The following is a 144,179-nucleotide window of genomic DNA, read 5'->3' as shown; positions in this document are numbered from 1 at the left end:
CAAACTGGTAAGGCTACTTCTTGGCCTCACACCTACAACTCATCTAACCCCTGCTCACTTTGCTAGCGTCGGATGGCTCAGGTTTGAGGACAGAATACAACAACTTGCAATGGGCCTGGTCTACAACGAAAAGACACCCATGTACCTGTCAAAGTACTTCAAAAACGTCAATTAAGTCCACAGTCACAACTAGTGGAAGCTCCACTGATCGCGTCCAACCCAGATTTGGCACAAACAAGGGGTTGAATTCGATCTCCTGCTATGCCACAAACATGTGGAATGCCCTACCAAAAGCCGTGAAGGAGTATAAACCCCTACTTTCCTTCAAAACCGCCCTAAAAGAGTGCCTATAGGTGGCTGCAATTCGAAACTGGCCCCTGTAAAAGTCAAAGCCTCGATCTTCTATTTTCATTTTTTTTTAAATAGGGCTTAAGTGTCGAAATGTCCCTGAGCAAGACACTTAACCCATATCTGCTCACCCGCAGGATGAAAAAAGGTCAAAAACAAAAAAGTATGGAATGCCATTCCGCAGGTCTCGAGAGCTGCAGCCTCAGTGGATTTTTTTTAAGAACCACTTAAAAACACTGCTGTTTAAACAAACTTTAGAAACTGGGTGTCTGTCTCCTGGACCAAACCTTGAAGATGGTTCCACAGGAGAGGAGCCTGATAGTTGAAAGTTCTCTTTTGGAAATTCTAGGAGCCACAAAGTAAGCCTTCATAGCCTACTGGGAATGCAGTATTTCAGCCTCCAAGGATTATGAGAAAAATGTAGGCAAGAAAAAAACAACAAATATTTAGTAAAAAGATAAATATAGATGTAATATGAGCATCATTGGCTCTGTTTTTTTTTCTATTTTTGCCCTGAAATTTGTATGATTTCCTTGAGTCCAAATTGTATGGCATATGTGTTCATTTGTATGTTGTATACTTCCAAAGATATTGGTTATTTTTTCCATTTTTGAGTTTGGGTACGATCTGTGTAACATAGGGTTAAAAATGAACCCCATGGGACATTATTTCAGTGGAGAATCTTAAAATACACACTTCAAGGAAAGAAAGTATATAGTAAAAGCTGTTTTTGTACTGTCATAGAGTCAAGATGTGCTTGAATCTTAATAATAACCACGTTAATGAATTTATTGGGTCCAAATTGTAAGGGAATTTGTTTTTGCCTTTGTAGGTTGTTTCCTTCAAAAGTTATCAATTGTTTTCCATTTTCAGGTTTGGGTTCAGGATATGTATAATAAAGGGGTTAAAATAATAACCCGTATTATTTCAGCCTGTTACCTGTCAAAATCTTAAAATACACACTTCAAGGATTAAGAAAAGCCAGGTGGCGGGAAAAAAATCCACCCTATGCGTGTCGACCCCACTTTCCATCTAGACAGAAATTGCACACTGTGTTCATGATTTGAGGCATTTTGTTTGTCCTATTAGATTATGGTTTTGAAACATCAACTGATGGTGAAAAAGGACATCTACACTTCAGTGACACTTACGGAACTCAGCTCCGCCACGTTCATGACCCCATTACCGTCGTGGCCAATATTCATGGTAAAACAAACCCTCAAGTGTGATTTATACACACAGGTTAGATCCTACAGCCACTATATACTGTACAATACACAAAATATTGTATGTATGCAGTATGCAATAGTCACAGGCAGAAAGTTATTGTTTCACTGTTTATCATGTTTCATGAATTCAGCTGTATTAGCATGAGAAAAGGGTAGGCAAGGCCTGATCCATCCATCCCACCTCCTCATTGGCCACGGTGAAGTTCTTGTATTCGGCATAACGCTGGTTTCCTTCAAAGTCTTCCAGGTTGATCCTGAGAGCATAGTCCCCTGAGGGAGAGATTTACACATTTAGACATTTAGAGTATAGTCTCCTGTAGAGGGAGAAAGACATTTAGATATTTAGTCATATCGGAGATTAAAAAAATATATTTTACATGAAATTGTCCGTCATACACTGAACCTGACTTGGTAATGCACAAGGATCTGATCGCCCCAAAATAGCCGATCTACAAACTCACCATGTTGTGAGCTTGTAGATCTGCTATTTTTTGCTTCATCCCCCCCCCCCCCCAGAATATGAATTCTAGGGTGTAAGTGGTTAACAAAAGTGGCATTTTAAGAGTTTTTAAGCATATTTTTTGCTATCGCGAAAATATTGTTAATTACAATTATTTTGGGCACAATAATAGCGACATGAAATTTGACCTTGTGCGGTGAGGTGATGCAGGTTGTCGTTTCCCAGCCAGAACTCTGAACGGCTGTCTCCAAAACCAGACTTATAGTCAGCCCACGACCTGGACAGACAGACAGACAGGCATATAATAATCTATCCTGATTTAGGGGCATGTCATTATGTTCCAACACTTTCTCATCAACGTAGCATACTTGTTCACCTTAATGAAAACAGAAGCTAAAAGAAACAAAGAGTTTAGCAGGTATAACTTGATTTCCTGAAATTCTAGGGAATTGGAAAAAGTTAAACTCTCTCTTCAAGAAGGGGAGACATTATTAACAAACGTCTAAAGAGGAAACCTTGAATTCTGTTGAGCCTTATGGATTAAATGACGAATTGTCACTACCAGTGGTGGAAAGTAACTAAGTACATGTACCCAAGTACTGTACTTAAGTACAATTTTGAGGTACTTTGACTTTACTGGAGTATTTTCAATTGTCTATACTTTTACTTCTACTCCACTACATCTCAGAGGCAAATATTGTACTTTTACTCCACTACAATTATTTGAAAACTTTAGTTACTTTGCAGATATAAATTATTATGTTATAAAACACACATTAACCACTCTAGCACTATTTTATACCTATGCTATTTGAAAATAGCCGATCTACAAGCTCACAACGCGTCGCATCGCGACGCGTTGTGAGCTTGTAGATCTGCTATTTTCAAATATTTAGTACTTTTACTTTTGATACTTTAAGTACATTTTGATGCCAATACTTTTGTACTTTTACTCAAGTAAATTTTTAATTCTGGACTTTTACTTGTAATGGAGTATTTTTATATTGCAGTATTGGTACTTTTACTTAAGTAAAGAATTTGAGTACTTTTTCCACCACTGGTCACTACCATGTTATCTGCAACCTAAAATTAGATGTCATTAGGAAAATAATGGCTCTGAGCTGAGTGTAATGTAACTTGATCATACTACAGCGTCAGTGCGTCACATAAAAGCATCAAAAGTAACAGATCTACAAGCTCGAAACGTGGTGCGAAGCGACACGTTTTTAGCTTGTAGATCACTCGCTCCTTCTGGATCTGCTGCTTTTGCTACTTTTGAATTTGAATCCTGAAAAGTGACAGTTTTTGGCCATTATGAGGTTTCCACCCAACAGAGACGATATATGTTTCCACCAGTCCTCATACTTATATTTACATGTCTGTATCTGTGTCACAAATGTTTGGACTGGCATGATGAAGACCTCAAAACATATGTTGTTCTGCAGCTTTGTATATTGATTAGTTAAAAACTAAAAGACGATCGCTGGGATCCAATGTCACAGTGAAGTGTTTATATATATATATATATATATATATATATATATATATATATAGTAAAACAAATATATATATAGTAAAAAAGAATGGACCTTCAAGGACCTTCAAGGAAGGGACTGCACACTCCAGGGAACAGGAGAAAATTCACACTCTCACACACACACACACACACACACACACACACACACACACACACACACACACACACACACACACACACACACACACACACACACACACACACACACACACACACACACACACACACACACACACACACACACACACACACACACACACACTTTAAAGACTTCATGAACCCAGTGGCTGTTCATTTTGCAGAAGCCAAACATTGTATTTACTCAAGTATTGTACTTAAGTACAATTTTGAAGTATTTGTTTTTACTTTACTGGAGTATATCTAATTTTCAGTACTTTTACTTCTACTCCACTACATCTCAGAGACTAAAACTATATTATATTGTACTTTTACTCCACTACAATTATTTAAAAACGTTAGTTATTAGTTTGATTATTATTACAAAACATACATTAACAACTTCCGTCCTATATACATTTCGGCCATTTGAAAATAGCCCATCTACAAGCTCTCAAGTTTGTAGATCTGCTATTTTCAAAAGATTTTTATACATTTAAAAAAGTTGTGAAACGGGACATTCTGCATTATGAGTGCTTTCTACTTTTGGTGCTTTAAGTGCATTTTGATACCAATACTTTTACTCAAGTACATTTTGCATTCCGGACTTTTACTTGTAACAGAGTATTTCTACATTGCAGTATTGATACTTTTACTTACTGTAAGTAAAACATTTGAGTAATTTTTCCACCACCGTCACTTTTTTTGTGGGGGGGGGGGGGATTTTTACCCATTATCCATAAACTTCTTTGCCATTTTGTACTATTTGTAAAAACATTTTCAAATAGTTCAAATACCCAATCTACAAGCTCACAACTGGTCGATGTAGATCGGCTAGTTGAACTACAGTATTTGAAAATGTTTTTAAAAATAGTAATAAAAAAAATAAGTCTATAGGGATAAAGGGTAAGGCACCGGCGAAAATAGGGCCCGGGGAGTGACATGCAGCAAAGGTCGTCGGGCTCGGGACTCGAACCAGGCACCTACTCTACATTGAGCCTAGGTGCCTGGACTGCTACGCCAGCCGTCCAGGCCCACCACTGTGGACCACTGTTAGACCTACATCTCCTTCTGGACTCCTGGGATCGTCATTCATCCTGGATTTCTCCTTCATTTGGTATCAAACTCCCAAAATTCACCAGAACACAGGAAATTACATCTACTATGTTAAAAACGTTTCTGGGGGTGGACCCCCAGACCCCCCGCGAGGGGGGGTGTGGTCAGTGCATGCATTCATACAGAGATATTCACTTTTAAGTAATGAATGGTTATTGGCTTTTAGTTGTTTTTTTCTTTGATTTTTAAATCTCTGTGTTGTTATCCATGTCCTCACTGTATTACCTGATTCACTGCCTTTTGCTATTATTATAATGTTGTTTTATGCTTTTGCTTTTCTTTTTTTGCTTTTTGCTAAATTAGTTGTAATTGAAATTGTATTCTTGCTCTGTAAAGCACTTTGAGCTGCATTTCATGTCATGAAAGGTGTTATACAAATAAAGTTTATTATTATTAATGATGGGTCTCTTGCTTCACATTGCTTCCGTCATCAAATACATTTCTGTATGCCTACTTTCAGCTTTTTAATGGAGGAAATTGTACCCATCATTATTCAATGCTAGTAAAGCAAGCCTGATAAAAGTATCAAACTCACAAAATGCATCAAAACACAGGAAATAACATGTACTCCTGGATTCTCACAGTCGAATGCTGGCAGCCCTGGACCTCACTGCATCACATCCCGTGTGGGCAGGGGTCATCAACATGTCTGTACACGGACAAACATGTCCGTGGGACTTTTATTTTTTGTTTTTTTTAATCTAGATATAGCCTATATATTTTCTTCATTATAATGTAGAAACATACTGAGCCACTTAATATTGGTCGTTAAGTGGCTCAGTAGTTAATGCAGACATACTATTGTTTTAAAATGTGCAGCACATTGGAATAGACCCTACGACACATTAGGACTCCATTTAGTATACATTTAGGGCTAGGCCACTGTGTTTTTGGTAAAATGATTATTTTGCATGTCCGTGGCAAAAATGAAATATTAATGAAAATGTCCATCACAAGCTGCCATGGTGATGACCCCTGCATGCGATACCTCCACGGACCACCAGTGGTCCACGTCCACGGACCAATATATATAAAGATCTCTCAGTATGTTTTGCTCGTGCATGTATTTCTCCCCGCCTGCAGTTCCAGCTTTGGCCACTGGGGTGGCGGCTTCAATGTTTCTCAGCAACTCTGGGGGCTTGGCACGCACGCACACGCGCGCGCACACACACACACACACACACACACACACACCTGTTGAAGCTCTCTGTGCCATCGGTGCGTCTCTGCAGGAGGGTCCAGCCACCTCCATCGCTCATGTCACAGTAGACAGAGACTGGAGCAGCGCTGCCCCCTTGTGGCGTGATGGTGTACACCCCACTGGACCTGGAGCCAGACTGGAACACCTGGGAGCAATCTGACACACACACACACACACACACACACACACACTCACACACACACACACACACACACACACACACACACACACACACACACACACACACACACACACACACACACACACACACACACACACACACACACACACACACACACACACACACACACACACACACACTTAGTTTTACCAGTGGTGTCATGGGGGCCACACGGAGTAGGGCAGTAACGACACGGTACAGTACAGTGCACGCTAGAAGGTGCTCCCCCTCCCCCCAGCCAGTAGTATCCTATCTCTGCACACAGCAATGCCTCAGCCACCGTCGAAGAAGAGAAAGATACTCGTTCAAAGCAAACTTTTAGTTTCAGCTCTATAATTCATTCCATTCCTTGAATTTGTATTAGTTTAAAAAGACTAAAACTAAGCTAAAAAACATTTCCTATACAAACATGTTTCCTAATTTAAGGTAAAATTAAATGCGCGCGGTGTGCGCGTGCCGTGTGCGCGCGTGCGTGTGTGTGACGTCATTAAAATACCGTCCTGCCAGTAAAAGAAATCACCATTACACCCCTGAGTATTACTATACTAGACGATGATTTTATCGATGGCAATTATAAAAAGAAATGTTGCGCTTTTAATCCAGCACACAACTATAAGGATGAATTAGGCATAACCGTAACCCCGGCTCCTAAACATAACCTCAAAATGTCTAACCCTGACCTTAAAGGGGAATTTTGGACTAAAGTTTTCTTACCTTTTCTATGACGTTATGATATCTTAGGATGAATGGTACAGTAGAAAAATTTCATAACTCCACCCCTGAGCCGCCACAGCTTAAAAGGTGCGCGGATAGGCCTTAGGTTAGATCACATATTTTAATAGTTTTTTTTTTAGGTTTTTTTGGTGAGATCTGACGTTCATAGTGACAGAACACTATGCAACCAAAAAAAAAAAAAAAAAAAAAAAACAGAAGTCTCGCTAGACGAGATTGAAATCTCGAGATTTCAATCTCGTCTAGCGAGACTTCTGTTTTTTTTTTTTTTTTTTTTTTTTTTGGGGACAGTGTTCTGTCACTATGAACGTCAGATCTAAAAAATAAAATAAAATAAAAAACCTATTAAAATATGTGATCTAACCTAAGGCCTATCCGCGCACCTTTTAAGCTGTGGCGGCTCAGGGGTGGAGTTATGAAATTTTTCTACTGTACCATTCATCCTAAGATATCATAACGTCATAGAAAAGGTAAGAAAACTTTAGTCCAAAATTCCCCTTTAACCCCAACTTAAATATTTTTCCTATTTGTAAGCCTAAAGCACAGCATTATAACTATAACTATAAATATGTTGTTTTAAAAATCGTTCTATAACCGAAGTGGAAAGCAGAGTCCTCACTGACCCCAACGACAACGTAAAACCTCTAAATGCCTAATCCTAACCCTCACCTGAATCTTCTTCCCTAGTGTACGCCTAGAACACGAGCTTGTAGATCGGCTATGTTTAGCATCTTTATGCCGGTCATCAAATTATTGGCTTATGAATGTGACAAAAATAAAAAATGGAAGGCTTCATGAGGTGTGTAATTGATAGATAATACGTAATTTTTTTGTGTGAACTACTCCTTTAAAAATGAAAGTGGATGTGGTCTAACCTCTGTGCTGGGTGTGGTCTAACCTCTGTGCTGGGTGTGGTCTAACCTCTATGCTGGGTGTGGTCGGCAGGCTGCGGTGCGTTTCCATCAGTCTGCGGTGCTTGGTGGTGATTGGCTGCAGACTTGTGAAGGTTGGGCTGGTTGAGGAGCTGCAGCCTGTGGAGGAGGAGCTCCTGCTTCAGCACCCTGCTCCTCAGGAGCTTCTCCTGCTCTCTGAGACGAGACACCTCCTCTGCACACCTGTCTGACGCCTGCACACACACACACACACACACACACACACACACACACACACACACACACACACACACACACACACACACGACACATGACACACACACACACACGCACGCAAAGCACGCACACACACACGCACGCAAGCACGCACACACACACACGCACGCAAGCACGCACACACACACACGCGACACATGACACAATCACGCAGGCACACACACACGACGCACGCACACACGCACACACATGACACACGCACATAGACACTCGCACGCACGCACATGCACACACACACGCACGCACACACACGCAGTCAAGTATACTTGAAAACTTTAGTTACTAGTTACTTTGTAGATTTTGATTATTATTGCAAAACATATATGAACAGCTTCAGCCCTATATATATATTTCGGCCATTTGAAAATCTACAAGCTCACAATGAAGATCTACAAGCTCACAATGAAGATCTACAAGCTCACAATGAAGATCTACAAGATCTTGTAGATCGGCCATTTTCAAAAGATTAGTCTACCTTTTATACATTTGCAAACTTGTGAAATGGGACATTCTTCATGATGAGTATAGGCCTGCTTTTTACTTTTGGTACTTAAGTACATTTTGAAACCAATACTTTTGTACTTTTACCCAAGTGAATTTAGAATTTCAGACTTTAACTTGTAACAGAGTAATTATACATTGCAGTATTGATACTTTTACTTAAGTAACAAATGTCAGTACTTTTCCCACCACTGCCGGTGAAAGCTTGTAGATTTAGGCAATTTTTGGAGAAACCATTTGTTTATTTTTGGAACACAGTTCTTACATGACATGATCTCCTATAGGGATATCAACACAATAAATAACGCCGCGACCCAGGGGGGGATAGCGCCCTCTAGCGGCAGTGACGTCAGACTTTGGTGCTCTATACACCGGACCGGATTACATTTTATTCATATAAAACAAAAAGTTGCATAGTGCCACTTTAAATGATCTTAGTAAACGAATAGACTGGATTGGCTACTTTTACGTTTGGTGCTTTATAGTACATTTTGATGCCAACTTTTTTTTGGCATCAAAGTACCATTTTGTACCATTTTGAACACATGCCCTTTTTTTTTACTATTATTATACTTGTAACAGACAGTGATGGAAAAAGTACTCAAATTCTTTACTTAAGTAAAAGTACCAATACTGCAATTTAAAAATACTCTGTTACAAGTAAAAGTCCAGAATAAAAAATTTACTTGAGTAAAAGTACAACAGTATTGGCATCAAAATGTACTTAAAGTACCAAAAGTACTAAATATTTGAAAATAGCAGATCTACAAGCTCACAACGCGTCGCGATGCAACGCGTTGTGAGCTTGTAGATCGGCTATTTTCAAATAGCCTTTGTATAAAATAGGTTTAAAGTGGTTAACGTATGTTTCATTATATCATAATTTATATCTGAAAAGTAACTAGTAACTAAAGTTTTCAAATAATTGTAGTGGAGTAAAAGTACAATATTTGCCTCTGAGATGTAGTGGAGTAGAAGTAAAAGTATTGGAAATTGGAAATACTCAAGTAAAGTACAAATACCTCAAAATTGTACTTAAGTACATTACTTAAGTAAATGTACTTAGTTACTTTCCACCACTGCTTGTAACAGAGTATCTTTATATTGTGGTATTGCTACTTTTACTTAAATAAAATATCTGAGTACTTTTTCCACCACTGCTGATACTTACAGCCAGGGTGAGAGAGCCAGCTGTGATGACAACCAGCTCAACGAGAAGCAGAACACATCCTGCCATGATCCTCTCAGCAGAAAAAAATAGTAAAAATCCTTAAACTCCTATATACTTCAAAAAAAGAAAAAAGAAAAGTTTTCAGAAATCAAAAGATACGCATTATGTTTAAGCTCCGTCTGAATTCGAAACCCTGAATCTCTGGGATTATGCGCTAAGCATTACATGCACACATACAGTATGATATCCTCCCCTCTTGGAAAGTGCAGGCGTGTGAGAGGAGAGGAGGAGAACAAAAAAAGAAAGAAGAAAATACTGATGGAATACCAGATTTGCTGCAGTCATAAAATCCCAAATATGCAGGGTGCTGATTCAGAACAGACACAGACACGCACGCACAAAAACACACACACACACGCACGCACACCAAAGCCCACAGGATTTGGTGGAAAAAAATGTTGACTGTGTTTTGCAATAGAACAGACCTTCATTAACATAAGATAAACACTCTTTAAAATTATAGACTTCTACAAATGATCCATGTATATATATATATATCAGCCAGGAGTCCAAGCACATGCAGGGTCAGCCAAAGACAAAGTGCAGCATAGCTGGAGTGTTCAGGAGTGGTGGAGAAATATACTCACATCGTTTACTTAGAATGCGCTGCCGGCTGGAAAAAACTGTGGCCGGGCACAACCTGAGTTTAACAGCGGCCAACCATGTTTTGGTGGGACCGCGCCCTTATGGGGATCACTGGCACACAACGTTTTCAGATGGGGGGGGTGGGGGGCTCCACGGCCAAATACATATCATTTTGGGGGTCATTGGCACAAATAAGTTTGATACTCGTTCAAAGCAAACTTTTAGTTTCAGCTCTATAATTCATTCCATTCCTTGAATTTGTATTAGTTTAAAAAGACTAAAACTAAGCAAAAAAACATTTCCTATACAAACATGTTTCCTAATTTAAGGTAAAATTAAATGCGCGCGGTGTGCGCGTGCCGTGTGCGCGTGTGCGTGTGTGTGACGTCATTAAAATACCGTCCTGCCAGTAAAAAAAATCACCATTACACCCCTGAGTATTACTATACTAGACGATGATTTTATCGATGGCAATTATAAAAAGAAATGTTGCGCTTTTAATCCAGCACACAACTATAAGGATGAATTAGGCATAACCGTAACCCCGGGTCCTAAACATAACCTCAAAATGTCTAACCCTGACCTTAACCCCAACTTAAATATTTTTCCTATTTGTAAGCCTAAAGCACAGCATTATAACTATAACTATAAATATGTTGTTTTAAATAACCGAAGTGGAAAGCAGAGTCCTCACTGACCCCAACGACAACGTAAAACCTCTAAATGCCTAATCCTAACCCTCACCTGAATCTTCTTCCCTAGTGTACGCCTAGAACACGAACTTGTAGATCGGCTATGTTTAGCATCTTTATGCCGGTCATCAAATTATTGGCTTATGAATGTGACAAAAATAAAAAATGGAAGGCTTCATGAGGTGTGTAATTGATAGATAATACGTATTTTTTTTGTGTGTGAACTACTCCTTTAAAAATGAAAGTGGATGTGGTCTAACCTCTGTGCTGGGTGTGGTCTAACCTCTGTGCTGGGTGTGGTCTAACCTCTGTGCTGGGTGTGGTCTAACCTCTATGCTGGGTGTGGTCTAACCTCTGTGCTGGGTGTGGTCTAACCTCTATGCTGGGTGTGGTCTAACCTCTATGCTGGGTGTGGTCTAACCTCTGTGCTGGGTGTGGTCTAACCTCTGTGCTGGGTGTGGTCTAACCTCTATGCTGGGTGTGGTCTAACCTCTATGCTGGGTGTGGTCGGCAGGCTGCGGTGCGTTTCCATCAGTCTGCGGTGCTTGGTGGTGATTGGCTGCAGACTTGTGAAGGTTGGGCTGGTTGAGGAGCTGCAGCCTGTGGAGGAGGAGCTCCTGCTTCAGCACCCTGCTCCTCAGGAGCTTCTCCTGCTCTCTGAGACGAGACACCTCCTCTGCACACCTGTCTGACGCCTGCACACACACACACACACACACACACACACACACACACACGACACATGACACACACACACACACGCACGCAAAGCACGCACACACACACGCACGCAAGTACGCACACACACACGACACAATCACGCAGGCACACACACACGACGCACGCACACACGCACACACATGACACACGCACATAGACACGCGCACGCACGCACATGCACACACACACGCACGCACACACACACGCAGTCAAGTATACTTGAAAACTTTAGTTACTAGTTACTTTGTAGATTTTGATTATTATTGCAAAACATATATGAACAGCTTCAGCCCTATATATATATTTCGGCCATTTGAAAATCTACAAGCTCACAATGAAGATCTACAAGCTCACAATGAAGATCTACAAGCTCAAAATGAAGATCTACAAGCTCACAATGAAGATCTACAAGATCTTGTAGATCGGCCATTTTCAAAAGATTAGTCTACCTTTTATACATTTGCAAACTTGTGAAATGGGACATTCTGCATGATGAGTATAGGCCTGCTTTTTACTTTTGGTACTTAAGTACATTTTGAAACCAATACTTTTGTACTTTTACCCAAGTGAATTTAGAATTTCAGACTTTAACTTGTAACAGAGTAATTATACATTGCAGTATTGATACTTTTACTTAAGTAACAAATGTCAGTACTTTTCCCACCACTGCCGGTGAAAGCTTGTAGATTTAGGCAATTTTTGGAGAAACCATTTGTTTATTTTTGGAACACAGTTCTTACATGACATGATCTCCTATAGGGATTTCAACACAATAAATAACGCCGCGACCCAGGGGGGGATAGCGCCCTCTAGCGGCAGTGACGTCAGACTTTGGTGCTCTATACACCGGACCGGATTACATTTTATTCATATAAAACAAAAAGTTGCATAGTGCCACTTTAACCCTCTAAGACCCAGCGATGCTTTAGAGCAACAATTATATTTTATAAAGAAAGGAGTTTAAATAATTTGTTTTTCTGTTATTTTTTCACCTCTAAATCCTCATTGGGTCCTATTGTTTAGTCTTACAATGCCATTGGCCACGATATTTGCATATAAATACCCCCCACAGAGCGGGGTATTTTAATGACGTCACACACACGCACGCGCGCACACGGCACGCGCACACCGCGCGCATTTAATTTTACCTTAAATTAGGAAACATGTTTGTATAGGAAATGTTTTTTAGCTTAGTTTTAGTCTTTTTAAACTAATACAAATTCAAGGAATGGAATGAATTATAGAGCTGAAACTAAAAGTTTGCTTTGAACGAGTATCTTTCTCTTCTTCGACGGTGGCTGAGGCATTGCTGTGTGCAGAGATAGGATACTACTGGCTGGGGGGAGGGGGAGCACCTTCTAGCGTGCACTGTACTGTACCGTGTCGTTACTGCCCTACTCCGTGTGGCCCCCATGACACCACTGGTAAAACTAAGTGTGTGTGTGTGTGTGTGTGTGTGTGTGTGTGTGTGTGTGTGTGTGTGTGTGTGTGTGTGTGTGTGTGTGTGTGTGTGTGTGTGTGTGTGTGTGTGTGTGTGTGTGTGTGTGTGTGTGTGTGTGTGAGTGTGTGTGTGTGTGTGTGTGTGTGTGTGTGTGTGTCAGATTGCTCCCAGGTGTTCCAGTCTGGCTCCAGGTCCAGTGGGGTGTACACCATCACGCCACAAGGGGGCAGCGCTGCTCCAGTCTCTGTCTACTGTGACATGAGCGATGGAGGTGGCTGGACCCTCCTGCAGAGACGCACCGATGGCACAGAGAGCTTCAACAGGTGTGTGTGTGTGTGTGTGTGTGTGTGTGTGCGCGCGCGTGTGCGTGCGTGCCAAGCCCCCAGAGTTGCTGAGAAACATTGAAGCCGCCACCCCAGTGGCCAAAGCTGGAACTGCAGGCGGGGAGAAATACATGCACGAGCAAAACATACTGAGAGATCTTTATATATATTGGTCCGTGGACGTGGACCACTGGTGGTCCGTGGAGGTATCGCATGCAGGGGTCATCACCATGGCAGCTTGTGATGGACATTTTCATTAATATTTCATTTTTGCCACGGACATGCAAAATAATCATTTTACCAAAAACACAGTGGCCTAGCCCTAAATGTATACTAAATGGAGTCCTAATGTGTCGTAGGGTCTATTCCAATGTGCTGCACATTTTAAAACAATAGTATGTCTGCATTAACTACTGAGCCACTTAACGACCAATATTAAGTGGCTCAGTATGTTTCTACATTATAATGAAGAAAATATATAGGCTATATCTAGATTAAAAAAAACAAAAAATAAAAGTCCCACGGACATGTTTGTCCGTGTACAGACATGTTGATGACCCCTGCCCACACGGGATGTGATGCAGTGAGGTCCAGGGCTGCCAGCATTCGACTGTGAGAATCCAGGAGTACATGTTATTTTTTTTACTTTGTAGATTTTGATTATTATTGCAAAACATATATGAACAGCTTCAGCCCTATATATATATTTCGGCCATTTGAAAATCTACAAGCTCACAATGAAGATCTACAAGCTCACAATGAAGATCTACAAGCTCACAATGAAGATCTACAAGATCTTGTAGATCGGCCATTTTCAAAAGATTAGTCTACCTTTTATACATTTGCAAACTTGTGAAATGGGACATTCTTCATGATGAGTATAGGCCTGCTTTTTACTTTTGGTACTTAAGTACATTTTGAAACCAATACTTTTGTACTTTTACCCAAGTGAATTTAGAATTTCAGACTTTAACTTGTAACAGAGTAATTATACATTGCAGTATTGATACTTTTACTTAAGTAACAAATGTCAGTACTTTTCCCACCACTGCCGGTGAAAGCTTGTAGATTTAGGCAATTTTTGGAGAAACCATTTGTTTATTTTTGGAACACAGTTCTTACATGACATGATCTCCTATAGGGATATCAACACAATAAATAACGCCGCGACCCAGGGGGGGATAGCGCCCTCTAGCGGCAGTGACGTCAGACTTTGGTGCTCTATACACCGGACCGGATTACATTTTATTCATATAAAACAAAAAGTTGCATAGTGCCACTTTAAATGATCTTAGTAAACGAATAGACTGGATTGGCTACTTTTACGTTTGGTGCTTTATAGTACATTTTGATGCCAACTTTTTTTTGGCATCAAAGTACCATTTTGTACCATTTTGAACACATGCCCTTTTTTTTTACTATTATTATACTTGTAACAGACAGTGATGGAAAAAGTACTCAAATTCTTTACTTAAGTAAAAGTACCAATACTGCAATTTAAAAATACTCTGTTACAAGTAAAAGTCCAGAATAAAAAATTTACTTGAGTAAAAGTACAACAGTATTGGCATCAAAATGTACTTAAAGTACCAAAAGTACTAAATATTTGAAAATAGCAGATCTACAAGCTCACAACGCGTCGCGATGCAACGCGTTGTGAGCTTGTAGATCGGCTATTTTCAAATAGCCTTTGTATAAAATAGGTTTAAAGTGGTTAACGTATGTTTCATTATATCATAATTTATATCTGAAAAGTAACTAGTAACTAAAGTTTTCAAATAATTGTAGTGGAGTAAAAGTACAATATTTGCCTCTGAGATGTAGTGGAGTAGAAGTAAAAGTATTGGAAATTGGAAATACTCAAGTAAAGTACAAATACCTCAAAATTGTACTTAAGTACATTACTTAAGTAAATGTACTTAGTTACTTTCCACCACTGCTTGTAACAGAGTATCTTTATATTGTGGTATTGCTACTTTTACTTAAATAAAATATCTGAGTACTTTTTCCACCACTGCTGATACTTACAGCCAGGGTGAGAGAGCCAGCTGTGATGACAACCAGCTCAACGAGAAGCAGAACACATCCTGCCATGATCCTCTCAGCAGAAAAAAATAGTAAAAATCCTTAAACTCCTATATACTTCAAAAAAAGAAAAAAGAAAAGTTTTCAGAAATCAAAAGATACGCATTATGTTTAAGCTCCGTCTGAATTCGAAACCCTGAATCTCTGGGATTATGCGCTAAGCATTACATGCACACATACAGTATGATATCCTCCCCTCTTGGAAAGTGCAGGCGTGTGAGAGGAGAGGAGGAGAACAAAAAAAGAAAGAAGAAAATACTGATGGAATACCAGATTTGCTGCAGTCATAAAATCCCAAATATGCAGGGTGCTGATTCAGAACAGACACAGACACGCACGCACAAAAACACACACACACACGCACGCACACCAAAGCCCACAGGATTTGGTGGAAAAAAATGTTGACTGTGTTTTGCAATAGAACAGACCTTCATTAACATAAGATAAACACTCTTTAAAATTATAGACTTCTACAAATGATCCATGTATATATATATATATCAGCCAGGAGTCCAAGCACATGCAGGGTCAGCCAAAGACAAAGTGCAGCATAGCTGGAGTGTTCAGGAGTGGTGGAGAAATATACTCACATCGTTTACTTAGAATGCGCTGCCGGCTGGAAAAAACTGTGGCCGGGCACAACCTGAGTTTAACAGCGGCCAACCATGTTTTGGTGGGACCGCGCCCTTATGGGGATCACTGGCACACAACGTTTTCAGATGGGGGGGGTGGGGGGCTCCACGGCCAAATACATATCATTTTGGGGGTCATTGGCACAAATAAGTTTGATACTCGTTCAAAGCAAACTTTTAGTTTCAGCTCTATAATTCATTCCATTCCTTGAATTTGTATTAGTTTAAAAAGACTAAAACTAAGCAAAAAAACATTTCCTATACAAACATGTTTCCTAATTTAAGGTAAAATTAAATGCGCGCGGTGTGCGCGTGCCGTGTGCGCGCGTGCGTGTGTGTGACGTCATTAAAATACCGTCCTGCCAGTAAAAAAAATCACCATTACACCCCTGAGTATTACTATACTAGACGATGATTTTATCGATGGCAATTATAAAAAGAAATGTTGCGCTTTTAATCCAGCACACAACTATAAGGATGAATTAGGCATAACCGTAACCCCGGGTCCTAAACATAACCTCAAAATGTCTAACCCTGACCTTAACCCCAACTTAAATATTTTTCCTATTTGTAAGCCTAAAGCACAGCATTATAACTATAACTATAAATATGTTGTTTTAAATAACCGAAGTGGAAAGCAGAGTCCTCACTGACCCCAACGACAACGTAAAACCTCTAAATGCCTAATCCTAACCCTCACCTGAATCTTCTTCCCTAGTGTACGCCTAGAACACGAACTTGTAGATCGGCTATGTTTAGCATCTTTATGCCGGTCATCAAATTATTGGCTTATGAATGTGACAAAAATAAAAAATGGAAGGCTTCATGAGGTGTGTAATTGATAGATAATACGTATTTTTTTTGTGTGTGAACTACTCCTTTAAAAATGAAAGTGGATGTGGTCTAACCTCTGTGCTGGGTGTGGTCTAACCTCTGTGCTGGGTGTGGTCTAACCTCTGTGCTGGGTGTGGTCTAACCTCTATGCTGGGTGTGGTCTAACCTCTGTGCTGGGTGTGGTCTAACCTCTATGCTGGGTGTGGTCTAACCTCTATGCTGGGTGTGGTCTAACCTCTGTGCTGGGTGTGGTCTAACCTCTGTGCTGGGTGTGGTCTAACCTCTATGCTGGGTGTGGTCTAACCTCTATGCTGGGTGTGGTCGGCAGGCTGCGGTGCGTTTCCATCAGTCTGCGGTGCTTGGTGGTGATTGGCTGCAGACTTGTGAAGGTTGGGCTGGTTGAGGAGCTGCAGCCTGTGGAGGAGGAGCTCCTGCTTCAGCACCCTGCTCCTCAGGAGCTTCTCCTGCTCTCTGAGACGAGACACCTCCTCTGCACACCTGTCTGACGCCTGCACACACACACACACACACACACACACACACACACACACGACACATGACACACACACACACACGCACGCAAAGCACGCACACACACACGCACGCAAGTACGCACACACACACGACACAATCACGCAGGCACACACACACGACGCACGCACACACGCACACACATGACACACGCACATAGACACGCGCACGCACGCACATGCACACACACACGCACGCACACACACACGCAGTCAAGTATACTTGAAAACTTTAGTTACTAGTTACTTTGTAGATTTTGATTATTATTGCAAAACATATATGAACAGCTTCAGCCCTATATATATATTTCGGCCATTTGAAAATCTACAAGCTCACAATGAAGATCTACAAGCTCACAATGAAGATCTACAAGCTCAAAATGAAGATCTACAAGCTCACAATGAAGATCTACAAGATCTTGTAGATCGGCCATTTTCAAAAGATTAGTCTACCTTTTATACATTTGCAAACTTGTGAAATGGGACATTCTGCATGATGAGTATAGGCCTGCTTTTTACTTTTGGTACTTAAGTACATTTTGAAACCAATACTTTTGTACTTTTACCCAAGTGAATTTAGAATTTCAGACTTTAACTTGTAACAGAGTAATTATACATTGCAGTATTGATACTTTTACTTAAGTAACAAATGTCAGTACTTTTCCCACCACTGCCGGTGAAAGCTTGTAGATTTAGGCAATTTTTGGAGAAACCATTTGTTTATTTTTGGAACACAGTTCTTACATGACATGATCTCCTATAGGGATTTCAACACAATAAATAACGCCGCGACCCAGGGGGGGATAGCGCCCTCTAGCGGCAGTGACGTCAGAATTTGGTGCTCTATACACCGGACCGGATTACATTTTATTCATATAAAACAAAAAGTTGCATAGTGCCACTTTAAATGATCTTAGTAAACGAATAGACTGGATTGGCTACTTTTACGTTTGGTACTTTATAGTACATTTTGATGCCAACTTTTTTTTGGCATCAAAATACTCAAGTAACATTTTTTTTTTTACTATTATTATACTTGTAACAGACAGTGATGGAAAAAGTACTCAAATTCTTTACTTAAGTAAAAGTACCAATACTGCAATTTAAAAATACTCTGTTACAAGTAAAAGTCCAGAATAAAAAATTAACTTGAGTAAAAGTACAACAGTATTGGCATCAAAATGTACTTAAAGTACCAAAAGTACTAAATATTTGAAAATAGCAGATCTACAAGCTCACAACGCGTTGCGATGCGACGCGTTGTGAGCTTGTAGATCGGCTATTTTCAAATAGCCTTTGTATAAAATAGGTTTAAAGTGGTTAATGTATGTTTCATAATATCATAATTTATATCTGAAAAGTAACTAGTAACTAAAGTTTTCAAATAATTCTAGTGGAGTAAAAGTACAATATTTGCCTCTGAGATGTAGTGGAGTAGAAGTGAAAGTATTGGAAATTGGAAATACTCAAGTAAAGTACAATTACCTCAAAATTGTACTTAAGTACAGTACTTAAGTAAATGTACTTAGTTACTTTCCACCACTGCTTGTAACAGAGTATCTTTATATTGTGGTATTGCTACTTTTACTTAAATAAAATATCTGAGTACTTTTTCCACCACTGCTGATACTTACAGCCAGGGTGAGAGAGCCAGCTGTGATGACAACCAGCTCAACGAGAAGCAGAACACATCCTGCCATGATCCTCTCAGCAGAAAAAAATAGTAAAAAAATCCTTAAACTCCTATACTTCAAAAAAAAGAAGAAAGGTTTTCAGAAATCAAAAGATACGCATTATGTTTAAGCTCCGTTTGAATTCGAAACCCTGAATCTCTGGGATTATGCGCTAAGCATTACATGCACACATACAGTATGATATCCTCCCCTCTTGGAAAGTGCAGGCGTGTGAGAGGAGAGGAGGAGAACAAAAAAAGAAAGAAGAAAATACTGATGGAATACCAGATTTGCTGCAGTCATAAAATCCCAAATATGCAGGGTGCTGATTCAGAACAGACACAGACACGCACTCACAAAAACACACACACACACCGACACGCACGCACCCTGGCAGGCAGTCAGGCACACACACACACACACACACACACACACACACACACACACACACACACACACACACACACACACACACACACACACACACACACACACACACACACACACACACACACACACACACACACACACACACACACACACACACACACACACACACACACACACACACACTGCAATAGAACAGACCTTCATTAACATAAGCTAAACACTCTTTAAAATTATAGAATTTATAGACTTCTACAAATGTTCCATGTATATATACATCGGCCAGGAGTCCAAGCCCATGCAGGGTCAGCCAAAGTGCAGCATAGCTGGAGTGTTCAGGAGTGGTGGAGGGAAAAAAAGTATACTCACATCGTTTACTAAGTAAACGATGTGATGTAGAAAAAAAACTGTGGCCGGGCACAACCTGAGTTTAACAGCGGCCAACCATGTTTGGAGTGGGACCGCGCCCTTATGGGGATCACTGGCACACAACGTTTTCAGATGGGGGGTGGGGGGGGGGGGGTCCACGGCCAAATATTTTGGGGGTCATTGGCACAAATAAGTTTGAGAACTACTGATTTAAAAGGCATTTGTAGAATCGGTGGGTGAAGGCAGTGTTTTTTGATTGATTGATTGATGTAGTTTATTTAGTAAGACATGAGAATATACATGACAGTACATAACAGTACATGGAAGTACAAATTCACAATACAAGGTCTACTAAACTGGAACTCTCATTAAGCACGCAGCTTGTTTAAGATGAGAACCCCATGCACACAAATCATGATGACATAAGAGACAGATAGAGATACACACTACTATACAGAATGTCATACAATCAGCTTACAGGTTACTGGTATGAAGAGGGAAAAAAAATATATATATATATATATATACAAAAGAGGAAAATGAAGGAGACTCCTGAAGGTTTATCTTTAGGGCAGTTTTGAAAGTGAGTAGGGTTTTACACTCCTTTACTCCTTTTGGTAGGGCATTCCACATTTTTGATGAATAGCATGAGAACGAGTTCATTCCCTTAGTTGAGACAAATCTGGGTTGAACATGATTTGTGGAGCTGCCTCTGGTGTTACGATCATGGACTGCATTAACATTTTGGAAGTATTTTGACAAATACAGGGGGATCCCAATGTTGTGGTGTATCTTGAAGACCAGGCCCATAGCAAGTTGCTGTACTCTGTCCTCAACCCTAAGCCATCCAATCCTAGCAAAATGAGCAGGTGCCGACAGATTCAGTGAATTGTGACACCAAAAGAACCAAAAACACATGAATATTTATTTTACATTTAAATCATATTACATACATATCACAAACAAACATATCATAACATTTGGGTTTGCAGTTGAAAATTGGACGATACTTCAAGTACTTATATTGAACGGATACAGTGGTGGAAAAAGTACTAAATAATTTTACTTAAGAATTAAAATGTACTTCAGTAAAAGTACATAAGTATTGGCATCAAAATATACTTAAAGTACCAAAAGTAAAAATAGTCATTATGCAGAAGGTCCCGTCTCACAGGTTTTCAAATGCATAAAATCTTTTGAAAATAGCCAATCTACAAGCTCACAACGCGTCGCATCGTGACGCGTTGTGAGCTTGTAGATCGGCTATTTTCAAATGGCCGACATGCATACAGAGCTGAAATGCCCTCACGCATTAGGAGGGCAGGGTGAGTCACCAGAACCAAGGACGGGTGTTTTTGATGAATATAACATGGTTAAAATGGAGTTTGAAGTTACAAGGGGTTTGTATAGGAAGGGGGCGTGTCTGATAAAATGAATATCAAATATCTAAATAATGAATCAAGCAACTTATAAACTGTCTGGGGGGCTCACAAAGGCCTGAGTAGACGATAATATGAAAGTGAAATATCCCTTTAATGTGTGTTTTGTAATAATAATCTAAATCTACAAAGTAACTAGTAACTAAAGTTGTCAAATCATTGTGATGGGGTAAAAGTATGACATTTGCCTCTGAGAGTGCAGTATAAGTAAAAGACAATTGGAAATACTCTTTTACTTAAAGGTAGGGTAAGTGATTTACTTTGGTTCAAATGAGTGTTAAATAGCTCTATATTCTGATAGTACTCATTGCTATAGAGTGTTTGTTCAGTAAAAGGAGTCTCCCATGTCTCTCCAGCTCTTTATCAAACAAAAAATGCATTTTCAGTGCTTTCTCCTGATTGGCTTAAATGTTGTCACCTACCTGAAAATGTACTATATTGTGTTTACTAAAGAGCTGGAGAGACCCCTGTGACCGAACAAACGCTCTGTAGCAATGATTACTATCAGAATATAGTACTTTTTTTTTTTTTTTTTTTTTTATCCCGCGATTTTTGTAACCCATTTTTTTCACCTGGTGCCAATTTCCTAAGTGATCCTGGGCGCTACACCCGCCCTACACCAGCACTACACCAGTCCCCCACAGTAGGGAGGCCAGGGCCGAGCTCATGCTTCCTTCAGGCATGAGAGCCAACTGACCTTCTTGTCACCTGACAGGGGGGAGTTTCCCTGGTAGGACGTAGCGCGTGGAAGGAACACGTTATTCCAACCAGTTCCCTTCCCCTCCATCAGGCGCCCCGGCTGTCATGGGGGAGGCGGTATAGCGACCAGGATTACTACATGTTTTTGTGAGGGTATTAACTACCCTAGGAGACACGGGGAGAACATGCAAACTCCACACAGAGTGTATAGTACTTTAACCTTTTTAACAAAACAAAAAAAATATATATATATATATCACTTACCCTACATTTAAGTACAGTACTTGAATGAATGTATTTAGTAACTTTGCACCAGTGAACTGTAGACTGTATATTATGGCAGGTTCAGGTTGTTGTAATACTGAGGAGTGTTTAGAGCAGAGCAGCCACGGTTGCCTCTTCTTTCTTTCCCGTTTCCTGATCACTGAACCTGTGAACAAGTACATGCACACGCACACGCACACGCACACACACACACACACACACACACACACACACACACACGTAAATGTGTGTCTTTTACAGTATAGGCCTGGCTTAATGCATGGGCTTTCGGGGCTGCAGCCCTGGGCACCAAACTCTGGGGGGCGCCAAACGCCTGACCAACAATGGAAATCAGAGTTACATAGGCCTACCTGTAAGGGTCCATTTGGTTCCATGTGTACACTCTCTGAGTTACATACCTGTAAGGGTCCATTTGGAACCCTCTCAAGGAACCATGACAGTCCCTGGACTCACTTTGAGATCCACTGGCCTAGAGATACGAGGCATCAGGCGCAGATGATAGTTTGACTGGCTCATGAAATAGTTTTAAAATGGAGCCTGGACCACCAGTAGTGAGATGAGGCAGATATTATGACTTCAATATATACAGCCGATCTACAAGCCGATGCGACGCATTGTGAGCTTGTAGATCGGCTATTTTCAAATGGCCGAAACATATATAGGGCTGAAGTGCTTAATGTATGTTTTGTATTAATAATCAAAATCTACAAAGTAACTATAGTAACTAAAGCTGTCAAATAATTGTATTGGAGTAAAAGTACAATATTTGTAAGTAAAAGTAAAAGAGCCAGAGCCAAATTCATTGTAAAAAAAAAAAGTGCTTAGGAGCCGAGATACAGCCTTTTTCAGTAAGAAGTTAAACAAGCAGTGAATGGAGCAGAACATTTTCAAATCATGATATCTTGGGTTCTGAAAATGTTTTTCCCAAATTATTTTCTTATTTTTTTTGACGTCTTAGACGTCCAGTGACACAGGGCTTATAATACAACGGACGTCTTAGACGTCCAGTGACACAGGGCTTATGATACAACGGACGTCTTAGACGTCCAGTGACTGCAGGGCTTATGATACAACGGACGTCTTAGACGTCCAGTGGCACAGGGCTTATGATACAACGGACGTCTTTGACGTCCAGTGGCACTGAATGAGTTGTTAAGTACAGTACTTGAGTAAATGTACTTAGTTACTTTACACCACTGGTTCATTCCAGGAAGAAGAGTGTACTTCCGTGGCTTCATGCGCTGGCTGAGCAGCTTCATTAAAATTAATAGGTGGGGGCCATAGAGTTAAAAAAAATAATAGAGAGGGCACCGGAAACCCCCGCCCATCCACTTGCATTGAGTTGCTCACCCAGCGCATACTCCTAAATCACTGCTTCTTCCGGGTTAGGAAATGTGACGGGCGGGGCCTATTTGGAGCCTCTGTGACGCGTTTTGCGTCACCTCGGTGCACCCCAGGGGCGTCAATTGGGTATGGCAAGGTACCTTGGGGCTCCAGAAAAACAAATTAATAATAATCATGAATAGTAGCCTAATGCAGGTGTAAGACCATTGTGTTTGTATTGTGTAATTGTGTTATATAGGTATAATGCATAGTTTTCTATGCATTTCGAGGGTTTTGCGGGGTTTGACCCCCAACATTTTTAGGTGTCCCTTATTTTAATCTCTGGGAGTTGGCACCCCTAGGCCTTGCCATACCTTAGCTTTTGCTGAACTGACGCCACTGGTGCAGCAGCCCCGTGCGCAAGCTCGTGAGTCGAGCCCATTGGTCGAGCCCATTGGTCGAGCCCATTGGTCGAGCCCATTGGTCGAAACCGTTTTTGCTCGTTCGTGTTAGTGGCCCCAGCCGTTTTAAGCTGCAGTACCTATGAATGGCCAGCATGTCCTGGGGGCTTGGTGGGGGCGGGCCCGTCCGTTCTCTAGATATACTATAACTCTAATATATTCACCTTCAGGTCCAAGTCAGACTTCTTCTGGTTGCCTTGGATGTCTCTTCTCCTGGTCCCGGCTGTGTTAGCACTCCCTACATGTATGGAATAGAATAGAATAGAATAGAATAAGAATAACCGGGACCCGATTCTACACTGTAAAATCCTTGGTGTTACTTTAACTCTGAAAGTGTACAAATTGAACTAAACGGACGCGTAATAATGATTACCATTGGTTCGCTGTGCGAGTGTGTGAGGGGAGGAGTCAGGGTCGTCTGGTTGAACTTCATCACACTTCTTATAGTAATACTGCTGATCAGGAGGACCAAACCTCTGCGCGCACACGCGCACACACACACACACACACACACACACACACACACACACACACACACTGTTGATTTCGTTGACTAAAACTATGACGAAAATTCGACATAAAGTGGAGAAGAGATCCGGTAGAACTAAAAGACGAGTCATTTGCGCTCGGGTGTTGCACACAAAATAGCAGATCTACAAGCTCAAAACGTGCCGCACTGCGACACGTTGTGACATTGTAGATCTGCTATTTTCAGCATGCAACCAAGTGTACAATCAGCCATTACGATGCCATCAAGGCACCGCCAACATACATTTTAGTCGACTAAATCTACTGTAGATTTAGTCGAAGCTCTCTATAGATCAACTATTAGAAAGTGCTTAATAGATTAATGGTTGCATACAATAAAACGTGTCACATGTAGATGGAAGGGCATCGACTAAAACTGAACATTTTCACAAAATAAAAACTAGCAAACCTGCTTTAAAAACTGAAATTGATAACATGAAGTCAAAACGAAATAAAAATAAATTAAATTTTGAAACTAATAATTATCCCTTCACACACACACTGACACGCCCGCACTCTGGCGTGAACGCCCGCACGTGCACACACGCACGTGCACACACACACACACACACACACACACACTACCATGTCAGGCCACATGAAGCTGATGAAGAGGATGATGGGTAGACCCACAGTGAAGACGAAGACACTCCACAGCCATGGGCGCTGCTGGGCAGCCAATAGGAGGCTCTCTATGACGCTAGCCTACCACACACAAGCACACACACACACAAAACACACGCACGTGCACATGCACACACGCTCGCTCTCGCTCTCGCGCACACACACACACACACACACAGGTCTGTATTACTATACTTGTTAGGTCATCAACATTTTAAGACAGTGAGTTTACGAATGCCATGAAAACAAGTAGTTCTAAAGCGTGGCTTACTTACCTGTGCTGCAACTGAAGGTGGTGTACCTGCTAGCAACACACACAGCAACACGTTGCCGAAAGCCATCTGTGTGAGACACACACACACACACACACACACACACACACGTATATTTAACCCATTTAGACCTGAGGCCGATTCTAAAAACGTCTTCTAAATCCTAACCTAAGTTTTCTGAAAAACTTAAAAATATGAATTAAAAAATTACCAAAAAAAAAATTACGTTTCTATACACTGTACATAGCAACAACAACCCCAAAAGGGGTTCCCGTCCTGAAAGGTATAGTTACAAAAAGGGGTTCCCGCCCCAAAATGGGTTAAACACACAACACAAGTGGATAAAGAACAGATTTTGATGCTATATTTACTTATTTAGCTGGGGGAACAAACCCCAAAACCGTGAGAGTCCTATAGGCTATAGGGTTCCCACGGAGGCACAAATCCAATGCAAAAAGCAATTGAGGAGGGAGACCAATCGTCACCTTGCTAAACTAATGCAAGTCATTTTGCAAGTCAAGTTTTTCAGAAAAAAATAAAAACTGATCCAAAACTATATGATATTTCTTAATCATTTCACCGAAAACGTTTAGAAGAAATTATGACTATTAAAATTAAAATAACACCGTCTGCCAGTTATGTAACATAAGAGATTTAAATAGGTTTAAATAGGATTAAATCTGACTTAAACCAAATGATTTTCTGATTTAGGTCATTTAGGTCATGTTTTGGCTTAAGTCACAGAACCATGTGACTTAGGCCAAAAAAAAAAGTATATTTTGGCCAAAGTCACACTAGGGAGATATTAATCTGAGTTTCCAGAAGTTTTCGCCAGCTCGGCGAGGAACTTCTGGGCCAGAGCTCTGGTATTTGTGGGCGGGATGTAACTTACGCTCAGAATCTGAGCGGACACGCCTCTTACCGGTCTGAGAGCTGTGCAACTCGTCTAAAAAGTCCGACGAGAGGCAAACAGCAGTACACAACAATGGCGGCCGCAATTTCTCAAGGGGAAATTGCTTCCCGTCGATCCTATTTAGATGCAACACCCAGTGCATGTGGATCCCGCCCCCTTTTCTTCATTGGCTGTTGATTTGAATCACAACGCAGTGGCCGCGCCCCTGCTGTCCAAGCTCCGACGCAATGCCTCCCAGACTAGGGAGATATAGGCCATTATACTAAGGGGAGGGACACAGCATGATCCTTTTTCAATTAGGAGATAGGTGATTTTACCAGAGGTGGCCAGTGTCATGAGGAGCCGACTTAGGCAAAAATATAATTTTCCTCAAAAAATGACTTAGGCCATTAGTTTAGCAAGGTGACCCAATGCAAAATATCAGTTTGAATGCCTTCAAACAGCTATGTTTACAACTTTTGTTTATTCACACAAGCAAACAATTGGCTTGAAATCTTACAGACTACTTGGCAACGCGTTTCGAGTACAAGGCCTCTTCCTCAGACAGCAATGACCCCCCTGGAACCCCCTCAAGGGCCCCTGGGGGTCCCTGGACCGAGAACCAGTGGTGTACAGCATTGGTTCTCAAAGTGGGGTCCGGGGACCCCCAGGGGTCCTTGATGGGGTTCCAGGGGGTCCCCAGCAAAGTGTGTGAATATAGCATCACAATAATTTTAACCTTTTATACTTTGGCTATTCAAAAATAGCAGATAATTATACAAGCTCATAGCACGGTACCGAGTGCCACGCTATGAGCTTGTAGATCTGCTAGTTTTCAAAAATCTTGGAAGATTTGTGCAAATCTTTGAATATGTGTCTTTTAAAGCGAACGTTTTAACAAATCTTTGCTTCTGGGGGTCCCTGGCACAACCTACTTTCAGATGGGGGGTCCGCGGCCAAATATATATCAATTTGGGGGTCCCTGGCATGAAAATGTTTGAGAAGCACTGGTGTACAGAATATATCTGAATGCATACTGTCACGATGTTTCTCTTTTTTATGATGAGTACTTTATTACTTGTCCAGGGTATAAGAACACACGAAAACAAGACATACAAAGAACTGTGTGTGAAACAAGGATCAACATGCCTGACCATCATTTATTAACCACTTAAACCACTCTTAATACCTTGTTGTCCGGAGTTCCCTGCAGGGCTCTCTACTAGGCCCCCTCCTGTTTACTCTCTACACTAAGGGCCCTGTCTTGCATCGATCTACATCGACATGTTATGAGCTTGTAGATCGGCTAATTAAACTATTTTTAAAAAAAAAATCACAATAGTCAAAAACATTATGAGAAAGTTTTAAGGCAAAATGGGTCTGTAAATATCTTCCCCCTAAAGTAGTTGATCTACAAGCTCACAACAAAAAACTGAGAAAGAGGGGAGAGGAGGACAGGCAACTTATACAGCCAGAGAGATACAACTGCAGAAAGGGGAGAGAAAGGGAGAAAAGGGTAAGAAAAGTAGAAGAATAGAGCGAGCGAGCCAAACCAGACTTATAGTCAGCCCACGACCTGGACAGACAGACAGACACACAGACACACACTCACACACACACACACACACACACACACACACTCACACACTCACACTCACACACAGAGGCAGAAACAGACAGACAGACAGACAGACAGACAGACAGACACTCACACACACAGAAACAGACAGACAGACAGACAGACAGGTGTACCTGTGTAATACAGCGATATATCTTCAGTGCCCTTCTTCTTCTTCACTTTCTTTTATCACTTCCTGAACGACCGACAAGTCGACTCATGTTGTTGGACTTTGGTCCAACAACCAAGTTACTGGTTGCCTTGACAACAACACCGAGGCATGCAGCGCACCACGCACGCACGCACGCACACACACACACACACACACACACACACACACACACACACACACACACACACACACACACACACACACACACACACACACACACACACACACACACACACACACACACACACACACACACACACACACACACACACACACACACACACACACACACACACAGTACTGTAGTGGTCCCCAACGACCCTTACAGCATTGGTTCGAAAGTGGGGTCCTTGGGGGGGGGGGGTACCAGGAGGTCTCCAGCAAAATGAGTTAATATAGCGTCACAATAAATGTAACCATTTTATCCCTTTATATGTTGGCTATTCAAAAATAGCAGATCTACAAGCTCACAGCACGTCACTTCGTGCCGCACTGCGAGCTTGTAGATCTGCTATCTTTGCATTTTTGTGGAAAAATATTGAAAATGTTTGGGAAACTTTGAATAATTCAGACATTTTTTTAAAGACCTTTTAGATGGGGGTCCGTGGCCAAATACATATCAATTTGGGGGATCCTTCACATGAAAGAGTTTGAGAACCACTGCCTTGCAGGACAGGTTTGTAACTGTCGGTGGTGAAAGAAGTGCTTTCCTTACTTAAGTAAAAGTATCAACAACACAATGCAGAAATGCTCTGTTACAAGTAAAAGTCTGGTGTTCAAAATGTACTTGAGTAAGAGCACAAAAGTATTGGCATCAAAATACACTTACAGTACCAAAAGTAGAAAGTACTCATTATGCAGTATGTCCCATTTCACAACGCGTGCGACGCGTTGTGAGCTTGCAGATCGGCTATACTCACATAGCCAAAGTATAGGGTTGAAGTGGTTAATGCATGTTGTGTAATAATATTCAAAATCTTCCAGGTAACTAGTAACTTAAAGGGATACTTCACTCTCGGGCCGGGGACACATTTAAAAAAAATAATAAAAATAAATGAAAAAAGTTATGGAAAATTCATGGCCCCCTCACACATTAGTAGGACACTGCGTGTCGTGAGGGGGCCATGAATTTTCCATAACTTTTTTCATTTATTTTTAATATTTTTTTTAAATGTGTCCCCGGCCCGAGAGTGAAGTATCCCTTTAAGTTTTCAAATAATTGTAGCGACTAAAAAAGGAAGGAGGAAGATGAAGATGTACGCTTCATCTCCCAATGTATGAATGAATGAACCATTGTAAAGCGTTTCGAGTACGTTTGAGTACTTAGAAAAGCGCCATAATAATTAATTATGTTAAATAATAATAATAAATCCAGAGTTAGCTGTGGAACAGTAAAATAATAACTAAAATAATAATAACAATAATAAATCCAGAGTTAGCTGTGGAACAATAAAAAATTAAAATACAATTAATAATAATAATAATAACAATAGATCCAGAGTTCGCTGTGTAGCAGCATACCTGGAGCTGGGGGGTGCAGCAGTATATGTGTCTAAGACGCATATCATTCCAAAAGGAGAGTAAATCCAGGCATGAATGACAGCGGAGGGGCACAAACATGAGCGAATCTAACGGCACTGAAGTGCTCAAGTCCTGTCCTGGTTCCAGACCATAGACCCCGCCCACTCTCTGAGTGGGCTGCCTCTCTTCTATCCGTGGATCTCTTGTGATTGGTTTAGGGAAATTTGAATCCCCTCCCCCCTTGTAATCGCAGACACTGGAGCCAATTTCAGACTGAAGCTCCACGCAGCTTCAGGCTGATAATCGGGGCTACTCAAGTCCCTGATGCTGAACAGCAGGGTATGGAGGACAGCGATTCAGGAGTCCCGAGTTGGTGTCGGGTCCGGTATAGTCTCTCTCGCACTCTCACATCGCATTGTCTGGGAGCCACCAAAAAAAGCCTTTTCCACAACTGAACGGTGGTGGAAAGAGTACTGACCTGAGGCGATTCTTTAAAAAAATCTAAATCCTAACAGTCTTTGGAAAAAAAATCTAAAGATCTTTTTTCAATATTTTTCAAAAATAGCAGATCTACAAGCTCATAGCGCGGCACTCGGTGCCGCACTATGAGCTTGTAGATCTGCTATTTTTGAATAGCCAAAGAAATCTAAAGTGACACAGATGCGTTCCAGGTCTTAATGGGTTAAGTAAAAGTATCAATACGTATGCAATTCAGAAATACTCAGGTAAAAGTCTGGAATTAAAAAGGTACTTTAGTAAAAGTACAAAAGTATTGGTATCAAAATGTACTAAAAGTACCAAAAGTAAAAAGTGCTCTTTACGCAGAATATTCCATTTCACAAGTTTATATAAAATGCATAAAATCTTTCGAAAATAGCAGATCTGTAAGCTCACAATGCATTGCGACGCATTGTGAGCTAGATCGGCTATTTTCAAATGGCCGAAATGTATATAGGGCTGAAGTGGTTAACTTATATGTTTTGTAATAATAATCCAAATCTACAAAGTAGCTAGTTACTAAAGTCTTCAAATAATTGTAGTGGAGTAGAAGTAAAAGTACAGAAAATTGGAAACACTCCAGTAAAGTAAAGATACCTCAAAACTGTACTTAAGTACAGTACTTGAGTAAATGTACTTAGTTACTTTACACCACTGCAACTGAAGTCACTGTTGAGTGCTAACTGGCTTGCTTGATGCCATTGCCCATTGCCTGAGCTCACTGTAGTCCCAAACAGTCCCTATACTAATCTTTATTACATATCGTTGTCTGCTTGGCTTGACGTTTTAAAGGTAGCTCTCCACCGCACCGACGGACGGCAAGCGTTGGAAAGCATCTGTTGCCGAAAATCTGCTGTTGAATGGGCGGTGGGTACACTGTCGCGTCGGGTCACAAGCTGTAGGGAGGCGCTGAAAGCCGACCAAGCTTTAGACCGCCGGATAGCAGCGTTTGTCGTTGAAAAAGACATCAAGAAACTCGTTTCACACCTTCCAACCGACTGATCTCAATCCTTCATTCGACTGTAGTAGTCTGTTTGGTGGAGAGCTACCTTTAGGGGACTGTCCAACTGGACCATAAAACTGGACTATACAACCATGTGCCAAGCACAGGTCATGTTGTCACCACTATTTCACTAGTTATACTGTATGTGAGGCAGAATGATCGCTCAGATGGCCGCGATATCAACATTGTTTCCTGGAATGAGGTTGTCGTCTTTTCCATCAGTCAGTGGGATATTAACATTGGTTCCTTTAATGAGGTTGGCATCTTTTCCATCAGTCAGGGGGATATTAACGTTGGTTGCTTTAAATACGTTGTCATCTTTCCCTCCAGTACGTGGGATATCAGCGTCGGTTCGTGGAATGAGGCTGACATCTTTTCCATCAATCAGTGGGATATCAGCGTCGGTTCTTGGTATAAGGTTGTTCACCGAGGCTTCGTCTTTAACATCCATCAGTCCGATATCAGCATTGGTTCCTGGAATGAGGTTGTCCTCTTTCCCATCAATTGGTGGGATAGTAATATTGGTTCCTAGAATGAGCTTGTCCTCTTTCCCATGAGTCGGTGCGATATTAACATTAGTTCCCGGAATGAGGTTATCATCCTTTCCATCAATCAGTGCGTCCCACTGGTTGAAATCCTTCTCCATTCCAAGATGCCTTTGTAGAAAGGCCAACGACGCTCTGTTGCAGAGGTCCATGGCGAGCTCCGGGTCAGTCGCTCCCTTCAGTTTCATCAGCTTGCCGATCCAGTCTCCTGTGAGGAAGGTGAAGTCGGGGAAGCTCTGGTGAACCGTGCCTCTGATGGTGATCATTTTCCTCTGGACGGACTCCTCCGACTCCAGCTTCTTCATGCGAGCGATGTTCTCCGCCCACTGGAAGTTCTCCGAGTTGATGAAGAAGATGGGCTGCTTCACCAGGGGAAATATCTTCTCCTCCAGAGGTGCCATCCAGGCATCCAGGGCGATGCCACACTTAAAGTTTGCTTCTTTGCAGAGCGCTTCGATCACCGTCGCTCCCCCAAAGGAATGGCCCATGGCCACCGCCCTGCACAGGTCCATGGAGTTCTCCAGCATGGTCCAGTCAAACTGCGTTTGCAGGGCGTTTTGCACCACGGCCCCCGAGTTTATTTCAAAGAGCTTATTCAAAGCACGAATGCATTCATCTGCCCTCTGTTTCACTTGTTCATTTAAGAGTGAGGACACATGCTCTCCAGTCAGAAGTGTTCTGTAGTACATCCACTCCTCCACCAGGTTGCGCGAAGCGGAAGAAGCCGTTTCTCCCTCTGTCTCGGACTCCGTTTTCTCTCGGTAATGATACGTGGCAGAGGCAGACCCGTCTCTGTGTTCCACCGACGCCACGACGAATCCACGAGAAGCCAGCTCTGTGCATATCGCCGAATACAAAGTCCTGAACGCTCCCAGGCCATGGGAGAAGACAACTACGGGGTATTTCCCGTCCTTCTTGAACGGACCGTCCAGGTACGCCGGGATCTTAAACGAGCCAAAGAAATAGTTGAAAATGCTTTCACTGAGTGTTCTGTTGATCTTCATGTAGTCCGCCAGACCGTTGAAGTATTCCTTGCATGGGATCCAGTCAGGCTTTAAGGCGTTCTCGACCTCCTGGCAAGGGTAGTAGAGGCGAAAGAAGGTTCCCTCTACGGTGTGGTCCATCATGAGGTCGGTGCATCCTACCACGTAGGGTCCTTTTCCTTGTGGGATCTCTAGTTGGTTACTGAAGGAGTTCCCCATTGCTAAGGATCCATAGACATGTGGTTTAAATGTGTCTTGAGTCACCAAGGAGTAGTAACTAAACACGGACTGCCTCACTGGACATATACAGATAGATGCATGCTACACGTCTGACTCGTCACGACTTAATGATGACGTAATTGTATGCCTTACCATATATGGTGCTTTTGGATTAGCTCTGAGATTGGTCAAAATGTAGGATTAAGGATTTGTTTAGTCGACTCTAATTGGCGACTAATTGCCAATAGTCGACTGACAGTCGACTAATAAAAAATAATTAATTTTTTTTTTTTTTTTTTTTTTTGGGCCAAAATACATTTTATTTCAAAGGGCCAAGTCTACACAGTTTGTTTTGTCTCCAGCAGAGTTTCTAGTGTCTCTATCTCTCTCTGGAAGAGGTTGCACATGAACTCTGCAGCCGCACTGAGGCGCTCCAACACAAACAATACCAATACAAAGACGAGGAATAAGAAGAATAAAGTGGAAGTTGCGTGTGGTTGCAGGTGTAGACTTGGCCAAAAAACAATTTAAAACATTTTTGGCCCTTAAAAAAAATGTCTTTCTTTTTTTCGACTAGAGTCGACTAAGAGACACTTAGTCGACTCGGACCCCCCGCGACTAACCAGTCGACTAGTCGACTTAGTCGAGGTCAGGCCTATTGTCCACAAACGCAGAGCACAAACATCTCGCAGAAAACATCTCGCAGAAAACAGAAAATACATTTTAAGGTTGGAATATGAATTATAGATTATATGAGAAATGACCCCACACATATTTTATCAGCATCAATTCCAGTTTGGGGTATCGGTGGCCACTTTGGACACAAATAACATGGCAGCCAACGTCTTTGACTTCATTACCCAAGAGTCTCTGCAAGCATGTACTGTACGGCGAGGACACGCTGTGATTGGCCAGTCTTCGTTTTGACTGGCAGTTCTGCCTTGGTGCCTTGGCAAATGCCAGGATGAAACTCATTGTCTCCCGGGCTATATATAGTAATACAGTCAAGCCCCTAGAGCACCCCCCCCCCCCCCCCCCCCCGATTCTATACATTAATGGAAGGATGATTGTTATAGCTTAAAAATGTAACTTTATATTTTTTGGGGATATAATATGCTATATACGTAGTTGACATAGTGCCGCTTTTATCACTTCCAGTTTCACTTGCGTATCCTGTATGAGTCCTCACCCTTGATTGGATAAAACTGAAATCCCGACCTGAAAATGTGATTCTCTGTTTACTAAAGAACTAGAGAGAATTAAGGGAAGACCCATGTTACTGAACAAACACAACATCAGAATGTAGAGCTATTTAATAACACTTATTTTAACACATAGCACTTACTGTACACAGCCTCTAATGGTTTTGAAACCTTTTTCGATCACAGAAGCAACGCATCGATCGCTGTTGGGCCGAAACCTCCTATGTCCATTTTTTACTTCAACACCCTAGATCTGCTATTTTTTTTATTGGAATCCGGATTTTTTATTTTATTTTTTTATATATCCTGAAAAGTATTTTTTTAATTTAATTTCAAATGCATTTAGTTATACTAATGTTAACTTTATGACCTTAAATAAATATACATTGGTCATAAAAAAGACTTTTAGTACTAGTCATTAAGCTACTAACATAGACTGAAGTAATTAAAGCGGGTCATGTTTGGAATTGTAACAGCCACAAGTCTGCTTTACGCGCTAATACAGTACAAACATGACCTGACACACCGGCAATCCATGAATTCGCCGGCGGTTAGGATCGGCCAGTCAGAGAAGCCGTTGAATACAATCACCCGAATACATGGAGACGTTCTACTCTCTGGTATGAAAATCTTGGGAATATTGTGTGACTTGTGACCATTGGGTCCAATATTTAGTTCAGTGACCATGGGGCGAGAGAACGGTTCAGAAGCTGTGTTCACGTTCACTCTTCCGGTCTCCTGAAAAGACGGCTGCCTACTTCACGCAGATACGGGAAGTAAACCGGAGATGGTATGTCTTTCTTTCTTTTTGCCTTGGGTCACAGTCTGATGTTGACCTCGCTGTGGGCGGAGTCACAGTCTGATGTTTACCTCGCTGTGGGCGGAGTCACAGTCTGATGTTGACCTCACTGTGGGCGGTGTCACAGATGCTCTCGTCGCCGTCCACGTCCGACAGGAAGCCACTGCCCGTGGTCGTCGCCATGGTGACGCTGCGTTCCAGGGTTGTGATTCGTTGTTTCAGTCGTAGCTGGGAGGAGTTGAACTCACTTTGCAGACGGGCCACACAAGTCTGATGGGAAATAAATTATCATTATTATTAATCACTGTTCATTATTCATTCATCATGATTATCAATGTAAAACGCCAAGAGAACAAAACAGTCCAAAACAGACTTTTCAGGATTCAAATTCAAAAAGAAGCAAAAGTTGCAGATCAACAAGCTAAATGTTGTGTGACGCTGTAGTGTGATCAAGTAGGGCGTTCATTTACGGAAAAAAACTCAAAAAGTTAAAACATGGAGATAAGAGGTTTCTGCCCGACAGCAACGATATTCTCACACTCAACCCGTCATAGTGACGGCATGGGACCGGACGAGACAAGCGTCAAACGTTTGACGGCGGTCAAACCGGTGGTTCCCTTCAGACCGTCTTTCTATTGGTCGGGGGTTCCCTTCAGACTGTCTTTCTATTGGTCGGGGGTTCCCTTCAGACTGTCTTTCTATTGGTCGTGCGCGACTTCCGTGTCGTTCCACTCGGCCCCCGACCGCCCTATGAGCAAATAGGGACGCTCACACTAAACTAGAGGATAATCACTAGGAGAAACCGGTCGATGAAGTATATTGGGTTTAAGAGGTTAAGGGTTCTTTATAGAGCCAGTCAAATAAAATCAATTGATTTTGTGGATTTATCGATATTCTTTCGACAGCTGATACGCGGAGGACATTCACTCATTCACATGCAGAGATTTTGTGAATTTATAGGATTATTATCATTATTATTATTATTATTATTATTATTATTATTATTATTATTATTATTATTAACAGTAACCTGCAGACGATCCAGGCAGGATTCCAACCTCTCCACCTTCTCTTCGAGCTCCTCCCCTGCCGACACGCCCACTTCCTCCAGAAGCCCCTCCTTCCGCAGGATGTCCCGCCCCCTCTGCTCCAGCTGTGCTCTGGCATGTGGAAACTCCTGCCGGTAGGGGGACCATAATAAAAAGAAAACTTAATGAAAACGTAATGACTCAAATCAGATTACGAAGATCGCTGCTTGTAGATCTGCTATTTTCATTTGAAATAGGGCTTAAGTATTTAATTCATAATGCACGTTTTTGAAATGTTGTAGAGTGAAAGTCATACGTAACCAATAAAATACCAACACTCAAGTAAACGTACAGGTATTAAAACATTTTACTTAAAGTGGCACTATGTAACTTTTTTTAATGAATTGAATGTAATGTTGTCCAATCTGTACGGTGGAATACAGCGAAGCGATAGTTCATGTAGACACAGAAGGCAGGAGGTTATGCTACGTTCACAATCCCCGGACCCCCCCCCCCCCCCCCCCTTTTATTCGCTAACAAGCTAATTCATTCGTACTCCCACAAGCCAGTACGTTCATCCTCGCGCAATTCTCATTCGCTACAAGCAAACTCACTCACACCCTCATTCCCTCAGCGGTTCATTTAAGCAGCCCCTGTTCTCTGTCCATTCTATGTGCTTCGCTGTCTCAGCTGGTGTACAGCTGTTTGTTTTCTAATTACCTCCACCTCCCCGGCCTCCTCCCTGTGGCATTTAGTTAGTGTGGTTGCCCTAACAGGGCAACCAGACTATAGTACTCTTCCCACTTTATTCCACTATCTTCAAGATAAACTTTATTTCACTATCTTCAAGATAAACTTTATTTCAAACCGCTACTCCTCCCACAGTTATCCCCCAATGTCGTGCCATATTTCAAAATGACCGGCTTGACCGGGAATCGTGCGCTTGTATTTTGCTAAGAGATTGGTTGCATAGTTTAATTGATATTAATTTATTAGTGCATTAAATTTCCCCATCCACTTTAATGGGAAAATGAAAAAATTCGATTTCAAGTATTTTTTTCCTCAGAAACTGTAAGGGCTAGAGTTACAAGACTTGGAGGGGAGGTTCATAATTTAGTGCAAAATTATTTAAAAAATAATTACACCAGTCGGCCTCATGGTGGCGCTATAAAAGCCCCCTTTACGTTTTGGCCTATAACTCTTGAACCGTAGGTCGTAAAATAAAAATATTAATAATAATAAAATAATAATAATAATAATATAGTCAAAGCTAAGTGGTTAAAATGATTGTGACGCTATGTTAACTAACTTCACTGCATGGGGACCCCCTGGGGACCCCCTGGTACCCCCCCCCCAAGGACCACTGGTTGAGAACCACTGTGTTAGTCCTTGTCCCTTTATGCCCATATATGGAGATCCCTAATGTCATCAGTATACGCATGCCCCCTTTTTTGCCCATGTATGGAGCTGACTGATTTGTTTGCGCCTGATGCTATGACAACTCATTGAGGTTAGACTGCATTGAGAACTCCTTATAGTCCATGAGCCAGAGCCCCAAAATTGAGCAATTATTATCGAAAGAGTGGGCAAAACCAAACCTATATTAAATTGTTCAGAGGGTCAATACGAGTAAATAAATGTATGATAACCTCACCACAGGAGCAGCTTTTTCATGGTTATCACACATTTTGTTATTTTCCCCATACGTACATGACAGGTGAAAAAATGACAAAATTTAAAAAAGAGTTATCATAATGAAACTTCCTGAGTTGATTACTTACATGAAGACAATGATTTATCGTATTACAAGTTTTCTGAAATTGTATATTTAAATATGCAAATTAGGCATTTAGTCCATGAGCCAGAGCCCCAAAATTGAGCAGATATTGAATATTCCCTCGTTAAAAACCTTTGAATCCAACATCTTAACAAAATGAAATAAGTATGTTGACTCTGGCTTTGTCCAATGTTGATTCTGGAAAGTTATGCAAATTTGGGCATATTTTCCTATGCCTAATTTGCATATTTAAATATACAATTTCAGAAAACTTGTAATACGATAAATCATTGTCTTCATGTAAGTAATCAACTCAGGAAGTTTCATTATGATAACTCTTTTTTAAATTTTGTCATTTTTTCACCTGTCATGTACGTATGGGGAAAATAACAAAATGTGTGATAACCATGAAAAAGCTGCTCCTGTGGAAAGGTTATCATATATTTATTTACTCGTATTGACCCTATGAACAATTTAATATAGGTTTGGTTTTGCCCACTCTTTCGATAATAATTGCTCAATTTTGGGGCTCTGGCTCATGGACTATTATGTGGTTATAGCTGAGTCACGGTGACATGAGCTTGACGTCAGAGGTCCGCCCGCCGGCCCCTCCCTTATGTCTGCCAGGGTTAAAGCATCGTCTATAGCTGCCCCTGCCAGCGATTCCGAGCGTTTTCACTAACGTATGAGAAATCAATCACAGAATATTGTTTTTACAACGAGCTACCCGCCGATCGCTTTAAAAGAAGTAGTAGAGTCTCGTAGAATCTGAGAAAAGAAAAAGTGCCGTCGCGATAATCCGTTCCATAGTTATTGGCAGTTGCATGCAAGGGCCCAACTTCCTGCTTTTAAATTGACTCGAATAAGGAAGAGAGTTCAAGTGACAGTTCATATGAATGGCCTGTAGTTTCGCTGTTTTACCCCTGCTGGTGTCAGAAAGAATTTCTCTCAATGGAAGCGAATGGGTTTTTGACAAACTTTAGACTTGATTTTCTTACCTTAATAAACATTGTCATAAATACTATATGCTTCCAGTCGCTAGTTTAAAGGTAGGGTAAGTGATTTGCTTTGGTTAAAATAAGTGTTAAATAGCTCTATATTCTGATAGTACTCATTGCTATAGAGTGTTTGTTCAGTATTAGGAGTCTCCTTGTCTCTCCACCTCTTTATTAAACAGAAAATGCATTTTCGTTTCAGTTTCAGTTTCATTTCCAATTTTATCCAACCAGGACAGAGAACTCAATCAGGATACAGATTAAACAAGTGGAATTGGAAGAGATGACACTAAGAAATGAGCAGACAAAGTTGGAACTGGAACACTATACAAATTAAGCTTAAAAATGGGTACTTTCTCCTGATTGGCTGAGATTTTGACACCTACCGAAAAATGTATTTTCTGTTAAAGAGCTGGAGAGACGGGGAGACATCTGTTACTGAAAAAACACTCTATAGCAATGATTACTATCAGAATATAGTATTTTAACCTTTTAACAAAATACTTTTTGTTTTAACCAAAAAATATCACTTACCCTACCTTTAAAGTTTCCTTTCAATCATCATTTTATGCGTTTTGGCAAATTATGGTCCCATTTATTTTTAAATTGACGATAAAGTAGGCTATGCTCTAGGAGGGGCGGGATGATTTGATTGACAAGCTACACAACCAATAGCATTCATTCCCCGCCCCCGCTTTTGATTGACAAGCTACCCAACCAATAATGGTCTGGTGGCATTCTGCAGGATAGGATGCGATATTGAAAGATGGCGGATTTGAACTTTCGGAACTATCGGCTTCATTTACGGTCTGTGGAAACCAATGGCATAGCTTCGTCCATTCTTTCTATACAGTCGGTGGTGGAAAAAGTACTCAAATGTTTTACTTAAGTAAAAGTATCAATACTGCGCTGTAGAAGTACTCTGTTACAAGTAAAAGTCCGGAATTCTAAATTGACTTGAGGAAAAGTACAGAAGTACTGGAATCAAAATGTACTTAAAGTACCAAAAGTAAAAGTACAAAAATGTTTGAAAATAGCCGATCTACAAGTAGTAGATCTACAAGTAGTAGATCTGCTATTTTCAAATAGCCTATGTATAAAATAGGGCTAAAGTGGTTAATGTATGTTTCGTAATATCATAATTTATATCTGAAAAGTAACTAGTAACTAAAGTTTTCAAGTAATTGTAGTGGAGTAAAAGTACAATATTTGCCTCTGAGATGTAGTGGAGTAGAAGTAAAAGTATTGGAAATTGGAAATACTCAAGTAAAGTACAAATACCTCAAAATTGTACTTAAGTACAGTACTTGAGTAAATGTACTTACTGTAGTTACTTTCCACCACTGCTCGTCAATGGCAGTCAATGAGTTAATTTGAATATAGGATTGGTCAAAGTAGCAATAGAAAACATGTTCAGAAGCATCTTCCATAAAACCTAATGGTCCTGGATATTATTATATACATTGCACAGATCTCTGTGTGAGTGTGCGTATATGTCCTTTACATATCTCCAGAACCGTCCGTCCGAATATCGCTGAGGACCCGAGGGAGTATGGTGCCCACTGTCCACTTCCGAGTTCCGACAATATATATATCAGACCATACAGTATATAGGTATGAAGAATAACGAGCAATGAAAGGGTACATTGCACATAATATGTATATACAGTATATAATATTCCTAATCCTTCATAATGTTGATATGCTCAGCTGGTCCGCATTAAATCAAAATATACTTAAGTTCATGGCATCTTGTACAGTCAGTCCCCTTATAGCAATTGGAGTGCTAACGATTTATGACTGGGACTCCATAATTGAGCATTGCTGACAACATAGTGACATCATAGTTATGACGTGAGTGTCAAGACAGCCTGATTAAATGTGGACCGCACAGACGGCAAATGGCAGTGTTGAGACAGATAGCCTACGAGCGCATGAAGCCTCCACAAGCCATCAAAGGGAACTTTTCGAGCAGAGATCGATAAACCTTATTTTCCGCTGGTAATCACACCATAGCCTTTCCTGGATGGTAAGGTTCTGACCTTACCATTTGTTAAATGCTTGGCCCATCACAGCCCATGTGTAGCGGAAGTTCTGTCAATGATCTGCCGCTCCAGTCAATGAGCCAGAAACGAGGACACACAGAAGAACCAAGATCTCTGAGGAATCAACAGTTGGCCAAGACTGTAGCTCAAACACCAATGAAGAATCATCATCTGACATACACGGGAAAGAAAACCCACATCTGTAAGCCGTGTGGAAAGAGCTTCGATGACTCGAGTAATCTTACAAGACACCAGCGTCTCCACACTGGGGAAAAGCCTTTCCTCTGTGAACAATGCGGAAAGGGTTTCAATGACTCGGGTAACCTGAAGAAACACCAGCGTCTCCACACTGGGGAAAAACCTTTCCTCAGTGAGATACGTGACAAGACCTTCAGTGTGTTGAGTAATCTTAAGAGACACCAGAGTTTCCACACTGGGGAAAAACCTTTCATCTGTAAACGGTGTGGCAAGAGTTTCCGTCTCTTAGGTAACCTGACGACACACCTGCGTCTCCACACTGGGGAAGAACCTTTCCTCTGTAAACAGTGTTACAAGACCTTCAATGAGTTGAGTAGTCTTAAGAGACACCAGCGTATCCACACTGGGGAAGAACCTTTCCGCTGTAAACAGTGTTACAAGACCTTCAGTGACTTAAGTAATCTGAAGAGACACCAGCGTCTCCACACTGGGGAAAAACCTTTCCTCTGTGAGATATGTGACAAGACCTTCAATGTGTTAGATAGTCTTAAGAGACACCAGAGTCTCCACACTGGGGAAAAACCTTTCATCTGTAAACGGTGTGGCAAGAGTTTCCGTCTCTTAAGTAGCCTGAAGACACACCTGCGTCTCCACACTGGGGAAGAACCTTTCCTCTGTAAACAGTGTTACAAGACCTTCAATGAGTTGAGTAGTCTTAAGAGACACCAGCGTATCCACACTGGGGAAAAACCTTTCCGCTGTAAACAGTGTTACAAGACCTTCAGTGACTTAAGTAATCTGAAGAGACACCAGCGTCTCCACACTGGGGAAAAACCTTTCCTCTGTGAGATATGTGACAAGACCTTCAATGTGTTAGATAGTCTTAAGAGACACCAGAGTCTCCACACTGGGGAAAAACCTTTCATCTGTAAACGGTGTGGCAAGAGTTTCCGTCTCTTAAGTAGCCTGAAGACACACCTGCGTCTCCACACTGGGGAAGAACCTTTCCTCTGTAAACAGTGTTACAAGACCTTCAATGAGTTGAGTAATCTGAAGAGACACCAGCGTCTCCACACTGGGGGAAAACCTTTCCTCTGTTAAAAATGTGACAAGACCTTCAGTGTGTTGAGTAATCTTAAGAGACACCAGAGGCTCTAGCCTGGTAAACCCTCCCTCTGGAAATCTCATTTGTCACTTATTTCAGGAGTGAGTCTGGCATGATCGCCCATTCTGCAATTTTGGCTGTGGGCTGGAGTTGGGCGGGAGTAATACCGTTGACCGACAACCCCTTCAGCCAATCAGCAGTGTTCCCCTTCAGCCAATCAGCAGTGCATTTTTACCACCTCCAGACTAATGTGACGCAACAGGACTTTTGAGACGGCCATGCCCACAATAGGTTGCCTTATTCGGATACATGCGTGTCACTGCCCGCCCCTGCCGGTTCTCTGAATTTTTATTTTTAAATAGGCTCTGTCATGATTAATTGACCACATATATGAAGATAAACAACTAAATTCTATCCAAACAATATCTTAAAAGTAAATTCCGTGCCTCAAAAAAGAAGTTTGAGAGCGTTTTAAAACCGAAAGTAAGAAGTAAAGACAACGCACAAACAACAATGGCTGCCGTTCGTGTTTTGTCGGCTGCACTCAGGCTGCACTCGGCTTCATTCGGGCTCACTCGAACTCGCCACCTGATTGGCCAACTTTCGCTGTCAATCACAGAACGATGAGCGACGACGCTGATAGGCTCGTCCATTTGGAGAACGGGCTAAAAACACCCAGACAAGCCTTCAGGCCAGACTCCCTCGTGAAATCAAATGGAAATTAGATTTTCCGGAGGGAGGGGCTTTACCAGGCTACAGAGTCTCCACACTAGAGAAACACATTTCCTCTGTAAACATGTGTTTAGGTCACCTGACAGCACATCAAGCACTGGGGGGGAACAATGTCTGTATCCGTCAGCCCGCGCGGCTGAGGAGAACACAGAAATCCTCATTGTGTTCTGGAGATTGTTCCCTGATTGGCCAACCCAAACTGTCGGCTTCACAGGTTGGCAGAGCGTTTTTTGCATCGCTGAGGACCCAAGGAAGTGTGGTTTCCTGTGTGAAGTCGGCCGGATTGGTGGTTACCACGAAATATCTATTTGAAGATAATCAGCATGACCAATGTCATAGATTGGCCTTTTTACTATCACGAACGAAACGTCCAGTCAATCCCAAATTTGAATCACATGTGGTTTACTACAAATCCTCCACTTTGATCCATAGGGGGTGCCACAAATGCGCAAAATGTAACCGTTTGATGCAAAAACATTATTTCGGGGTGGATCAATCCTCTCTAAATGAAACGCAAGTGATCTCAGGAGTGACGTGACAATGTAATTGGCGCAGCCTCCGACGGTATTCCTCCCAGCGTATTCCTAGAGTCCCGGCGGCCGCGACTCGCATCGGCGCAACCACACTTTGCAATTGCCCTGAATTGCGGCACGTCTAGTTACGGGGCCAGCTTGCCAGCATGGCAGCAGGCCCTGTTTTAATATTGCCTTTATTTCGTTTCTTCTCCTTCTGCCACTTTTCGCAGTTCTGGCTGAACCGTTCATACGCTTTTTACGAAACTCGGCCGTATGATAGATGGTCATGGAAAACTATCAAGAAATAAATCTCACAATCTTTCGTCAAAAGGAGGCGCTATAGCACTCAATTGAAAATGCCAACTTTGAACAGGTACAACTCATACCCTGTTTGACCTACAGCCATAAAACTTTGATACACACATACGTCTACTCATGATGAACAACTTTCACACTCTGACTTTTGACCTCTGACCTTTAGATCTCCCACCATTTTGAATTATATGAAAAACAGGGATTTTTGAGTAATCTGCACGAAACTTTTTACACATGAACTTTGGACCTATGCCGACTCAACGATGCAGCGGATTTTCCATAAGTGAAAAAACGAGAAAAGGTGCTCCTCGGAGCACAGGTCTCCGCCAGGTCAGGTAGGTTATTGTGGCCTCCTGGTGGCGCTATAATAGGCCAATGTGAAAAGGGTGCCATTTCTTCTTAGGCCTTTCACGGCAATCAGACACTGCATTCATGATTTGAGGCATTTTGTTCCAAAAATGTGTTTTGCTAAATTAGACCTGCTAGTGGCGCTATAACATGCCAATGTGAAATGGGTGGCATTTCTTCCTCGTCTAGTGGGAATGTGCGTGTGAAATTTCACGGAAATCCTGGACTTTGGAAGCCAACCATAGGCAATCAGGATGGAATATGGGAAATCTGACAGATCTGGGTTGATCAAATGACTATAGAGATACTGTGTACCGATTTGCATGACGTTTGGATACAATCTGTAGGAGTAATGTCAAAAAATTGGTTTTGCACAAATCGGCCTCCTGGTGGCACTATAACAGGCCCATGTGAAAAATTTGGGCCAGAGGTTCTGAATTGGCATCCAGGTAGTGTGTGTGCACAGTTTCGCAGCGAGCGGGCCAATGGTGCCGGAGATTAGCTGCTAACACACAGACAGGACACACACACGGACGGACGGACGGACGGACGGACAGGGGGTAAAACATACTCTCTCGCCATGCCTTTCGGCCTGGCGGAGACAATGAAGCTTTAATGAGCCAATACATATTGCAGTTTTATGACAATTATTCATCTGCCCCTAACACATACATGCAGACTCACATTTATTTGAAACTTTGCGGTAATGTAGAGGGTCATTCCAAATATCACTGAAACCAATCTTACTCCAATTGGTCAAAGGGGGGCGCTATAGTGATTTTTTTTAAATGCAAACTTTAAACAGGCAAAAGTCATGCCTCGTTTGGCCGACAGCCATTAAACCTGCTTACACATGTGCCTTGACTCATGAGGAACACATCTATCACGTTGACCAGTAAGCTCCGCCCTTAGATTGTCCGCAATTTTGAGCAGTTTGAAAAACACTTAAACGCAGGAATAGCCGATCTACAATCAAACAACATCTTGTAGATCGGCTACTTTCACTAGTTCGTTCTGAGGAGACAAAAAAAAACTTTATTGCTAAATGGTTTGTGAACAACCAGTTATCTAGAGTAGTAGGGTCACAGAGGCTTGGTTCATAATGGACGAAAAATAATTATAGATGTCAACAGAGACTGTCAGGGAGGCCATAAATCTAGCTCAATGAGAAGAGAGGCAGCCTGTGAGTCCGTGGGTCGCTGGTACGATCCCTGTCTGTATTGAGGTGATCATGATTTGGCATTCTTGGGTTTACACATAGTGTTTCTTGAGGATAGGCTTAAGCCTTAGGTGTTGTTTTACTGAGGTTAGGGTTAGTGAGGGTTTAAAATGCTCATTTGTTAATTGCATGGTCTTCTTTCTCTCAAGTTCAGTCTTCTATGTTTCTATGGCTTATTGTGCATATTACTTATCATTGCTTCTTTCTTTTTTCTTTCTGCATTCACTGGCCCCGTATTATCGCAGCTTGCAGCTATATTTCATATTGTTATAGGTTGATTCTGTGTTTGTACTGTGGTCCTGTACTATGATATGTGGTAGTTTAATTATGCATTGAAGGTTCAATGTTATGTTTATGTAAAACTATATTTTATGCTCTGCTCTGGGGGGTTTGTGATTTCAGATCTGTTGTCCTGCTTGCGCAGGTAATCTGTAATATCACATGAGCAGAGTCACACCGCCAAATCTGATTGCAAAATCATTGCAGTAAATGGTTAATATTGCTTGGTTATGGTTGGAATGGTTATATATGCAATATGGTAAATTGTTAATAAATGGTATTGGTTATTCCTGAGCTGAAGTGTCTAAATGAAGTATGTTAAAGAGGTGGTGCCATGGTTTTGCACCTTTTCTGTTTTTCATGTGTCTATGAGGTTGATAGAACTTCATTAAGCCCCCTGGTGGTGTTTTTATGGTGTTTTATGTCTTGAAACTCGAGTCACTCCCTGACTTGCCTACGTCATGGAAATACCAGTCAAAACGCCACACTGAGTAGCGAAGTGAGAAAAAGACGAACGCAGCGAATCAGGCTGGATTCCAGGCTAAGGGAAACTGGGTTCAAATCCATGTTAAAAATAGGAAATGAAATAGCAGTTTTAAGTACAGTACTCGAGTACATGTACTTTGTCACTGTCCCAACACTGCACTGTACCTGCAGCAGTGTTGATTTTGTCGACTAAAACTATGACGAAAAATGTTCGTCGACTTACCTTTTTTCACGGACAAAAACGAAATAAAAACTAAGCTACGATGACTAATACCAGGACTAAATATATTGACAATTTCGTCAACAAATAAATGTTAGGGAGGGACTAGTGGAGAAGAGATCCAGTAGAGCTAAGAGACAAGTCATTTCATGCTTTGGTTGCGCTCGGGTGTTGCACTCTGAAAATAGCAGATCTACAAGCTCACAACGTGTTGCGCTGCCACGCGTTGTGTAAAATCAGCCATTACGACGAGGCACCGCCAAAATACATTTTAGTCGACTAAATCAACTGTAGATTTAGTCGACTAAAATCTTATGATATTTTAGTCGACTAAAACTAGACAAAAACTAAAACATTTCAGATGACTAAGATATGACTAAAACTAAACTCTCAAAATCAACATTGTACCTGCAGTGCGTCCATCAGGTCTTGTTTGGAGAGACAGAAGAGGTCAGAGTAGCCGACGCTACGGATGTTGGCCGTGCGGCGGTTGCCCATCTTGCTGCCGCTGATGTTCAGGATGCTGATCTCGCCGAAGCAGCTGCCGCCGGTCAGCACGGCCAGCTGGCCGACGCCGTCCTCGCCCACCACCGCCAGGCGGCCATCTTTGATGATGTACATCTCCTTGCCCACGTCCCCCTGGTGGCGAGACGATGGGAGGACAACGTTGTTATAGTTTTATCACACTGTGTCACGTCTTATAAATACCTGGGCATTTGGCTCGATGACAACTTCTCATTTAAGGTTCATGTGGAGAACCTAATCAAAACATTAAGAGGAAAAATTGGCTTCCTTTACAGAAACAGGTCCTGTTTTTCTTTTACCAGCAGAAAGACTATTGTTCAATCTGTAATAATGTCTGTATTTGACTATGGGGATATACTGTATATGGATGCTTCACTCTCCACACTGAAGCCTCTGGAAGCAGTCTACCACAGTGCTTTGCGTTTTATTACTGGCGATGATTATCTCACCCATCACTGTATTTTATATGATAAAGTGGGTTGGCTCTCGCAGTTCGTAGAGAGCAACATTGTATTTTATTTATTCATAAGGCCATGTGTGGTAAACTTCCTTTATACCTATCCTCGCTTTTGGAACCAAAAGTTACTGGACATTCAACACGTTCACAAACACACATTAGATATACCAGTCCACGTAAGAGCAGTGAACAAGGAAAAACTGCTTTCATGTATTATGCTCCACACAAATGGAACAAACTTCAGGACTCTCTGAAACTGGTGCGATTGGTCTCAATAGAGACATTCAGGGTGCTTCTTGAGGACACACTACATAGTGACTGCACCCGTTTCATGTAACACTATGTTTATTTGCATCTGTGACATTGTAATGTGACTCAAATGTTTCTTATTGTTTCTCATTATATGTATTTTATATGTTGTAATCAGGGCGTCCTTGAAAAAGAGAGCTTGCTCTCAATGGGCTTCCCTGAATAAATAAAGGAAAAGAAAGAAAGAAAGAAAGAATAAGGGTGGAAGTAGCATGTAACCGGGAGAGCGATAGTCTGGATACCGAACGTGCAATCACGTTTCAGCTTTTTTCTAAATCCCCCATTAGATGGGAAAGCTACACTCTCATTTGACTGCTGTTTTCAAATCACGCCTCCTCATTGCCATTTAATGGAAATGCTAGAATGGAAATTCTAATTAGCTGGGGAAAAGATGGAGGTGGAGATAAAGAATTTTGACACACCTGAATAGTTTTCTGCAACCAACCAGCAAGCGTTCCATCCAGCTTCTCTCATCTTATAAGGGGCTCTGATTGAGCTGAAACCTTGCCCTTTCCAGTAAAGGAGCGTTTAATAGCAATTATTTCATTCATGTCTTTGTATGTTTGAAAAGAAGATGTGTATATTTTGCAATAAATCTGCACTTTATTTCTACAGCTGTGCTTTTGACTTGTTTATACCAAAGATATCTGTAAAAATAGCAGTCAAGCAAATGTGCTTTTGTGTGTGTGTGCGTGTGCGTGTGCGTGTGCGTGTGTGTGTATATAACTCAGTCCATAATTATAATATATGTATGTATATGTATGTATATCTATTGTTCCCCAGGTTTAGCAGAGGAGGTAAAGCGGCAGCTTGGGAAACGGAAGGTTTGAAGTTCGAACCCGGTCTTTGTGTCGAAGTGTGCTTGAGCAAGACACTGAACCCCTAACTGCTACCGAGGCGCAGGTTGGTGCCTTGCATGGTTTCCTCCGCCGTTTGTATGTGAACAGGTGAATGTGAATTGTGAAGTATATTGTGAAGCGCTTTGGAGAAAAGGGCTATATAAATGCAGTCCATTTACCATTTAATAAGAGTAATAAGTGTAATAATAATAAATAATAACAATGTATACCTTTCTACAGATGTAGTCTCCAGGACTGAAGACCTGGGGTCTGAGTTTCAACACCAGTTCTACTAGCAGACCTGCCTCACAATCCTGGAAAATATGCACCTACACACACACACACACACACACACACACACACACACACACACACACACACACACACACACACACACACACACACACACACACACACACACACACACACACACACACACACACACGCACACACACACACACACACACACACACACACACACACACACACACACACACACACACACACACAGTGTGTAGTACTTAAAATGGCTGGCCATTCATCACTAATGTTCATATTATAACATTTTTGTCTACTCTGTGTCTCAGAGGAGGGCTGCATGTTGTGGACCGTTCAGAAACATGCCTACCAGTGACATCATCGATGGGGATTCCAAGCTAATAGAAATGACAGCCTTTCTTCTTCCTGGAGCGCTAGCACGCTGAAATAGAAGCTGCTGTTATTACATTCATAATAAAAAAAGGGGGGAAAAAAGACAAACGTTTAAAAGTCGATGATGTCACTGGTAGGCAGGTTTCTAAACCAGTGGTTCTCAAACTTTTTCGTGCCAAGGACCCCCAAATAGACACTTATTAGACCACGGACCCCCATTTGAAAAGATAAGCCAGGGACCCCCATAGATAAGATTTTTACGGCTCTCTAGCAGTGATTTCAACCATTTTAATTTCAAGGACCCCCAGTTTGACATGCATTAGGCTACGGACCCCCATTTAATGGCATGTATGTCTCTGGGACCCCAATTCATATTGTACAATCAATGTTAATTTAACTCTGAGAGTGTACAAATGGAACCAAATGGACCCGTTAGGGTCCATTTGGTTCCATTTGTACACTCTCAGAGTTACAGACAATTTGGTTCCTGTCCATCATCCTGGTTCCTGTCCATCATTTAGCTGGGGACCCCCTGGAACCCAGACATCTTATAATGAGCATTAGTGAGAGGACCAATTATATGAAGACCCCACCCATAACTTTCAGAGTTATGGGGGGGGGTCCATCAATCCATTCAATCCGGGGACGCATCTGTGTCACTTTAGATTTTTAGCAACAACCGTTATTCTATACTGACTATTGAAAAATAGCAGATCTGCAAGCTCATAGCGCGGCACCGAGTGCCGTGCTTCGAGTTTGTAGATCTGATATTTTTGGAAAATTGTGAAATCTTTGAATACATATATTCTTTAAAACAACATGTTTAACTCAAATCTTCTGGTGGGGTCCCTGGAACACAATATTTTGATAAAGGGCCATACATTTTGGGGGTCCTTGACATGAAAAAGGTTGAGAAATAGTGGTTATAGCATGTTTTTTTCAAAAAAAACTGCTAGGATTTAGAAGACATTTGTAGAATCTCCAGAAGCAAAGATTTACAAATGTTCGCCCCCCCCCCCCCCAAACCCAAACCCAGTCAAACAGTCAAATACGTCAAACCGGATGTGACGTGTTCTCAGATTCTCCGATCGGCCAAAAGTACGATGTGATACACGACGGCGATGACCGTTCGTCACCCAGACTATAGATTATAGAAGTGGACCTCTCCGTTAGTTTTTTATACCGTGTGGAAAACCGTGTTTTTCCATATTCTGGCCGAAAATGACCGGGGAAAAAAAAAAGAAAACCGGAAACGGAATCTGCGTCATGAAACCGGATCCCAGTGTGGGTGAAGTAAGTGGAACTCAAAACCTAGAATGAAAAATAAGCAGAATAGCGCGATCACAGATTAAACCCCAATTATATACTAGATCGCATTAATGCGATCTTGGCGGACAAGCGCGCTATTTATTAGATCGCATTAATGCGCGATTGGCGGCATATGAGTTAAAAAATATACATATTCAAAGATTTGCACACATTTTCAAGATTTGAACAAAAAAATTGTACATCTACAAGCTCGGCACCGAGTACCGCGCTATGAGCTTGTAGATCTGCTATTTTTTAATAGCCAAAGAAATCTAAAATGACACAGATGCGTTCCTGGACTGAATGGGGATAAATAAATAAAATAAATAAAAAACGGTTTGAGAACCACCGATTAATTTATTAATTGTTTACCTTCTTCAGTGTTTCCAGGTGAACGTTAATTGCGATCTCCGCCCGCAGCTTATTGGGCAGACTCTTCAGCACCTCCTGCTCGTCCACGATCTTCTGGTTGGTCCAGAGGTAGTCGAACCAGCGAATGACGCGTTGCTCCAGCTCCTTGCTGACACGGCGGAAGTGCATGTAGTGTTTGAGCGCGTCCACGCGGCTCTGGAAGTTGGCTCTGGTGGCGTTCATGTTGGAGATCATCGCTCCCACGTTGCCCACAATGGAGGCAAAGATCAGAACTCCAATCTAAAAGATATGCAATGCAATTTGTGATTCTTGTGGTATCGTCGCTGTCGGGCAAAAGCTGAATGAAAAGTATTAATCCATTAAGACCGGGACACGCATCTGTGTCATTTTGAGATTTCTTTGGCTATTAAAAAATACCAGATCTACAAGCTCATAGCGCGGCACCATTACAGATTTGTATCCAAATCTCACGCAAATCGGTACACATGATCTCTATAGTCACGTGATCATGACTGATCTGTTTGATTTTTCATATTCCATTCTGATTGGCTAAGATTGACATCTTAAGTTTGGAGGAGTGGCCTGTTCTGAACAAAATGCCGCAAATCATGAACGCAGTGTCCGATTGCTGTGAAACTTTGCACGCACATTCGCACTACGTTGAGGAACAAATGCCACCCATTTAACATTGCCCTATTATATGCCACCCATTTAACATTGCCCTATTATATCATCACCAGGAGGCCGAATTTTTTGAAACCTTTTTTTTAATATTACTCCTACAAATGCTGTCCAAACATTCACGTTGGTACATATTATCGCTATATTCAAGTGATCAAGAAGGTTCCGTCCGATTTTTCATATTCCATCCTGATTGGCAAATTCCTAATATTGCTGGCCCACAATAACCTACCTGACCTGGCGGAGACCTGTGCACTTTTTCTAGTTAGATATGTATTTGGCCACGGACCCCCATCTCAAAATGTTTTAATATATATTCAAAGATTTGCACAAGTTTGCCATGATTTTTCAAAAAAATAGCAGATCTACAAGTTCATGAGACTTGAATTCAAAGATATTTTTTTGTTTTTGTCGCATTCCTAAGCCAATAATTTGAGTCTCGTACTGGAACCGCTGCCTACCAGTCCGCTGGTCATCAAATGATTGGCTTAGGACCAAAAAATATAATATAATTTTGTGTGAACTGTCCCAAGTTTAATATCTTACTGTACGTGCTGTTTACATTTCTGACTAGTATTCAATTCAATTCAATCGATCAATCAATCAAAAACAACGAAATCGCTGAGAACTTAGTCCAGTGGTGTAAAGTAACTAAGTACATTTACTCAAGTACTGTACTTAAGTACAGTTTTGAGGTATTTGTACTTTACTGGAGTATTTCCAATTTTCAATACTTTTACTTCTACTCCACTACATCTCAGAGGCAAATATTGTACTTTTACTCCACTACAATTATTTGAAAACATTAGTTACTAGTTACTTTGCAGAAATATATTATTATATTATAAAAGACACATTAACCACTTTAGCCCTATGTTATACATAGGCTATTTGAAAATAGCAGATCTACAAGCTCACAACGCGCCTTTTTCCACCGCTGAGAACTTACCAGAAAGTCAAAGACCAAGAAGAGATACTCTTCGTCCCGGACAGGCGGCGGTGTCTCCCCGATGGTGGTGAGGGTCAGTGTGGACCAGTACAGGCAGTAGATGTAACTCCTGGTGAGAGATCCAAACTCTGGAGGGGAGCAGGGAGGGGATCAATCCATTAAGACGACCGGGAACGCATCTGTGTCATTTTAAGATTTCTAAAACAGCAGATATACAAGCTCATAGCGCGGCACATGAGCTCGTAGATCTGCAATTGGTTGAAAACATTTGTGCAAATCTTCGAATATATATATATATATATATGTTTTAAAGTGAATGTTTTTTACTCCGATCAGTGCTTCTGGGGGGTCCCTGCAACAACATATTTTGAGATGGGCGGCCAAATACAGTACATATCATTTCGGGGGTCCTTGACATGGGAAAAGTTGGAGCACCACTGATATAGCAACATACTGTTAGGATTTAGAAAACATTTTTAGATATGTGTTTGGCCGCGGACCCCCATCTCAAGATGTTTTGTTCCAGGGACCCCCCCCCCCCCCCCAGAAGAGCAAAGATTTGAGTTACAAATGTTCACTTTAAAAAACATATTCAAAGATTTAAAAAAAAATTACAAGATTTTTCAAAAATAGCAGATCTACAAGCTCATTTAAAACAAAAACCGCAAAACAAAAATAATTTGTAAAAAAATATTTATGTATTAAAATAAACTCTTAATAACCTGGATCAGAGGTGTTGGGGTAGACCCAGGTATCAGAACCCAGTCCCAGGACTTTAGAGAAGCTGAAAAAGGTAGAGCAACAGAGAAGGGACAACTTCTTTCACAACAATTTACATGTCAGTCAATATCTACACAACCATATCAGTGTATTTGTTCATATAATAATCATATGGAAATTAGGCTACTTAAGATTAGACAAGAATGGAACTGCACAGTGGTGACATCACGAGTGGAGGAAGCTGCAGGATCTACCGCTGTATTGCCTCTACTCTAGAGTAATATTAAGTACAGTTGTTTTTTTTCACATTATTTGAATATCCAGCATTTAACCGCACTCGAATCCCAGCATCCCTATATTCTGGTGGGAAAGTGAGCCAAATATACAGGATCTTCAAGCTCAAAACAACCCGTTTTGAGCTTGTAGATTGGCAATTCAGGTCTGTAGAGGTTTCTAAGTGGTTAAATAAAGCAATAAGCCAATAGAGGTTGCAGTTTACCGAGTATTTTATAATGGTTGAGGGGCATAGAGGTAAATTGAATGTGGCTAATCACCTTTCTAAAATGGTTACAAATATGGCAACATGAAAATCATAGACACGTCCCAATTAAAACAGTTAATAATAATTCACTACAAGAACAACTTCTAAAAAGAAAGTAGTTCCCGGCTACCAGGAAGAGCCACTTCCTGACAGAATCTTGTGCCTGTTCACTCAGCTAGTCCAGCCAGGCTGTGTGTTAGACGACAACTTTTCCCAAACAAACACATAGAGAATCAAAACTTAACTGTTAGCTTAGGGTCATTGTATTTAAGATATTCAATAGAAATTCATATTTTTTTAAAGACAGATTTGTGAAATTACTGTGTAAACTGCTAGCCTAGTAGAGATGCGCGGATGGCCTCTCATGGTCATCCGAATCCGCGGTACAAATTAATTATCCATCCGTTATCCAACCGCAATAATTATATTATCCAATTTTAATATCCGCATCCGCACCAACCGTTTTTCCCGTATGTCAAAATATTATTATTTTTTGGTATTCCCCGTTAGTTTTAGTATTAGTTGTGCGATGCGATCAGAAAATGCATTGATTTAGCCTATGGAATGTCGGTGCGGCATCCAACTGTGCGGCATCCAACATACAGAGCGCACTGCTCTTCAGCGCAGCACAGCAGCACCGAAAAAAAAGAAAAAAGACGCACCGACATTCCATAGGCTAAATCAATGCATTTTGTGATCGCATCGCACAGAGGCTGCTCTACACACTCACACAGACACAAGCACGCAATATTTCACCTGCGGTTTATCCGATATTAAGTAAAAATTATATTTGATTGACCCAAATCCACCCAAACTGCGGTTAACTGCGGCAACCGCGGCTAAAACCGCGATCCGCGCATCTCTATAGCCTAGCTATTTACTGTAGCCTTGTAGCTGAAAATCCCGCACCGATGGTTCGCGAGGGATGGGGATCGCTTGTTTTCCTAACAAGCCCCGCCCAAAGCGCCTCAGTCACTCGCCGTCCTACACGGGCGCTGCTTAGAAGCCCCACGCGGCCAGGGCTAGTAAGGAAATCAAGCGCTCCCCTTCCTCGATCATTCAGCTACTGATAATGCTGGATCACTGTAGAAACCAATAACGCACCTGTGATTGATATAAACTGATCAAAGGAGTAGATTATAGTGTCTTTTATCACGTCTACTAAACGGAAACCAGCCAATCGGAATGTGGGATTGGGACTATCCGCTTTAGAAATGATCTGTCGCCCTGCCTGTAATAGCCGCAGGCGTTCCAGTGGATGATCACCAGGATGTACAGCACCAGCTTGCAGATGCGGAAGGCGTTGGGGTATCCCGTGCGCGTCTCCGTGCGCTCGAAGAACTCGAAGAGACGCGGCAGGCGCAGCAGGCGGTTGAAGCGCAGCAGGGGCGTGTGGGCGACGCCCACGGTGAAGTAGAGCAGGTCGGTGGGCAGGATGGACGCCAGGTCCAGTTTACACTGGAGCGTGCGTACGTACGTCTCCCTCAGGCGACGCACGTCTTTCACCAGCAGGCCCTGGTCCAGGAAACCTGCGGTGGGTGGAAGACGAAAAAAATGTAAGGAAGACATGCCATATATGCCATCTCCGGTTTACTTCCCTTATCTGCGTGACGTAGGTGGCCGCCATTTTTGGGAGACCGGAATTAGGTGGGAGTCTATTCATTCCAATGGGAGTAGTGAACGTGACACACAGCTTCTGAACTAGTCTTTACCCCATGGTCAATACATCAAGGGGCAACTGGCTGCCCGGGGGCCACATGCGGCCCCCACCTTCACTTAGTTAATGCGGCCCGCAGGTTAATATCGGAATACTGATATATTATTGATTTCAGCTGTTTACAATTCCAAACATGCAAACATGACCCGCTTTAATTACTTCAGTCTATATTAGTAGCTTAATGACTAACTAGTATTACAATTATATTGTATTCTTTATGTCCAATGTATTTGTATTTAAGTTCAAAGAGTTAAAGGTAGGGTAAGTGATATTTTTTGGCTAAAACAAAAAGTATTTTGTTAAAAGGTTAAAATACTATATTCTGATAGTAATCATTGCTATAGAGTGTTTTTTCAGTAACAGATGTCTCCCTGTCTCTCCAGCTCGTTAATAAACAGAAAATACATTTTTCGGTAGGTGTCAAAATCTCAGCCAATCAGGAGAAAGTACCCATTTTTAAGCTTAATTTGTATAGTGTTCCAGTTCCAATTTAGTCAGCTCATTTCTTAGTGTCATCACTTCCAATTTCACTTGTTTAATCTATATCCTGATTGAGTTCTCTGTCCTGGTTGGATAAAATTGGAAATGAAACTGAAACTGAAAGGAAAATGCATTTTCTGTTTTATAAAGAGGTGGAGAGACAAGGAGACTCCTAATACTGAACAAACACTCTATAGCAATGAGTACTATCAGAATATAGAGCTATTTAACAATTATTTTAACCAACGCAAATCACTTACCCTACCTTTAACATAAGTATAACTAAATGCATTTGAAATTAAATCAAATGTTACTTTTCAGGATTCCAATTCAAAAATAGCAAAAAGGGAAATCAGGATTCCAATTTAAAAATAGCAAAAATAGCAGATCTACAAGCTCAAAATGCGTCGCACTGCGACACGTATTGAGCTTGTAGATCTGCTATTTTTGCTACTTTTGTGTGACATAGAATGGCGAAGTACGGCATTCATTTACTAAAGAAGTTAAAATACGGAGATACAGTAAGACGTGTCTGCCCAATAGTATATGCAATGTGGCCCTCTGGAGTGAGTGTGGAAATACAGTGGCCCTCTCCATCATCAAAGTTGCATCACCCCTGCTATAACTAGTACAACGCTGGGAGATTACAGTCTTCAGTGTGTACGGTATGCTCCACATGAATGGAACAAATGTCAAGAAAAGTTGAAGTTAGATGTCCGTGTTTCTTTTGCTATTTTTTAAAAAGATTTTTAGCTGACCTTATATATACCTTAAGAAGGCATATGCACCTAGCCTGGTAAACCCTCCCTCCGGAAATCTCATTTGTCATTTATTTCAGGAGTGAGTCTGGCATGATCGCCCATTCTGCAATTTTGGCTGTGGGCTGGAGTTGGGCAGGAGTAATACCGTTGACTGACAACCCCTTCAGCCAATCAGCTGTGTTCCCCTTCAGCCAATCAGCAGTGCATTTTTACCACCTCCAGACTAATGTGACGCAACGGGACTTTTGAGACGGCCATGCCCAAAATAGGTTGCCTTATTCGGATACATGCGTGTCACTGCCCGCCTCTGCCGGTTCTCTGAATTTTTATTTTTAAATAGGCTCTGCCATGATTAATTGACCACATATATGAAGTTAAACAACTGAATTCTATCCAAACCATATCTTAAAAGTAAATTCCGTGCCTCAAAAAAGAAGTTTGAGAGCGTTTTAAAACCGAAAGTAAGAAGTGAAGACAACGCACAAACAACAATGGCTGCCGTTGGTCTTTTGTCGGCTGCACTCAGGCTGCACTCGGCTTCATTCGGGCTCACTCGAACTCGCCACCGGATTGGCCAACTGTCGCTGTCAATCACAGAACGATGAGCGACGACGCTGATAGGCTCGTCCATTTGGTGAACGGGCTAGAAACGCCCAGACAAGCCTTCAGGCCAGACTCCTTTCCTGAAATCAAATGGAAATGAGATTTTCCGGAGGGAGGGGCTTTACCAGGCTAATATGCACCTGCTTTGTGGAATATTTGCTTTTAATATATATTTTTAACCTTTTTTAATTTATTTTATTACACAGCTTGGTTGAATACTTGATTCTGATTGGTCAATCGCTGAATTCAGCTGTGTGTTACTTCTGGATAATGACCGATGAGCTCAATAACAGGCCACTGAATAATCAAAGACTCAGAACACCTGCTCATATCAACCTGCGCTGCTTGATTTGATGCTGTATCCAACATGACAGCCATGCAGTGGTGGAAAGTAACTAAGTACATTTACTCAAGTACTGTACTTAAGTACAATTTTGAGGTATTTGTACTTTACTTGAGTATTTCCAATTTCCAATACTTTTACTCCACTACATCTCAGAGGCAAATATTGTACTTTTACTCCACTACATTTATTTGAAAACTTTAGTTACTAGTTACTTTTCAGATATAAACTATGATATAATGAAACATACATTAACCACTTTAGCCCTATTTTATACATAGGCTATTTGAAAATAGCAGATCTACAAGCTCACAACGCGTCGCATCGCGACGCGTTGTGAGCTTGTAGATCGGCTATTTTCAAATATTTAGTACTTTTACTTTTGGTACTTTAAGTACATTTTGATGCCAATACTTTTGTACTTTTACTCAAGTAAATTTTGAATTTTGGATTTTTACTTGTAACAGAGTATTTTTATATTGCAGTATTGGTACTTTTACTTAAGTACAGAATTTGAGTACTTTTTCCACCACTGCAGCCATGTAAACAAACATAAAATGTCATTTACAACTAAACGTTGTGCTCAAGAATGTTTTTGAAAACATTAGAAGCGAGAAATAGACGATGCAATAACAGAAAATGTATTCTATTTGATCCACTAGACTTCCTTGTTTTCCGAGGCGACCGTGTCCGCCCAGCGCAACACTCATGGAATACTTTCATTACCGTAAGCAAGGAAATACTTTGTTTTGTTGATACTTTTGGGTCAATTTATGTATTTATTTATTAAGTAGCCGTGTAATAAGCGGGATGATGTATCCTTTGCCGATAGTTGTTGATAAATATCCCCCGACAGGATGATTATACACCTCGTTGATTATCAACTACATTATCCCTTGCATATTTATGTGAGCCTAGTTGTCTATGTCATGCAGTGGTGGAAAATAACTAAGTACATTTACTTAAGTACTGTACTTAAGTACAATTTTGAGGTATTTGTACTTTACTTGAGTATTTCCAATTTCCAATACTTTTACTTTTACTTAAGTAAAGAATTTGAGTACTTTTTCCACCACTGATGTCATGTCTGTGAAATCATTGTTGTAACTGTCCTTTTGTACACAGGGGGTGCCATTGAAAAAGACACCCTGGTCTCAATGGATTTCCCTGAAAAAAAGGTTTCAATCAATCAGTCAATGGCCACTGAACTAAATATTGGACCCAATCTCCACACGCCCCACAATATTTTAAACATTCCGACACTGAAATGGCTTTTTTTCAAAGAGACAATCAACTATCAGTGGTGGAAAGTAACTAAGTACATGTACACAAGTACTGTACTTAAGTACAATTTTGAGGTACTTTTACTTTACTGGAGTATTTTCAATTGTCTATACTTTTACTTCTACTCCACTACATCTCAGAGGCAAATATTGTACTTTTACTCCACTACAATTATTTGAAAACTTTAGTTACTAGTTACTTTGCAGATATAAATTATTATGTTATAAAACACACATTAACCACTCTAGCACTATTTTATACCTATACTATTTGAAAATAGCCGATCTACAAGCTCACAACGCGTCGCATCGCGACGCGTTGTGAGCTTGTAGATCTGCTATTTTCAAATATTTAGTACTTTTACTTTTGATACTTTAAGTACATTGTACTTTAAGTACATTTAAGTACATTTTACTCAAGTAAATTTTGAATTCTGGACTTTTACTTGTAATGGAGTATTTTTATATTGCAGTATTGGTACTTTTACTTAAGTAAAGAATTTGAGTACTTTTTCCACCACTGTCAACTATATTATCAACCTTTCTCTGTCCCAGCATCACACTCCTGCGGGATCTAGCATCAGTAAACATCGGACATTCGCGAGATCTGCCCACAGACGCCGCCCACATTGTATGCCATTTGTGTGACATTTCGCCTCTAGTGGCTACAATTGGGATGGCCTATCTTTCTAAAGTGATTTATTTATAATACAACACTCATGTCAAAATATTCATTTAAACCTAGATGTTGTTAACTTAAGTTAAAGTAGCAATACTACAATAAAAAACACTTTTGATGCTTTTCTATGACGCTGTATATGATGAAGGGCATTAATTTACCAAAAAAGAATGACAAAGTAAAAAAATGGAGATAAGAGTTTTCTGCTCGACAGCAACAATACCAAAAAAACAGTTTGGTGTTTCATTGAAAAAGGTAGACAGTATGGCTTTAATAATATGTCAGCAGTCGGGGATATGGAGTTTGAAATGTATTTGTAGCGTTATGCTAGTACCTGTGCGAAGGCGAACAGCCATATCGAGTATGTAGACTCCATCACAGAGATAGTCCAGTACCATCCACACCAACACACCGCTCCTCTGTAGCTTATCAAAACAGGCCCTGAACGCACGCATGCACGCACGCACGCACACACGCACACACACGCACACACACACACACACACACACACACACACACACACACACATTTAAAAAAAACTATATTACTGGACCCGGTCCGAAACTGACCCGTGGATAACTGGACCTGGTCCGAAACGGACCGAGGGTAATACGAATTTATTAGACCTGCTCCGACCGGGTCTCGAGACCCATACTGGACCCGATGCTTATTTGCTAATTACTAATTACTAATATTTTTACTCCAAGATCTGGAGGAACTGAAATCTACCATTGACGAGATCTGTAGAGGGCGCAGTGGAGTAAATCAAAATAATTTCCGTCTCGCGGACATATCTTATTTTCTACCCAAAAAGTTTATTTTAAATGTATTAAATGATATGATACAAGCGTGAAAATTGGCATGAGCAGTCTCCATGGGTCACTTGACAAGAAAATTGTCTGAGCCATTTGAAATTTCAAGATGGTGGCCATTTTTCAAGATGGCCGACACCTTAGTGGGCAGTTAAGTGATATGATGGTTTATTTGGTGATACAAGCATGACAATGGACCCTTCGCTGAGCCCCACCCACTCCACTCTGTGACTGGTGGTGCGAAGTTAGTCACACCCAGGCCTGGCAGCGCCTGGCAATCTCGGCTTCTCACCCATTGACTTGCATGTTAAATGATGGCTTTTCCCCTTAAAAATAATCAATCATTTCAGGAGCAAGAGCTTCAAAATCTCTCCTAAATCTAGTCAACAAGGCCTGCAGTAGGCTATGCACTGGACAAATGTGCATGACCTTATTTCAATAAACTAAAAACATGGGAAATATTAGAGGGAGTAATAGCCATGGATACACGACGGTCGACTGTCACGACCGTCACGGATGAACTTCAACCTGGTGTTTGCACTTTCTCCATTTATGGCCCGTACATCTACATAAACGTTCATATTTCAAATATATATGCTTATCCCATGGCCACGGATGTTACATGTATATACGGGCTCTCAGAAGTACCTGTATCATCCGTATTGTTCAATAAAAAGCATTTTAATCTGATCGGTGGCCATTTTCTCCATATGCTTTCAACTGAGTGACCCTATTGGTTGGTAGGTGTATTGCACCAAATACATTATGAGAGAATGGCCACTGATCGGATTAAAATGCTTTTCATTGAACAATACAGAATATACGGGTACTTTTGAGAGTCCCGTGCATAATTGTAACATCCGTGGCCATGGGGTAAGCACTTTATATTTAAAATCTGAACGTTTATATAGATGTACGGACCGTAAATGGAGAAAGTGCAAACACCAGGTTGAAGGTGATCCTTGACTAACAGGAGTTTTCATGTACCGCAGGGACTGCAGTAGTTAATAAATAGACGAAGAAATGAATTAATATACATTAACGTGCGGAATCCGAAACAGGCAGCGCTGTGATTCTGAATTTTGTTACGATTACGGTGATTAGTAGCCTAACACCACCTGTGCGAGTGAGTGAGTTGTGTAACTTTCCCGACGTTAAGCTGTGTATGTGTTCAACAACACAGCCATGAAGCCTTGCAGTTTAAGTGCAGATTTCAGCTTGGGAAAAGCAGCCTCCAACGGGTTTGGGTACGTGGTTCATAGTCACCATTACGTTATCGTGGTATTCCTATTCTTGCCAATGCCATTATGTTGCAAATGATTGTGTGTGTGCGGGCGATATAACATTGACAGCTATGGCAGGTGACGAAAGCTTGCCAGACCTATGCCAGGCTAACAACGGTTGCTAAGGTGGCATTGGACAATCTCTTTTGGGGTGGGGTTTAGCGAAGGGTCCATTGGCATGAGCAGTCTCTGTGGGTCACTTGACAATAAGCCACCCACAGCTACTTGAAATTTCAAGATGGCGGACATTTTTCAAGATGGGTGACACTTTAGTGGGCAGTTAAGTTATATAATGGTTTATTTGGTTATACAAGCATGACAATTGGCATGAGCAGTCTCTGTGGGTCACTTGACAATAAGCCACCCACAGCTACTATCTTGAAATTTCAAGATGGCAGACATTTTTCAAGATGGCCACCACCTTAATGGAGCAGTTAAGCTTAATAAATCATTTAGTTGGTGATACAAGCATGAAAATTGGCATGAGCAGTCTCTAAGGGTTGCTTGACAAGAAAACACTCCCAGCCACTTGAATTTTTCAAGTGGCTGGGACACTCTATTGTATTGGGGAAGAAATGTATTTATGCTAAAGAACAACTTTTAACACATCACAATACAGTTGTGTTGATTTGATCATAGATAGATTAGATAAGAGTGAATATCTGCACTACCAGGGCACACTGGTGATATATCACTGCTGTTAAACTCAGAGTGGGGTTCAATGTCAGCTAATTGAAAGTTAGTGTCCCAAATGCTGTCTAATTTACCCCAAAACCGTTAGATAGCAGCACCTGAATTGACAGGTTGTGCCAGCGCGGGAGAGCCGAGCCAAGGTTAATGGGGTTTTAGTTAACCGGATGGTGTACAGATCGCACAAGATTTAAATGGCATTGGATGAACGATCGGACTAAGTGTAGGGTTAAGGCACGAACTTAGTTGTATCCCATACATCAAAGTGCTTGGTAAAAGGTGGTAAAAGGATAAACCCTTGGCCTCTGCCTATGCTGCAGACATGGCAGAAGCCATCATAACAGTTGTGAAAACTAACTGGGACAGATGTTTCATTTGTCAGCAGGTCACCAAGGAAAAACTCATTCAGCCGAGTTTATTCAACAGAGAGCACGATCGTACTGGTTATGATACCATTGCAAGAAATGTTCCATTATTTCATAAGATCAATGCTCTGCCTATCTTACTTAGTCCAACCCAACTAGATGAAGGTGATGGCATAGAAAGCACATTGACAAGAAACAGAGCAAAATATCATTCAAGCTGTAAACTTAGGTTCAACAACACAGAGCTGGAAAGGGCCCAAAAGAGAGCATCTACATCTGCTGAAGACACCAAAGATACCAAAGATATCCATGTCAAGAGGCCAAGAAGATCTAATGTATGACAGGTCCAGCGATGTCACAACTGTGAACGAGGCCAGGCTTGATCTCTTTGCCAGAAAGCAAAGACAATATGACTTGATCCCGCCAACTCAAGCAGCACTCAAAGAGCATGCCAAACGTGCTTCTTATGAGGCTGGATACGTGTGGGGACAGGCATTGAAGCGACATCCACAAATGCCGAGCCCATCTGACTGGGGATGGATGGAACAGGACGAGAAGTGGAAAGTCTTCTGGACTCCACTTCCACCTATTGCGGAGAGTTGTTGGGAGTTGACCAAATGTGGGTGCACCAAGGCATGTACTGGAAGGTGTAAGTGCTTCAGATATGGACTCAGTTGCACATGCCTATGTATTGCCCCTGCTAGAACCTATTTGCATGTTTATTTTGCCAGAGTTTTTCCCCGTTGTCCTCTGTGTTTTCAAGTGTAGGCCTATGGCTCGGCTTCCCCTCGCCACATCGGCGCATCATGTTTTACTTTGTCACCAGTCTATTAGTGTGTAATTTTCAGTTGTTACTTTGTAACATTGCTTCCACTGCCTTCCACTGCCATATGTAACAGTGAAGCACATTTCAGTTTAGTTCCTTAGTATAGTTTGTCATTAGCCTGGTTCCTGACCATAGACCCCGCCCACTCTCTGAGTGAGCTCCTCTTGGTCTGGTGTTGAAATGTGAGCCAGTGGCTTTTCACGATCGAAGAAAAATCTGTCAAATCAGAGTCGGAGGTGGGGGTGGTCTAACGACAAGCCAATCAGCGAATATCTGCTAAAACAAGCTGTGCGATGACGTCAGATGTGGGCGGATCCGTGGATCTCTTGTGATTGGTTTAGGGAAATTTCAATCCCCTCCCCCTGGTAATCGCGGACATTGCAGACAATTTCAGACTGAAGCTCCACGCAGCTTCAGGCTGATAATCAGGCTAGTTTGTCATGGTTCCGTGGCTACTGCCATTCAGTATTAGCCATTGCTCAATTATAATTTTGGAGCACTGTCCGTTCAGCACCACAACTGTGCTCATTTATTAATCATACTTTTTGTTTCCCCATCTCTTAGTATTTATTTGACACATGTAATGGCTGTTTTATATATATATATATATATATATATATATATATATATATATATATATATATATATATATATATATATATCCTCCCTTGTGACTGTTACCTTGTCGTGGTAAGGGAGCTTGTGTACCTCAGTGAACCCTGAGAGCTATGCCAGTGGGAGGCAACTCCTGACAGGTTTTACCAAACTGGACAGGTCGTGGGCGAGGAGTCAGACAAAACACAGTCAAACAACCTCTCTTGACAGAGCTTTTTGAGGAACCCAATACATTTATATGAGAAAAGGTATCATTTAAAGATCCACATGGCGGACGGCAGTCATCTTGAAATTTCAAGTGGCTGTGGGCGGTTTCTTGTCAAATGACCTTTTGAGACGGCTCATGGCAATTTTCATGCTTGTATCACCAACCAAATGATTTATTAAGCTTAACTGCTCCACTAAGGTGGTGGCCATCTTGAAAAAATGGCTGCCATCTTGAAATTTCAAGTAGCTGTGGGTGGCCTATTGTCAAGTGACCCACAGAGACTGCTCATGCCAATTTTCATGCTTGTATCACCAAATAAACCATTATATAACTTAATTGCTCCACTAAAGTGTTGGCCATCTTGAAAAATGGTCGCCATCTTGAAATTTCAAGTAGCTGTGGGTGGCCTATTGTCAAGTGACCCACAGAGGGTATTCATGCCAATTTTCATGCTTGTATCACCAAATAAACCATCATATCACTTAACTGCCCACTAAGGTGTCGGCCATCTTGAAAAATAGCCGCCATCTTGAAATTACAAATGGCTCAGACAAATTTCTTGTCAAGTGACCCATGGAGACTGCTCATGCCAATTTTCACGCTTGTATCATCAACTGAAAGATTCTGACGAAAATAAGCATTTAGCCGCTGCACTATGGCCCCTGGGCTACCCCCGCCCCAACAGAGTTATCATAGACGAGCTGTGGCCTTGTGTGGTGTGCTCTGTGTTGTAGACGGACAGAGAACATTTAGCCGACTTTATACTGCCCGTACCCGCAGATAATGACCATAAACATGCTAAGACATATCCATGGTGTAAGTGCAGTGCGCTTGAGATTGACTGCGTTTCAATCAGCTGTTAACGTTAGACGTGGCTCATTCAACATGCGAGAATAGACAATATGGATTATGGAGCATTATTTCAACGCATATTATCTCTAATATTATATTGTCTCATTCTAAGACCAAAGGTTAAAGAGTTTAATATAATAATAATAATAATAATAATAATAATAATAATAATAATAAGTGTAATAATAATAATAATAATAATAATAATAATTTTAAAAAAGCCTCCTCTCAGGGAATACCAAAACGCTCGCCCCAAAACACAGTCGCCCGGGGTAAATCCGGTGGTATTCACCTGGTATTCCTAAACGTAACCTCAGTAAACTATGCCTAAACCTAACCTTATTCCTAAACGTAACCTCAGTAAAACGGTGCCAAAGCCTAACCTTATTCCTAAACTTAACCTCCGTAAAACTATGCCTAACCCTAAACGTATATTTCTAACCTCAGTAAAACAAATACAAGAACCGCTGGTCCGCGAAAAAAATGGGGTTAAGCCTTCCCTCACGGGTCCATTCGGGTCCATACATTTCAAATGGACCAACCGGAAACCAGAGGGACAAGTCAATATTTTGGCCCGACCCGGCTCGGTTCTCGGATCGGTGCTCGTGTCTTCAGTTCCGGGCGGACCTGTGCTACCCTCTAGTCTAGCATGCACTAGCAATTTGCATCGTTCCTGAGTAGGCCAGAGCCCAACGGACACCAGTCTAGTCCAGTGGTTCACAAACCTTTTCATGTCAAGGACCCCCATATCATTATACTTGGCCTCGGACCCCATCTTGAAAATATTGTGTGCCAGGGACCCCATACAAGATTTGTGTTGTTTTAGAATATTTAGAATACGAATATTCAAAGAAATTTAAGATATTTTGCAAATAGCAGATCTATAAGCTCACAGCGTGTCAAATCACGGCACATTGTGAGCTTGTAGATTGGCTATTTTCAAATCGTACCATATATAGGGTTAAAGTCGTTACACTGATTTTGATGTGTGCCAAAAACGGTCCAGACCGTTTTTGAGAATCCATGCGGGGAGTGCCGAAAACGGTCCGGACCGTTTTTGACCCATTTTTTTTTTATACGTGGGGCCAACGTGGGGCGCTCTAACGAAACTTTGGGATCATCCAAGGAGTCTCTGAGAAGGAGAGGCCGGATGTGGATCCATGTCAAAAATCCTTCCGGTCGGCCTTTCCAATGTTAACTCCTTGACTAAAAGCTTAATATCGCCATTTCTTTTTAACGTGGTGGAAGTGAGCCGTTTTCGATCGGCGATCACTCTGCAATGGAGGATCGCGTTAAAAATATTATTGTTCCAGGCGTTAGTCGGGACCCTCCGCCGTCTCGCACGCACGCTTTGTTTACATGCACTTCCACGTCGGGGCTTCTACAGCAAGAAACGTATCAACGTAAGTGGATGGAAGAAATACAGGCACTGAACGTACAGTATTTTAATAAACCTCTGGCACACAATGTGTTAACACATGTTGCTGGCGGCACCCTGCAAGCCACTAAAGGACCCCTGCGGGTCCTCGGAGCCCACTTAAAAAAAACCTGGAGTAGTTGGTATCTTGCCCAGAGTCATGATGACATTTATGATGTCATAGATGATACCATAAAACCAAGACGGACACGCACAGACAGAGATTATTTGCCAGCATCACGTTTTGTCACACAAATCAACAGGAACGGCTTTCAGAATAGACAGATACCACACATAATTTTCCTCCGCGATTCAGCCCAACGACATTCACCTCCTCACATTGCAATGACATGAGGGGACAGCATGGGCGCCACGGAGTCGCAGATAGGTTTCGTGTCGTACAAAGAGGCCACCAAGAGAGTCACGCAAGAGGAACTGAGGAGGCTGAAGGATGCCTTCAAGAGAACCAGCGGAAATTGCAGTTACATGACCCAGCAATGTTTCTACAGGGACGTTCTGGGAGACGGAGTTCCTCCCAAACTCGCCGAAGTTATCTACACGTCGTTCGGAGGCTCGCCCAAGGGCCTGCTCCAGCCCGACCTGATCGTCGGTTTGGTGCTGCTGATCAGAGGGAAAGACGACGAGAAGGCCAAGTACCTCTTCAGCCTGTTCGCTAGCCAACCGGGCGGCTACGCGGCGAGGGACGACATGGAGGCAGTTCTCCGTGTGCTGGACGGGGAAGTCCCGCCCTCGCTCAGGAAGTTCTTCACGCAGGAGGTGAAGGTGAACTTCGGGTGTTTCAGGGGATGGCTCATGCACAACAAGGAGGCCCTCACCTTCTCCAGATGGCTGCTGTCGGGAGACATGTGTGCCGCCCTGACCAGCGACAGCTACGTGACCACATTCTACCGGACTCTCGCAGGCAACACGCACTTTGAAGAGTCGGCTATCCTCGACATGGAGAAGGGCTACCACTTACTGCTGAAAAGTAATAAGTCTGGGACCGGACGCTTGGACTTGAAAACCTTCGTCCCACTGATCTCTCCACCCATCCCCGCCTCAATCAGTGAAGGCTTGTTTAATGCGTTTGATGGGAATCGAGACAATCACATTGACTTTAAAGAGCTCTCTTGTGGCCTGTCTATGTGCTGCAGGGGGACCCTTGCGGAAAGGCAGACATTTTGTTTCAAGGTGTTCGATGCGGACCGAGACGGGACTCTGTCTCGAGATGAGCTCTACGGAATGGTTGTGGCGCTACTGGAGGTGTGGAAAGATAATCGTACGGATACACTCTTTGAATTGCACTGTAGTGTGTCAGACATAGCGGAGGGTATCCTGATAAACGACACCACCAAGTTGGGTCAACTGACCCTGGAGGACTACCTGGTATGGAGCGCGAAGAGTGCTCTGGCTAACGGGTTCCTCAACCTGCTCTTCCAGGTTTGCCATATAGTCCTGTGGTTTAGGCCTGCAACCCCTGAAGAGGAGGGACAGATAATCAGGGGTTGGTTGGAGAGGGAGAGCAGACATGGACTACAGTCAGGTCAGCAATGGTTCCTCATCTCCATGCTCTGGTGGCAACAGTGGAAGAACTACGTCAAATATGAGCATGAGGGCTTCATGTTGGAGCAGCCGTCCATTCTGAGCTCTCAGAGGAACCCGATGGCCGTGGCCAGCATGGAACAGCATGTCCGTCCAGGGCTGGGAGGACTGGGAAGCCCCTCCAAGCAGAGGTCCCGGGATGCAGTGTCCAGTGCTTCTGTGAAAGCTCTGATCAGCCCCCAGATAGCTCCCTCGGCTGTGGGGAGATGCTTTGTCCATCAACACGTGTCGGACAACAACCAGTGTTTCCTTGGAGTCACCGGTCACTTGCCCTGTCATCTCGTAGAACAGAAACCTGGGGCCATCGACAACCGGCCCCTGGTCAGCACTGACCCTGTGAAGGCCCCCCATCTGACCAGTCATGGTGGGAGGCTGAAGTGCTCCTTACAGCTGGTGCCACGCCAAGACTTTGAGACGGTCCCAAGACCAGTCTGGAAGGCACTGTATTACTGGTACGGTGCCAACCTGTGCCTGCCACGGCTGGTGATTCAGCAGAGTAAGACAGGCCAAGAGGAGCTGGAGCTCTTCCCACGCTACCTGAGGTTCCTGCGGCAACAGGAACAGCGACCCCCCCAGACCCACGTCCATGTCAATTTGGCAGGCACTGTGGCCTCCCGCAATGCCCCTCTGAAGCGGGTGCTTCACTCTACAGGCTGTTTCAGCCGCATGGCCACCGTAAAGCAAATCCACGTCCACCTGTCCCAGAGCATCTGCGTCAAAGAGGAGGACATGAGACTGTGGCTGTACAACAGTGAGAACGACCTCACCCTCCTGGATGATGAAGATCACACGCTGGAGAGTCTGAAGATCCAGGATGAACAGTGTGTATTCATCGAGGAAAGGAACAAAGACATGAGCTGGCCAGAGGAGATGTCCTTCATCGCCAACAGCCAAAAGATGCAAAGGCACAGCGTCCGACCCACCGAGAAAGGAGCCACAGGCCTCAGTAACCTCGGCAACAGCTGCTTTATGAACTCCAGCATCCAGTGTGTGAGCAACACCAAGCCTCTCACCGACTACTTCATCGCCGGGAGGCACCTGTACGAGCTCAACAGAACCAATCCCATCGGGATGCAAGGTCACATGGCCAAGAGCTACGGTGACCTAGTGGCGGAGTTGTGGAGCGGGACGCAGGCAAACGTGGCGCCGCTCAAACTCAGGTGGACGTTAGCGAAGTACGCGCCGCGGTTCAACGACTTGCAGCAGCAGGATTCCCAGGAGCTGCTAGCCTTCCTCCTGGACGGTCTGCACGAGGACCTGAACCGCGTCCACGACAAGCCATACATCGAGCTGAAGGACAGCGACGGCAGACCTGACCGGGAGGTGGCCTCGGAGGCGTGGGAGAACCACCTGCGTAGGAACCGCTCCATCGTGGTGGACCTGTTCCACGGACAGCTCAAGTCCCAGGTGGAGTGCAAGACGTGCGGTCACATCAGCGCCCGCTTTGACCCTTTCAACTTGCTGTCCCTGCCCCTGCCCATGACCAGCTCCATGCACCTGGAGATCATTGTCATTAAACTGGATGGCTCCATCCCGGTACAATATGGCCTGAGGTTGAACCTGGATGAGAAGTACACCGGTCTGAAGAAGCAGCTGAGTGAACTCTGCGGCCTCAATCCGGATCAGATCCTTCTGGCGGATGTCCACACCTCCAGCATGAAAAGCAACCCCCAGGACAACCAGAAGGTGTGTCTGTCCGACAACCGCTTTCTGCATGCATATGAGATCCCTGTGCTTGGCTCGCTCGCCTCGCTCACCGTGACCACACCGACAGACATCACCCACATTGGCGCCCAACCTGTCCTCGTCCCCAATGATGCGCCCAGCAGCACCATGGTGCCCTGCAGCCCTTTCGTCAGTTACATTATTGCCATGCACAGGAAAATGCGGGCGAACAGCCTCTTCATATTGTTTCAGAAGAACCGGCCCAGTCTGTTTGGAAGGCCACTGATTATCCCCTACACCACACACACCAGTAAGAAGGATCTCTATGACGCTGTATGGATCCAGGTGTCCAGACTGGTCAGACCTTTGCCACCACAGGAGGCCGGTAACCACAGCCAGGACTGCGACGACCGTACGGGCCACCAGTACCCCTTCACACTACGAGCAGTGGACAAGGACGGCAACATATGTGCCTGCTGTAACTGGTACAGGCACTGTCAAGGCTGTGCCATAGAGTGCACGGAGGACAAGGCCTCTGTGGGGTACGACCACATCGCCGTGGACTGGGACCCCGCAGCGCTGCACCGCCGCTACCAGCCCTCCCAGGAGAGGATCGTGCAGGAACACTGCAGCGTGCCGCAGTCTCGCCAGGCGCAGGCCGAGCCCGTCACTCTGGACAGCTGTCTGAAGGCCTTCACCAGCGAGGAGGAGCTGGGCGAGGAGGAGCTCTACCACTGCTCCAAGTGCAAGACCCGTCGACTGGCCACCAAGAAGCTGGAGCTCTGGAGGCTCCCTCCCGTCCTGATAGTTCACCTGAAGCGCTTCCAGTTCGTCAACGGCCGCTGGATCAAATACAATAAGATTGTCAAGTTTCCCCATTGCAGTTTTAACCCCAGCGCCTTCCTGGCTCCCAGGGATCACGTGGAGCAACGACACGGTCTCCTCCACTCCCGCGGTGACTTGGAGGAGCTAGTGAAGGTCGGGAAGGACGACCCATCGTCCGTGGTGTCCGCCCCGGCTGCCCTCAGCAACCTGCCGAAAGCCTTACCGGCCTTGAGCACGAAGTCGGCGCGTTTGGAACGTTCACTCAGTCGGAGCCCTCCGAGAAGCCCTTCCAAGAGCGGCAAAGGAAGAGGGGGAGGAGGAGGAGGGGGAGGAAGAGGCCCCAAACAGGCCTGGCTCCACCTGCCCCAGCCGAGCAGCAGACACCGCCTCTCCAGGTCCAACAGCAAGGAGAACCTGGACGGCAGTTGCCAGGTGTCAGCATCAGCTACGGGGGCCACCAGGGGTCCAAATGGACCCGTCTGTAACTCTGAGAACGTACAAATGGAATTTAGTCCGTGCTCTGGTGACGGGCTGTCTGGGTCAGCGGCCCCGGCCGCCGCCGCCGCCGCCGCTGCTGCCGACCCAGACAACTCGCCACCACAGCACAAGGACAACGGATGTCCGGACGAGGAGGCTACGTACAACCTGTACGCAATCTCGTGTCATTCGGGAATCATGGGACGAGGCCACTATGTGACCTACGCCAAGAACCCCAACGGGAGGTGGTACTGCTACAACGACAGCAGCTGTAGGGAGGTGCGCTCCGAGGCCATCGACACCGACTCCGCCTACATCCTCTTCTACGAGCGGCAGGGGGTCGACTACACCCACTTCCTGCCGACGACGGACGGCAAGCAGATAGCCGACACCGGCAGCATGGACGAAGACTTTGAGTCCGACTACAAGAAAACCTGCGTTCTCCAGTGATCGCACTTTGTCTTCCGTCAAGCCAGCGCTGAAAGGCACTGGTCCTGGGTCAGATCTCCCCTAGTCTGGGAGGCTTCGGCTCAAAGCCTGGACAGCAGGGGCGCGGCCACTGATTTCTGATTCAAATCAACAGCCAATAAAGAAAAGGGGGCGGGATCCACATGCAGTGGGTCTTACATGTAAATAGGAGCGACGGGAAGCAATTTCCCCTTGAGAAATTGCGGCCGCCATTGTTGTGTACTGCTGTTTGCCTCTCGTCTGACTTTTTAGACGAGTAGACCGGTAAGAGGCGTGTCCGCTCAGATTCTGAGCGCAACGCACATCCGGCCCACAGATAGCAGGGCTTTGGCCCAGAAGTTCCTTCGCCCCTCCCGTTTGTATGAGAGCGGGCGAAAACTTCTGGGAACTCAGATTAGATCTCCCCCCACACATTCTCAGCTAGTGTGAGGCAAGCCACCTACATACAAGTGGGTCTGTAAGTGTGTTTGTTTGTTGCGGGGCTAATTTCGCAAACCACTGAACTGAGCATCGTTTTGTCACATATATTATATGGGGAAAAAACATTTACGTCTATTTTTTACTCCAGTGCCTGCCTATCGTTAAATCCGGTTGCATTGAGTAATACATCATACAGACATTTGTGATTCTCAATCATTCGAATTTCAAGACCCTTTTCCACTATAACTTAGCGACATGTACCGTACCGTGTAATGTATTTTATGAGTTCTGGGTTTGTTTTTCATACATGCTTTGCTATATTTCATCACATCAACCACTCTTTTTTTTCCCCCTTCACATTGTTCCATCAGACCAGAGCCTTTCGGCGCTGGCTTGGTGGAAGTGCGATCACCGGAGTCAGTCAGACTCAAAACAAAGAACAAATAAGGACCAGTGTTTACATTTTACAATGCCAGAGTTTGTTTTCATGCAGAATATGTTAATAGCTCAACATAGATACAATGGTGCCATATTGTTTAAAAGTTTCTTACGTCTAATTTTATTTCATACAGCTACTGTAATTGTCGTATTATCCTTATTATTGTCGTGTTTGTGTTGTATTGACGATGTTGCACAGTTGAGCGATCTTTTGATTGGTCATGATTGAATCCACTTGTAACACACCCACTAATATATATCGTCGCCGTCCGGCAGAAACCTTCTATCTCCATATTTAAACCTTTGATGTGTTTTTGTAAATTAACGCCCTAACTTCATTACACAAGAGTGTCGCACAAAAGTAGTGAAAATAGCCGATGCTATTTCCACCATTTTCTAATGTTTTTAAAACAATTAAAAAGGAATGATTTTGGATATACAAGGTTTCCCCCCGATGGCAACGATAGCAACGACATTCAGCCTAGCTACTCTGACCCACCGTGTCAGGTTGTCACGGATGATCTGCCCTGCACCATGTCTGTCGCCACGCCCCCCTCACTATGACTCCCCCCACTGCTGTTTCCTCAAAAGGGGCAGTGGTGGAAAAAGTACTTGCATCTTTTACTCAAGTAATAGTATCAATACTGCAGTGTAGAAATATTCTGTTAAGTAAAAGTCCGCAAATCAAAATGTTACTTTAGTAATAGTACAAAAGTACTGGCATCAAAATATACTTAAAGTACCAAAAGTAAAAGTACCCATTGTGCAGAATGTCCCATTTCACAAGTTCATGAGGTATACAAATCTTTTGAAAATAGCAGATCTACAAGATCTTGTTACAATGTGTCGCATTGCAACGCATTGTGAGCTTGTAGATTTGCTATTTTCAAATGGCCGAAATGTATACAGGGCTGACTGAAGTGGTTCATGTATGTTTTGTAATAATAATCAAAATCTACAAAGTAAATAGTAACTAAAGTTTTCAAATCATTGTAGTGGAGTAAAAGTACAAAAAAAATTGCAAAATTGTTACTTTTAAGGATTCAAATTCAAACGTATCAAAAGTAGAAGATCTACAAGCTCAAAATGCGCGTTTAGAGGTTGTATATCTGCTACTTTTAATGCTTTTGTGTGACACAGTATGATCAAGTAGGGCATTATTTAGGGCATTAATTTACGGAGAAACACAAAAAGTTACAATATGGAGATAAGAGGTTTCTGCCACGATGTGAGCTATAGATATGCGATAATAATTTTATAAAAACGTAAAGAGAAATGTATTCTGTGAGTGCAGACTGTTTCTTAAAGACCGTTTGCTGTGAGTCTGCACCCGTCCTTCCTTTCCTTAAACAATAGTGTCTGTAGAGCACTCTTAACCCGGGGCTTTTTAGTATTTTTATAAATATACTGACCAACTGTATTAAAGGGGTCATTTTCACACCTAATCTGGCTTTTGTGCTTCACAAGTTGCTTCACTCAATATTGATTATAACGTAGGCTATTCATTAATTTGAGCAAAGGGCTCCGCATCCTAAAGTTCCATAGTTCCATTGATCCAAGTCCGGATATCACTTGATATCGTTTGATGGAGAGACAATGAAAATAGACACTTCACAGATTATAGAGAACTTTAAATGATAACAATCGGTTTAGAATTGACCGAGTTGTGGCTTATTTAAATGCGAGTGCTCTTTGGCTGCCTATTGTATATACATCCATGCGCTCTGCGCCCGTCCCGGGCCGACATTTGCTTTTCGCTTGATTTAGAATTGACTGAGTACTGCTTAGTTAAACTGCCGGTGTCCTTACAACCTAAGATGTATTTTTGCACTTAAGACATGGTCTGACCACGTCTTTTTAAGTCAAGGTGCAAAATGGCATATACCGCATTGCACCCTTAATTAACATATGAACACTTCCCCCATGGATAAAATATGCTGGTGAGTCTTATTCGTTATCACTTAATTACCGCCTAAGACGTGGATCTAAGTCACACGTAATAGGGGCCTGTATATCATTCAGGAGGTGTAGTTCCAGACTCTATATAGCATTCAGGGGGTGTAGTTCCAGACTCTATATAGCATTCAGGGGGTGTAGTTCCAGACTCTATATAGCATTCAGGGGGTGTAGTTCCAGACTCTATATAGCATTCAGGGGGTGTAGTTCCAGACTCTATATAGCATTCAGGGGGTGTAGTTCCAGACTCTATATAGCATTCAGGGGTGTAGTTCCAGACTCTATATAGCATTCAGGGGGTGTAGTTCCAGACTCTATATAACATTAATTGTGGAATAGCTGCGTGGCTACGCGAGACTATGTAGCAGTAGTCACATTACTATCATAATTACTATTCGTGGCATGTAGTTACTGACCTGACCACCAGGAGGCTCCAGTTATACAGAACAGCAGCACCAATCACCATCAGCCAGTAGTAGTACGCATCATCAGAAGGGGACAAAACGAGCACGTTACACCTGCTGCGCTTCCTGAGACAAGAGCAGAAGGGGGAATTGAGATACGGAAGGACGGTATGTGCGTGTGTGTGTGTGTGTGTGTGTGTGTGTGTGTGGGTGCATGTGTGGGTGCATGTGTGCGTGCATGTGTGCGTGCATGCATGTGTGCGTGCGCATTCTCACGTGTGTCTGGCGGGTCTGCTGTCAATGTCCGCGTCAGAGTCTGTGTGGGCGTGGCTGAATCTACTGGGAGGGGCTTGCAGATCCAAGGGGGCGGGTCCCCTGAAGCGCTCCAGGAAGGAATCCGGTCGCTCGGCCTCTTCAACCAAACCCTTATGGGCCCATTCTCTCAATGTCATCACCATGCTAACTAACCTGAAGAAACAAAGATATTCTGATCAATGTCATCACCATGCTAAATGACCTGAAGAAACAAAGACATTCTGATCAATGTCATCACCATGCTAACTAACCTGAAGAAACAAAGACATTCTGATCAATGTCATCACCATGCTAAATGACCTGAAGAAACATAGATATTCTGATCAATGTCATCACCATGCTAAATGACCTGAAGAAACAAAGACATTCTGATCAATGTCATCACCATGCTAAATGACCTGAAGAAACAAAGACATTCTGATCAATGTCATCACCATGCTAACTAACCTGAAGAAACATAGATATTCTGATCAATGTCATCACCATGCTAAATGACCTGAAGAAACAAAGACATTCTGATCAATGTCATCACCATGCTAAATGACCTAAGAAACAAAGACATTCTGATCAATGTCATCACCATGCTAAATGACCTGAAGAAACAAAGACATTCTGATCAATGTCATCACCATGCTAAATGACCTGAAGAAACAAAGATATTCTGATCAATGTCATCACCATGCTAAATGACCTGAAGAAACAAAGATATTCTGATCAATGTCATTACCATGCTAAATGACCTGAAGAAACAAAGATATTCTGATCAATGTCATCACCATGCTAACTAACCTGAAGAAACATAGATATTCTGATCAATGTCATCACCATGCTAAATGACCTGAAGAAACAACGACATTCTGATCAATGTCATCACCATGCTAAATGACCTGAAGAAACAAAGATATTCTGATCAATGTCATCACCATGCTAAATGACCTGAAGAAACAAAGACATTCTGATCAATGTCATCACCATGCTAAATGACCTGAAGAAACAAAGATATTCTGATCAATGTCATTACCATGCTAAATGACCTGAAGAAACAAAGATATTCTGATCAATGTCATCACCATGCTAAATGACCTGAAGAAACAAAGACATTCTGATCAATGTCATCACCATGCTAAATGACCTGAAGAAACAAAGACATTCTGATCAATGTCATCACCGTGCTAAATGACCTGAAGAAACAAAGACATTCTGATCAATGTCATCACCATGCTAACTAACCTGAAGAAACATAGATATTCTGATCAATGTCATCACCATGCTAAATGACCTGAAGAAACAAAGACATTCTGATCAATGTCATCACCATGCTAACTAACCTGAAGAAACATAGATATTCTGATCAATGTCATCACCATGCTAAATGACCTGAAGAAACAAAGACATTCTGATCAATGTCATCACCATGCTAAATGACCTAAGAAACAAAGACATTCTGATCAATGTCATCACCATGCTAAATGACCTGAAGAAACAAAGACATTCTGATCAATGTCATCACCATGCTAAATGACCTGAAGAAACAAAGATATTCTGATCAATGTCATCACCATGCTAAATGACCTGAAGAAACAAAGATATTCTGATCAATGTCATTACCATGCTAAATGACCTGAAGAAACAAAGATATTCTGATCAATGTCATCACCATGCTAACTAACCTGAAGAAACATAGATATTCTGATCAATGTCATCACCATGCTAAATGACCTGAAGAAACAACGACATTCTGATCAATGTCATCACCATGCTAAATGACCTGAAGAAACAAAGATATTCTGATCAATGTCATCACCATGCTAAATGACCTGAAGAAACAAAGACATTCTGATCAATGTCATCACCATGCTAAATGACCTGAAGAAACAAAGATATTCTGATCAATGTCATTACCATGCTAAATGACCTGAAGAAACAAAGATATTCTGATCAATGTCATCACCATGCTAAATGACCTGAAGAAACAAAGACATTCTGATCAATGTCATCACCATGCTAAATGACCTGAAGAAACAAAGACATTCTGATCAATGTCATCACCATGCTAAATGACCTGAAGAAACAAAGACATTCTGATCAATGTCATCACCATGCTAAATGACCTGAAGAAACAAAGAATGACACTTGTCTCAAGTCATACCGTGTAACCTTTTCAATTAAACAAAAGGTATCCTTATATTAAAGGTAGGGCAAGTTATAATGTTCGGTCAAAACAATGTTTTGTGTTAGAGTTAAAACTCTATATTCTGATCAATGGCCCCGATTCACTAAGCTGGTCGTAAATAAGGTGTAAATAAAGTTACTAAAGGAGGGTGTATTTTCTCTAAGCTAAAATGAATTCACAAAGGGGTTTGTAAATCCCTCAAATGTGCGGATCACAGGTGTAGGCCATGATTCATCTGGATGGCTGCCAGCTGGTCGTAGAATCTCAAGCGCGTTCCCGAGAAGTTCATTTGCATTGTGCCACTCCCCTTCTCGCACCATAAAAGGCAACAGGAAATGAAATATCCAACTTCAACTTCACGGTGCTGAACAGTGTTGCCATATCCGCTTATTATAAGCGACTTTGGGTTTATTTCTCTGTGAAGTAGCTTGTAAATATTGGTAGTTGCGGGTTGCATTTTTTTGGGCTTGTTTCTAAAGTGTAGTTGCTTATTTGGGCTTGCTTCACAATTTCTTTATTATTTTAACCGGTGGTTCTCAAATATTTTCATGTCATGGTCATGGACCCCCGAATTAATATGTAAGCTAATTTGTCCCTATAACCCCCATCTGAATTTGTTTTTGTGCCAGCTGGAGCCCCGTACCAGATTTGTGTTGTTAGAATGTTAAAAAAGTTTGATGCCAAAACGTTTTACTTGTAACGGAGTATTTCTATATTGCTATATTATATTGGTACTTTTACTTAAAGAGGTGGTGCCATGGTTTTGCACTTTTTCTGTTTTTCATGTGTCTATGAGGTTGATAGAACTTCATTAAGCCCCCCGGTGGTGTTTTTATGGTGTTTTATGTCTTCTCTGACTATTTTGAGTTTCTACCTGGAGGCTGAAACCTTGAGGGTCAAACGTGCCAATAGAGAAACAGTCCTTTAGTGACATAGTAAAAACATACCCTCCCCCTCATTATCATAACACAACAGGTGTGGGCATGAGGAGGAGGACGAGGGACTAGGACAGGTGGGTGGTGCTAAGGTGGTGGAGGAGGTGCTAAGGTGAGAACCAGGTATAGAGCGTCGCAGTTCCCGCCCACTTCCTGTTTTTTTTGGTGCCGGAAAAAAAAACTCAATGCATTTTTCCATTGACATTTCCAAAAATATTTATATCTATTAATTTAAGCCTCGAATCAAGCCATCACGAGATGACATGAATCATGACCATAAAACGTTTTTTTCTGTGATTTTTTTTTATTTTATATTTAATTATATCATATACTATATTTAATAAATACCCTTTGTTTTGCCGTTTTCAACAAAAAAAAAAATCACAGAATCAAACGTTTATGGTCATGATTCATGTCATCTCGTGATGGCTTGATTCGAGGCTTAAATTAATAGATATAAATATTTTTGGAAATGTCAATGGAAAAATGCATTGAGTTTTTTCTTCCGGCACCAAAAAAAACAGGAAGTGGGCGGGAACTGCGACGCTCTATACTTAATGAACTGGAGGCGTGTCCACATAAAAACATAATTTTAACACTTTCTGTACACTTTTTTGAAAAAAAATCTTCCTCCTAGTATAACCATAATACCTGATGATTATGTTTTAGGGGGGGGGGGGGGGGGGGATCACTGAAAATCACGGCACCCCGTCTTTAAGTAAAGAATTTGAGTACTTTTTCCACCACTGGCCAGGATTCACTCCAGGGGAATCCAGAAGCGTTCCCAGGCCAGTGTGGAGATGTAATCCCCCCCCATCTGGGGGTCTACCAGGGGGTCCCCCTCCCAGGGGGTCCCCCTCCCAGGGGGTCCCCCTCCCAGGGGGACGTTGAGAAACAGTGGAATACAATCACCTGGACAGTGCGCCTCGTCCACGAAAAGAGTTCTGGGAGTTAGTGTCTCTCCTGTCCATGACGGCCATCCTCTGCAGCTCCGAGCAGGTGTCATCACACACTGACTGGCCCCTGCACGCACGCACGCACGCACGCACGCACACACACACACACACACACACACACACAGTCCCCAGGACTTTTTTGTGTTATCCTTTTGGCCTTAACGTCTGTCTGACTGTGCTGTTTACATTTCTGACTAATAAAGTATTCAATCAATCAAACTCGAATCAAAATGGAATTGTGGGGGGGCAACAGTTAATTCAATCAAATCAAATCAATGAATTACAAAAAGTATAAGCGATGTTAATACGATAATCAATTTTATTACAATACACACAATAAACGCATAAACTAGAGAAAGGTGACCTTTAGCAATATTGGCCCCGTCCGTTCTACCTGAAAGCCCCCCCCCACCCCCCATAAGATGAGATGCGATATTAGGTAAAAAAATATAAGATAAAGATAAGATTGTGTGTAAGACCATTTTGAAAAGACACTATCAGACTTCAGACAAGGACACACTGACGCCTTATTAATAGAGCAACAGCACTTGCTCCACTGCTATCCGATTGGCTCTCTGCCTGGGATTACAAAATGCATGCAAACAGTGTGTGCGTGTGCGTGCTTGTGTGTGTGTGTGTGTTGTTTCACAGTGGTACTTTTTTGTGTTCACAACGTGTGAATAGAAAGTCTATTTCCACAATTAAAACATGATGTTTAAAGGTTCAACTTAAAAAGTGAAAACAGGCCATGTGTCATTGTTTACAAGTACTAAATACTTTTGGCATTAACCAGTTGAACCCCAGCATCCATATTTAGTGTTGCGACGGAGGTTTTATACCCGACCATGGCGCTGTGTAACTAACACTTAGAAGCATTTATACACACAGCTACATTCAGAGGCTAAACTCCACCCACAGAGAAACCAGTGGTGGATAAAGTAGTAAAAGTATCAATACTGCAATGTAGAAATACTCTGTTACAAGTAAAAGTCTGGTATTCAGAACTTACTTAAGTACAAGTACAAAAGTATTGGCATCAAAATGTACTAAAAAGTATAAAAGCAGAAAGTAGGCCTACTCATTATGCAGAATGTCCCATTTCACAAGTTTTCAAATGTATTACATGTGTAAAAAAAATCGTTTGAAAATAGCAGATCTACAAGCTCTCAATGCGTAGCATTGTGAGCTTGTAGATCTGCTATTTTCAAATGGCCGAAATGTATATAGGGCTGAAGTGGTTAATGTATGTTTTGTAATAATAATCCAAATCTACAAAGTAACTAGTAACTAAAGTTTTCAAATAATTGTAGTGGAGTAAAAGTACAAGATGTAGTGGAGTAGAAATAAAAGTACTGAACACTGAAAGTACTCAGGTAAAGTAAAATAAATACCTCAAAATTGTACTTATAAGTACGGTACTTGAGTAAATGTACTTAGTTACTTTCCACCACTGCCTTGAGAGAAGAAGTGTTACCTGCTGAGAACGATGCTGTCAGCTCTGTCACTCTCCTCTTCTGTCCATGTTCTAACAGACAGCCTCTGTGAAGCCACTACCTCGGCACTCATACTCATACTACACACACACTCACACACCACACCGCCACGCACACACACACACACACACACACACACACACACACACACGTACGCGCACACACAAGAAAAACTTCAATCCATGTTGGATTAAATCAATACAACGAGAGGGAGATGGTGATGAATGACCGGTGAAATAAATGTATGTGTTGCACACCGAGACACACACACGCAGGCTCAAAAGACACAATGAAATAGCACTCTCTCACACACTCACACACACACACACACACACACACACACACACACACACACACACACACACACACACACACACACACACACACACCCCCCCCCCCCCTCAGTGGAAGCCTGACAGCATAGCAACAACAAGTGGCATGGTTGTCATGACGACAGAGGATGATGATGGGTTAGAAGCAGTGAATTAGAGCCCGATTCACCCTCCGTCTAAAAAAAAAAGCAGATCTGCAAGCTCACAGCGCGCCGCGGACACGACGGGAGCTTGTAGGTAGGCTACTGCAGATCTACCATGTTAGGCGAGCGAGTGACACCGCGGTGCGACGGAGAGCATACATGTGGCTTTTACAGAAAGCAACGACCAGTACTCAAATGTTTTACTTAAGTAAAAGTATCAATACTGCAATTTAGAAGTACTCCGTTACAAGTAGAAGTCCGGAATTCAAAATTGACTCGAGTAAAAGTAGAAAAGTGTTGGCAGCAAAATGAACTTAAAGTACCAAAGGTAAAAGTACTAAAATGTTTGAAATGTTCAAATAGCCTGGGTATAAAATAGGGCTAAAGTGGTTAATGTAACCACTAGTTAGTGTTTTATTAGTTAGTTTTATAATGTAATAATTTATATCTGCAAAGTAAGAAGTAACTAAAGTTTTCAAATAATTGTAGTGGAGTAAAAGTACACTATTTGCCTCTGAGATGTAGTGCAGTAGAAATACAAATGTAGACAATTGGTATTAGTAAAAGTACCTCAAAATTGTACTTAAGTACAGTACTTGAGTAAATGTACATGTGGCAAAGAAAAAGTAAAGAAAAGCAACAAACCTGAGAATTCTGATGTTGTCAAGTTAATCTCATTCAGCTTTAACCATTAAATAATTCATCTGTCAACTTGGTTTTTTTTCTTTCTCTTTTTTTCTTTGTATCTATTTATCCATCCATCTATCTATTTTCCATCTATCTATCTATCTATTTTTCCATCTATCTATCTATCTATCTATTTTTCCATCTATCTATCTATTTTTCCATCTATCTATCTATCTAGCTCTCTCTGTCTCTCTGCCCTGTGCAGAGGGTCGGCCTATATTTCTGCCTACCTGCCTGTCTATCTATAAATCAATCAATCAATCAATCAATCAATCAATCAATCAATCACGCTCTCTCTCTCTCTGTCTCTCTGCCCAGTGCCCCTTTGTCAGTCTATATTTCTACCTACCTGCCTCTCTACCTACCTATCTATCCAATATATCTATCCATCCATGCATCTGTCTCTGCCCTGCCCTTTTGTCAGTCGATATTCTGCATGGCTGTCGATAGAGCCACAAAAGATTGATACCGACATGGATGGATGGATGGATGAAGGGAGAGTCGGATGGGTGGACGACAGTGAACAAACACATGCAGATAAAAGGAATGATCACATGGCACTCCACTCACCATCCTTTTAATTGCAAATCGTGTGTGTGAGTGTGTGTGTGCATTTGTACCAGCAAGCTCATCTGAATTCAAAGAGCTGTAGTGAAGTGCCCTCATCATGCTGTGTATTATGCCGTGTTCAGTTCTCTGATTACTGAGCTCACACACACACACACACACGATATTATGCCGTGTTCAGTTCTCTGATTACTGAGCTCACACACACACACACACACACACACACACACACACACACACACACACACACACACACACACACACACACACACACACACACACACACACACACACACACACACACACACACACACACACACACACACACACACACACACACACACACACACACACACAGGTTCTCAACATATAGGTCGGGACCCCCAGGGGGACGATTTGCTTAACGTGCGACACTGTTTTCTCACTCAACAGTAAACACACCAACATACAGTATAAGTGTATAAAGGGTATCTGCATATTTCTAAAGTAATAATTTAAAAGGACTTCTAAGACCTTTTTAATACCTCTAAAATGAAAAATAAAAATAAAATAAGACTATTACTTCGGCAAAAGCCCCCCAAAATAATCCTATTTGAAGTGGGGACACTTCAAATAGGATTATTTTGGGGGGTCCACACAACCAAAATACGTTACTTTGGGCTTGTCCCCACGCCCCAAAATATATGTTGGACTGAGCTGGTAAATCTGCTATTTTTGGTTCGAGTTCTCTTCAGAATAGGGATAATAGGGTTCAAGTGGTTAATGTAAAACAAAACAAAAATCCAATCACACAAAGACCCCTGTAGTAACTCTGAGGACCCCCTAGGGGTCCCGGACCCCCCCCGTTGAAGACGTCTGGTGGTTCAGACAGAAAGGAAGACACAGAGCGATAATGTGAGGGCTGGATGTTTTTATTGTTATTTTTGTGACCAGGAGGTATAAGTACAAGACCGGCTACAGAGACAACCGGAGAGCCGGTCAAATGGAGTTCGGTCAAAACGGCGGTTTGGATTGGGAGCGAATATCCAGGGAAAAGTTGCTACTGTCAAAATGACTTATTTCCGCAGCAACTGGGAAACACTTGGACAGTGATTGTTAAAACTATGGAATGTTAAAGTATATCAGCAGCAGCGACAGTTAAAGGACCACCTCATCGATTTTCAACCTCATCTTCATATTATTGGTCCTCAGGGGCGGACTTACCGTTGGGCTAGGGTGGGCTGCAGCCCACGGGCCTCCAACTGGGGGGGCCTTTGATTTTTTTGGTTAAAAAAAAATTACTATTATTATTTTTTTTTTTTATGCCAAAAACCAAAAACTGAAAGAAAAAAAACGAACCCAATCCGCCCAGAAGAGCAAAAACATTTCGCGCGCGTGCGCAAAGGGGGCAAGCATGCATGCGCGCGCGTGCATGCGCGCCAGGGGGGCCTCGAAAATTACTCTAGCCCACGGGCCTCAACTCCTATAAATCCGGCCCTGCTTCACTAATGCTCATAATATGGTACCATTTCTTTTTTTCTACTCCGCTCCGAAGCACGCTGGGCAAGACCCTAGCCGGTTGAGTGTCAAAAAAACGGAAGTACCGTAATTTGGCGGAAGTACCGGGCCAAGGAAATGACGTCGGCGCTTTACAAATCCGTTTACATTCTCTGTGAATGAAACGACTTGTTGTGATTGGTCGAAAAATATCGCTTCCGGGGGGGAAATACGTACGGCGGAAGTCCCGCCCCCCTATAGACACTCTCTGCATTAGGTCGCTTTCCTCTTCGCAGATGAGTAAGGGCTGGGAACGAGGCTAGTTCCAAAGTGGGTGAAGTGGTCCCTTAACTAAACAAAAATAATCAGCCATTTTAAAATCCACATGGTCAACGGCAGCATTAAGGCAACGTTATATTAACAGCCACATTCAGGAAATGTGGTTTGGAACTTTTGTCGCTCAGGTCTGATCTGAACAGGGAACAACCAACATACAGGTCAGACAGCCATACCTGAGGAAATACCAGACAAAAACACTAGAAATTTAAAATTAAAAATAAAAAAAACATTCCGGTCCGACTTTTGAAATTCGGGTTCGTATCCATCTAACGACAGCATGTCAAACACATACATTTCTCCAGGCTATTTCATTACAATCACCGTCGCTGCCGGGCAGAAACCTCTAATCTCCATATTTTAAAATGGTAAATAAACCGTAAATTATAGACTTGATCATACTACAGCGTCACACAAAAGCTAGCCTCTCGATCTCCAGGATTTTATTTTCCCTCGCGCTTTGCTCAAAAATAAGAGCCTGGACCAAGCTGTTCACATTCCTGGCATAGGAAATGGGAGTCAACCTTTCATTTCCCCAAACCAAACAGAGTGCAGTGGGCGTCGCTCCAAATGTTGTGACGTCAGGGCTCCCAATGCTGCACATTGGGGGAGGAGGGGGAGGTGGGGCGCGGGCGCACAGATCGGTGAACCAATGGGAGCCCACGGATGTTTTCGCTAGAGATTTTCGACTCCGCCCCTCTATGCCAGATATCAGACGCACTGGGGCAGGCTACACAAAAGCATCAAAACAAGTAGCAGATCCGCAAGCTGTGCGAAGCAACGGTTTTGGACATAATGAGGTTTCTCCCCTGACAGACGTCATGATCAATCACAAGGATTACTTTTTTTTTTTACCCACTGTAAAAAAAAAAAAAAGAGCAGCAACTTTTCCGTTTCCAGGTGGAGCACAGCAGTATTTATTTGGCGATAAAGTACTGGAAGCCTGTCGAGTCTCAGCTACCTTAGCAGCGTTGCAGAGATCTACAGTATCTCCGTTTTTTTTTTAAACATTCAACATAATCATTAACTTTTTTTTTCTTTCTTAAAACAAATCAGTCCAAATATTTTCCCGAAGCATTTCATTGGTTTACCCCAACATAAACTGCCCTTATTCTGACTCGTGGGCGTTGGTCGTATCAAGTACTAACAGCTACTAGGGTTGGGATCATTTAGGATTTTAACTATTCCAATTCTTTAATGATTCCCTCTTATCGGTCCCATTACTTTAACGATTCCCACAGGCTAACGGCTACGGTCATAATGCATAGATTATCATGGCTTATAAGTACAGCGTGTTAAATGCTCATAATACAGGCTGCTGGCACATTAGAAGGCACAAGTATAGCTTTCATTCTGCACTGTACGTGTCCTGGTAATGGCACCTGGGAGGGGGGGGGACGACGACATCTGAGGCAATAAACATGAGGAATATTCAAGTGGTGGGAATTTGTACAATAGCAGTTTGGGGAAATCCTGTAAACAATCCTAATTCACCCTTTACGACCGGGAACGCATCTGTGTCATTTTAAGATGTCGTTGGGCTATTCAAAAATAGCAGATCTACAAGCTCATAGCGCTATGAAGCTTGTAGATCTGCTATTTATTTATTTTTAATTGTGAAAATGTGTGCAAATCTTTGAAGATATTTTTCTTAAAGCCAACATTTTTAACTCAAATCTCTGCTTCTGGGGGATTCTACAAATGTCTTCTAAATCCTGTTGCTTTAACAGTTGCTATAAAACTAAAAATAAATTCTTGTCAAGGACCCCCGAAATTATATGTATTTGGCCGTGGACCCCCATCTCAAAATGTTTTGTTCCAGGGACCCCCAGAAGCAAAGATTTGAGTTAAAAATGTATATATATATATATATATATATATATATATATATATATATATATATATATATATATATATATATTCAAAGATTTGCACACATTTTCACGATTTTCCCCCCCAAAAATAGCAGATCTACAAGCTCATAGCGCGGCAGTTTTTAAAAAAATGACAAAACATAAAGAACATTCTTGAATACAGTCTTTAGTAGGGTTGAGTCTCCGGTAAAACAAATAGTTAAATACTCTGTATGGTGGAGAAACGTCTAAACCTCAATACAACAATGCATTGAAAAAGTCGTTTTAGAATTTTAGCTTTGTTTAGATTTTGGATGCAATGTTTTTTAAAAGCAAGTCCTCCCGTACTTTAAAGCGGCACTGTGTAACTTTCCTTTTATGAATAAAGTGTCATTTTGTCCTATCTGTATGGTAAAGTATGTTAATACAATATAACTTATATAATTGGGGTGTTTGTGTCACGTCCGGGTCATGTCTCGCCTATAGACACAGGATCTGACACGAATTTTGACCTGATGGTCAAGATTCAAATTATCCCCTGAGCAAGCAGGCAGGCTTCTATTAGCTCAATGGTCAAAAAAATCCAGCACTTGCGCACAGGTTCAAATCCGGGGTAGAAGAGGGCAGTTACATGGTGCAGCTTTAATTAAAGTACAAATTTGACAGAGGAATCTTTCACTGTGGAGTAATATTCGACCAGGGATTGAGTACTCAGGACCTGCTTAGTTCACACTAAGTTCAAACTTAGCCTAGTTATAGCTTAAACACATTCAATCCGGGAAAGTGTCTCTGTCATTTTAGATTTCTTTGGCTATTCAAAAATAGCAGATCTACAAGCTCATAGCGCGGCACTCGGTTCCGCGCTATGAGCTTGTAGATTTGCTATTTTTGGAAAAATCGTGAAAATGTGTGAAAATCTTGAAATATATTTATTTTAAAAAATATATATATATTTAAAGATTTGCACAAATTTTCACATTTAAAAAAAAAATAGCAGATCTACAAGCAAGCTCATAGCGCGGCACTCGGTTCCGCGCTATGAGCTTGTAGATCTGCTATTTTCGGAAAAATCGTGAAAATGTGTGAAAATCTTTAAATATATTTATTTAAAAATATATATATATATATTTAAAGATTTGCACACATTTTCACATTTAAACAAAAATAGCAGATCTACAAGCTCATAGCGCGGCACTCGGTGCCGCGCTATGAGCTTGTAGATCTGCTATTTTTGAATAGCCAAAGAAATGTAAAAATGACATACTTTCCCAGCTAAATGGGTTAAATGGCTTTTTTAAACGCCATTTAAGCTATAACTAAGCTAAGTTCGAACTTAGTGTGAGGTGGTGCAACTGGCCCCTGCAGGGCAGGAATTTCAGGGAGGCCACGAAGGCCATGGCCATCGTTGCCCCTCAGTTTGGCCTTGTGCCCCTCAAGAAAATGGCATGCCCTGAGGACACAGTGGCCTTAACTCTTTGACTGCGGACGACGCGATAACGCGTCAAGTGCTACTTTGTCCAGTTGGCCGTCGACGCGCTCGACGCGCTGGACGCGCGTTCATTGTTTAATCTCTGATTGCGCTATGCTGCTTAATATTCAATGTTATTCTCGAGTTCCACTTACTTCACGGACATCTGCATCCGGTTTCATGACCTGGATTCCGTTTCCGGTTTTTGATTCTTTTCCCCAGTCATTTTCGTCCAAAATAGGTAAATAAACGGTCTTTCACACGGTATGACGGACAAACGGACAGTTTCTCTTCTATAATCTATGGTCTGGGTGACGATCAGTCATCGCCGTCGTATATCACAACGTAATTTTCGCCGATCAAAACAATGGGGGGGACGTCACATCCGTTTTCATGTTTTTCCTTGTCTAATCTATGAAGAAGGGTGAGAGAGACCCAACGACATGATCAAAGCTGTCATGTGCTGCGCTCTAGTGGCGGAATTGTGCTGGGTCTTTACATTATGTGTCCTTAAATTATTTTCATGAGAAAAATTCAAAATATAAAAATAAAAAAACACGAAAATTGCTGGCACTGGGGGAGTACTTTATGAAAATACTCTGGCAGTCAAAGAGTTAAAGGAGAATTTTGGACTAAAGTTTTCTTACCTTTTCTATGACGTTATGATATCTTAGGATGAATGGTACAGTAGAAACATTTCATGACTCCACCCCTGAGCCGCCACAGCTTAAAAGGTGCGCGGATAGGCCTTAGGTTAGATCACATATTTTAATAGCTTTTTTTTTTTTTTTTTGTGAGATCTGACGTTCATAGTGACAGAACACTATGCAACCAAAAAAAAAGAAAAGAAAAAAGAAACATAAGTCTCGCTAGACGAGATTGAATTCTTGAGATTTCAATCTCGTCTAGCGAGACTTGTTTTTTTTTTTTTTTTTTTTTTTTTTTTGGGACAGTGTTCTGTCACTATGAACATCAGATCTAAAAAAAAAAAAAAAAAAAAAAAAGCTATTAAAATATGTGATCTAACCTAAGGCCTATCCGCGCACCTTTTAAGCTGTGGCGGCTCAGGGGTGGAGTACCACTTTCTCCTCTGTCTCTTTCTTGTCAATATGTAGACACCAGTGTCTCTTTCTTTTCAATATGTAGACACCAGTGTCTCTTTCTTGTCACGTAGACACCAGTGTCTCTTCCTTGTCATGTAGACACCAGTGTCTCTTTCTTGTCATGTAGACACCAGTGTCTTTTGTTGAGATTCTGAATTCTTAACTCCCCTGAGTCCCCATCTTTAAACCAATCCAGTGACACTGATTGGTGCAAGGCTGAGCATGGATCAGATTGTAAATACCATCATTTATTTATTGCATCGCAGATAGTCTACATATTACATTTAAAATCATCCTTAACCCTAAAAATTCAATCCTTTTTTTTCAATGGACTAAAATCTTGTTTTATTTGATAGCCTTCCAGCCCTGGCATTTGGCCTTGCTCCTGAAATTACGAAAAGGCGTATCAGATACAACTCAAGGGGGCGCTATTACGGAAGGTTTCTGGTTTCTGCTGTTAAGCAGATGCTGTATTTGTTAAATTTGTATGCAGTACTACTAATATTTGTATGCAGTACTACTAATATTTGTATGCAGTACTACTAATATTTGTATGCAGTACTACTAATATTTGTATGCAGTACTACTAATATTTGTATGCAGTACTACTAATATTTGTATGCAGTACTACTAATGCAGGACAGATAAATATAGGATGGACTTAAACCATGCTTACCCTGCTGTACGGCAATGTACGTATAAAAAGATATTTTCAATTAAACTTTATCGTGCCTAGTCCAATCAGTCTGTGTGTGTGTGTGTGTGTGTGTGTGTGTGTGTGTGTGTGTGTGTGTGGGGGGGGGGGGGGGGGGGGTTCTAAGCCCTCTTCATCCCTCTTCCCATCAGACAGGCGAACACCGTCATGGCCATTTTGGGGTTCAACTCCACCAGGTCCTCAGGCAGGGCGTACACCCGCGCTCCTATCTTCCTCGCCATGGAAACGGCGTACCTGAAAAGGAAGGGGGGGGGGGGGGTGGGGGGGGCAATCACACTCACGGTCATGTTTCTTCGATATGACAAAAAAAAAAAACTTTTTCAGTATTACCGGTATTGCTTATTTATCGGCCTTCCCACCAGTGGTGTAAAGTAACTAAGTACATTTACTCAAGTACTGTACTTAAGTACAATCTTTAGGTATTTTTTACTTTACTGGAGTATTTCCAGTTTTCAGTATTTTTTACTTCTACTCCACTACATCTCAAGAGGCAAATATAGTACTTTTACTCCTCTACGATTATTTGTTTTACTTGTAACAGAGTACTTCTACATTGCAGTATTGATACTTTTACATAAGTAAAATATTTGAGTACTTTTTCCACCACTGATTTTCACTCATTTCGTTCACGTTCTACAATTGAAAACAGCAAAAACGTTGATATTAAAAAAAGACGAGGTCAGTACTTTGCGTTGTCCAGTTTGTCCTCGTCTGACAGACTTCCTCTTTTGACCAGGTCAAAGTTCACACTGTCCGGCTGGAGCGCATCAATAAGTTCCAGAACTGGAAGACTGGTGCTGATCTCCTTGTCCTGGACACACACACACACACACACACACACACACACACACACACACACACACACACACACACACACACACACACACACACACACACACACACACACACACACACACACACACACACACACACACACACACACACACACACACACACACACACAGTTTAGTAGGGTTTAAGTCAGTGTTTATCAACCTTTTTTTCACACCTGGCATAGCCAAAAAATCCCAGGGCACACCTAGATATACGGTATAAATATATATAATTATATATATATATACGGTATATCTATATACACACACTAGGGGTGTGCCGAATCCCGAACACTAATTTCACGAAACGATACGATATTGGGCACACAACTTCGATACGATTTCGATACGATACGCACTTTTTTATCATGAAAATATATGGGGGAGAAAAAAAGCAAATGCAAACAAATATTTCAGTTTTTGCATTATTCAGACATGCAAACTTTTCCACTAGCCGTTTTTAATCCAAATAGGGCAATAGTGTGACACCTGACCCGAAAAAAACAGCATGTTGTCACCCTTTTCACCTCGGGGCTGTTTGCATGCCTGATTATTATTATTGTTAAAAAAATAAATAAAAAAAAAACATTTTTCAAAATTATATTTTTTCAAACCTTCTTCAAACGGCGCGGCACACCTCAGCAGTAGCCCCGGCCCAAAATTGGGACGTTTGCCAGGGTTGATATACTCTATACTATGGTTTAAGTGATTAAATATCTGAAAATGTGCATTAACATGAAACCAACATAATTAGCAGGGGTGCACATAACTTTTTTGGTCTAGTTCTCAGGGGAGCACCTGGATGTGTTACTTGGTGCACACCAAATAAAGATTTCTTTTTTTTTTTGCTGCGACACGTCTCGACTCTGATCCTGGCTGCTCCTGTTAATCAATTGTTTGCACTATGTTGATGTGCTCTTTGCTTTCCTCATGCTTATCAAAAGCTGGGTGACTGAAATTCTTTGTCCCTGTATAAAAAGGCGCCGTTTCTATCCGCCAGATTGGGTTGGTTCGCGGCATATTTTGCACCACGTCACGGTGCGTTCATCAATCGGTGACGAGTGCCTGTACCGCAGCCAGCAGCTTGCTGTGTGCGACTGACCGTGTCAAGATTCGAGGCCACCATGCACATGCACACATAGACATGAAAGGGGGCTTGAGCCCCTGCCCTTTTACCCGTCGCTAAAAAAAGTGCCCTCTCCAGACAAAAAAAAAAAAAAGGGGAAGACAAATTCAACTGCCCCTAGCGGCCTAACGGTACGGCTGACGGAAATGCCAGTGGATGTGTTGGATGCAGCTCAAAGTGAACTTTTCTCAGGTATCTATTTTGTCGCCGTACGACCTTCCTAGCCCGTGTTATTAAAGAAAAACGGGCGACAATGGCCAAAAATCGGCGATCAAAAATTGGCGAAAGTGGCCGTTTTCAAGATTTTTTGGCCATTATCTCTGGAACGGAATGTCCAATCTGCTCAGTTCAAAGCTTGTTGGGTGCGTGACTTTGAGGCCATTAAGCACGCAGTGATACATTTTCGTGTTTTTGGGCCTAAAAGTATGATAATTGTCCGTGAAACTAAATCCAAAAAGTGCCCTTATGAAATTCCAGCCCCTGCCTCTCCAAATCATTCTGCACGTCCCTGGAGGCCACACTTACAAATTCATGTGCAGCATGCGTCCCCTCCCCTCCCCCTCCAGCCTCCGCCCCATGGGTGTGTGTATGGGGGCGCGTATGGGGTGGACGCGTGCGTCACCGTGAATGTGTGAGGGCGGCTTCAGGAAGTGAATTCCTGTCCCCCGCGGTCACGGCTGTTGGTACGCAAGAGCGCCTCCCTTCGTTTGATGTGCCGCGCATGCACGTGCACACATAGACATGAAAGGGGGCTTGAGCCCCTGCCCTTTTACCTGTCGCTAAAAAAGTGCCCTCTCCAGACTGAAAAAAATAATAATAATAAACAAAAAATGTATTTCAACTACCCCTAGCAGCCTAACGGTAAGGCCGACAGAAATGTCAGTGGATGTGTTGGATGCAGCTCAAAGTGAACTTTACTCAGGTATCTAGTTTGTCGCCGTACGACCTTCCTAGCCCGAGTTATTAAAGAAAAACGGGCGACAATGGCCAAAATTCTATCGAAAATCGGCGATCGAAAACCAGCGAAATTGTCCGTTTTCAAGATGTTTTGTCCATTATCTCTGGAACAGAAGGACCAATCTGCTCAGTTCAAAGCTTTTTGGGTGCGTGACTTTGAGGACATTAAGCACGCAATGATACCTCTTCGGATTTGTCGGGTTTTCGGGCCTAAAAGTATGGTAATTGTTTGTTAAAAAAAATATCCAGTAGGTGCCCTTTTCAAATTCCAGCCCCTGCCTCTCCAAATCCTTCTGCACGTCCCTGGTGCCGCGCAGCATGCATTTTGACGACGCATGCGCACCAGTTATGTGCACCCCTGATAATTAGTATCATAAGATATCATGTGTAAACAAAAATTTAATATATATATATACATATATACATATATACATATATACATATATACATATATACATACATACATACTAGAGATGCGCGGATCGCGGTTTTAGCTGCGGTTGCCGCAGTTAACCGCAGTTTGGGTGGATTTGGGTCAATCAAATATAATTATTAATTAATATCGGATAAACCGCGGGTGAAATATTGCGGTAAATAAATCTAATATATCTATCCATAAAATAGCTAAATCTCTGCGTGCTTGTGTCTGTGTGAGTGTGTAGAGCAGCCTCTGTGCGATGCGATCACAACATGCATTGATGTAGCCTATGGAATGTCGGTGCGTCTTTTTTCTTTTTTTTTTAACCTGTGCTGCGCTGAAGAGCAGTGCGCTCTGTATGTTGGATGCCGCACAGTTGGATGCCGCACCGACATTCCATAGGCTAAATCAATGCATTTTGTGATCACATCGCACAACTAATACTAAAACTAACGGGGAATACCAGAAAATAATAATATTTTGACATACGGGAAAAACGGTTGGTGCGGATGCGGACATATTAAAATTGGATAATATAATTATTGCGGTTGGATAACGGATGGATAATTAATTTGTACCGCGGATTCGGATGACCATGAGAGGCCATCCGCGCATCTCTAATACATACATACATACATACATACATACATACATACATACATACATACATACATACATACATACATACATACATACATACATACATACATACAGGCTATGTTTTAAAGCGAAACGTTTTAACTCCGATAGGTGCTTCTGGGGGTCCCTGGAACAACATATTTTGAGATGGGGGTCCGCGGCCAAATACATATCATTTTGGGGGTCCTTCACATGGAAAAGTTGGAACATACTCTTAATGGGTTAATCTGCAACACAAATGCATACAGAGGGGGGTCCCTGTTCATCTCTCTCTCAGCTAAGGGGTCCTTTGGCCTGAAAAACATTCAGGCCAAGGTTCGATTAGGTCACTGGTTTTCAACCTTTTTCATGCCAAGGACCCCTAAATTGATATACATTTGGCCGCCGACCCCAATCTGAAAATGTGTTGTGCCAGGGACCCCCAGAAGCAAAGATTTGAGTTAGAAATGTTCGCTTTAAAAAAAATATATATAGTCAAAGATATGCACACATTTTCAAGATTTTTCAAAAATAGCAGATCTACAAGCTCATAGCGTGGCACCGAGTGCCGCGCTATGAGCTTGTAGATCTGCTATTTTTGAATAGCCAAAGCTAAGTGGTTAAGATGATTGTAACCAGTGGTGGAAAAAGTACTCAAATTCTGTACTTAAGTAAAAGTACCAATACTGCAATATAAAAATACTCTGTTACAAGTAAAAATCCAAAATTCAAAATTTACTTGAGTAAAAGTACAAAAGTATTGGCATCAAAATGTACTTAAAGTACCAAAAGTAAAAGTACTAAATATTTGAAAATAGCCGATCTACAAGCTCACAACGCGTCGCGATGCGACGCGTTGTGAGCTTGTAGATCTGCTATTTTCAAATAGCCTATGTATAAAATAGGGCTAAAGTGGTTAATGTATGTTTCATTATATCATAGTTTATATCTGAAAAGTAACTAGTAACTAAAGTTTTCAAATAAATGTAGTGGAGTAAAAGTACAATATTTGCCTCTGAGATGTAGTGGAGTAGAAGTAAAAGTATTGGAAATTGGAAATACTCAAGTAAAGTACAAATACCTCAAAATTGTACTTAAGTACAGTACTTGAGTAAATGTACTTAGTTACTTTCCACCACTGATTGTAACCATGTTAACTAATTTCGCTGGGGACCCCCCTGGTACCCCCACCCCAAGGACCACTGGCCACTGGTGGAGAACCACTGGATTAATCTAACCTTGAAGCTGTTGATAGAGGAGGTCTTGCCAGCCTCGGCCAGGGTCTTGTTGACCCAGTTCACTATCAGCTCGTCTCCCGCAGCTTCTCCGTCCCCGAGGTTTTCCAGAAGATTCAGAGTGTACCTGCACAGACCAAAACAAACCACAGAAACACCAGCAATAATAGTTACCAGTGGTGGAAAGTAATTGAGTACATTTACTCAAGTCCGAGGCGGATTCATCGACGGGTAGAGAGGACAGCCGTCCGCCCAGCTAGAGCTCTTGCCCGCTCCTGAAACACTGACCCCAGTACATTTAATTAAGTACTGTACTTAAGTACAATTTTGAGGTATTTGTACTTTACTTGAGTATTTCCAATTGCCAATACTTTTACTTCTACTCCACTACATCTCAGAGGAAAATATTGTACTTTTACTCCACTACAATTATTTGAAAAGTCTAGTTGCTAGTTACCTTTTAGATATAAATTATGATATTATGAAACATACATTAACCACTTTAGCCCTATTTTATACCTATAGGCTATTTGAAAATAGCCGACCTACAAGCTCACAACGCCTGAGGTGTGAGCTTGTACTGTAGATCTGCTATTTTTTACTACATTCGAGTACTACTTTTTACTTTTGGTACTTTAAGTATTATTTTGATGCCAATACTTTTGTACTTTTATTTAAGTAACATTTTCAATTCCGAACTTCTACTTGTAACAGAGTACTTTTACATTGCAGTATTGATACTTTTACTTAAGTAAAACATTTGAGAACTTTTTCCACCACGGCCTGGGATATAATAACATCATATATATATATAGGATATATAGGATATAACATCATATATATATATAGGATATATAGGATATAATAACATCATATATATATAGGATATATATGATATAATAACATCATATAAAAGGATATAATAACATCATATAAAAGTAAGGAAAAGGCTAGTCCGGAATTCTCCTTTAATAGCCAAAGAAATAAAAAAAATTACACAGATATTTATTATTATCACTAAACATAAAACAAGGTCATAATAAATAAATATTTGCATCAATAAAGTAATTGCCACGAACGTAATGGATTGTTGGGGCCCGTATGTGGTCGGTGATGTCATGGCGGATGACAACACACCCTCGTCAAGAGTGTTTATAAGGACATGTGACCGGGTCTCTGACCTTAAATCTACAGAGTTTCCAGCGCTTCCAACTCCTATTAGAGTAAGCTTTCCCCACATCCATACCTCCAGCCACTGCTGCGTGAGATCAACCCAGGCCCCGTTCAATTGAACATTTCGACAACGTGAGGAACCTTTGCCGTCGGAGTCGGCAGCCAGGCCAGACCACCATGCGCCGCTGGAGAGGTAAACACCGCCGTGCGCACATCATCATCATCATCATCGCCGTGGTCCTGGGAATCCTCGCATTCGCGGCCTATCATTGGGGCGACGACGATATAAGCGGCTGGATCGAGAATGCCGGTCTGGAGCCGGACTCGTCAGCTAGCCGGACTCGTCGCCATTCGGCCGGCCAAAGCCGGCCGAATGGCACGCCGCCCGCCGGGCCGTTCCCCTACCTCATTAACCAGCCAAACAGATGCCCAGAGGGCGAGGCGCCGCCGTTCCTGGTGCTGCTCATAACGGTGGAGGCTCATCAGGTGGAGCGCCGCGACGCCATACGGCGGACGTGGGGCGGCGAGAGCCCGGGGGCTCCGGGCGCGCGGGTCGTGCGGCTGTTCCTGCTGGGGGCGAAGGGGGAGGAAGGCGAGCCGCCGGGACGACGTCTGCAGCAGCAGAGGACCTTGGAGTCGGAGAGCCTGAGGCACGGCGATATCCTCCAGCAGGACTTCATGGATACCTATCGCAACCTGACCCTGAAGACCCTGATGGGCCTGAACTGGGTGGCCAGGCATTGCCCGCGGGCCAGCTACGTCATGAAGACCGACAGCGACGTCTTTGTCAACACCGAGTACCTCGTCCGCGAGCTGCTCAGACCCGAAGTGAAGCCCAGGAAGAAGCTCTTCACGGGTCTCGTCTTGCAGGGGAAAAGGCCGATACGAGACAAAGTCCAAAAGCATTACGTATCCAAAGAGGAGTACCCGAGCGAGACGTACCCGGAATACTGCAACGGACCGGGTTACGTGTTCTCCGGAGACTTGGCGACGGAGATCTACGGAGCCTCCCTGAGCGTCCCTCGCCTCAGCATGGAAGACGTTTACGTGGGGATGTGCCTGGACAGGCTGGGGATCCGGATCACGCCGCCGCCAAACCGGTCCCTGTTCCGTAACGGACTGAGGTTCCGCGAGGGACTGAGGTACTTCTTCAGGGACAGGTACAGCCTCCTGGTCAACTCTCACCCCGTCACGCCCACTGAGATGCTGGACTACTGGCACCGCCTGCACCCGGAGGCCCCGCTACCAGCCACGCCCACAACGCATTCTCACCCCCAAGATGGCAAACCGGTGACTTTTTTGGGACGGATTTGACCAAACGTCCAACGTTAGGCTTTAACCCATTGAAACCGGGAAACCGTCCGTGTCATTTTAGATTTTAACCACTTTAACCATTATTTTACACTTTGGCTATTCAAAAGTAGCACAATAGTAGCTAATTAAACCCCACAAGGACCCCTGCGGGTCCCCGGGTGCCTACTTAGAGAACCCACATGGTCTGTGTCACCATAGCCTGGCATGGCCAGACTAATACCACTGAGTAGATACCAGTCTGGAATCTCTGTGTGGAACCTGGTTAATTAAAAAAAAAGGAATCTGGTGATAAACCCGCCCCATATTTGCATACTGAGCTCTGATTGGTCCCTCACAACTTCGGAGGGAGAGAAATAAGCTCTCCACTGAGAGGCCATGGGCAAATTTTTTTTTGTTGCAATGGCAGATTGGTCTGGAACCAGGCTGATGTCACCCAGCTCTGGTGTGAATTCTGTCTGGATGTGCATGAAGGTACGACAGAGGAGACGGTATCACTTTAACCCATTAACACATTACCCGCCAAGGACGCAGATAAGCGTTCTATCAGTCAGTACTTTGCGTTGACCAGTTTGTCCTCGTCTGACAGACTTCCTCTTTTGACCAGGTCAAAGTTCACACTGTCTGGCTGGAACGCATCAATAAAGGTCCAGAGCTGGAAGAATGGTGCTGATCTCCTTGTCCTGGACACACACACACACACACGGCTGCTCGCGGTAGAAATGTTATTGTTCCAGTGGATACACGGATCCCTCCCTCAACCCACGGACACTTTATTTGAATAATTGAAAATCACTTACCCTACCTTTAAGTACAGTACTTAAGTAAATGTACTTAGTTACTTTCCACCAGTGTGTGTGTGTGTGTGTGTGTGTGTGTGCGCGTGTGCGCGTGCGTGTGTGTGTGTGTCCTTTGTCTTTTTCACAGCAATCAGCAACCCCCCAACAACTCCATATTGTTTGAGGAGCAACTGCATGCAAATGGTGTTGGAGAATGTTGCTGCCTCTGTGATTTAATGGGCCGTTACATAACACGAGATGACTGGGCAAGTGGGCAGCGATTCACCTCCTCAGCAACACCTTCATCACAATCAGTGCATAAGTAACACTTGAAACCCACCAGGCACGTGTCGTGTAATGTCGTGTAACGCTCGTGTGGAAAGCCAACATCTATAACCCCTAGCCTGAGGGGGAATTCTCCCTCGGCCGGGGCAGATATTAAGCTCTGAGCCAGGCCTGGAATTTTGTCATTTACATTTTTCGTCATTATGTTTTGTAGGGACCCCCTGAAGCAAAGATTTGAGTAACAAATGTTCGCTTTAAAAGAATATATATATATATTCAAAGATTTGCACAAATTCTCACGATTAAAAAAAAAAAAATCACACCCTGTGTGAAGTGGGCGGTGTCTTGCTAGCTAATCACAATACTGAATGGAGTCAACCAATCATGTACAAAAGATAAATACATTTATTGAAACACTCTTTATGATGGACAAAACCATAACTTGAGAAAAACAAATTTATGTTTTTTCTCAAGTTATGGTTGCTTATATAGGGCTATGCACATGTGTCATGTGACACTGGCCAATCACAGTCCTGAATAGATTGTGATTGGCCAATCACAGCGCAGGATAATTGTACAAATTTCCAAACCTCACTTTTAGGGGCGGTTTCACTGCCCAAGATATTTGAACATTTTTCCAAATCTCACTTATAGGGGCGGTTTCACCGCCCAAAAATCACACCCAGTGTGAAGTGGGCGGTGTGGTCACAGTGATCATCACAGTGATGGAAGTTCACTTAAAGAAAAGTAATATTGTGGACCAACCATTGTACACCCCTAACATAAAAAAAAACATAAATGTGTTTTTTTTTTAAGTGCATAGTCCTATTTATAGGGCTATGCACAATTGTCATGTTTCCCTAGCCAATCACAGTCCTGAATAGACTGTGATTGGCCAATCACGGTGCAGGGTTAGGGGGGTACACTGGTGGCCAATCACAGCGCAGGATTTGGTGTGCAAATATCCAAACCTCACATATAGGGGCGGTTTCACCGCCCAAAAATCACACCCAGTGTGAAGTGGGCGGTGTGGTCATCACAGTGATGGAAGCTCACTTAAAAAAAATGGTATTTTTTAAGTGCATAGTCCTATGTATAGGTTATTAATGTCATCATGTGTCTCGCTAGCCAATCACAGTGCTGAATAGAGTCAGCCAATAGAGTCAGCCAATCACAGTACAGCTAGGGGTGTACTACTGAGCCAATCACAGTACAGCAAATGTGTACTAATGAGGTGTCCCAACCCCACTTATAGGGGCGGCTACACCGCCCAAAAATAGCAGATCTACAGGCTCGTAGCGTGGCACTCGGTGCCGACGCAATTGGTTGGACACAATAGACCTACAACCAACTACCAATTACAGTCTCCCATATTCGAATACTGGGCCCTGATTGGTTACCCACGTCTTCTGGAGCAGGAAATGGATTCTCTATGGAGCGGTGCCAGACCCAAATCGCAGAGTGCAATTTTATTTTTCACTCGCAGATTCGTCTGGTCCCAGGCTAGTACCTAGCCACCTGTTGTGATCATTTTGTTAAAACATATATGATAGTTGCATGTTGTAGCCTATTCCGTTTTTGTCTCCGCCGGAGGTGGAGAGTATGTTTTCGCTTCGTCCCGCCGTGTGTTAGCATGGCCCCTAGCCAAGCTAACATTGGTCAAGCTCCACGTGACACGTGTCAATATGTTGACACCAATGCCTTTGATTGGCTAGAGGGACGCATGACGAAATAAAATCCTATAAATAGTTGTGTCACTTCAAAAGGCCATTTATGTCATTTGTAGTGAGGTAAGACAGGATCAATCAGTCTTGATTGGAACAGTACCTTCCAGTACAAATCACCCGTCCGTGCGTGTGTGTGTCCCTCTGAGAACACCTAACATTGGTCAAGCAAAGGCGCAGAAGGCCAAAGCTAAGAAAGCATACTCATCTACAACAGTAACACAGAAGAGGACTATAGAGTTGAATTGATCCCACAACAAGGCCGAAGTCTTAATACTGTAACAATTGGCCACCTTGATCAAATACATTATGTAGCACTAGAGAAAACTGACATAGATCAAACACACCAATCAACTGCTGAAACTGTTCAAGACAATGAAGATGAAGAAGACAGACAAGCATTTGAACAAACCAGTCAATTACGACGACTCCCATATGACACATTGCTTCAAGAAGAACATTTTTTAGATGCAGACAAATATTCAGTCGCCCCTGCAGAACACCAAAAACCATGCGCATTCTACCAAGACGACCCGTTCTACCAAGACGACCCGTGCTATTGAAATAGCACGGGTCTGCTGGCGGAGACTTGTGCTCCGAGGAGCACATTTTCTAGTTTTATTTTAATTAAGTTTTATGTCGAAACTAATAGTTTTTCCTCAATACACATATCGTCCCCCTTCTGTGAGAGTACTGATCGGCATAGGCCGTGTTGCCAGTGGCATAAAGTAACTAAGTGCATTTACTCAAGTATTGTACTTAAGTACAATGTTGAGGTATTTTTTACTTTACTGAATTATTTCCAATTGTTATACGTTTACTTCTACTCCACTACATCTCAGGGGCAAATATTGTACTTTTACTCCACTACAATTATTCGAAAACTTTAGCTACTAGTTACTTTGCAGATATAAATTATTACATTAACCACTTTAGGCCTATTTTAATACCTAGGCTATCTGAAAATAGCCGATCTACAAGCTCACAACGCGTCGCATCGAGTGTGAGTGTGTCACCTCCTCATGAGTTGCCACACCAGGGCCAGGGTCAGGGTCTCGTTGCCGTCGTTCAGGTCTTGACCTCCAATCCCCACCAGAGAAAACCCAGCGGAGGACTTTCCCAACTCCACTGCATAGTTACAGTTCTCTAGCTGTGCGCGCACACGCACACACACACACACACACACACACACACACACACACACACACACACACACAGTTTAAAGCCACTTGAACCCTGGACAAAGCTGTACCATGCGTTTATTATTTGCAGTGGTGTAAAGTAACTAAGTATGTTACTCAAGTATTGTATATATATATACTTAAGTACAATTTTGAGGATTCTTTACTCTACTCGATTTCCCATTTTCTGTACTTTTACTTCTACTCCCCTACATCTCAGAGGCAAATATTGTACTTTTACTCCACTACAATTATTTGAAAACTTTAGTTACTAGTTACTTTTCAGATATAAATTATGATATTATGAAACATATATTAACCACTTCAGCTCTATTTTATACCTAGGCTATTTCACACACACACAGTTTAAAGCCACTTGAACCCTGGACAAAGCTGTACCATGCGTTTATTATTTGCAGTGGTGTAAAGTAACTAAGTATGTTACTCAAGTATTGTATATATATATACTTAAGTACAATTTTGAGGATTCTTTACTCTACTCGATTTCCCATTTTCTGTACTTTCACTTCTACTCCCCTACATCTCAGAGGCAAATATTGTACTTTTACTCCACTACAATTATTTGAAAACTTTAGTTACTAGTTACTTTTCAGATATAAATTATGATATTATGAAACATATATTAACCACTTCAGCTCTATTTTATACCTAGGCTATTTGAAAATAGCCGATCTACAAGCTCACAACGAGCTTGTTTCTAAAGTGTAGCTGATTATTTGGGCTTGTTTCTAAAGTGTAGTTTATTATTTGGGCTTGTTTCTAAAGTGTAGCTGATTATTTGGGCTTGTATCTAAAGTGTAGCTGATTATTTGGGCTTGTATCTAAAGTGTAGTTGATTATTTGGGCTTGTTTCTAAAGTGTAGTTCATTATTTGGGCTTGTATCTAAAGTGTAACTGATTATTTGGGCTTGTAGTCAGGGGATATTAGCAGAAAGGCTTCCAATCTTGGAATAAATTCCTTACCAAAAAAAATCTTCACCAATGTGTTTGTAAAGGTGTCTAGTAACACATCTCACAAAGACTGAAATTCAGTTTCCCTAGGGGAATTTTTGACAGCTGCTGAAAGTTGGGGTTGGCATTTCCCTGCATTTCCATGCAGGGCAAAAACAAATCTAATTTTAATTCTGTTTTAAGTAGCATGTGAGGGGTCAAACTAGGTGTTTTTATGATTCTGAATCCATTGCAAGCATTTGTTTTGCACCAAAACCACTCCTTGGGCTAAAAACAGCCCAATCTCAATGGGCTTTTTACACAAAAAGTATACCTGGACAAGGATGGCTATGGCCGTTTTTAGCCCAAGGAGTGGTTTTGGTGCAAAACAAATGCTTGCAATGGATTCAGAATCATAAAAACACCCTAGTTTGACCCCTCACATGCTACTTAAAACAGAATTAAAATTTGATTTTTTTTTTGCCCTGCATGGAAATGCAGGGAAATGGTGGGTACCCCAACTTTCAGCAGCTGTCAAAAATTCCCCCAGGGAAACTGAATTTCAGTCTTTGTGAGATGTGTTACTAGACACCTTTACAAACACATTGGTGAAGATTTTTTTTGGTAAGGAATTTATTGGAAATCTTTCTGCTGACTATATCCCCTGACTATTGTATCTAAAGCGTAGTTGATAATTTGGGCTTGTTTCTAAAGTGTAGTTGATTATTTGGGCTTGTTTCTAAAGTGTAGCTGATTATTTGGGCTTGTTTCTAAAGTGTAGTTGATTATTTGGGCTTGTTTCTAAAGTGTAGTTGATTATTTGGGCTTGTTTCTAAAGTGTAGTAGATTATTTGGGCTTGTATCTAAAGTGTAGTTGATTATTTGGGCTTGTTTCTAAAGTGTAGCTGATTATTTGGGCTTGTTTCTAAAGTGTAGTTGATTATTTGGGCTTGTTTCCTAATGTCGGGATGTGGGTCCGCGGCCAAACACATTAATTTGGGAGTCCTTGACAGGAAAAGGTTTGAGAACAACTGATTGAATCTGTGTGATATTATCCATCGTACCTTTTTCATGTTGGCTCCTAGCTTGGAGTACGGGGGCATGTTGACCCTGTGATCCCAGTCCACTGGAACCTTGATCCTCTCATACAACTGAAGGATCACCAACGCATCCAGCAGGTCACTGTGGGCACACGCGCGCACACACACACACACACACACAATAAAATAAAATTGTCCCTGACTGCCTGCACCAACAAGGTGGTTGCTATCCCCTAGAGAACAGAAAGAAAGTTTGCCGAAATATTGTTAAAATATTAATACAATTTTGAAACCTGACTGCGCCACTGTGCCCCCCGACCCCTGTTCTAATGCATGATAGGGTCCGTGTTCATTTCAATTACGCTTTTCGTTTGTCAGGCAGAAGGCATGGCGAGAGAGTACTTTTTGCACCCTGTCCGTCCGTCCTTCTGTCTGTGAACAGCTAATCTCCGGCACCATTGGCCTGATCCCAGCGAAACTTTGCACACACCCTGGATACCAATTCCGAACCTCTGCCCCAATTTTTTTTCAAAGTTTTCACATGGGCCTGTTAAAGCGCCACCAGGTGGCCGATTCTACCTTACCCAGTGGAGACCTGTGCTCCGAGGAGCACTTTTTCTATTTTTTTATTTTATTTTAGAGGGAAATTATAACAAAAGCCAGAGTAGACGATAAAATGACCCCAAACATGTTTGAAAGTGAAATAAGCCCGATTTGACAGAAAATAGCCAATAGTGTAAAAGAAACGACGGTGTTACTAACCCATAGATGTGGTTGACATACGGGTTGACTCCTAGAGAATTCATCCAGTTACGGAATGTTCGCTCCTCTCTTGACTCACCTGAGTGAGAGTGAGAGTGAGAGTGAGAGAGAGAGAGTGAGAGTGAGAGTGAGAGAGTGAGAGTGAGAGTGAGAGAGAGAGTTGGGAAAATCTGATGAGTAATACCAACACTGCTCACTAGATGGGGGTACAACCATGTCTTGTGTTATTCAGTGTGTACACGTGTGTTGGTCTACTGAAGTTAATTCAATGCAGCATGGTTATTATTATGTACATGTGTGTCTATGTGCATGTGTTTCACATCATCACTGTCAGGTGAAAACCAAAATAAAGGGCCACTTCTTCAGCCACTTTCAATCTTCATAGAATTGGTTCATAGAAGATGCCTCATGCTGCCACCAATTCTGAAAACATCATCGGTAGGCAGGTTTGGTCTTTGTTGGAACCAAATGTCCCCACAAGTATAGTAGAATTAGAGAGATTGAAATGGTTGTAAAGATTTGCACACATTTTCAAGACTTTTTCTAAAATAGTAGATCTACAAGCTCATAGCGAGGCACTCGGTGCCGCGCTATGAGCCCGGGGGCCACGTGCGATCCCCACCTTCACTTAATGCGGCCCGCAGCTTAATATCAGAATACTGATATATTATTGATTTCATCTGTTACAATTCCAAACATGCAAACATGACCCGCTTTAATTACTAATATAGACTTTAATTACTAGTCTATATTAGTAGCTTAAAGGAGGAGTTCACCCAAATAATTACTTATTTCTATCAATTACACACCCCATGAAGCCTTGATTTCATGGATTTATTTTAGTTTTTTGTGGCATTCCTAAGACAATAATTTGATGACCGTGTGTATTTCCGGTAGGAGACACAAATAATCTACTTTGTGTCTCCTACCGGATACATTAGCCGGTAGGAGACGGGAATCAAATTATTAGCTTAGGAATGCGACAAAAACAAAAAAGAATCCATGGATTCAAGGCTTCATAGGGTGTGCAATTGATAGAAAATAAGTAATTTTTTGGGTGAACTCCTCCTTTAATGACTAGTATTCAAATTCTATTGTCTTTTTTATGTTCATAAAGTTAACATAAGTATAACTAAATACATTTGAAATGAAATAAAAATGTTACTTTTCAGGATTCCATAAAAAAAATAGCAAAAAATAAATCAGGATTCCAATAAAAAAAAAAATAGCAGATCTACAAGCTCAAAACGCATCGCACTGCAGCACGCTTTGAGCTTGTAGATCGGCTATTTTTGCTTCTTTTGTGTGACATAGAATGGCGAAGCATGGCATTCATTTACGAAAAAAAGTTAAAATACGGAGATAAGAGGTGTCTGACAGTATAATGCAATGTGGCCCTCTGGAGTGAGTGTGGAAATATAGTGGCCCTCTCCATCATCAAAGTTGCATCACCCCTGTTTCAGACTGACCTAGGATCAGGTTAGTGCAGCAGCGACATGAATGGCTGTGCATCTTGCGTGATGTTTTAGGCTGGTTTAACCCATTGAGACCTGATGTCGATTCTACATGTCTCCTAAATCCCTAGTTTTCTAAAAAACTTGTTTCTATATCAGTGGTGCTCAAACTTTTTCATGTCAAGGACCCCCAAAATGATATGTATTTGGCCGCGGACCCCCATCAAAATATTTTGTTCCAGGGACCCCCCAGAAGCAAAGATTTGAGTTAAACATTTTCGCTTGAAAAGTATATATATTCAAATATTTGCACACATTTTCACGAATTTTCAAAAATAGCAGATCTACAAGCTCGTAGCGCGGCACTCGGTGCCGCGCTATGAGCTTGTAGATCTGCTATTTTTGAATAGCCCAAAGTGTAAAATAATGCTTTTTTTAGCTCAAATAAAAAAATGACACAGTTCCAGGTCTTAATGGGTTAAGATCAGAGTACTACAGCGCGCCAAAAAAAAGAGTTGGTGGTACGCACCAGTGGGGTGGATGGGGATAGTCATGCCCTTTACTTTTAGCTGCAGCTATAGCCTGGGGGGTATTTGTGTTAGGAATTATCTCCTTGACTTGTTTGTTTGTTTGTTGATAGTTTTTCGGGGTGTTTGTTCTTGTACATTTGCACATGCGTGATATTTGTCGTCTGCATTTAGTGGTGGAAAGTAACTAAGTACATTTACTCAAGTACTGTACTTAAGTACAATTTTGAGGTATTTGTACTTTACTTGAGTATTTCCAATTTCCAATACTTTTACTTCTACTCCACTACATCTCAGAGGCAAATATTGTACTTTTACTCCACTACAATTACTTGAAAACTTTAGTTACTAGTTACTTTTCAGATATAAATTATGATATTACGAAACATACATTAACCACTTTAGCCCTATTTTATACATAGGCTATTTGAAAATAGCAGATCTACAGTTGTGAGCTTGTAGATCGGCTATTTTCAAACATTTTTGTACTTTTACTTTTGGTACTTTAAGTACATTTTGATTCCAGTACTTCTGTACTTTTACTCAAGTAAATTTAGAATTCCGGACTTTTACTTCTACAGTGCAGTATTGATACTTTTACTTAAGTAAAACATTTGAGTACTTTTTCCACCACTGCGCACCACCATTCATACTGCAAGGCAAGCCAGAAGCCAGGCTGATTTGAAAACACCGGGTGTGCAAATCATGGATTTCTCTGACGAGGTAAAAAAAAACTCGGAATCGGGTCAGATTTCACATTTCGGTCCGGTTTTTTTTTGGACCCGTGAAGAGCTCTCGTGCAGGGGTCTTCAAAAGGGGGTCCGGGACCCCTAGGGGGTCCTCAGAGTTACTAAAGGGGTCCGCCAAATCTTTATGTGATACTTTTTTCTTTTTCTTTTTTACCTTAACCACTTGAACCCTAGCATCCCTTTTCTGAGGAGAACTTTAGCCATAAATAGCCGATCTACAAGCTCACAGTGAGCTTGTAGGCTATTTTTGGCAAAGAGGTAGCCCTGAAACATGACTGTCATACCATGACAGTCATGGTGCCGAGTCCCCCTGGTCTAAAGTTGTGTTCGATTTTTTTCACATTGCCATCTCTCACATAAACATAAACGTTCAGATTTCAAATATAAAGTGCTTACCACCGAGCCACGGATGTTACAAGGCGATGCGGACCGCGATGAGTACCCACATCTCCCGTATTGTTCAATAAAAAGCATTTTAATCCCATCGCCGGCCATTTTCTTTTTTGTGTTTTTTTTTGTTTTGTAATGTATCAGAGTGCAATACACCTCCCAACCATTAGTGTCGCATGGTTGAAAGTATCTGAGACAATTTGGAGAAAATGGCCGGCGATGGGATTAAAATGCTTTTTATTGAACAATACGGGAGATACGGGTACTCATCGCGGTCCGCATCGCCTTGTAACATCCGTGGCTCGGTGGTAAGCACTTTATATTTGAAATCTGAACGTTTATGTTTATGTGAGAGATGGCAATGTGAAAAAAATCGAACACAACTTTAGACCAGGGGGACTCGGCACCATGACGCTTGTATACAAGCGTCATGTGAACCATGGCTAGCAAAGAGGTATAGGTGTAGAGGGGAAAAAAGAGCAGCAAAAGTAAACAAAAAAAGGTTGAATCTAAAACACAATCTTATGCAATACAAAAGCGGTCCCTGCTTCATCTCTCTCTCAGCTAGGGGGTCCTTGGCCTGAAAACGTGTGTGTGCGTTCCTCCGTACTCGCTAGGTGGAAGTCCTGGTTCTCGGGCTTCTCCAGGGCAGGGAACTTGTTGAACAGGTTGGCCACGAAGGCCAGGTTGAGCTTGGGGTTGCCGCTGACCACGTCGCCGGGAGTCACAAACTGCCGGCAGCCCAGCCGGTCGGCCTGGACCAGCATACACTCTGCCCTCTGCAGGTCCTCCCTCTCCTGGAGCGCGCGCACGCGCACACACGCACACGCACACGCACACACACACACACACACACACACACACACACACACACACACACACACAAAAGTATTGGTATCAAAATGTACTTAACCCATTAAGACCTGAGGCCGTGTCTAAAAAGTTTCTAAATCCTAAAAAAAATTCGGAAAAAAATATATAAAAAAAAGAATTCACGATTTTTCAAAAATAGCAGATCTATAAGCTCGTAGCGCGGCACTCGGTGCCGCGCTATGAGCTTGTAGATCTGCTATTTTTGAATAGCCTAAAGAAATCTAAAAGTGACACAGATGCGTTCCAGGTCTTAATGGGTTAAAGCACCAAAAGTACAAAGTACTCATTATGCAGAATGTCCCATTTCACAAGTTTTCAAATGTATAAAAATATTTTGAAAATAGCAGATCTACAAGCTCACAACGTGTCCCATCTTGTCACAGTGTGAGCTTGTAGATCGGCTATTTTCAAATGGCCGAAATGTATGTTAAGGCTGAAGTGGTTAATGTATGTTTTGTAATAATAATCCAAATCTACAAAGTAACTAGTATCTAAAGTTTTCAAATAATTGTAGTGGAGTAATCAATATTTGCCTCTGAGATGTAGTGGAGTAGAAGTAAAAGTACTGAAAATTGGAAATATTCCAGTAAAGTAAAAATACCTCAAAATGTTACTTAAGTACAGTAGAGTAAATGTACTTTGTTACTTTCCACCACTGCGCACACACGTTTTTAGGACAAGGACATTTTGTGATTTGTGCTTTTACTCCCCAATTTAGTCGGCAATGTAACGATTTCTCGTAAATCGATCAAAATCGATTCAAACTGGTGACAATTTAAATAGTTTTAATATTAAAGCCTTTAGCCGAGCTTATGAGCTTTTGTAGATCTGCTATTTTTGAATGGCCAAAGAAATCTTAAAATGACACGGATTGAATGGGTTATGTGAACACTGAAGATTTGACTATGTACCTGGCTGAGTAGGACCGTAAGACAATTTCATACACCCTGCTCTGCCAACACTGAAATACAATAAAGACTCGGCCCCATGTATCGATTATTTCATAAATATGCTCTCAAGTGTCCTTGTAAAAATGATATCAAGTAACCACATTTACAGTGTCGGACATTTGTGGGCACTTAAACTCTAAATATATCCCTGAGCGCACCACTGATGAGTGTACACCAGAAACGATCGTTTAAGGTTCCACTGGGGCCATTAAGCCCTATTGTGTTCAATGTGTGTTGTGTGGTTGTTCAGTGGTGGACAAAAAGTCCTCAACCTCAGTACTGTACTTGAGTCAAAGTATAGTGCTATAGCTCTATATTCCCATAGTATTTGGATTTGGAATGTTTATTTCGGACACAGTTAAAAGACAAAGGATACTTTGTTTACAAATAACGCCAGAGTGCACGGAAAGGGCATAGGAGGAAGTTACCTAGTCCTACTTGCCTCTATGTTTTATCAATCGAATAACATTAAAATGTTCATTGCTATAGTGCTCAGCAAAAGGTCAAATACATTTTCAGGTCGGGATATACCAATTGTATCCAATCAGGGCAGAGAGAACCTTTTGGCAATGCTTTTAGTGGAGCTGACGGCAACAATTATTGCGGAGGCATTATTTGTATAATACCATATAAGGCAAAACAACACACGCGCGCACACGCACACACACACACACACACACACACACACACACACACACACACACACACACACACACACACACACACACACACACACACACACACACACACACACACACACACACACAGCTGTGTATCCTGCCATTCAGTGCCAGGATGAGGTCATAACGCTAAAACAGGCCAGCAGGAAACAGGAAGTTCAGCTTCCATTCTGTCCCATGAATGAATGAATTCACCTTCCATAGACCAGTGTGTGTATGTGTGTGCGTGCGTGCGTGTGTGCGTAGATAAACGTTGCTTTTACACTGGAGCTACACAGAGAAATGACCTCTCTCTCTGAATGGTAGTGCTACAGTCTTATATTGATACGTTTACTTAAGTAAAACATTTGAGTACTTTTTCCACCACTGGATTTCACTTACGTTTAGACCAGACATGTCGATGTTAATTCGGGCGACGCCCTCTTTGCTGCCATCTGGAGCGATCTGCTGGAGGAGATGGTAGTACGCCCTGGAATCCTAGGCACACACACACACACACACACACACACACACACACACACAGAGTTACTTACTCTCCACTTCACAACTGTAGATTGTTCTAATTTGTTTTACTAATGGTACATTGTTTTTTTCTTGCACCATTTTGTTCCCCAAATTGAATGTTTGCTACAAGTCACAATACTTTTTTTTATATATATATATATAATAATTTGTTTAATTTATATCACACCTTTCTGTGAAAAAGGAAAAATTCATCCTTTTTCACAGAAAGGTGTGACATAAATGTATTCAAATAACGATGGTCAAACTGGAATGATATAAATTAAAGCACACTACAATGACCATGAAACTATAGATACACATACAATCAATATATATCATACACAAAATAAATCCACACACAAGAGCACATCAAAAGGAAAATTGTAAGCGTGCAACCGGGGCTTTCCAATCCAATGAATCACTCCTTTATAAATAGAGTAGATAGATCCTTGGGCAAGTAATCTATCAGCGGGTGTCATACTTCACTTTTAATAAACCGCCTTTGCACAAACAAGACATTATGCCGAAGAACAGAACAGCTTCCTAAACGAGAAAAAAAAAATGTTTTTTTCTGATAGAATCGTTTTCTGAAAAGTCAAATGGTAAAATAATGACGCATTTGTGACTTGCATTCATTCCAAGTATAGGACAGATAAAAGATAGATATTTTTGAGAGAATGCAGCAGAGCACGCATTTATGAAGAGACTGGAAAAAATACGGATAGAAAGAGATGAGATACCTTCACCGAGTTTGAGAAGTCACCTATCTGAAGCAGAATGGAACAGAAACAGATTGTAGTCATAAACAGAGAGACGGAAGGAAATTCTCCATGAATGGGTAGACAAGGACACACACACAGTCACACAAGCACACCCCCACACACACACACACACACACACACAGACACAGACACACACACACACACACACAGTCACACATGGTATTAACCCATTCAATCCGGGAACGCATACTGTGCCATTTTAGATTTTTAGCTGTAACCATTATTTTATACGTTGTGCTATTCACAAATAGCAGTTATACAAGCTCGACAGCTGACTAAAATATGACTAAAACTAAATGGAATTTTATTCAAAAGGCTATCACTAAAACTAAATTTTACTGAATGAAATCAACACTACTATGAGCTTGTAGATCTGCTATTTTTGAATAGTATATATAATGAGTTAGTAGCAGGTACTGGAAGGCTGTGTTAAGGGGTCAGATGGGTGGGCGGCGTGCATTTTCACAGCATGTTTATTTTAATGATTGCGTTCCGGCTTGGATCAATGGAAAGAAGGTACGATACGTTTAAGTTCCTATGTATTGGTACTACAATGAAAACTCAATTTTCAAGGTTTTAAAGAGAAATACCAAGCCTTTTTTTTTACATTATATTTTTTCATATTGAGTGCCAAAAACGAGAACGTTTTTTTTTAAAATCCAACCGTGGAGTGCCATAAACAATAAGATCTACGTTTAAAAAAATCCACAAGAGGGCGCTCTAACGCAACTCAGGAATGATCCCTCGACTATGCTAGAAGGAATCAGCAGATGCGACATCATCCCAAAAAAACGTCAAGTCCGTCAGCCCCAACCATGAAAACATTTCTAGCTCCATCTTTTTTTTTTGGGGTGAAAATCAGCCATTTTCGACGGATCACGGTAGAAATGTTATTGTTCCAGTCGATAGACGGGACCTCACCCCATCCCCCGGACACTTTTTTTTTTTTACATCCGGGTCCACGTTGTGGCTTCTACAGCTGTCTAAAGCATTGGTTCTCAAAGTGGGGTCCGGGGACCCCCAGGGGTCCTTGAGGGGGTTCCAGGGGGTCCCCAGCAAAATGTGTGAATATAGCATCACAATAATGTTAACCTTTTATACTTTGGCTATTCAAAAATAGCAGATCTACAAGCTCATAGCGCGGCACTACAAAATCTTGTAGATCTGCTATGCAAATCTTTGAATATATTTCTTTTAAAGCAAACATTTTAACACAAATCTTTGCTTCTGGGGGTCCCTGGCACAACATATTTGCAGATGGGGGTCCGCGGCCAAATATATATATCAATTTGGGGGTCCCTGGCATGAAAAAGTTTGAGAACCAGTGGTCAAAAGATCGTCAAGACACGGTAAAAAACCTTGGCATTCTAAGGATGATTTGGATGCATAGTACCTGGCACTCAATATGTTAAAGAAAAATACCATGCCTTTTGTTTTTGGAAACGGCCATATCTCTGCTAGATCTCCGTTCCTCCTGCTTTACGGCAAAACAAGCCTCATTGAAACGGCCATAGCTCTTGAATGGAGGATCGCGACCGGACAATGTTTTTCCCCCTCTACTACGACAACCCTGTGCGTGTTATGAGCCGATATCCGTGAGAATATTCCATGATTTTTCAAAGGTACAGTAAAATCGCTGTTTTTGCTGGCAGCAGTGGCACACTATTGCACTACTGATCTGGCAGTTAAAGAGTTAACATCAGAGCTCAGGTTTCTGATGGGGTTACTTAAAGGGTTTTGGGTTAGTGGTTTAGGGGCATGGATCAAGGTATCTTTTTTACCTTAACATCAGAGCTTAGGTTGCTGATGGGGGGTTAAGGTTACGGGTTTAGGAGCATGGATCAGGGTTGTGCTGTTACCTTAAAGGAGTAGTTCACCCCAAAAATTACTTATTTTCTATCAATTACTCACCCCATGAATCATTGAATTCATGGAGATTTTTTAGTTTTTGTCGCATTCCAAGGCCAATAATTTGATGACCGGCAGTGTCTCCGGTAGGAGACTCAAAGAGTCTCCTTTGAGTCTCCTATCGGATACATCTTTCCACCGCTCATCAAATTATTCGCTTAGGAATGCGGAAAAAAAACAAAAAAATCTCCATGAATTCAATGATTCATGGGGTGAGTAATTGATAGAAAATAAGTATTTTTTGGGGTGAACTACTCCTTTAACATCAGAGCTCAGGTTGTTGATGGGGGCGGGGGGGGAGGGAGTTAGGGGCATGGATCAGGGTATTTTTTTACCTTAACACATTGACTGCCAATCGCGTAGATCTACGCAAACCTAAATAATTGCGCAGCGTGCCAGTCGCGTAGATCTACGCGAAGTGGTCTTTTTTTCTTTTTTTTTCCCTCGCAGGTTCACATTTCATTGTAGACCTCCCTCGCAGTGACACATTTCATTGTAGCACACCCGGAAACGGAAATATCCGTATCCGGAGATTTTTCGTTCCCACCCGCCTCCGCTCTAAAGCTCCCACTAATCCGCCATTATCTCGGTTGTTGTTTTTCTCCGCGGTGAACGCTGTTTAACCCATTAATACCTGGAACGCATCTGTGTCACTTTAGATTTCTTTGGCTATTCAAAAATAGCAGATATACAAGCTCATAGCGCTATGAGCTTGTAGATCTGCTATTTTTGAAAAACCGAGGAATTTTTTTTGGGGTTTTTCTTTCAAAAAATTGTTAGGATTTAGAAGACATTTCTAGAATCTTCTCAGGTCTTAATGGGTTAACATAAACCGCGACAACTTCAAAATGGACGATCGCCGATTGAAACGGTCTTCTCTGGGCGACTCAAGGGGCATGGATCCGGGTATTCTTTTTACCTTAACATCAGAACTTAAGTTGTTGATGGGGGGTTAGGGTTAGTGGTTTAGGGGCATGGATAAGGGTTGTTTTTTTTTTACCTTAACATCAGAACTCAGGTTGTTGATGGGAGGCAGTCCAGCCTTGCTGAGGTGGAAGTTGGCCCAGCGCAGCAGCAGCTCCTCTGGGCTGAGTTTCATCAACTCCTCCAACTCCTCTCCTTCACGCAGCAGAGCTGCCAGGACTATGGGCGGGCACGCACGCACACACACACACACACACACACACACACACACACACACACACACACACACACACACACACACACACACACACACACACACACACACACACACACACACACACACACACACACACACACACACACACACACACACACACACACACACACACAGTGTTGATTTCGTCGACTAAAACTAAGTTGTTCTAACTATTACTTTTAACAGAGTGCTTCTACATTGCATATATTGATACTTTTACTTAAGTAAAAAATGTGAGTACTTTTTCCACCACTGGCGGAGAGTGTGTGTGTGTGCGTGCGTGCTACCTTCATTGCGACTCAGCTCTATGTCAGCGAACAGTCCTATCTTGATGATCTGCCACAGCAGCCCCAGCACCAGGTGAGGCTTGCCCTCCCGCAGGTCCTGAGCCCCGATGTTGACCACGTGACAGCCAATGGCCGACGCAGAGTTCAGAGCCAGGTTGAGATTCTCCTGCACACGCACGCACACACGCAAACACACAAACACACACACATACTCGAAAAGGTAAGAAAATCGAACAATCGCTGGCAGTCTGGGCTTCACTTCTTTATTTACTCAGGGGAAGAGTTAGCACAACTTGTGGAAATGTTTTATCACAAATCCTCTCTTCTGGGGGTCCGGACAAATACTTCTGGGGGTCCTTGACATGCAAAAAGCACACGAGAAGCACTGGGCTAGTGAACCAACCTGTGTGGTGAAGGGAGTGAGTTTCTTCTTGTTGATGGTTCTCTCATCGATGGTGTCAGGCACCGACAGGTTGATCATCTTACTGCAAAATAATAACATGACACAATTACAGGCATTCAATGACAGATGTTAGCATCGAGGTGCCCAGATGTCCCTAGTGCCCACCTATCCTGTATCCCATGCAGGATTATATCACCAACAAATATGGCTTGAATGTTTTTGTTTTTTTGTTTTTCTAATGAAACATTTGAATTTAAAGAAGAACTGTTACCCTTTAGTCTAAAATATGTTGTTTGTTTTCTAATCAAATCAAGCAGTCAGAAGAAGAGAAAAGGTACCATAGGTTAGCCTGGGACCAGACGAATCTGCGAGTGCAAAAAAAAAATTGCACTCTGCGATTTGGGTCTGGCACCGCTCCATAGAGAATCCATTTCCTGCTCCAGAAGACGTGGGGGACCAATCAGGGTCCAGTATTCGAATATGGGAGACTGTAATTGGTAGTTGGTCGTAGGTCTAACCAATTGCGTCGAGAGCCATCGTTTTGATCCCGCCCCTTGGGGGAGAAAAAAACGTCCTCATGGAAGCACCAGACTCAAATCCACGCAGTGATATAGTCTGGCTACGCCAGGCTAACCATAGGTGGCTTTTATTTATTTTTATATGTATTTATGTATTTTATGAGTAGCAGCAGGCTAATCAGCAGCTGAGCAAAATTGTATAACATGTACTTTTTAATTAATTATTCGTCTGTGTCTTTATTGTTAGGTAGAACATGCCTAAAACAACCTAAAATCCAAATCGTAAGGTCATTGCTAAATAAGTGCGATAATCCAATTAATCGATTAATCGCTTAAATAATCGTCCGATTAATCTATAATGGAATTAATCGCAGTGGTGGAAAAAGTACTTAAATTATTTACTTGAGTACAAGTACCAATAATGCAGGATAGAAATACTCTGTTACAAGTAAAAGTCCAGAATTCTAAATGTACTTAAACTAAAAGTACAAAAGTATTGGCATCAAAATGTATTTAAAGTACCGAAAGTAAAAGTACTAAAATGTTTGAAAATAGCCTATGTATAAAACAGAAAAATAAAACTGAAATGGTTAATGTATGTTTCATAATATCATAATTTATGTCTGAAAAGTAACTAGTAACTGAAGTTTTCAAATAATTGTAGTGGAGTAAAAAGTACAACATCTGCCTCTGAGATGTAGTGGAGTAGAAGTAAAAGTACTGAAAATGGGAAATACTCGAGTGACACCACTGATTTAATCGTTAGTTGCAGCCTTGGTGTTGGGGTTAATGTTTTAAGTCTTACCCAGTGGTCGCATTGAAGCGCATTTGGACATGCTGGCCATTCATAGGTACTGCAGCTGGGGCCACTGTCCATGAACGAGCGAAAACGGTTTCGACCAATGGGCTCGACTCACGAGCTTGCGCACGGGGCTGCGCACAGAGGTGACGCAAAACGTGTCACCGAGGTGACGCAAAACGCGTCGCAGAAGCCCCCAAATAGGCCTCGCCCATCCCATTTCTCAACCCGGAAGAAGGGGTGATTTCGGCCCATGTGCTGCGTGAGCAACTCAATGCAAGTGGATGGGAGGGGATTTCCGGTCTCCGGGTTTTGCTCTCTATTATTTTTACCAGGTGCTCGAAGAGCGCCTGAGTCTACAAACAGTCAGACCTAATCGTCATCCTAAAAATCGTCATCCTAAAAATGTGCATCATGTTCGACATGTTTTCAATCATTGGCTATCCTGGCTGTCCTTCACTCCTTTAAAGCCAATGGGGACACTTCCCCGTTTTGCCTGTCCTTTAAGCCAATGGGGAGACGGCCTGTCCTCCGCAGTAACCGCCCTCCGTTCCCCTCCTTCAACACTGTAACAGTTGCATACAGTGCTGGCCTCAGGCAACAGAGTTAGCCTAAATGCTAGCGTGCTTCATTAGACCCAGTTTGGCTGTTAAGTTATTATTTGGCCATATTCACCTTGACTTTAATCTTCGCTAGTGTTGGGAAGACCCGTGTGGTGTCTAAAAATGTTGCCACCACTTATATAAAAAAAACATTATTAGCGTTAGCTGTTGCCAGGTTTGGCGAGAAAAACAAGCAATCCGAAAAACAAGCAATCAGGTCTATGAAAACACAATGACTTTTTCATTTCATTCTGTTAACTCTATGGTCTTACCAGAGCAGTATGCCGTCTGCTACAGCGGTGAACAGAGCGTCAGTGTTGGGGTCGATGGGTAGAACATGTTTGCAGTCTGGGTCTTTCTCCAGAGCTGAGTTGATCCAGTTGGCGAACGCATAGCGCTCCTCCTCTGCAACACACACACACACACACACACACACACACACACACACACACACACACACACACACACACACACACACACACACACACACACACACACACACACACACACACACACACACACACACACACACACACACACACACACACACACACACACACACACACACACACACACACACACACACACTTAGCTAATGCAGCCTACAGTTCGCGTCCCTGTTTCTTCAGTGGTACTTGCGCTTCCCAAGCCCCCCCTCCTACACTGTCTGTCTGTCTGTCTGTCTGTCTGTCCTACACTGTCTCCCTCTCAGCTGTCTTTCTGTCTGTCTGTCTGTCTGTCTGTCTGTCTGTCTGTCTGTCTGTCTGTCCTACACTGTCTCCCTCTCAGCTGTCTGTCTGTCCTACACTGTCTCCCTCTCAGCTGTCTGTCTGTCTGTCTGTCTTACACTGTCTCAGCTGTCTGTCTGTCCTACACTGTCTGTCTGTCTGTCTGTCTGTCTGTCTGTCTGTCTGTCCTACACTGTCTCCCTCTCAGCTGTCTGTCTGTCCTACACTGTCTCCCTCTCAGCTGTCTGTCTGTCTGTCTGTCTTACACTGTCTCAGCTGTCTGTCTGTCCTACACTGTCTGTCTGTCTGTCTGTCTGTCTGTCTGTCTGTCTGTCTGTCTGCCTGCCTATAGCTCTGAGTCTGAAAAAAACAAAAACAATCAATAGAATATATCAAGCTAATGGAGATGGACTAACACACTAGTTCTCAATGACGGGTCCATTTGGTTCCATTTGTACTCTTTACAGAGCCGTGAGGGTCCATTTGGTTCCATTTGTACTCTTCACAAAGCCGTGAGGGTCCATTTGGTTCCATTTGTACTCTTTACAGAGCCGTGAGGGTCCATTTGGTTCCATTTGTACTCTTTACAGAGCCGTGAGGGTCCATTTGGACCGCTGGTGTACCCCGGACCGCATATTGAGAACCAGTGGACTGACACATTCAGGTGTGGCTGTTCTTTACTGACCGGAGAAGGAATGCTGAGTTCCTTCACTAGAGATGATGCTGGTGCCCCCGAAGGCCAGGAGGCCTTCCTTCTTGTTAATGGCCTTTCGGAAACTCTGTGCCACGTGGTCATTCTTCAAGTCCTGGCAGATCTGGGGGTACAACACACACACACACACACACACACACACACACACACACACACACACACACACACACACACACACACACACACACACACACACACACACACACACACACACACACACACACACACACACACACACACACACACACACACACACACACACACACACACACACACACACGTTAGTGTCCGTTGTGGACCCCTGGTACACTGCCCTAGCGTGTCTGATATCATGTCTAGACGGGCGGGTTCAAAATCTCCAGAGAAAAGTTCCGGCGGATCCTATTGGTTCACCGATCTGTCCGTCAGCCCCCACATCGCCTCGCCCCCCAGACCATATTCACACAGCGGCCATATTGGAATTTAACATTGAAAGTGCCACCCCGTTGCCGTGGAAACGGGGTGGCACTTCATTGACTTAACAGCAACATGGCCGCCGTGTGAATATGGTCTATTGAGAGCCCTGACGTCACAACATTTGGAGCGACGCCCACTGCACTCTGGTTGGTTGGGGAAATGAAACACTTCCTATTCCAGGAACGTCAACAGGCTGGTCCAGGCTCTTATTTTTTTTAGCAAAACTAAAAAATAAAAGCCTGGAGATCGAGGCTAGACCCCTGGTGGTGCCCCGGGCCAGACGTTGAGAAACAGTGACAGTAGACATTCAGTTACATTATTTGTTGAAGAGTCAATTGTTTAACTAAAAGTAAAAGAAAAGGCCTTCGTCAAATTTTGCAGCAGTGTGTTGCTGCGTGTTTTTTAAAGGGATAGTTCACCCCCAAAATGACTTTTTTCCTATCGATTAGTAACCCCACGGAGACTTGAATTCATGTACATTTCACATTCCTAAGACAATAATTTGATTTGACCTCCTTTGTGTCTCCTACAGGAATCTCTGCCTACCGGTCCGCCGGTCATCAAATTATTGGCTTAGGAATGCGACAAAAACAAAAACTATCCATGAATTCAAGTCTCCATGGGGTGACTAATCGATAGAAAAAAATGATTTTTTTTTTGGGTGAACTATCCCTTTAACTTATACAATGCAACATATTAAGCACATTAGATGCTCCTTCCGATGTCGGAAAAGATCCACTTCGGACGGTCAGAACATCTGGGGGTACAGGAGTGTCCGGAATTTCTTTTATCAGAAATTCTGAATGACGTCAAAATATAGTTATCATCACCTTCCTTTCCGGGGAAAAAAAGGTTTGGACGTCGGAAGGCGCATGTATTGCGTGTGCTTTAGCCTGTAAAAGAATAGCTTTTTTTTGCCCTGGATGTTTCCTCTTAAAGCTCAATTTATACTAGCTCGCGCGTGGGTGTCACTTGCCAAAAAGAACTGTTCTTCAAGCTAACAATGTATCACTATAGCTTATAGATCGGTTATTTTTGGCAGGCGACACCTTCGTACCACAGGTTATAATTCAGACGCCCAATGACCAACAAATCTAAGCTCGGTAGGACTCTACGAAAACAAGGCAACATTGCAAGTATTTCCAATTTCCAATACTTTTACTTCTACTCCACTACATTTCAGAGGCAAATATTGTACTTTTACTCCACTACATTTATTTGCGCGACGCGTTGTGAGCTTGTAGATCTGCTATTTTCAAATATTTAGTACTTTTACTTTTGGTACTTTGAGTACATTTTGATGCCAATTCTTTAGTACTTTTACTCAAGTAAATTTAGATTTCTGGACTTTTACTTGTAACAGAGTATTTTTATATTGCAGTATTGGTACTTTTACTAAAGTAAAGAATTACTTTTTCCACCACTGAACATTACTATGCATCAAATAATTAACCAAGTATGTTGTGAAAATGAGTGAGTGAGTGAGTGAAAATGAGTGAGTCAGTCAGTCAGTCAGTCAGTGGTGTAAAGTAACTAAGTAAATTTACTCAAGTACTGTACTTAAGTAAAATGTTGGGTATTTTTACCCAACAGTTAGTTAGTTAGTTAGTTAGTTAGTTAGTTAGTTAGTTAGTTAGTGAGTGTTACCTACAGAGGTGAACTCCACAAAGTTGATCTGGTTGTCTTTGTCGCGGTCTAGTTTCTGGATGAGCTCTCTGATCTTGAATCCAGGCATGGCCAGGTTGACCTCCTTGAACAGGTCGCTGAGCTCCATGTCACAGATGAAACCATTACTGTTTGTATCTGTAAAATAACAACAGCACAGTTCTGAGTACTCAAATGTTTTACTTAAGTAAAAGTATCAATACTGCAGTGTAGAAGTACTCTGTTACAAGTAAAAGTCCGGAATTCAAAATGTACTTGAGTACATTGACGGATATGTCCGTCATTTCAACAAACAAAAAAAACGTCCAGAACCCAAGATAACGTGATCCAAAGATGTATGTACTGCTCCATTCACTTCGGTTAACGTATTACTTTAAAATCCTGTATCTCGGCTCCTATGTTTTACTATGTATTTTTGGCCAAACGTGCTATTTTCAACTCGGTAAAAAAAGAGAACTGGAGGTCACAATGACATTTTTTTTTCTTCACTTAAGCACAGTGAAACCCTCCGTGATTAGCAACCATCAGGGGATCGATCATACTGGAGATAAATATTCTGTGGTTCTTGAAAAAAGAATGCTTAAAGGGTAAGACCACTTTGGTAGAGGTTTGGGTTGTGTAGTTACCTTGCCATGATGTAACTCCAAAGGTGGGCAAGAAATCAAAAATAATTGCTCCATTGATTAGAAATTGATAATTCAAAAATATGCTCCTCATTGACTTACATTGTATGTTAAAACAGCTCTCAAAGTCACTCTTTTAGCACATAAATGAACACAAACAAAGCTGATTCAGACAATATAGAGCATCACCAAACCCAGTACTATTAGTTTTTTTAATAAAAATGTCAACTTCCTGTTGATTTTACTATTTGAAGATCTGGATCCGGATCCGCGGATCCAGTCCAGGTTTTCTACTTATTAAAAATGGCAAAATCAACAGGAAGTTGACATTTTTATTTAAAAAAAAAACAGTACTGGGTTTGGTGATGTTCTATATTGTCTGAATCAACTTTGTTTGCGTTCGTTTACGTGCTAAAATAGTGACTTTGAGAGCTGTTTTACCATACAATGTAAGTCAATGGGGAGCATATTTTGAATTATCAATTTCTAATCAATGGAGCAATTTTTTTTTATTTCTTGCCCACCTTTGGAGTTACATCGTGGCAAGGTAACTACACAACCCAAACCTCTACCAAAGTGGTCTTGCCCTTTAAGAATGCTGGCAGAAGTTACCTGCCAATAGTAGAGGGCCCCTGGCAGTGAATGTGTTAAAGGTCGACTTCTTCATATAATTGGTCCTCATGATGCTCATTATTACACGGCTTGGTTGAATGCTTGATTCCGATTGGTCAATCGCTGAATTCAGCGGCACCTGCTCATATCAACCTGTCTAATCAAAGACTCAGAGCACCTGCTCATATCAACCTGTCTAGTCAAAGACTCAGAGCACCTGCTCATATCAACCTGTCTAGTCAAAGACTCAGAACACCTGCTCATATCAACCTGTCTAGTCAAAGACTCAGAGCACCTGCTCATATCAACCTGTCTAGTCAAAGACTCAAGAGCACCTGCTCATATCAACCTGTCTAGTCAAAGACTCAAGAGCACCTGCTCATATCAACCTGTCTAGTCAAAGACTCAGAGCACCTGCTCATATCAACCTGTCTAATCAAAGACTCAGAGCACCTGCTCATATCAACCTGTCTAATCAAAGACTCAGAGCACCTGCTCATATCAACCTGTCTAATCAAAGACTCAGAGCACCTGCTCATATCAACCTGTCTAGTCAAAGACTCAGAGCACCTGCTCATATCAACCTGTCTAATCAAAGACTCAAGAGCACCTGCTCATATCAACCTGTCTAGTCAAAGACTCAGAGCACCTGCTCATATCAACCTGTCTAATCAAAGACTCAAGAGCACCTGCTCATATCAACCTGTCTAGTCAAAGACTCAGAGCACCTGCTCATATCAACCTGTCTAGTCAAAGACTCGGAGCACCTGCTCATATCAACCTGTCTAGTCAAAGACTCAGAGCACCTGCTCATATCAACCTGTCTAATCAAAGACTCAGAGCACCTGCTCATATCAACCTGTCTAATCAAAGACTCAGAGCACCTGCTCATATCAACCTGTCTAATCAAAGACTCAGAGCACCTGCTCATATCAACCTGTCTAATCAAAGACTCAGAGCACCTGCTCATATCAACCTGTCTAGTCAAAGACTCGGAGCACCTGCTCATATCAACCTGTCTAGTCAAAGACTCAGAGCACCTGCTCATATCAACCTGTCTAGTCAAAGACTCAGAGCACCTGCTCATATCAACCTGTCTAATCAAAGACTCAGAGCACCTGCTCATATCAACCTGCGCTGCTTGATTTTACGCTGCATCCAACATGACAGCCATGTAAACAAACACACCATGTCATTAAACTAAACGTTGTGCTCAAGAATGTTTTTGAAAACATTTGAAGCGAGAAATAGACAATGCAGTAACAGAAAACGTATTCTATTTGATCCACTACACTTCCTTGTTTTCCGAGGCGACCGTGTCCGCCCAGCACAATCCTTATGGAATACTTTCATTGCCGTAAGCAAGGAAATACTTTGTTTTGGAATAATGCATGAATTCATTTATTAAGTAGCCGTGTAATCTGGATAATTGACGGGTCATTAATGATGTAAAATAAATACCGACAGGGTGATTAGGCACCGACGCGTAGCGGATGGTAGGTGCCTACCCGTCAATTATCCATTGCATCACAATCATCTTAAAGCTTTCATGACATTCACTTTTACACCACATTCAAAGTCTTTGTCCTGGTCCTTCAAAAGTGTACAAAAAGTTTTAAGTGAAAATTCCATTCCAGTGATCAATGGCAGGTGTTTTTCTCTCACATTTCTAAAGCCTTTTCAACTGCAATGAAAAAAGAAATCTTTGCCTGCGGGTGTCGCTGGTGAGGGATTTTTCCTGTCAATCATCGCCTTTGCTCCGCCCCCCCCCAAAGGAAAGGATAGGGGAGGGGAGGGGCTAGGAGGAGAGTGGGCGGGATTAATCGACTGTGACCTCACTGTCGAAGGGCCAAGCTCAGATTACTTTTCAGCCTAATTATTCAGAAAACCCCAGACCACAGAAAATCCACTGAATGTTCTAAGTTCAGGTTTTTTGGGTGTAATTGAGGTCATAAAACCCCAAATAAAACATTGAAAATAAAAAAAGTGAAAATGAATGTCATGATACCTTTAACCCCTTTATCCATGTATAAGTTGGCTATTCAAAAATAGCAGATCTACAAGCTCACTTGCAAGCTAGAAAAATGTTAGAAAAATATCGGAAATGTTATAATAATAATTTAGACTTATTTTTTTTTACACACATCTTCCGTTCTAGGGGTCCCTGGCACAAAGCATTTTCAGATGGGGGGTCCACGGCCATATACATATAATGTGGGGTGTCCTTGACTTGAAAAGGTTTGAGAGCCACCGCTTTACAACACTGATGGTGAATGATTCACACAAACAAAACCTGTGGTTATCCGAGCAGGAGAAAAGCACCACACCCTGAACTATGCAGTGCACTGGACACAAAGCTGCTGGATTCAATGTCTCACACATCCATTCTCCTTCCAAAACCTGTGGAAAAAATGTGTGTGTGTGTGTGTGTGTTGCAGCAGCTGACAGACAGATGTTCTTGCTGAGATTTGAAGAGATATGGAACCTTTGATCTTTCACACACACACACACACACACACACACACACACACACACACACACACACACACACACACACACACACACACACACACACACACACACACACACACACACACACACACACACACACACACACACACACACACACACACACACACACACACACACACACACACAATACTCACCAATTTTCTGGAAGGCTTCCCTGAGCTCCTCCATTTCTTCAGGGCTGATCTTCTCTGACATGACGAGACACTTGAGAGACAGAGGAGAGAACTGTCACTTTAACCAAATGACTGTCCCCTTAGTTTGTAAGAAAGTCATTTTTTGTGCAGAAAATGATTTGTAGTCAATACTAATTCAGTGAGCTCAGTGACACAGGCTGTGCTGGGTTTCATGAGAGGATATCTTTGCCTCAGAAAAAAGTTGACAGCCTCTACCCTATTTCTTCACTCTTGCTTTTAGCTGATTCTTTGGTTGATTTTTAATTCCTCACTGTATTGCCTATTTTAATGTTGTTTTATGCCTTTGCTTTTATTTTATTTTATTTTATTTTTGTTTGCTTTATTGTTAAATTGGTTCTAACTGTAATTGTATTCTTGCTCTGTAAAGCACTTTGAGCTGCATTTCATGAGCTGCATTTCATGTCATGAAAGGTGCTATACAAATAAAGTTTATTATTATTATTATTACTATTATTACACCACCCCTGTGAGGGATGCAAATGCGTGCGTGCGTGCGTGCGTGCGTGCGTGCGTGCGTGCGTGGAGGGACACAGCACACTAAACACACGGCACACTAAACACATTTAGCTGAGCAGCACATCCCTGTGTGGATGGAATGTGTATTTTAATTAAACTCTACTCAACATCCAGGTCTACTCACTTATAATACTCTTCAAATCCATTCTGATTAACCTGTCTGAACCGATTTTATGTTCCATCATTGGTAAAAAGAAAAAGAGGTCAAATGTTTAGATGACAAAAGTATCTTCATTATCTTAGGTGTTATCTTAAGTAAATAGCATCTACTATTACAACAAACTGTGTATATTAGTAGTTCCTAAGATAGAGCCAATGCTGAAATGTTTTGTCCTGAAAAACACTGCTGTTTAAATTAACCAAACACAAATGTCACTGCAACAAAATGAAAATTTAGGCTGAGTGTCAGGCTAACTAAATTGGAGAGAAAAAGGGAAAGCGGTTTAAGAAAATATATATATATTCGGACTATAAGCCGCGACTTTTTCCCAATTTTTCGACCCTGCGGCTTATATAACGGTGCGGCTTATCTATGGATTTTTACAGCTAACGGCCACTAGGGGACCTCCTAAATCTATGGATTTTACACCTGCGGCTTATAGTCCAGTGCGGCTTATATATGTACAAATCATTCAATTTAGCTGCTGCGGCTTATACTCAGGTGCGGCTTATAGTGCGAAAATTACGGTATATAGAGTACAGAAGTCCTGACGTCACTCGTTCATCCCCTGGTTCGTAAAGTAATTTCTCTATGGAGAATAACATTGGGTCATCTTAGAATCGTCTCATATAAGAATTGTGGTCCAAAAATAAACAAACTGTCTCGGAGATATTGTCAGGGAGGTTGCTCCGTATCGTTTATGATAGTCAGTCACTCATATTTGATACAGTCTGTTTCTGGCGAGAATTTAACTAATTCGGCGGAAGTAACATTATCGCTTTCTCACGATCAAACCGCCGGGATAATTTGTTTATTTTTGGAACACAGTTCTTATTTTACACAATATTAAAGATGTCTATGGGAATTCAGAATGGGGGTGGAAAACCGCGAACCAGGTAGGATGTGTAAATTACGTCAGACTTCGGTGCTCTATAGTCTCTCTGTCGCCTGGAAACCTCATTATGTCGAGATTCAAATTCAAAAATAGCAAAAGTGGCAGATCTACAGGCTCAAAAACGTGTCACACTGAATCAGATCGACTGGATGAACATTCTCAAGCTCTGTGATCAGAACTAAAAAAAAACACGCATTGCCTCATCAGAAATAGTGAACATAGTTACACAGTATAATATCCTGACTAACAGACAAGACAAGGCAAGTCAAAACAGGCAGAAAGGAACAACAGCACACACAGGCAGCCATCTCAAATGCACTCCTGTGTCCAAACGCATAACGACTGATTCTTTCAAAATAGTTAACCCATTAACTCATTCACTGCCACTGACGTAATTTACGTAATTATTCCCGTTTACCAATACTGCCACTGACGTAAAAAACGTATTTCTTTTTTTTTTTTGAAAGGCAAGGCTCATATGAGCTTGTAGATCTGTTTTTTTTTTATTGTGAAAATTTGTGCAAATCTCTGGCATGTATACATTTTTCAAAGCGAACATTTGTAACTCAAATCTTGGGCTTCTGGGGAGATTCTACACGTCTTCTAAATCCTAACCGTTTTTAAAACATTTTTTTTTACTTATGTTGCTATATATATATATATCAGTGGTTCTCAAACATTTTTCATGTCAAGGACCCCCAAAATTATATGCATTTGTCCTGCATTTTGCACACATTTTCAAGATTTTTCAAAGAATAGCAGATCTACAAGCTCATAGCGCGGCACTCAGCTATGAGCATCTACAAGCTATGAGCTTGTAGATCCGCTATTTTCTGGTAGCCAAATAAATCTATAAAAATGACACACAGATGCGTTTCCGGTCTTAATGGATCAACTGACTGCAAAAGGAAAATATGACGTCATCTTCAACGACCTCGCCCCATGAGAGCAGAGGTGAGCAGGCCTGTCACCGTCACGCCATTTTTACTGGACGATTAATTCAACAATTATTATTCCTATATTATTATTATACAAATAATTGCGATCGACAATTAAATTGAGTTTCTTTTTGTTTTTTTGGCATTGAACATTGGAATGTGTTGCAACATTACGAATAGAAATTGCATTTCTGTTTGCCCTTTAGGCAGATATTGCACAGGGAATAATACTATGACAAATACCTTTTTAGACCTGAGACTGATTCTACCAAATGCCTTCTAAATCCCAACGGTTTTCTGAAAAACGTATGTTGCTGCTATTTACATATATAGCTAAAATATAAAATGACACAGATGCTTTTTCAGATTGAATGGGAAATAGATCCGATATACAGAGAAGCGTTCAAAATGACTGACACCGACTGGTACCGATAATCAAAATAAATGATGTACTATGGCCAAAATAGGTCATATTTAATACTATACTAAAACAAATTTACAAATAGTGGAAATCTACAACCTCACAACGTATGAGCATCTGCTGTACATCAGGGGCCAGTTCCACCACCTCAAACTAAGTTCAAACTTAGCCTAGTTATAGCTTAACACATTCAATCCGGGGATGCATCTCTGTCATTTTTAGATTTATTTCGCTATAAAAAAATAGCAGATATACAAGCTCATAGCGCGGCACTCGGTGCCGCGCTATGAGCTTGTAGATCTGCTATTTTTTTGAAAAATCGTGAAAATGTTTAAATATATATATTTAAAAAAATGTCACATTGAAAAAAAAAATAGCAGATCTACAAGCTCATAGCGTGGCACTCGGTGCCGTGCTATGAGCTTGTATATCTGCTATTTTTTAATAGCCAAAGAAATATAAAATGACAGAGATACTTTCCCGGCTAAATTGGTTAAATGGCTTTTTAAAAGCCATTTAAGCTATAACTAGGCTAAGTTTGAACTTAGTGTGAGGTGGTGCAACAGGCCCCTGCTATTTGTAATATTTTTGGGCGGTGAAACCGCCCCTATAAGTGAGATTTGAAAAAATGTACAAATATCTTGGGCAGTGATCTGGGCCCAGGAAATTTGTACAATTATCCTGCGCTGTGATTGGCCAATCACAGTCTATTCAGGACTGTGATTGGCCAGTGTCACATGACACATGTGCATAGCCCTATATAAGAAACCATAACTTGAAAAAAAACATAAATTTGTTTTTTTCAAGTTATGGTTCCGTCCATCATAAAGAGTGTTTCAATAAATGTATTTATTTTTTGTACATGATTGGTTGACTCCATTCAGTATTGTGATTAGCTAGCAAGACACCGCCCACTTCACACAGGGTGTGATTTTTTTTTCAAGATGTTTGAAAACGTATGAACATTTTTCAACAAATGAATGGATACGATTCTGACGATTGTAAAAAATAAAAAAATAAAAAATGTATCTCAAGTAAGTAGGCGGTTATGCAATAATAGTGACAAGCCTAGAGAGGAGTCCCTTGTTAACTCAGCATAGAAATGTAACGGGAGCTGCTGCACTTCAGATGGTGATAAAAGTGTTGAGGTAACGTGATCATCTGACAGACAGTGTTAAAGAGGTCGGTCTCCTGTGTTGCCATGTCTGCTTATTATATTAACTCAACAAACTCACCCACTGCCAGCGATTTTTCGATTATCTTACCTTTTCAAGTAGTCACGGAATATTTATCTCCAGTATGATCGATCCCCTGATGGTTGCTAATCACTGAGGGTTTCACTGTGCTTCGGATCTTGTATGTATTGGTAGTTAAGGGTTGCGTCTTTTTGGTGGGGTTTGTTTCTAAAATTACACAATTTTGACACTTGCAGATCTGCTATTTTCAAATAGCCAATGTATTTTGTGTATATATATATATATATATAGTCCTAGTCGCTTCTTTTGTGCTGGTTTTGATAGACCTGGTTGCTTGTTTCTCTCGCGAAATTTGGCAACACTGTCCGTCTCCTGCTGAATCACTCCCTGCAGCCAGGAATGCAGATACATGTGCATTTCAAACCCTGGACCTGAGTGGGCACTTGGCTCTATATACTTGGACTGCTTTTTTTTCGTTTACTCCACAGTGGTTCTCGGAATTGTGGGTCGGGCCCCGCAGGGGGGTCCCCGAATGTTTTTGTTTTTTTTTGGGGGGGGGGGGGGGGGGCGCGGTCCCAGATGATGTACTTCATAGTTTTTTCACTCAACAGTAAACAGTGACAATTTAAGGATTTTTAAGACCTTTTTAATACCTCTAAAATAGTGGTATTGAAATAAAAATATAAATAAGACATTACTGCGTCAAAATAAAGCTATACTATTATAAAGAATGCTCCGACTTTGGCCAAATCAATATATTACCTAAGAAAGAGGCAACATTTTCTAAATCAGCAATTTTCACAATATTTATCTGTGGAACCGGATCAAACTGAAGGAAATGCCTCAACTCCTACAATTCCAAGTGCTTGTCAGGCTGGGGGGACCCCAGTTCAAATATGAATATTTTGGAGGGGTCGCGGCCTGAAAAGGTTTAAAACCACAGGTCTTCTGTACGTCAAATCTTGCTGTTGTTATTAAATAAATGCTAGATTTAAATGTATTTAGATGTAAACAAGATGCTCTTGAACAAACAAACAAACAAACCAACAAACAGCTACAGCCTTGTAAGAGTCTTGTTGGATTTCAGTCTAAAGAAACACATCTCTAAAAATCCTTCAAATTGAATGTTAGCTGTTAGGCTCAAATAACTTGCTGTTAGGGTTGTGATATTCAACATATAATCGAAGGTTGACTATGAACAAAAGCTACAGTGTGAGTTCGGGGTAATTTTTTTGCTACATTAAAAGCAATACGCTAGCCCCCATTTGAAATGAAAATCTGCAGCTGATTTGTCTTTCTAAAGAAGTTATACCGTATATGAGTCATCACCTCGTGCACTGAATGACCCACACACACACACACACACACACACACACACACACACACACAGTAACATCCACAGTGTAAAATGGACCAAGTGGACCCAAATGAACCCTTAAGGGTTTGTAACTCGGGGAGGGGACAAATAATGGAACCAAATGGATGCAAAAGGCTCATGATACACTGAATGACACCTTGACTGACACAGTGTAAAATCCTCAGTGTAAATTTAAATATCGACACAAAATCTGTTCCATTTCAAGCCTGTCAGAGTTAAACAGTAAACTAATGTTTGTTTGTTCGTATTTAATGCCATGTTTTATGTAGTAGCAGTAGGCCTAGCTATGTTGTTGTCTAGGCCCTAGGGGTCTATACACAATAATGTCCATCTGGCGGACATATTTTATTTTCTGTAGTATACAGAGAAGCAGTGGTGGAAAAAGTACTCAAATTCTTTACTTAAGTAAAAGTACCAATACTGCAATATTTTTAAAAAAAAGTAAAAGTCCAGAATTAAAAATGTACTCGAGTAAAAGTACAAAAGTATTGGCATCAAAATGTACTTAATGTACCAAAAGTAAAAGTACTAAATATTTGAAAATAGCCGATCTACAAGCTCACAACGAGTCGCGATGTGACGCGTTGTGAGCTTGTAGATCGGCTATTTTCAAATAGCCTAGGTATACAATAGGGCTAAAGTGGTTAATACATGTTTCATAATATCATAATTTATATCTGAAAAGTAACTAGTAACTAAAGTTTTCAAATCATTGTAGTGGAGTAAAAGTACAATATTTGCCTCTGAGATGTAGTGGAGTAGAAGTAAAAGTATTGGAAATTGGAAATACTCAAGTAAAGTACAAATACCTCAAAATTGTACTTAAGTACAGTACTTGAGTAAATGTACTTTCCACCACTGCAAAGAAGGTGGGGTGCTGAGAGGCTTCCCATCCTGGAGAATAGTCTTTCAACAACACAAAACTGCCTTTGTTTCGGTGAGCAGCTAAATCGTTTCCTTAATTTTTACTAAAGACGGAGACCTCGCACGGTAGTGTAATGTTGGGTCTCTGAGCAGAGCAGCGCGCCTGGCAGAGCGTTAGAGAGAACTCACTAACGCTCTGGGCCAGGGCTATATAGACCCCTTAACAGACGACATCACACTGGTTGCAAGCGTCATACTGGTTGCAAATGAAACCCATTAAAAAGCTTTTTATTGAACAATACGGAATATACAGGTACTTAGACCTTTGCCGGCTCAACTTGTTACATCCGTGGCATGGGGGTCAGCACTTTATATTTGAAATCTGAACGTCTGAAATTTCTAGTCAGTAAGAATACCCTGAAGATTCTAGCAGGGGCCCTCATCCAAGGTCATTTCGACTATGCATGCTTCTCATGGTATCACAACACCACTAAGGCCTCCAAAACAAGGCTCCAGACATCCCAAAACAAACTGGTAAGGTTACTTCTTGGCCTCAATCATACAACCCATCTAACCCACCAAGAACGTTTACCATGTCTTTCTAAACCCACCAAGGCCCTCATTGGAAACAAGACCGCAAGGACTTTCATGAACGGACCTGTTAGACAACGTATTTTAAATGTAACTGTGCTGTTTTACATTTTTTGCCTAATAAAATATTCAATCAATCAATCAAATCTAACCCCTGCTCACTTTGCTAGGGTTGGATGGCTCAGGGTTGAGGACAGAGTACGGCAACTTGCCTTGGGCCTGGTCTACAAGATTCGACACAACATTGGGATCCCCCTGTATTTGTCAAAATACTTCCAAAAGGTAGTTGAAGTCCACGATCATAACACCAGAGGCAGCTCCACTGATCATGTTCAACCCAGATTTGGCACAAACAAGGGAATGAACTCTTTCTCGTGCTAGGCTATACAACAAAAATGTGGAATGCCCTACCCAAAGGAGTAAAGGTGTAAAACCCTGCTCACTTTCAAAACTGCCCTAAAGAATCACCTTCAGGAGGCTGCAATTCCAAACTGGCCCCTGTCAAAGTCCTAACCTCTCATTTTAAATAAGCCAAGTGCTTTTATGAGCGATCCAGTTTAGAGGACCTTGTATTGTGATTTGTACTTCCATGTACTGTTACCATGTCTTTCTAAATAAAGCATTCAATCAATCATACGTTTATGTAGATGTAGCAGTTGTAAATGTAAAAAAAAAAAAAAAAACAGGAACAAGTGGTTCCATGACGCTTTGTGACAGACGAGCGTCATGTGAACCATGGCTACTTTACACCTAGCTCCGACGGAACCTCTCCCTCCGCTGTATAGCTCCGAGATGAGGTTCCTGGTTTCCCTCTGCCGTTTGAGCAGGACATTGTCGCACATTTTCCACTTTACATGTTTCTTACCCCTTTCTGCACATCGTATCCAAAAAGTAAAGCTTTTCCGCCATTCTCTCAGATGTTTTAAGTTCTAGCGCACCATAAAAGCTATCCAACGAGTTGAAGAAAGTATTTAATTCGCCTCTGTCCTCAGCCGGTTCTATAATATTTTGCATTAGAAGATGCAATTAAACATTTGACCTGTAGGGGAATCAGTAATGTTATCTCTACGGGCGCAACTCTTGCGCAATGTCTTAAAAACATGTAACCGGATGAGGAGTGAGGACAGAGGCCAATTAAATACTTTCTTCAACTCGTTGGATAGCTTTTATGGTGCGCTAGAACGTAAAACATCTGAGAGAGTGGCGGAAAAGCTTAACTTTTTGGATACGATGTGCAGAAAGGGGTAAGAAACATGTAAAGTGGAAAATGTGCGACAATGTCCTGCTCAAACGGCAGAGGGAAACCAGGAACCTCATCTCGGAGCTATACAGCGGAGGGAGAGGTTCCGTAGGGGCTACTTTCCACCACTGCTGAGCAGTGGTGGAAAGTAACTAAGTACATTTACTCAAGTACTGTACTTAAGTACAATTTTGAGGTATTTGTACTTTACTTGAGTATTTCCAATTTCCAATACTTTTACTTCTACTCCACTACATCTCAGAGGCAAATATTGTACTTTTACTCCACCACAATTACTTGAAAACTTTAGTTACTAGTTACTTTTCAGATATAAATTATGATATTACGAAACATACATTAACCACTTTAGCCCTATTTTATACATAGGCTATTTGAAAATAGCAGATCTACAAGCTCACAACGCGTCGCTTTGCGACGCGTTGTGAGCTTGTAGATCGGCTATTTTCAAACATTTTTGTACTTTTACTTTTGGTACTTTAAGTACATTTTGATTCCAGTACTTCTGTACTTTTACTCAAGTAAATTTAGAATTCCGGACTTTTACTTGTAACAGCTGATACTTCTACAGTGCAGTATTGATACTTTTACTTAAGTAAAACATTTGAGTACTTTTTCCACCACTGCTGCTGAGGTCCAACCATGATGCGTCTTTTCCTGCAGCCCTGATGACAGTGGCTGAGATGAGATGAGAATGACACAATGTATCCTCCTCCAGGCTGCAGCATTAATAACTCCGTCTATTCATTGAAAACGCACACATCAAAGTGATCCATGCATGATGCGTCGCCGTACACGTTCATTCATAATAACAATATAAAGCTGCACCGCGTTGTTTCACACAGAGCAATTTAAGATCTGAAGGTAGGGAGAGGTCGAGATGGCAGTATACATAGTTAGAAGAATACCGGTACGTTTCAGCCCCTTCCTTTATTTGCTGAGGTTTGTCACATTATGTCATATTTTAGGCTAAATGGGTGTCTGTCTGAATGAATGAATGGGGGGGGAAGTGTATGCTAGTAAGGTCAACTATCATAGCAAACACTAGCCCTGGTCCAGAGCGTTAGGGAGTTCTACCAGGCGCTCTACCAGGCGCTCTACCAGGCGCTCGGCTCTGCTCATAGACAAGGAATTCCCCTGCCCTGCGAGGGCTCCTACTGTAGTACAAATAAACAAAACCACTTCACTACTCACCGAAACAATGGGGTTGTTTTGTGTTGTTGAAAGTCTATTCTCGGAGGTGGGCAGCCTCTCAGCACCCCACCTTCTCTGTAAAATACACTTTTTGGCCAGAAAAGAAAATATTTCACCGGAAGGAAAAATCTGGTCAATAGAAAAAAAATCCATTGACCAGATCTGTAGAGGGCGCAGTGGAGCAAGCAAAAAAATTTTTTTCCTTCCGGTGAAATATTTTCTTTTCTGGACAAAAAGTGTATTTTACAGAGTAGGTGGGGTGCTGAGAGGCTTCCCACCTCCGAGAACAGACTTTCATCAACACAAAACAGCCTTTGTTTCGGTGAGTAGTGAAGTGGTTTTGTTTCTTTTGACTACAGTTGGGAGCCCTCGCAGGGCAGTGAATGAGCAGAGCCGAGCGACTGGCAGAGCGTTAGAGAGAACTCACTAAAGGCTCTGGACCAGGGCTAAGCAAACACCATTATTCCACTTTGTCCCTCTTTATAGACAGAGCTAAAGCTCGACACGCGCAGAATAGTATGCTCTTATACTAAGAGCATACTATTCTTATGTTTATAATTGTCTTACCTGGGTTAATATAGGCTCTTAGTGCAGGAAATCACACAGTCATCCGGAGGAGAAAGAAAGGCAGTAAATCCAGTGTGTGTGCGTGCGTGCGTGTGTGTGTTTCTCTCCCATTGAGGACAGCGTGCAGACTGCTAGGGTATCTCCGCCCCTCTGTGCCACTCCCTGGAATAGGCCACACCCCTCCTTTCTCTCCTCCTTCCCTGCAACCGTACCTTCATTCCTTCCTTACCTGATTTCTATAATTGAGTGGTTCTCAACCTGTGGGTCGGACCCCAGGGGGGGTCCCCAAATTATTTTGGGGGGGGTCCCCAGATGACAGTGAAGTGACAATTTGTTTTTATGTAAGGAAGAGGGGAAAAAAAGCTCAAGTGCTGCGAGGCGAGGTGTTGTGAACGTTGTGAACAAAAAACAATATATGTAGAACCGAATCAAAAAATGTAATGCCTCAACTCCTACATTCCAAGTGCTTATCAGTTTAGATATGATTATTTTGGGGGGTCCCCAGTTTAATTATGATTATTTCGATTCCTTCATTCCTATTCCCTATATGCAACCTTACCTTGATTCCTTCATTCCTATTCCCTATGCAACCTTACCTTGATTGCGTCATTACTTCCAGACAGTGGTGGAGGAAGTAGTCAGATTAGGCCTATATTTTGTTTACAGTAAATGTGAAATAACTCCAGTGGTGGAAAAAGTACTCAAATTCTTTACTTAAGTGCCAATACGGCAACATAGAAATACTCTGTTACAAGTAAAAGTCCAGAATGAAACATTTTCTTGAGTAAAAGTACAAAAGAATTGACATCAAAATGTACTTAAAGTACCAAAAGCAAAAGTACTAAAATATTTGAAAATAGCAGATCTACAAATTCACAACGCGATGCGACGCGTTGTGAGCTTGTAGATCGGCTATTTTTAAATAGCCTAGGTATAAAATAGGGCTAAAGTGGTTAATGTATGTTTTATAATTAAATAATGTATATCTGCATACTTGTAACTAGTAACTAAAGTTTTCAAATAATTGTAGTGGAGTAAAAGTACAATATTTGCCTCTGAGATGTAGTGGAGTAGAAGTGAAAGTATTGGAAATTGGAATATACTCAAGTAAAGTACAGATTCCTCAAAATTGTACTTAAGTACAGTACTTAAGTAAATGTACATAGTTACTTTCCACCACTGAATAACTGTTCTGATTGTAACAATCATTGTTATCATAGAAGAGAGTTTGTTCAGTAAACATGGGTCTCTCTGTCTCTGCATTTTCAGGTCAGGTCAGGATAATAGCCTAAACTTAAGGAGAGAGAACTCATATGGCATGCAGGATCAACAAGTAAAATTGAAAGCGATGACACAAAGAAATGAGCAGACACAATTAGTGTCTAAAACTGGGACTAAAAACTGGAACACTATAACATCGAAGCTGATAAATGGGCACTCTTCTGATTGGCTAAAATTGGCAGCAACCCACCTGTAAATGTATTTTCTGTTAGTATATTGGCATCAATCAAAATATACTTACAGTACAGAAATAAAAGTACTACGTTTCTTGGAAAATAGCCAATCAGCTATTTTCGAATAGACAAAATCAGGTCTTAATTGGTTACTATATGTTGTTGTTTTTTATGATTTTTGTTATTATGATGATTTAAATCTTAAAAGTAACAAGCAACTAAGATGTCAAATAATTGTAGCGGAGTAAAAAGTACAATATTTGCCTGTGAGGTGTATAGTGGAGTACAGTATATAGAAAATTAAATACTCAAGAAAAAGGTTACTAAATTGTTTTTACTGAAGTACAGTACTTGAGTAATTGTACCCCTGCATCCATCCATCCATCCATCCATCCATCCATCCATCCTTCCTTCCTTCTCATTCCTACTTTCTCCAGGCTGATGTGTTGGATCTTGTCTGGGTCGTAAATTCCTCTTTTATGGCAGAAAGGCAAGACAAGGCAGCTTTGTCTGCACAGCATCATACACCCAGGAAATACACCAGGATACTGATACACTATGGTATAAGATTCAACATTAAAATGTTTGAAGTACAGACAAGAAATACAAAATATGAGAAAGATCAAAGACCACCATAATAATAATAATAATAATAGTTATTATTATTATTATTATTGTTATTACTAATGATTAGTATCATTATTAGTAGTAGCAGTAGTATTATATTTATTATTAGTAGTAGTAGTAACAAATAATGGCTATTTAACTACTGAAATATGAGCGTCCCTATTCTGGGGAAACATCTGGCAAATATAGCAGATCTACAAGCTCACATTTTGTGATAGTAGACTAAAACAGGAGGGGGCCTAGTATTAAGCCCGGGGCATTCCGCTGAATTATAAGTACAGGGTTTAACTAGTTAAAGCTAAAAATGTTGACATTTTCTTTAACAAATAGCAGATCTCCAAGCTCACAATGTGGCGCATGGTGAGGCGCATGACAGCATGACCAGGCTAAGGGGAAAGTCACCCATTTTTAACCATTGGTTGTTCTCACTAATGCTCATGATGGCCCAGTTTCCGTCTGTATAGGCCTACTCTACTATGTGTCTCATTGGTGGAATACAGACAGTTTAGAAACCTGCCAGTGGTGGAAAAAGTACTCAAATGTTTTACTTAGGTAAAAGTATCAATACTGCAATGTAGAAGTACTCTGTTACAAGTGAAAGTCCGGAATTCAAAATGTACTTGAGTAAAAGTACAAAAGTATTGCGACCCCAACTTTGGGAACCCCTGGAGTACCACGTAAAAGTATAGACAATTGGAAATACTCCAGTAGAGTAAAAATATCTCAAAATTGTACTTAAGTACAGTACTTGAGTAAATGTACTTAGTTACTTTCCACCACTGAAGCCTGCCTACCAGTGACATCGTCGATCGATGGAGATTCCAAGCAAATAGGAACTGGAATGTTAGCATGTTGAAATAGAAGCCATTATTCTTCTTTGAAATAACCAAACATGCCCACTGATGATGTCACTGGTAGGCAACTATCCACAGCCCTCCTCTGAGACACAGACAGAGTGGCCAGAAATGGTGCCATATTATAACATGAGCATTAGTGAGTATCTCACCTGGAAAAATCATAAAGCACTTATCCCTAACAAAATAGGAAAGAATGTTGGAGTCGTCAGAAGAATACGGCACCTTGTGGCAAGAAGAATCCTAATTAGTTTATTATTACACAATGATTTATCCATACATTTCATACTGCAACATTGTTTGGGCAAGCAATTTAAAAACTAATCCCAATTGTGTTTTTCTGCTACAAAAACGTTGTATCAAAATGATTACTTTCTCTAACAAATTCACCAGTTCCACTCCTCTGTTTATTCAGTCTCTCAGAATTCTCCCTGTTTTTGATTTAAACAACTTTCAAATATGCATTGTCTTTGTTTCAATCAATTCACAAACTACTCCCAGCCTGTTTTCAAAATGTATTTCAGTTTAATAACAAAATTCATATTTATAACACTATAGGTCAGCCGGTGATCTTCATTCCACTTTTTTGAGGACAACAACTGCCCAATAGGCTATATGCAGAGCAGCCATATTGGAAAGAAATTGGGCCTCTTCCTTACTTTCTTCACAGGTTTTACCAATGATACGAATGAAGGCTCTGTTCCATTTCATGTGTGGTTCTCAAACCTTTTAATTTCAAGGACCCCCATAACTCTCAGAGTTACACACCTTTTAAGGTGCCATTTGGAACCCCCTCAAGGAACCATGAGGGTCCCTGGACCACACTTTGAGACCCACTGGTGTAGCAGAGTGTTTCCAGTGAGCCAACGTGCACAATATCAGCACCCTGACTCTGTTTGACCAGAATGGAACAGAGCCTTCATTAGTATCATTGGTAACACCTGTGAAGGGAGTAAGAAGAGGCCCAATTTCTCTCCAAAATGGCTGCTGTGCATAGAGCCTATTCTCCATTAAGTTCAGAGGACCCCACTTTTGGAATGGCTTGCCGCTTCATATTAGAGACTGTAGGCTACTAGCTTTAGCTCTTTACTCGCTTTAGCTCTTCATATTAGAGACTGTAGGCTACTAGCTTTAGCTCTTTACTAGCTTTAGCTCTTCATATTAGAGACTGTAGGCTACTAGCTTTAGCTCTTTACTAGCTTTAGCTCTTCATATTAGAGACTGTAGGCTACTAGCTTTAGCTCTTTACTAGCTTCAGCTCTTCATATTAGAGACTGTAGGCTACTAGCTTTAGCTTTTTACTAGCTTTAGCTCTTCATATTAGAGACTGTAGGCTACTAGCTTTAGCTCTTTACTAGCTTTAGCTCTTCATATTAGAGACTGTAGGCTACTAGGCTTTAGCTCTTTACTAGCTTTAGCTCTTCATATTAGAGACTGTAGGCTACTAGCTTTAGCTCTTTACTCGCTTTAGCTCTTCATATTAGAGACTGTAGGCTACTAGCTTTAGCTCTTTACTCGCTTTAGCTCTTCATATTAGAGACTGTAGGCTACTAGCTTTAGCTCTTTACTAGCTTTAGCTCTTCATATTAGAGACTGTAGGCTACTAGGCTTTAGCTCTTTACTAGCTTTAGCTCTTCATATTAGAGACTGTAGGCTACTAGCTTTAGCTCTTCATATTAGAGACTGTAGGCTACTAGCTTTAGCTCTTTACTAGCTTCAGCTCTTCATATTAGAGACTGTAGGCTACTAGCTTTAGCTTTTTACTAGCTTTAGCTCTTCATATTAGAGACTGTAGGCTACTAGCTTTAGCTCTTTACTAGCTTTAGCTCTTCATATTAGAGACTGTAGGCTACTAGGCTTTAGCTCTTTACTAGCTTTAGCTCTTCATATTAGAGACTGTAGGCTACTAGCTTTAGCTCTTTACTAGCTTTAGCTCTTCATATTAGAGACTGTAGGCTACTAGCTTTAGCTCTTTACTAGCTTCAGCTCTTCATATTAGAGACTGTAGGGTACTAGCTTTAGCTCTTTACTAGCTTTAGCTCTTCATATTAGAGACTGTAGGCTACTAGCTTTAGCTCTTTACTAGCTTTAGCTCTTCATATTAGAGACTGTAGGCTACTAGCTTTAGCTCTTTACTAGCTTTAGCTCTTCATATTAGAGACTGTAGGCTACTAGCTTTAGCTCTTTACTAGCTTTAGCTCTTCATATTAGAGACTGTAGGCTACTAGCTTTAGCTCTTCATATTAGAGACTGTAGGCTACTAGCTTTAGCTCTTCATATTAAAGACTGTAGGCTACTAGGCTTTAGCTCTTTACTAGCTTTAGCTCTTCATATTAGAGACTGTAGGCTACTAGCTTTAGCTCTTTACTAGCTTTAGCTCTTCATATTAGAGACTGTAGGCTACTAGCTTTAGCTCTTCATATGTGTGTGTGTGTGTGTGTGTGTGTGTGTGTGTGTGTGTGTGTGTGTGTGTGTGTGTGTGTGTGTGTGTGTGTGTGTGTGTGTGTGTGTGTGTGTGTGTGTGTGTGTGTGTGTGTGTGTGTGTGTGTGTGTGTGTGTGTGTGTGTGTGTGTGTGTTATATAGGTACATGTATGCATACATATATATGTATATAGTCATATTTCTATATATTTTTTATTTTTTGATAAAAAATGTTGTATTATATATTCCCCATATCTTCATTGACACATTTCTGAGCTTTCATGATAGCTTTTAGGAAGGCCACTCATCTGGGTTTTTTTTGGCCTTTCCGGCACATCATGTTTTGATTTAGATTTGTTTTCCTTTCCATTATAAAAGTTTTTTTTTTTTATTATTATTATTATTTTTTACCATACGTCTTGTTTTAAAATGTGCAATAAACTAAACTAAACTAAACTAAAGTGCTCCTTTAAGTGGTTAACCAGTCCCTACATGCTAGCATTCTTCTCCTCCCTCCCTCTCTCCCATTCTCTCATTCCTCTTCTCTCCATGCCTCCTCCCTGTTCCTACCGTCAGCGTTGCCATGTCCGCTTATTATAAGCTATTTGGATTCTTTTGTTGTAAATATTGGTTGTTGCGAATTTCTGATTATAATTCTTTTGCTTGTTTCTAAAGTGCAGTGGAGGTGGTCGGAAAAGTAAAAGTCAGAAATTCCGAATTTACTTGAGAAAAAGTACAAAAGTATTGGTATAAAAATGGAGGAGAAAGTACTCATTATGTAGAATGTCCCATTTCACAAGTTTTCAAATGTATAAAATGTGTAAAAATATTTAGAAAATAGCAGATCTAAGCTCGTAGATCGGCTATTTCCATGAGGCCGAAAAGTATTTAGGGCCGAAGTGATTAATGTATGTTTTGTAATAATAATCAAAATCTACAAAGTAACTAGTTACTAAAGATTTCAAATAATTGTAGTGGAGTAAAAGTATGATATTTCCCTCTGAGATGTAGTGGAGTAGAAGTAAAAGTACAGCAAATTGGAAATACTCCAGTAAAGTAAAAAATACCTCAAAATTGGACTTAAGTACAGTACTTGAGTAAATGTTCTTAATTACTTTACACCACTGCTTAAGTGTATAGTTGCTTATTTGGTCTTGCTTCCTAATGTTGTTTGACAGAAGTTCTCAAACATTTTCATGTCAAGGATGCCCAAATTAATATGTATGGTCCCCATCTGAAAATATATTTCAATATATTTATTTTAAATAGCAGATCTATTAGCTTGCAAAGCTTCAGATCCTCAAGCATGTGAGCTTGTAGATCTGCTATTTTCAAAAAGTCAATGTATAGGGTAAAAAAAACGGTTTGCTTCTTTTGGGCTTGTTTTCGTAGACCTGGTTGCTTGTTTCGCTCACAAAACCTGGCAACACTGCCTCACCCTCTCTCCATGAACCACCAGAGACATGATAAAGATCTCTGCAGTAGATCACCGGCAGAGATCTTTCCGTGAGAAAAATATCTTAGTCTATTTGGCAAGCATTTCTAATTATCATGCATAATAAAGCTCCTATCTGACTTCTCCAATGCCTTTAACCCAGGGGTTTTCAAACAGGGGGTCCGGGACCCCTAGGGGGTCCTCAGAGATACTGCACGGGGGCTGCCGAACCTTTGTGTGATAGGGACTTTATTTCTTTACATAAACCACTTGAACCCTCGCACCAACCCCTATTCTGGGGGGAACATTGAAAATAGCCGATCTACAAGCTCACAACGTGTCGCAGACGCGTTGTGAGCTTGTACATCGCCTAGAATTGGCCAAGAGCTTTGGTTTTAGTTTACAAAATATTGAGGGTTTCGGTTGTTAAATGTCTGAAAATACACATTTAACATGAATCCAATATGTATTGGGGGGTCCCTGCTTCATCTTTCTCTCTCTAAGGGGTCCTTGGCCTGACAAACATTGAAGAGCCCTGCTTTCACCTGCATTAGACACCTGGCAGTGTCCCTCAGAATGTATGGCACCGCACAAAGGACTGAGCCTAACCCTAATCGTAAGTTAACCCTAACCATAACCTTCTGTATGCCTAAACCATAACCTTACACTAATCAAACATCATTCAGACCATTGAGATGTAGGACTATACCAGATATAGGAACTATACCAGGTAAAACAATGATAGATTTTCTGTGCGTGTGCGTGTGTGCGTGTGTGTGTGTGTGTGTGTGTCGTGTGTGTGTGTGTGTGTGTGTGTGTGTGTGTGTGTGTGTGTGTGTGTGTGTGTGTGTGTGTGTGTGTGTGTGTGTCGTGTGTGTCGTGTGTGTCGTGTGTGTGTGTGTGTGTGTGTGTGTGTGTGTGTGAGTGTGTGTACTGAGTCACTGTGCAAGTCAATACTCATGTACTCTCTGCCATGTGGAGAGAGAGAGAGAGAGAGAGAGAGAGAGAGAGAGAGAGAGAGAGAAACTTGTAACTCTATACTTGAGAGGGACAAATGTCCCAAAAGTAGTAGAATTTGAGAAAAAGGCATTGTGAGGAAAATTTTCCTGCTCCTCACAAGTGAAATGGTGGTTTTATCACTGAAGAAAGATTTAAGAAAGCTTACAATTATATTAGGAAACATTTGAGTCAAAGATTAGCTTTAGGCGTTAGGGTTAGAGTCATGCCTGATTTATATGTGGTTGTGTGTGCGTGCGTGCGTGCGTGCCTGTACAGGTGTGCATTATTGAACCGCAGAGAAGAAGCCGCACCTCATTCCCAGCCAATGGGTAACTGAGTTGACAGCACGACCAAATAGGGGCATGCAGGCTGGGCAGGAGATGGGTGTGGTCAGCAGACACAGAGCATTGTTCTTTATACACTGAGGACCTGAATGAGGCCACGCTGTACACACACACACACACACACACACACACACGCACGCACGCACGCACGCACGCACGCACGCACGTACACGCACACACACACACACACACACCCCCCCCCACACACACATACACACACACACACATGGCCTCACATTCCCTCACACACACACACACACACACACGCACGCACGCACGCACGCACGCACGCACGCACGCACGCACGCACGCACGCACGCACGCACGCACGCACGCACGCACGCACGCACGCACGCACGCACGCACGCACACACGCGCACACACACACACGCACACGTGTAAAGTACTTGAGTACAATTTCAAGGTAGCCTACTACTACTACTACTACTACTACTACTACTACTACTACTACTACTACTTTACTTTGCAGATTTAATAATTAATAATTAATCGAGTTATTACTTTTTTCAGTAAAGAATTTGACATGTATCAATTTCATACTTTTCTTAATCTCTGCATGGGACCTCAACCTGAAAAATCCTGAGAGTGTGCAAATGTGGAACCAAATGGACCCCTACGGATCGAATGAACTGACCTGTAAGGGTCCATTTGGTTCTTAACTATATCAGTCATTTAGCTGGGGACCCCCTGGGACCTCCTCAAGGACCTCTGTGGGTCCCCAAGCCCCCATGTTGAGCCAGTTCTCTATGTCTATTCTAATAGAAGGGCTCATTTATGCTCCGTGGTACGACGGTGTCGGTCGCCAGAAATAGCAGATTCTAAGTGGAAAACAACGTCACGTTTTTCATCTAGTTAAATGAAGTCAACACACTGACATCTGTCTCTGTCTAGCTCACAACACAGCACATTCCTTCTAGACGGCCCCCTCTCTCTCTCTCTCTCTCTCTCTCTCTCTCTCTCTCTCTCTCTCTCTCTCTCTCTCTCTCTCTCTCTCTCTCTCTCTCTCTCTCTCTGTCTCTGTCTCTGTCCTGTTGAGGGGGTGTTGTGCGTACCATAGGAAGGGGGAGAGCTGGTTCTTTGCTTTTAGTGGAATGTTATATTTATTTGTTTGTGTTTTTTTGGTTTGTGTAGTTGTATGATCTTGGGATGAACTGAATTGGTTAACTATAGTAATGTTATGAGTTGATTTGGAAAGATGTGGTTTTATTAAAGAGCTTTTAAAATCAAAAATCTCTCACCCTGCCCCTCTCTCTCTCTCTCTCTCTCTCTCTCTCTCTCTCTCTCTCGGGGCAGAAAAACAACAATAGTGAATTGGCCAGCAGTGTGTTTAGGCCTGTTGACATGGTATCAATGTTATCCCATGATGATGCAGGCGTGACCTTGGCTTGAAGCTATGCAGGCTGAAGCTTCCCTTCTGTACGTTCACACAACAATTGTAGTCTACGCCAGCAGCCATTCCCATCCTGTAAAGGCCGGGGGGGTGGGGGGGGGGGGGGGACCCACTGGTGGGCTGTGAGGATATTGCAAGTTAGTTGACCCCCAAATAATTGGCAAAACACCACTCATTCTGTCAGGTTTATTCACAAACAAAAGCTAACAAGAGCTGACTCCACACTAGCGCAGGCCTTACAGAAGAGGCGTAAGGCCCGTAACACTGACGTCGGAATGACACACTGATAAGTAACTGACTACACAGGGGGCGCGAGGGTTTCACCCCTTCAATCCAGGAACGCATCTGTGTGTGCCATTTTAATATTTCTTTGGCCATTCAAAAATAGCAGATCTACAAGCTCATAGCGCGGCACTCTCGCATATCCCATCCACTTCATATGGAATCTATGATTCTTCAGGTAGGCCTAGTCTCTCTACACCTCAAAGCATCAGGAGTGACAACATTTTGTTCTGCAAGTACATGCTGTAGAATGCACAACTTTTTGTACGCCATTTTTGCCAGACCGAGGGGGTCAGGCTTACATGAGGCTTTGTCTGTCCC

The 144,179-nt window shown here is 41.8% G+C and overlaps 6 protein-coding genes across 6 annotated transcripts in view; 2 read left to right on the top strand and 4 right to left on the bottom strand.

The window, feature by feature from the left end:
* Positions 1–9,870, bottom strand: part of LOC308075907 (fibrinogen-like protein 1) — a 12,986-nt gene extending 3,116 nt beyond the window's left edge. Inside the window, exons 1-5 of the mRNA XM_080415894.1 lie at positions 9,763–9,870; positions 7,843–8,047; positions 6,002–6,164; positions 2,226–2,314; positions 1,759–1,847 (exon numbers count right to left, since the gene is read on the bottom strand). Of these exons, the coding sequence (XP_080272020.1) occupies positions 1,759–1,847; positions 2,226–2,314; positions 6,002–6,164; positions 7,843–8,047; positions 9,763–9,828 (612 nt within the window). The 5' untranslated portion in view covers positions 9,829–9,870. The remainder of the gene's footprint in view (positions 1–1,758; positions 1,848–2,225; positions 2,315–6,001; positions 6,165–7,842; positions 8,048–9,762) is intronic.
* A 21,721-nt stretch (positions 9,871–31,591) lies between these two features.
* Positions 31,592–33,175, bottom strand: LOC308076374 (platelet-activating factor acetylhydrolase-like; the record flags this gene model as incomplete). The annotated part of the gene is made up of 1 exon (XM_080416607.1): positions 31,592–33,175. The coding sequence occupies one exon, from the start codon at positions 33,173–33,175 to the stop codon at positions 31,592–31,594; it is 1,584 nt and encodes a 527-aa protein (XP_080272733.1).
* A 1,550-nt stretch (positions 33,176–34,725) lies between these two features.
* Positions 34,726–80,927, bottom strand: LOC308075430 (cyclic nucleotide-gated cation channel-like). The gene is made up of 13 exons (XM_080415309.1): positions 80,833–80,927; positions 79,315–79,425; positions 75,256–75,447; positions 74,992–75,105; positions 59,991–60,097; positions 55,022–55,319; positions 53,252–53,313; positions 52,530–52,657; positions 50,900–51,178; positions 48,799–48,897; positions 46,847–47,077; positions 36,207–36,353; positions 34,726–35,446 (listed from the first exon to the last, which is right to left on the bottom strand). The coding sequence occupies exons 1-13, from the start codon at positions 80,922–80,924 to the stop codon at positions 35,264–35,266; spliced, it is 2,043 nt and encodes a 680-aa protein (XP_080271435.1). The 5' UTR covers positions 80,925–80,927; the 3' UTR covers positions 34,726–35,263.
* On the top strand, positions 67,088–71,743 carry LOC308076373 (ubiquitin carboxyl-terminal hydrolase 32-like; the record flags this gene model as incomplete). Its single annotated transcript, XM_080416606.1, has 1 exon — positions 67,088–71,743. The coding sequence occupies one exon, from the start codon at positions 67,088–67,090 to the stop codon at positions 71,741–71,743; it is 4,656 nt and encodes a 1,551-aa protein (XP_080272732.1).
* A 5,485-nt stretch (positions 80,928–86,412) lies between the features above and the next one.
* LOC308075432 (plastin-3-like) lies at positions 86,413–134,152 on the bottom strand. The gene is made up of 16 exons (XM_080415311.1): positions 134,031–134,152; positions 123,993–124,062; positions 120,078–120,229; positions 117,944–118,073; positions 116,803–116,935; positions 114,612–114,693; positions 114,209–114,374; positions 113,742–113,884; positions 109,929–110,024; positions 107,655–107,841; positions 103,925–104,003; positions 103,187–103,304; positions 101,007–101,140; positions 94,722–94,845; positions 90,218–90,342; positions 86,413–89,765 (listed from the first exon to the last, which is right to left on the bottom strand). The coding sequence occupies exons 2-16, from the start codon at positions 124,051–124,053 to the stop codon at positions 89,633–89,635; spliced, it is 1,863 nt and encodes a 620-aa protein (XP_080271437.1). The 5' UTR covers positions 124,054–124,062; positions 134,031–134,152; the 3' UTR covers positions 86,413–89,632.
* Positions 96,069–99,264, top strand: LOC308076371 (beta-1,3-galactosyltransferase 5-like; the record flags this gene model as incomplete). The annotated part of the gene is made up of 1 exon (XM_080416604.1): positions 96,069–99,264. The coding sequence occupies one exon, from the start codon at positions 96,069–96,071 to the stop codon at positions 97,203–97,205; it is 1,137 nt and encodes a 378-aa protein (XP_080272730.1). The 3' UTR covers positions 97,206–99,264.
* Positions 134,153–144,179: the final 10,027 nt, after the last annotated feature.

Source organism: Gymnoscopelus braueri (genome assembly GCF_963280865.1).
Source record: "Gymnoscopelus braueri genome assembly, chromosome: 20".
NCBI lineage: Eukaryota > Metazoa > Chordata > Actinopteri > Myctophiformes > Myctophidae > Gymnoscopelus > Gymnoscopelus braueri.
This window is presented reverse-complemented; position numbering and strand designations above follow the sequence as displayed.

Coding starts and splice junctions, on each gene's coding strand:
- LOC308075432 (XM_080415311.1), bottom strand. CDS start 124,053: ATGTCAGAGAAGATCAGCCCTGAAGAAATGGAGGAGCTCAGGGAAGCC. Junction 116,936..117,943: donor AACTCAGCATTCCTTCTCCG/GTCAGTAAAGAA, acceptor TGTGTGTTGCAG/AGGAGGAGCGCTATGCGTTC. Junction 89,766..90,217: donor GACAAACTGGACAACGCAAA/GTACTGACCTCG, acceptor CTTCCTTTTCAG/GTACGCCGTTTCCATGGCGA.
- LOC308075430 (XM_080415309.1), bottom strand. CDS start 80,924: ATGAGTGCCGAGGTAGTGGCTTCACAGAGGCTGTCTGTTAGAACATGG. Junction 75,106..75,255: donor AGCAGACCCGCCAGACACAC/GTGAGAATGCGC, acceptor CTCTTGTCTCAG/GAAGCGCAGCAGGTGTAACG. Junction 53,314..55,021: donor AACGCCTGCGGCTATTACAG/GCAGGGCGACAG, acceptor TACCTTTTTCAG/CTTCTCTAAAGTCCTGGGAC.